Source organism: Homarus americanus, unplaced genomic scaffold (genome assembly GCF_018991925.1).
Source record: "Homarus americanus isolate GMGI-L3 unplaced genomic scaffold, GMGI_Hamer_2.0 scaffold28, whole genome shotgun sequence".
Lineage (NCBI taxonomy): Eukaryota > Metazoa > Arthropoda > Malacostraca > Decapoda > Nephropidae > Homarus > Homarus americanus.
This window is the reverse complement of record NW_024742238.1, coordinates 7,919,258-8,063,436: the sequence shown is the minus strand read 5'-3', so window position 1 is coordinate 8,063,436 and position 144,179 is coordinate 7,919,258. Positions and strand designations below refer to the sequence as shown.

Here is a 144,179-nt window from a genome sequence, read left to right as displayed (position 1 = left end):
ACAGAATTGTCTTTAGCACTGGCAAAGAGCATTTTCTTCATTCGGGTTTGGATTTTTTTGAAGTGTAGCTTAACCATTATGCCCTCAGGCTATACTAAACTGGTAAGAAACACAGGGGTAATAATAATAATAAGATTTTTAATGATATAAATAGTAATAGGAACACTGATAATTATAAATTAGGATAACTTCTCCAATGTCTGGTAACGAGTCCTTATGACGGTCATGAATATACAGTGTTGCCAGTACAAACGTGAGCTATAGCTTCACTGCAGCTGTCATTGTTTATAGGTGGGTGCGGCGCTGAGCATGGGTGTGAGTCTGGTGCAACGCCAGTGTTTTGATTCTGAGGTTAACAAATACTTGATTGACTGGAATTAACTCATCATATCAAAACTTTCCATATTTAGATAACTTCACTCTGAAGCACCCAAACTTACCTGTTTTAAGTTGGTTTTAACTTCAATAATCGTCACCTTGCATACGTGTATCGTTTTCTGAGCAAAAAAAAAAAAAAAAAATATTCAAGCACGATGCCCTCACCGGAACTGCCATCTCCGCGCTTCGCCTCGGACCGAGAACATTCTTGACCAGCATACTTTATGACTGCATACTTTATGACTGAGAATTTCAAATCGTTTATAAATATATCAGATAATTTATAATTTGTCTCGAACTAATACAGCATTCCTTACAAGGAAAACATAATGTGTAGTGCAACAGCCTCTCCCGAAGAACTTGGGTAATGGAGAAAAAAAAACCTGTGCGAGGCTAGGGTGTGCAGGTGGATTGCCTGGGGTGACGCAGGCAGCCGACCGCGGATGTACTGGCTGTGTGACGGAGAGTTTTAATGTCAGTAAAGTAGAGTTAGGAGAAGTAATAACACCGGGAATGAGGAAATTAGAATCAGAAATGGAATATAATTGCACGTCTAATATGTTCTTATAATGTTGAGAAGGACACTGTGACAAAATATGGAGAGTAAAATGTGAAAATAGGTGATTTTAGTTTAATGTCAAGCTTGATCAATGATGGTAATTATGTGTGTGTGTAATAATAATAAGTAGCGGCTTATTGAAAAAGTTCAGCAGCCAAAAGGCTGAAAAAATACACATTGGACAGAAATGACTTATTACATTAAAATACACGAGGTGGGTGGATCGTTTAAAAAAATCCTTCATTACCAAAAGGAGAAGGAACATGAATTGAAAATACAAATTATAGTTTGCAGTTGGTGGCAAGGGCTGGTCTCTTTTCCTAGTCTAAGCCACGTGATGTCCATAGGTGTGTGTGTGAAGCTTTTTGGAAAGTATGTTGAAATGTATGAATGTGGAAGCTGTATAAGAAAGTTTTAGAGGTGGAGGTTGAATGATGAGGTATATTGATGTGGAAGGTCGTAGGAGGAAGTGCAGAAAGTTTGTGGTGTGTTCACTCGGTAAGAAGTCGTAAACCAGACATTAAATCACAGGTCTAAAAAAAATAAGATTATTTGAAGTTCAGGCAGCATCTTAATTTACTCAATTCGTTTATAATTTCTATATTTTTATGTGCAATTTACTATATAGATGCATAAGTTACTAAAGCCATTGTGCATAACATATTGTAATCATGAGCACACATTACCCACCTTGTTCCTCCTGCAGCTATAGTCTGTGGGGGTCTAACGCCTCCACCACCAGCTCGGAGGAGTCCTACCGGCGTCATTTTAGCCGAAGTTTATGCCGGGTGGTGTTCGGGTGTGCTGTGCTCCTGGTGATTCTGGCCGTCCTCGGCATCGTCGGCATAGCTGTATATCTTGGAGGTAACCCTGAGGGCGGCGTCACACTAGCACTCTCTTTCCGTCAACTTTCCCGTTTTGTCGTTTCCGATATGCTGTTATTAAATGTTAAAACTTGTTGTACCTGTGTTAGTGGAATTAAGTATTCTCTATTTTCTTGATTTTATATTTAATATTTCCACCTTTTTTTTACAGTTCTAACAAACGAGGATGAGGGTATCAAGTGTGAGTATGAACAATTATTTCAACTATTCTAATGTTTGATAATTTAATTTCTGAGAACAGCACTACCACCAGAAGGAGTTGTTCTATTTCGTTATTTTTTCCACATGTTCTTTTCATTATAGTAAGTGCAGGTATTTTATAAGAGGGAGTAACTTTTTATTTTAATTATAAGTAGCTTTTTATTGGTAATTATATAGGACTATCCTGCGAGCGAAATTTATTGAAAAAATTATAAAGACACCGGATTTTTACCTTTATATTATAGTGGACACTGTTGTAGTTTGTGGAAATATGTTAAAAATTTGATATTTTAAAAATAAACGCGACTTAACATTTGTGGGTGTGAAAAACAGACCCAACCAAACAAACCTACATGACCTTACCTAACTTCCTTACCGGAACCCCCGGTATACTAAACAGAAAGAACCTTTTTATTTTTCTGCCACGATCATAAATCAACTGTAGTGGGTAAGGCATGACGGATGAGAGAAATAGCTGGGGTAAAACACAGTGAAAACAGATTATATGACACTAAAATGATGTCTACATGCTTTGTACATGAAGAAATTAATTATTTACTGTAAATACTGTACTCCTGTAAAATTTGTGCTGAGTCACTGCGTGATGTCATTCTTTGCAACTGACAAAAAAGTCAATATAAGTACTTTCTGTTTAATGTGATGGTATATCCTTCCCGTTAGGAAGTTGGGAAAGGTTAGGTAACATTCTTTGGTTGGTTATGTCAGGTTCTATTAGATCTGTGATTTGTTGTATCATTTTTATTACTTACTATCATCCAAAGAACATCTGTGGGAAAAATTAATAAGCTCAAACAACTCCTTCTGGTGGTAGTGTTGTTTTCAGACATTACCATAATTTATTCCACTTATAACTTTAACTTTCTATACATTTAAAGATGCGGCCAGTGATTTTTGTAGACTGGTAAGTTGCATTAAGTATTTTTCCTTGCTTTTGTGTGACAGATGAGGTGCGGTATGGTGGGAAGCTGAGGGTAACTCGGGGAGACTCATGGATACAAGACCTGGCTGTGCTCGACTCTCCTGCCTTTAAAGCTAAGGCAACCAAGTACGAGAAAATGGTAAGATAATCACCAGTTTAGCTTTGTCTATAATATGTGTAATAATTTGACAAGTACATCTATACATTTTTATCAATACTGTACAGTGCTAGATTAAATTGCCTCCTCTTATCCTACTACACATTGTATGGTACATGTATCCTAAATGAACTGCTCAGGTATATAATGAGAATTGTTTTGTTTTTAGTCAAGTATTCGATCTAATCCTGTTGGGAAGCACCGGTTACTGGTTCTTGATTTGGCACCATAAGCTCATATATACAGTACTTGTATCATAAAGTTGTGTGACAAAGATGTGGATCATTGACTAGATTGACTACTCTTATTGTTTGGTAATACTGTATAATTAAAGTCTTCTATTTCAGCTGGAGAGGTTATGAGAACAGCTTCCTGAAGGGGTCGCTGAGGAAAGCCAAAGTAGTACGCTTCATGAAGAACCCCGTTGACAACCCTAACGGCCTCACCATGCACTTCAGACTCGCCTTAGACCGACGGAAGATGCCCAGGTGGGATCTATATAAACAATGTTACCTGTATATATCAGTCACATAGTTATGTTGAATTTATTTCATATTATTTATCATTTCTGTAACCTTTAAGTTGATTTAAGAGATAAGTCTTTCATAACATGTTTAAAAATAACAGAAGACAACGTCATGTGATTATTGTTACAACCCTGTGTGTACCTGTACTGTTTGTTTCCTCTTGGGTGCACAGTTAAGGGACTGAAGTATTATATGATGGAAATAAGCAAATGGTGGCTTTCTTGGGTTATCCTTGGTCAGGTCAACTTCCTGTTTACCATTGTTCATACACATGCACTGTCTTTGTAAATTGTATACCTGCACAGTTTATATACATTATATACCTGCACTATGTACACTCGCCACAAAATGTTCTCCAATAGCTGGACACGACAGACTAGGTTATAAGTTCTATGGCTCGTGTCATCTCAGAATGGCTGGTATGCCTGGTTCGATATTTCATAATTATATGTGTTGCTTGTCTTTATAGTACAGTATTTACAGGCGAAAAGAAGTAATATTATTTTCAGTAACGTCTTCAGAGAACAATATTCAGATTTCTTGTTCGTTGATCATATTGTATAACCCTTAGAGTGTTTGAGGACATTTTGTGGCGACTGTACATTTTGCTCTTGCCTACGGTATGTACATCCTGAATCAATGTGAACTTGTATGACGATTGTAATTAATAAATATATATCTTATCCCGGCAGCCATGTGGACAACACAGAGCTGGCGGTGCAGGACGTGCTGCTACAAGAGCTGATGAGTTTGGAGCCTGTAGCCTTCCACAATGTGGCCGTTGATATAGACTCACTTAATCTGGCCAGTAAGTACTCACCTCAACACAGTTGCTTCAATGTTGTGTAGAACCGTTTCTGAGAGGAGAGGTTAAGGTCCAGAGAATAACAGTAAACAGTAAATATTACAGTATCTGAAGATGAATGTTATGCATCCAAGTTGTTTTCACTTCAGTAAAACCGGGATGGAAGCTTTTGAGGTTGGGGCCACATCAGACTCACGAGGGCTCTTCGCAGACCACCTATTATTTTTCTCAAGTTATTAATAATCTTGCAGATTTAATGGACATGATAGTAGACAGTTATCAAACAGGGAGGTACTACAGCCTGGGAAGATATTGGAAGCATAATGTGTTGTCTAATGGTAGACCCTGCTGCCATATGGCATCTAAAAATTGTGACCAAGTCCCAGGTTGCTGAACTGACTTTCTGCCTCATTTACACACAATTGTAGGGTCTCAATTGTTTCTCTTACTATTGACAACACAACATACATATATTGTTTCTCACTCTTGATTTATTTTTATTTGTTTTTATTTTATTACTATAATTGTTATTTATTTTATAAATTATTATTATTATTATTATTATTATTATTATTATTTTGTCCTCCAGGCCCTGATGTGGATCAGTGACCTGTGCCCAGGTGGGCTCATCCCATAAAAAATAAATAAATAAATAAATAAATAAATAAATCCTAGTGCAGTCCCACATGGCTTTTTATAATCAGATTGAGAATTTTTAGACTTAACATACTTTGTAAAGCCCAATCGTTTCTCCTTATTATATGCTCTTTTTTTATTCATTATTTTTATTTTTTATTTTTTCTATATTTCTTTCGCTGGGATCTGGTTGTCTTACTCCTGAAGGGGTGAAAATTCAAGGGCGACTTCTGAAATGAACTGAATTGAAATTAAACTAAACAAAATGAAGCTCATATGATGTATGGTACTGCTTGTGTGCAGCAACCAACTTGTCGAGGTCTTCCTGAAGAGTAGATGCCACAGCCCTCATTAGGTCACAGAGATGATCATCTTCAAGGCGACTGCAGAGATGATTCTTGATATGCTTCATCTTGGAAAGTTCTTGCTGGCAGATGAGTGTTGAGTTAAAAAGACAGAGTGTGCACCTTGCCCTTTCCTGTATCTCTTGAATCTGAGCTTCAGGAAGACCCTTATAGAAACCTATCAGACCAGCACCTTTATCAACAGTGTGTTTCTTGCCCTTTTGAAACTGCAACTCAAGAACCTCCATGAATGTACAATCAGACTAAAGATGCTTATTGAAAAACAAAATAAGAATGATTGAACCAGTATAAAAATAAATCTTAAACATGTCCCCTTAAAATACACTGATTCAAATATGGTTGCAAGCCAACACCCTCGGTTTCCCATCCCTGCATTAAAAGATAACAGAGAAGATTTATTTATTTATTTCTCTCTACTGTAAATTCAGTTGTTTACAGAGGCAGAGGTGAATGCCACGGCACAGTCGCAGTCTATTTATACTGGTTGTAATACTTTCCTAAACCGTGATTTTTAATGGATATAAACAATGAGTCATTGACAACATGAAACTTATTGGAACTTATCTCAAGGATGGATGGCCTAGCTCAGGTTAGGCATTACACCACCTTACTAAAATCTGCCAGTGTTCTATTAAGTGTTTTTCTTGAGTATATTGGATGAAGACAGTCCTGTGTATCCAGATTCCTGCTGTCTATTTGTTAAGAGTGAATTAGTGGGTGAATCAGCCATCCAACTTTCTCCCCACATTTGGTTTAGCATCAATCAGTGACCGAGAGGTTTATAGAATTGCTGATGCTGCTATGAAAAATTAATTCGTAAAGAATGGAGCATAAGCCATGTAGACCTACCCCCAACTCACCAAAACCCCAAAAAACAATCCCCCATTTATTTATAACTTGTAGATGTTTGAGATTAAATACAGTATAACACAAAATTGTCCTCATTGTGCAGGAGAAACAGAGGCTGGAGGGTTGGTGGCCGCAGCACCCTCGTCGTCGTCAACGTCTTCATTGTCAAAGCCAAGAGACGACGACGACGTACAGGTAATCAAAGTGGAAGGGACACAAGAGGCTCCAGGGGGCGCTATCATGATCCGTAAACCTTCAGGATCTGCCACCAGGAGGCAGGAGGAGGAGGGGCTGCCCCAACCGGTGAGCTTTCATGTTGACACTGCTTCTTACAATCCTTTACATCAAGGTAACCCACAACACACCCCCCCTATGTAGAAGTGTGACCCACAACACAACATGTGCTCTGGCTGTGTCTGCCATTGTTCAGATGGGCCAAAATTTTAACTATCTATACCGAACCTGCGGTGAAGCATAATGTAAATACTTTTTTTTATTTCCTCCTGATTTATTCTGATTGAGTAAAAGGTTGATATAGAGTGAGCTTACTCTAGGGGCGGATCCAGGAATATCAAGAAGTTATAAATGGAGGAACATGGCGAGCACAGCGAACCCACCCAGCTGGGGGTTTTGGGGGTGGTGCTGTAAGCCCTCAGAATTTTTTTTAAATCTGACCGATATTATGGCATTTTGGGGCCAATTTGAAGTCATGTGCACTTGATATTAGGAGATATTCTGAGGTTAGTAGTAATTACGTTTTACTATACATAAACGCCTGAGTGCAATACAGTACAGTGGTCCCTCGATTAACAAGCACAATTGGTTCCACAGAGTCAGACGTTAACTGAATCTATTATTTCAATGGGATATTGGGTAATTGGTGCTAACTCACTGGAAAAGTAAATACAAAGTACTGTATACTGGTAATAGAATTAATATAACTTTAAATATAAACAAACTGTACAATAATAAATAAAAAACATTGAATACTGTATTTTAAATTATTTGAGGTGTCGTATTACCCGCAGCTTTGTTTACATAGCAAACAGCCGATTGTAGAGGCAGTCGATGATGACATGCCATGCCATATTCTTTACAGAGTGCATTGGTTCTAATGCCTTCTTCATATTTCTTAATAATTTCTGCACTGTATATTATCAATATATTAACCAAATTTCAGAATGACCAATAATTTTGATATAAAAAATGCAAAAATATTCAAGAGCACAGCTTTCTTGATGTTTACTCCACTGGAAACGAATGTAAACATAGAACCAATTACTGTATTGGTGGACTAGCCGATTAGCTGATGCTCACACCAAGGCGTGTTTCTCGTAAGGCTGTCGTTAATAGAAGTTGTACTCGTTAATAGAACTGAAAATCCTTATGGGGGGTAATTCGTGAACTGAAATCTTGTAAATTAAACCGCTGGTTAATGGAGGGACCACTGTACTGCATTAAAGAATCCGGACCCCCAGGGAACCTGCCCTGGACCAGCCCCTGCACTCTAGGTACATAAAACACTTGATGATGGTGCCTGAATGTTCTCGAGTTTAAATATACAGTATATGATTAATAAAGTAAAAGTAAATTGACTCTGTAAATAACCAGTCCCTTGATTGAAATTTCTAAAACTAAAATGCTGATGATCAGAATAGTGAGGAGATTTTATGATGTGTGGTTAATACAATATATTTATTCTAAGTTATTTTTTCATTCACAGGAAGTAGATGAGCCTGTGAGCAGTACAGTAGCCAACCTCATCTACCAGTTTGGTCCGTGGCGGCCCATTGATCCTTTCAACGCCTTTAGACCCGCCCCACCTGGCCGCCCCTCTTCCTCCCCAGCCCCTCCTAACTCACCGACACGAGACAATACACATTCATTTTACAACCCAACTGTTAGACCTCCCCATGAGTTGCCTTCAGCCTCCAGACCTGTAGCCAGTCCTGACATCATTATTATCCCTCCATCAACAACAACTAAACCCACAACAATGACAACAACAACAACAACAACAACTACTACTAGTCCCACGACTCTTACCACAACTACCACTACCACACCCATAACAACAACAACTACCATAACTACGTCATCCATGCCACGGCCAACAACAGTGTCTGTACAGTTCAATGAGAGAGTTGGTATTGCTGGTGAAGGTTCCTCAGGCCAAGATGACAGGATGATCACCACCAAGAGAAGTCCATCAAGAGAAGAGTTTCATGCCTTCTTGGCAGACTTGCTGTTCTTCACAACACCACGGCCACAATCTACTGTAGGAGTGACTCGTCCTCAGCCTCAACTACCTCACCGTGTGATCCCATTATCTGAGTCAACCTTCAGTAGTGGTCAGGGACGTCCTGAAGCTCAAAACAGTCATCCCCTGAACTCTGAGGATCGACTTGTAACATTTCAGAGCATTGTGCAACATAACAAAAGACGTCCATCATACTCTACATCTCAGTCCTCATCTGTCAGTAACACAGCAACAACCGTCTCCATGCACACTCCCGGGTCTCCTCACGTGACCTCCTACTCTGGTGTCAGGCAACCCTTGCCACCCAGACCACCACCAGGAATTCAGTTTCCACACGACAAGTTCCGGTATCCAAGTTCATCGTCATCGCCCACCGCACCTTCAGCAGGTACAACATCGTTCAGCATCTGGGACCTTCTCACCACTAGGAAGCCTCTCATACTGAACACAGAGCTTGTAACATCAACCAGCACGGATATAGAGTATGGGTCGACAGATCAGTATGGTGTCAACACACAACAAGAAACCACACGTCACTATGGTCCTGTTTACAGACCAGCCAGCAGTAGTTCACTGGCACCTGTTTATAGACCTGATTTACCAGCATATACACACACTGGTGAATATGCTGCCACTGATCAGTATGGCCCAATTTTTCAGTCAAGCAGTGAACCAGCGCCTCTAAAAGACTTCACTGATGATCAGAATTATGTGACAGTTCCAGTAATCTCCGGCAACAATGTAAGGTATATGATGGTAAACAGAACCCGCACCAACTACCCCAATGTTGTGATCGTTAATCTTCAGGCGACGCCCGAGGGGGGATCAACAACTCCCATGACGCCCACACGTGGAGGTTCACGCAGACTTAATACTAAATTCCTAGAAGATGCATTTAAAGCTGTCTTGCAGAGTTCAAACTACCGCGGTGTTGATAGAGCACCAAATGGTGACGAGTCCGGTCAAGGTTTCTCGATCAGAAGAGGTAAACCAATTGACCTTGATGTACCAGACTCGCCAGCTCCACTACTTGATGGTGAAACTCATGAGTCAATATCTCTTTGGTCCTTCTTGAGAAACCTCAGTCAAGTTTACCTCTCAGATCCTGCCATCATACAACAGCTGCAGTATTTTGAGAAAGCTGCATTAGAAGCTGTGAACAACCACAGATCGACAACAGAATCTCCTTTACCTTCAACCACCCAGTCAGAAGCAACAACTTCAACATCATTAATGACGCCATTCTTCCAGCACCTTCACGGATCTACTGCTCACAGGGACACGACTGCAGCCCCATTCCTGAAAAACACTAATGTTGTACCAAGTCGTCCTTCTCCAGAATATACTTACATTCCTCTGCATGGTGACAACACAGAACAGCAGCCCAGTCAGTTCTCTCCAAAATTAGGTACAGCGTTAAGGAATAATCCAGTTACTGTAGTGCTAGAGAAATTGTCTTCTGAACCTTTAACAACTACACCACCACAAATTTCGCCTCACCCTTTCCGACCTGCAATGTCTTCTCCATACACAACTCTCTTCATGACAGGTGTCAGTGGAAAAAGCTCCTCCAACCCCCAGATTATCAGTGTCTCCAGCAGATCACCTGCATCATCTTCTCCAGGTTCTCTCAACATGAACTCACCCATCCATACATTTGTGCTAAAAGAAGGACAGTCAATGGAAGAACTTCTTCAAGAAATTTTCGACACCATATCATTGGAGGAAGAAAATGAGACTCGCCCCACCATGGATGCACCAGATGAAGAAACAGAGACGACAACCTCGGAGTCTGAGACCACTTACCAGACGACCCACACTGCTGACAGTCGCAGCAATGTTCTGGAATCCATCAATGAAATTATCTTTCAGTATCTTAATGATATGACCAAAACCCCTGAGAGTCAGGATAACCATACCTTAACAACAGCCCCCCTGACCACTCCACGCACCACCTTGCCTACCACACAAGACACCACCCAACTCACCACGCTTGACACTACTAAACCATCAACCATTTATGAAACCACTAAAGCTTCCACAACGGTTGAAGTTCCTAAACCTTCCACCACCCGAAATTTCAATCTTGAACTCTTCCCCGTCATGACGCGCCCCATGTCTCCAATAAGACTCGCAACAACACCACGACCTTATGAGATGCTTGACGATGAGGACAATGAGATCAAGACTACAGTCATAGGCGATGGAATGATGTCGTCAGCAGAAGAGAGAACTGAAACTTCTGTGGACGTGTCATACAGTGTTCACACAGGCACCACTGAACATTTATCTGCCAATAATCGCACAGCTCCAGGTATGCAGAGCAGTTTTATATACTACAGTATTATATAAGTTTTATTTTGATAATTTCACCCAGTGTACTGTACTCACTTATATATATATCCCTTCTCACAAGTAAAAAATACAATACGTATACGCATTTCACAGTAATGTAATTCATTACTAAAGTAATGTAAAGAATTAAAGATCCAACAACAGTTAGTATACTGTAGTCTGAAATGGTATAATGATTATCCTAGAATGTGTTAGTTACCTTTATTTAGTGTATTAATAAATATAAATGGCTTTTATCATCAATCACCAATGAGACTGATATAAAGACTTTCTCAGAATGGGATAGTTACAGTACCGTCATATAGTGAAGTAACTATTATTGACCATCATTAGGCTGCATAGATTGATATAACAGATACTGAATAATGACTTATCTTTGGTATATTAATAAACGTATTTTGCCATCACTCAAGCCTGCAGGAACCTTTCACAATTCCGGTGTGGGAGTGGTGAGTGCATTGCCGAGTTCTCCCGCTGTAACCTAATGCAGGACTGCCGGGACAACTCTGACGAGGTGAACTGTACCTGCTCTGACTTCCTCAGGAGTAAGTTCCTCAACCGTAAGATCTGTGATGGTATCGTTGACTGCTGGGACCACTCTGATGAGGCTGATTGTGGTGAGTTATTACTGTTTCTTTCTCTCTACATATTATTATTTACTGATTCTCTCCATTTATTACTATTCACCTTCCTATAGTTACTTATAATTATCTTTCCTACCTATTACTATCTTCGTTCTGAACAGCATTCTAAAATTCCTCACACTTATTGGATATAACTATGTACTGTATACCATAACCACTGTAAATATCATTGTCATGTGGGTGTTTTTATTGAGTGGATGCTAACTTTAGGTCTACAGACATTACAATAAACATCTTTGTGGTTGTAAAGTACACAGATTCTAATAGACCATTATGTGTCGACTCTGACCCCCTAAATGTCACACATTGAACTAGCCAGACAAAAATTACCACGACAGTGAGTGATGGATACAAATGTGTTGAGAGATGAGATAATTCTGGGTTAATTTTTTTTTCCAAGAAATGAACTCTGAAGTAGCCCAGGCATCCTAAGATTCTTTATGTTGTATTATGACTAGGACCCGCTGGGGCTGTGGTCAGAACGGCTGTGGGGTTAGATTAGCTTAGCTTTATTTTAGAACCCTTCAAGATATTTTAATATATTACATTGATAAGTTATGAGATGTTAAAGCAATATTGGTAATAATCAGTTAGTAAATTCAAACATATTTACATGGTAAAATCATATGCAAATACGCTATAGTAAAATGCTGTAGTAATTATTCACATGGTACAATACAGTAATGCATATACAACACACATTAAAGTTACACTGTACTTAATCATCGGTAAAATAGCCAGTGGATATTTGGCTAGATAGTGGTGGTAAGCCCTGCCTTCTTAATTTCCCTGAATAACTTGGCATTATCTGTGAACATATGCTCGGTCACTAATAACAACCTACGACCCATTACCACTACTACCACCATCACCCGTGTTACTAGATATAAACAGATTACACTAAATATAAACAGTTAGCACTAAATATTAACAAATTACACTAAATATATTAACACTGGATTGACCAATTTTCCACCAGCCTCTAACGTACACGGTGTTGCCAATTCATCATCACTGTTACACCCTTCACCTCTCTACCCTTCTCTATACAGTTACAGTGTTGCATCCGCCCTGTAATAACCAGATTTCCTTCATCCCGTCTTTCTTTCTCTCTCTCTCTCTCTCAGAATGGTGTAAGCCGGGTCAGTTCATTTGCTCTGGGTCGAGTCAGTGTATTGAGCAGAGTCAGGTGTGTGATGGCTCGACAGACTGTGAGGGAGGCGACGACGAGAAGACCTGTGTGACCATTGCCCCAGATCTGCCCGCTGCCAACTCGCTCAACTACCACGATGAAGGTCAGATTTTTAACACCTCCCTAGATTTTCCTGAAGTTGTGTTTGTAAAGTATTTTTTATTATTATTATTATTTGGGCTGTATGTGTAATTTTGTTATTATGTTTGGCCTTTGGCTTATAAAAATTAGGAGAAAGGGGAAGAATTATGTTAGTGTGTATGTACCATCTGAATTTAAGACAAAAAATAATTAGTTTATATCAGTGCAACAATGATCTAGTGACCCTCTGAAGAGCTAGGCACCACATGCAATATTGCAAAAGATGATTATTTATAAGAATATTTGATGAAACTTTGGTTATGGTGGAGCACACTGCTAACACAAGAAGTTGTTCAATTTCGTTCATTTTATCCACAGGTGTTCTTTGGGTGAAAGTAAGTCATAAAAATGATTCAACAATGCACAGACCCTACTAGAACCTGACCTAATCAAAGAAACCTTCATAACCTTACCTAAATGGACCCCCCACTACCATATATTAAACAGAAAGTACTTATTATGATACCTGGTACCTATGAAAGCAACTTTCTTTAAGCATCAGGGTGTAATTTTAACCCTTTTTTTATTACGTGGGTGTATGCTTGGACCGAGTGGGTTGGTTGTTGCACTGAAACAAATTAAGCGCAAACGACAACATGCGTTGACACGGCAGATTTTTCGGCTGCATATTTATGGTAAATAATTAATTTATTTGCTTACAAATCACATAGAGATATCATTTTAGTGTCATATGATCAGTTTTTCGCCATGTTTTACCTCGGAATTTCCCTCATTCTTCATACCCTGTCCACTACGGGTGATTTATGATTGTAAATAGAGAAAAACTAAAAAAATAATAATAATAATAATTATAATTAAAATAAAGTTGTCATGGAAAAAATGAACGAAATCGAACAACTCCTTTTGCTATTAGACATCTGATCCACTATTACCGAAACTTTTATCCGTCATCATTATGTGTTAAGTTGGGATATTTGAAAATGTTTGTGTTCAATAGGGTGATTCATAGGGTGATGTTTGTCAAGATATATAACTGTGGGTGTTAACAGGTTACCTGATGGTGAGGAAGAAAGGTGTGTGGGGAAAGCTGTGTCTGGAGAACTTCGAGAGAGTCACCTCCCGAGCAGCCACCTCCTGGACCGTGTCAGACCTCGGCCAGGCAGTGTGTAAAACTCTCACCTTCAGGTATTTTTCTTAAATTTCTCTGTTTTCCTAATATATAAACAACTATTTTTAATATGAACAGAGCATTCATGGAGGTACATATTATGACTTGAGAATATTTTTTTTTTACCTAATATGTAGGCTATGTTTGTCTTCCCAGTTAGTTACATCAGAGATATAGTACAACTTCTCAATCCTATCTCATATTCATTGCCATTATCTTGGTCCTTTATTCTCTATATTCTAATGTTTTAAGTGCCTTTACCTCACCTTCTCCTAGTTCATAGGGGTCATGTTCATTCTTGGTAGTCCAGGCTGAAGGTGACTTCTTAATTTATTTGATAACTAGATTAATGCTTGGAATGGATTTGTTATTTTTCTGATTTCATAAAAATGCTGAAGGATGTATAGTATAGTACAGTATAGTAGTAGAGCTATTTTGAAGATTCATGATGTACCAGTTTAGAATGAAAGAAGTGCAGTTAATTGGAAATACTGTAATTATGTAATACCCTATAGTACTAAGAAAAATACTACTGCTATGATGACTTTTGGCTTTTCTTGGCAGTGACTTCACTCGGGTGGAGCGCCAGGAAGACCCCTCGCCTGTGAACCGTGCAGTACCTCGACTCCCTCCTGGCTACCCAACCATCACGGCCCGGACCAACACCTCCCTCAACAATGCCACATCTCCCACCTACTTTGAAATTCATGTCACAAACTCACTAACGCTGCCGTCTCGTGCCCGCTCACTCTCACATGGTGAGAATACTGCTACGGACCTCAGACTCTCTTTGGAGTTCGAGAAGACGAGCTGTCCGAAGAGGGATGTGGTGAGGGTGGCATGTTCCAACCTCCAGTGTGGTATGAGGCCCCGCGCCGTCAGCCACCGTGCCAGGTAACTTTTCCTCATAATTTACACTGGGTTATGCCACGCACTGCTCAATAGATCCATAATTATGGATTGACACGTTGTAATGTATGTCTGTATTTTGAATGTTATAGTGTCAGTCAGATTATGAACAATTGTATTGTCTGACACATTGTGAAAAGTATAGAGGAGTGATTTTATGACAGATATATATTGTGTGAGATAAGTGTATACAGTAGTAAGTTAGACTTGTGACTAAAAAATAAATGCAAGGGGGGAAAGTTCAACATAATAATATGAAGGATACATCATTGGTGTGCTAGTTAGGAAGGATCTGATGTGAATGACATAGACTAAGCCTTGATATATGTGTCTCAACCCTTTTGTTGTAATTCTCACACTTACCATTTTATTCAGGCTACCACCAGACGATTTTATTCAGCTTAGGGTAACCTCCACAGCTAAAGGGTTAAAAATCAACTGTAGTCTTGAATTTTAAATACAGTACTGTAGATATAAAAGTATGGACAAGGCATGACTACTGTACAGTACTTGACTCCTTCATGACCTTCACCTGCACCAATAGGAACCTTAGGTAAAACAAGTTCAAAAAGTGACCACCTGTACTCTGAATAATCCTGAAGATGTGTGTAGATGCTGTGTCAGTAGTAACACCAGGTGGCTTGGAGATTTGTGTAAGAAAGTAATAGAAAGACTGGGAAAGCATTTCACGAAGATGTTATACAGTACATGGATATTGACGTGGTGTAAGAGTACTTGAATATGACCTCACCAACAAATGCTTTTCTCATAAGCCTCACTGATAGAGAGACTTGATAAGGAAATCATAATCTGGTGATGCTTTGTATGTCTTTTCCTTCCTCAAGACTCGTCCTCACAGCATGATACACGTGACAGTGCCCTTATCTGCACCCTTAGTACTGTTTATTGCACCTTCAGATCTACACTGTATTGTTACTTGTGACTGAAAACTCATTCTATGTTGACCGAAATGACGATACAGCAGTTTTCTATCTGTTAATTTCATAATGCACTAACATTCAGAGACTGTGTGTGCCATTCTTGAGCATTGTGTATTTTTCTCTCTGTTTTGTAATTCTCATTAATAGCCCATACTTACAAGATTTGTCATTTAAATCAACTAAAGAAAAAAAAACATAATTTTATCACCAAATCCTATGAAGGGTTTGAGGGTGTCATGATACTATTTTTTTTCCAATTACGTACAGTAGAGGTTAATAGTGTCTGTGAATGGGAACACAATTCATTAGAGTCAAGTTAACTGTGAATCTGCAAGGAGACCCCACACCATGTACAAAAATTCACCTGGGTTGGAAAGATAAATGTATACCGGTATCTTCTAACCTGGGTAAATTTTTATACCAGGGGTCAATATAGGGATTCACAGTTGATATGACATTAATTAATTTTCTTCTCATAGACACACTATTAATGATTATTGTATAAATGTAGGAATATACACTTTATAATGCCACCTTTGAACTGTGGAAGTGATCACTTAAAACAGTGAGGTAAATATCCAGGCATGATGTGAATGAAGCCTACACTAATATCCTATAGACTTACACTCTCTTGTGAGTGATTGGGTGTTGGCATCAATGATGTTCCTCTCATTGGATGGGCTGTTAAATAAAGAAAATTTCTATGTCTAACACCTGCTGGCATACACTAATTTGGGGGTTTCTGAAGGCTCAGTGGCAACTAACTTAAATACTGTACTTATATTTTGTTGAGTTCACAGGAAGAACCCTAATAGATTTAGAGAATCTCAGTTTAGGTCATCCAGCAGTGTTGGTCTACTGGGTGTGACAACTGAACCTCTATTTAGTGTATTCCAGCTGTGTAATATTCCTTTTGCACTCAAAGAGTTTCACCTGTAAATACTGAAATTCTTCTTAAAAGCATACTGGCAGCTGTGAGAAAATTATACACACCAAGAAGTGAGCAAATTTAGTGATAACATGTTATGATTTATGAGTCATTTTGATGAAAGTTTCAAAACATTGCCAGTGATGTGAGATCTATCAATCTGCACCTGTCTATTCAAAACTAATTTATTGTCTGCTTCTGTAATATCCTCCAGGTGCCTCCTTTCTTGTTCTACATGTATACTCCTTCAACCATTGAACTTTGCAGGTATTACAGAAGTGGGAACCTACGACAAGCTCGGTAGGTACAGTCCTCACTCTTACCCTTACTCTTATTTGCCATCTTTGCTGGAAAGTAGAAACAAACCCTCACTACCAGATCTGGCTATGATGTCACACACTTTACAACCAACATAACTTAATCCCATCTCACAACGGGAATATTGTTTGATCTCTGTTAGGTTAGTTCAGGCTTGGTATGATTAACTTGGTCAAAAGGTAGATAAGTAAAGTACCCGGTAAATATTCTTTAATTCCCTCAAAGTTGTGTCATCACTTGGCCAGACATGATCTCGGTGGTTTCTTTCGGGAACATTCTTTGTGTGGCTGTCCTTTTTCTATCTCACACAGTTTGCTCAGCTTCCTCATTTTCCCATACTTGTTACAGTACATACCTGTACTTATTTTCTCCACATCATTCATCAGGGAGGTTTTAAAATTTTGCATAAAAACTTGTGAATCATAAAAATTTGGAATGATGCTATTTCAAGTTCACTTTTAATTTACATCTACTGTACTTAGTTCCCCTTTGTTGTATATTTAAAGTTTTTCCACATCACTTTCTATAAAAATAAAAATTCATTTAGCAAAAACATTAATGGCTTGAGGGATCTGAATCAGTGTTTATTAATTACTGAGGCTTAGTATGTGTGTATCAATTAACACAGTGTGGGGGAATGTGGAGGCAGAGTTTTTACTGCATACAACAGCTTCTAAGCATGTATGTGTGTTTAACAGTTTTGCTTTACAGCTTACTGACAGTTTGACTCTTTCCCTTGTGCTGTGTGAACCATGCCCCAGAAATCAGGGCTAACTACTGTACTCCTTGCCTTCCTTTTCCTACCCTGTCATTCTGAGAGTCCGACTGTTTTGATGAACTCTCTCCTTGACACTCCTCTTGCTAACTTGTCATAGAGAGAATCAAGCTGTCAAGTCTCTCTGACACTTCTTTTGACAGCCTGTCATATACTAGAAGAGTAAAAGCTGGCTTGACTAACTCTCTCCCTGAAATGCCTCTTGCAAACATATCACACTGGGATAGTCAGGCTGTCTTAATGAATACAGTACAGTGCTCTTATTGGAACCCTAAAACTAACACTAATACCTAAGCAATGCATTTATGAGACCCTCCTTAGTGCTGTTCATCATTTGGGTCTTATGTACACTACAGGGTCTGTCATCTGGAATGAAACTGTGATATTATTTAACACACTCCTTAATAATATTAAGTTTAGCCTATACTCCAGATTAATGCCTCTGGTAGTTCAAATTAGGCATTTCGGTCTGTAGAATGATAATGTCAAAAAGTAGTTGTCTTAACTCTATGGAGATTCTTGGTTTGCTTGATTTTCTTTTTAATTTATCTTTTAATTTCATATTCAAAGCAAAGTCAAATTTTACTTGCATGTTTATGGGAGGTCATATTTCCTTTATTTTTTGTAACTAAAGAAGTAAAAAGTGTTGAACTGTTAAGGATGACAATGTATAAACAACATAGAGGTCACCGGTACTCACCACAGCAGGTGTATGAGTAGTACAGCATTGCCCACGGTCTGTTTCATGAGCTTGTATCTGTATATAACCTGAAATACTGAATTAACTTGAGTATTGAATCACAAGAGTACAACATCCACCTCATGTGTGATAAATCCCCATATATATTTTGTGGTTTACCAAGTTTTCCTACATAGATTTTATTTTTTGCTAAGCCCATACATGGAGTATTATCTGCTAGTCTTCAGTTATAAATTTTATTGTAAAGTAGACCAGAGAAAATTATAAGTGTGATAACCAGAAAACATGAACACAACACCCACATCTGACTGTGCTGTACCAGGAAGCTGCTTGGTCGGTGTTGCAATGAAGAATCAAAAGCAAACCCATGGTTCTTTAGCCCCTTGAGTAGATGAGATAGTCGTTCAGTACCAAGTCATTGTACACATTACTCAAAGGCATAGGTCATCATATTTAAAGGATTAAGATTTAGTCCTCACTGCTTTCAAAGGTTGAAAATGTCCTGCTAAATATGCTAAGTCATTGTAGTCAGGGAATTGGTATCATATTCAAAGGGTTAAGTTGTTGTGTATTCAAAGGGTTAAGGAGGAAAGCAGAGGTTACCCAACTTCCATCACCAATCTAGAGTACATCTCATGGCCATCCAGTTTAAAAGCATTAATTCGTATGTTTTTGGTACTAGAAATTATTGAAATTACTCCCGGAAAAAGGCGAGGTCGATTTATTTTTTATCGTAAGACAGTAGAAACCCTCCACCCCCTCTCTTATCTGGAGACAGTAGATCCACCACTGAAGTACCTGTATTACTGTTGAGTTGTAGCCAGGAGTGTCATAGGATGAGCATGAGAGTAAAATAAAGAAATGCCAAACAGAATTATGCTTTGTGATGTCACAGTAATTTGTTTATGTTTGCTTATTATGTCTGTGACATGGTAATTTGTATTTATTTGCTTATGTCTGTGAGCTTTTTGGTCTACTAATCAAGATTTAGTATATGGTAAAGGTAGAACATTTGCTTTGTTTGTGTTTTCTTACTTGCTTTATAAACTTAGTGACTTTCATGCTATAAAAATTACATTGTCAAAATGATGCCATCAAGAAACTTGAAAGAAAGAGCACAGTTTCACTTTTCCAGTGAAAAAAAAAAGAAGTATAAAGGCATCCTGCTAATGCAGTATGTTATGGGTCACCAGATATGTTGGTTCAGTAATAGGTAAAACGGTATGATACCGTAGATTGTGAGTGCCTTAATAAGAAAGACTGACACTAATACAGGATTGTACTTGGTAACTTAGTGAGGATGTATGGAAGTGCCTGAATAAGAAAGGTTTGTAATACAGTGATATCCCTGTTAGCCGGAATTATTGGTGCAGAGCGCTTCCGGGAATGAGAGATTTCCGGGTAACAAGACGACTCTCTCGAACCCAGAAAAATATCCCTCACCCCCGGAATTTTCTGAGTATCGGGAAAATTTTCTCAGAATTTTCCAGAAAATGTGCCCCTCGGAAAATCTTTCCCAATGCCCGAATTTTCCAGAAAATTACGGCTTTGGAAACGATTTTCCGAGAAAATTTAAATTCCGGGTTTGAGGAATTCTGGCTAACGGAGATATTACTGTATATTAGGAACATACTGCATAATGTAATTTAGTGTTTGAGTTAGACAATATATACAGGCTATTTCAATATACAGGGTGATTCTCAAGTATGTGCAGTAAATTGCAGGGTGTATTCCTGGGATAATTCTAAGGCACCGTGTTGATGTGACCAAATTGTCAGAATTCTCTTAGTTTCCTAACTACCTGTACAGATATTTGTGTAATTTTATGCACATAACTCTACACAATGTTATACTGTTGCATTATTACAGTAAATATTCAAAATTCCCTCCCTTTGCCTCTGTTCATGGTGTCAGGTGTGTACAGAATATGTTCATGTTGAAGTTCCCAAAGAAGAAAGATTTGTACTGATATCATAATATTTATTGTAATTTGTTGAATGTGTTAGAGAGTGTATAATATCTATGTTTACTGGACAGGATTGTGGGTGGTAACAACAGTGGTCCTGGATCCTGGCCATGGCATGCAGCTCTCTACAAGGAGGGCGAGTACCAGTGTGGTGCCACCCTCATCAACCACCGCTGGCTTGTGTCTGCAGGCCACTGCTTCTTCGGGTGAGTCCTCCTTCCCCACCATTGACTTCATTTTTCTGTTGGTTTATATTGAATATTTCCTGTCTTCCCTTACCCCTAGTGCTTCATTACCCTTTACATGTAAACCTAGCAAAGATATAGCCTATAAGAGAATGGCTGATAGTTATAATAGGTCTTGGACAACAAAACAAGTGGTGCTATGGGGTAGAGTGTTAGAGTGAAGAGAATCTTGTCACCACCGAGATACAGTAAGGATGATCTGCTTGAGCCACTTTTGTGTGTTAGAGGATTGTACAGTCTTGTTCAAGATTCTTCGAACACTGCCGGTGACAGCTGGCAACTCAAGGCCGTTTGTTTACTATAGTACGTAGTATAATATAATACGAAACAGCAAAGCCCAACCAGTAAATTATACAATGAGGAACTAAGTAACCAATCACCGATCACTTTTACATTTATTCATAATTATTACGACATAAACAAACGGCCTTGTTTTGCCAGCTGTCTCCAGCAGTGTTCGAAGAATCTTGAATGAGACTGTACAAAGAGACAATGTCACCACTGGATGCATTTGGGTTTCATTATGTTTAATTTTATATGTTTGTTTCTCAATGAGAGTTGTGGGTAGTTAATTTTACATTCAATTATTCCTTATCTCATGCAGGTGTAAACTAAGGTAAATGGTAACTCATTAGTCTACCAATCACCCAACCATTACAAACAGCTGTTCATGCATAAAAAAAAAATGATAGTAATAATAATAATAATAATAATTCTAAAGGTTTATTTACTGTAGACGAGTTGCCACATCTCACCATGGGCCACCACTAAGTGTATCATTACTTTATTACTTTATCCTCTTCACCACTGATCGGCTCATTAGCAGCTTGGGAGCTTATTCACGTCTCTGTTGCGCATAGTTGGCAAGTACTGGTTCCAGAATACTTATGTTCATAACTGTACATAATTAACACCATCTTCTCATGGTGCAGGGCAACCAACCAGTACTGGGTGGCGCGGCTGGGAGCGCTGCGTCGAGGCACCAAGTTCCCCTCACCGTACGAGCAGTTGCGACACATCACCCACATCTTCATACATCCCGAGTAAGTACACCACTTCTCTCTCATTCATCCCGAGTAAGTACACCACTTCTCTCTCATACATCCCGAGTAAGTACACCACTTCTCTCTCATACATCCCGAGTAAGTACACCACTTCTCTCTCATACATCCCGAGTAAGTACTGTATATCACTTCTCACTAATACACCTTCTCTTACACTTGTCATCATGAATAGTGGTACACTCTCGCCATAACCATTCACCTTGCATAACACTTAGATAGTACTGTAATTTTGTTTTCTTCGAGGTTCACATTTTTCCAATGTTTCTCAGAGTTTATATAGTTCTCACACACTAGTTTGTGTGTGGTGTATCTGTTGAATACTTTCAAGATGATATACAGTATTACATTAACTAATTGGTTATGGGGTATATTACAACAGTACTTTGGAAGTGAATTGATTACAGTTTATAGATGAATTTGGTGTAAGTGGGTGTTTTTTATTCTTTAGCAGTGATTTAGTTTACTTTGTAAGTGGATCACAATATTCTAGTGAGTGGTAAGTGTGGTGATAGTGTGAGGTATGTATTTGGTACTTTGGAAGTGTTGTAAATCAACTTATAAGATGGTTGTAGTAACTGGGTGAGTTTAATGTTGGGTGGTGTAAATTCTGTACAGTATGAGGTAAAACTGGTAAGCAGGGCTGTGGAGTCGAAGACAAAACCTTCGACTCCGACTCCTCAAATTTTTATGCTTCCGACTCCGACTCCTTGGCCTATTTGTAACAACTATTTCTACCATCCTACTTGTAATTTGTATGTTGTAACCTGCATAGGTAAAAAGTAAAACACCGTGGCTATACTGCTACAGCTTTATTAATGATCTGGACGATATTTAAGAACTACAAAAAGATGATAGGCTTGACTTTCAAAGTTTCAATCAAAAGAAAAATAAATTTATTAAGAATTCAAGATATTAACTAGAAAACACCATTTACATGTATATCTAAAAGTTCGATCTCAGCATATGAATTTTGTTTAAGCTCATAATCTGATGTGGATCTAAATGATGATCCTACAATTCCTTTTAAAGTAAAGTTATATATTTATGTACATTAAAGAAATGAATACCTTATTAAGGAAAATGGATAAACCTTACATGATTAAGTTATTAAATTAAATTTGCCTTAATCTCACCAAAAACAGGTTGTAGCTAATTGTTTTGTAGCTGAGAGCCTCTGTGCAGTTTTCAACGAAACAAAATTTGATATAATTCAAAATTTCAAATGGTAAAGAAGAGACTATCGTCCAAAATTATAGTGCTATACTGTGCCTGCTACAATAAATTCATAATAATGCTTATAAAATGGAAATAAATTCTTTTAATAATTTAAGAAAATTAGTGGGATCAGTGGAATCACTGCAATGAATATGCCTGAGTTCATATATTTGTTCTTAGGAACAGAATAGCTTCAGTCGGAGTCGGAGTCTGGACAATTTTACCGACTCCGACTCCACAAGCCGAAATTTCCTCCGACTCCTCGACTCCGACTCCGACTCCACAGCCCTGATAGGTACTCCTGAATGTGCTGCTTAAGGATCTGTTAACCAAAATTTGATATCTTGATTATAACTTGTTCAAATGGCTTTTAGAAAATGTTCAAATGATTTTTAGAATATTTTAATTACTTTTGCAATGCTAATTACTCGCCACTTATGGGTTTTCGAGGTCATTTCTTGGTGCTTGTGTATTATTCTGGATGTACTTAAATAGTTAGGCACATTAAATTTTAGTTCAGAGAGAAAACGTATTTTTGGCCAAAAATCCTTTAAGGCTTAGACTTACAATTTTTGTCATTTTCGGCCAAAAAATGGATTTTGTTCAAAATTTCAGTATAGGTACTCCTGAATGTGCTGCTTAAGGATCTGTTAACCAAAATTTGATATCTTGATTATAACTTGTTCAAATGGCTTTTAGAAAATGTTCAAATGATTTTTAGAATATTTTAATTACTTTTGCAATGCTAATTACTCGCCACTTATGGGTTTTCGAGGTCATTTCTTGGTGCTTGTGTATTATTCTGGATGTACTTAAATAGTTAGGCACATTAAATTTTAGTTCAGAGAGAAAAAGTATTTTTGGCCAAAAATCCTTTAAGGCTTAAACTTACAATTTTTGTCATTTCGGCCAAAAAATGGATTTTGTTCAAAATTTCAGTATAGGTACTCCTGAATGTGCTGCTTAAGGATCTGTTAACCAAAATTTGATATCTTGATTATAACTTGTTCAAATGGCTTTTAGAAAATGTTCAAATGATTTTTAGAATATTTTAATTACTTTTGCAATGCTAATTACTCGCCACTTATGGGTTTTCGAGGTAATTTCTTGTTGCTTGTGTATTATTCTGGATGTACTTAAATAGTTAGGCACATTAAATTTTAGTTCAGAGAGAAAACGTATTTTCGGCCAAAAAAGTACTTTAAAGATGATGACATGCATAAAACTAGTAGGCTGAGACATGACTGAGCCTCACAGTGTGTGTGTGTGTGTTACAGGTATGAGGACACGGGCTTCATCAACGATATCTCACTTCTGCGGGTGGATGAACCAGTCAAGTTCACAGACTATGTTCGTCCTGTTTGTCTGCCGCCCCCAGGCTCACCAGTCCGCCACGGTCGCCTGTGTACCCTTGTGGGCTGGGGACAACTGTTTGAAGTTGGCAAAATATTCCGTGAGTGTGGACTGTTTCAACCACTATATTGCATATTTATTTTTTTTTTTTATGGGATTAGTCCACCAGGGCACAGGTCAATGACCCACATCAGGGCCTGGAGGGTGAAATAATAATAGTAATAATAATAATAAAAAAAAATATATATATAATAATACAGTAATAATAATAATAATAAAAAACATTAAAAAAATATAAATAAAATAAAAATTAATAGTGAGAAACGATATACAGTATGTATGTTGTGTTGTCAAAGTAAGAGTAACAATTGAGACCCTTCAATTGTGTGTAAATGAGGCAGAAAATCAGATCAGCAACCTGGGACTTGGTCACAATTTTTGTGATGCCATATGGCAGCAGGGTCTACCATTAGACAACACATTATGCTTCCAATATCTTTCCAGGCAGTAGTACCTCCCTGTTTGGTAGCTGCCTTACTACCTACTACCTTAACAATCTTAAAAATATTTTAAGTACAATGCAAAATGTATTGTTAACAACCACAATAAATGTACAGCATTATAACAAAAAAGACTAGAATCATATATACAGTACAGTAATAGTATTTGCCTGTTATTTTACTATTTCTTATGATGGTTACAGCTGACACACTGCAGGAGGTGCAGGTACCATTAATCTCTACATCAGAGTGCCGCAAGCGGACAGTATTCATCCCACTCTATCGTATCACTGAGGACATGTTTTGTGCCGGCTACGACCGTGGTGGTCGAGATGCCTGTCTTGGTGACTCTGGTGGACCACTCATGTGTCAGGTATGTATTCCACACTCTTGTTACCTTTCCATTTGTGTTATTGATTGTTAGGGAAAAAATGGCAAAGTTTGGTGTATGTTGCATGTTGAGAAAAATTTACTAATGTACACTGTTGTTATCATCACCGTTTGCAAAATATCGCTGAATTTTGTCAAATACTATGCTGGCAGAAATCCATTGTGTGGACATTTCAGCTACTGGTGAAAATTTGGCACGTAATATACTATATAGTTAATGAATACTGTGGTCAGTATATATCAGTTGTTGGATTAAACTGTATTGGGAAACGGAGGTATTACCTCCAATTTTGGGGCTTAGAATCTTGAGAATTATACAAGAGGCATACAATCACTAAATCATTGCCATATGAAAAAACTTTTATTTATTTTTTTTATGGAGGGGAATATGAGGGGATCCCTACGCATGAACCATGCGGCGGTCGACAAGGTCAAGAAGAAAACCCAGAAATTCAAGACGTGTGTTGAGTCAAATGATGAGCAGGACAGGAGGATGTATGCAAGAGCCAGAAACCAAGCAAAGATAAAATATAGAAGGGCTGAAAAGAAGTTCCAGAGGCTGGTTGCAAGCGGGGTCATTTCAAACCCAAAGGCGTTTTACCGCTATGCAAAGTCGAAATTAAATACGCAAGTAGGAGTATCAGACCTGAGGCTTGAAGATGGTAGTTACGCAGATTCTGTCTAGGATAAAGCTTGAGGCATTGAACAGCTTCGTTTCCTCGGTGTTCACAAGAGAGGATGCGATTAACCTTCCTGCGTTTGAGGACAGACGGTTCGACACAGCACAGACCCACATTGTGTTCACAGAAGAGGGTATTAGAAATAAACTGTCAAAGCTAAAGGCCCATAAGAGTCCCGGCCCTGACATGGTGCATCCTAGAGTGCTAAGAGAGTTGTGCAACGAGCTTGCCGAAACCCTGAAGATCCTGTTTTGTAAATGCCTGGATGAACAAAAGGTCCCCAGTGAATGGAAAGTTGCTTATGTGAGTCCTATCTTCAAGAAGGGCAATCATCTCTCCACAAACAACTATAGACCCGTGAGCCTGACCAGCATATGTAAAGTACTTGAGAGTATTATCAGAGATGCCGCGATGGAACATCTACTACGAAACAACCTTGTAAAGGATTGCCAACACGGTTTTATGCCGGGGCGCTCCTGCTTAACACAATTGCTCAAGGTAGTAGATATTTGGACCCATATTCTGGAACTGGGTGGTAATATCGACAATATTTACCTAAATTTTACCAAGGCTTTCAACAGTGTACCCCACGAAAGGCTGAAAATCAAACTGGAAGGGTATGGAATTCGGGGAAATGTCCTAGCGTGGCTAGAAGACTTTCCAAATGACCGCAAGCAGTGTGTGGTGATTAATGGCACAAAATCATCATCCGTACCTGTCACAAGTGGGGTACCACAGGGCAGTGTATTGGACCCGCTGTTGTTTGTTTGTTTCATAAATGACATGCCTGACGTTGTACACTCCTCCATACAAATGTTTGCCGATGACGCCAAGTGGGCTCCAAGAATGATCGAAGAAATGGCTGCTTAGATTCAGTGTCACGAAGTGTAAGAGGTTGCACCTGGGACTTACCAACAGTAAGGAGGCGTATCATATGTCCCAACAGGATGAAGAAACTGCACTATTTGAGACTGAATGTGAGATGGACCTAGGTGTGTATGTTGACAATGAGCTGAAGTTCTCGGGCCATTGCGAGAAGAAGGTAAATCAGGCAAATAAATTATTGGGTCTTATAAGAAGGTCGATCAGATATCTAGACGGTCCGTCCCTCGTAACGATCTTCAAGAGTGAAGTGCTTCCCCATCTGGAGTACTGTCACCCCGTCTGGTCCCCGAGATATGCTAGGGACTGTCAGTTGGTTGAAAGAGTTCAAAGGAGAGCCACCAGACTGGTGCCTGCACTTCAGCACCTCAGCTACCCTGAGAGATTGGAGCGCCTGAACTTGCTTAGCTTATATTGCAGACGGGCAAGGGGTGACATAATTGAGGTGTGTAAGCATCTCAAGATGCACTACTCAGTCGAGTGTTCTTACTTGGAGCTGGTAGACGCTCGCCCCACAAGGGGTCACAGCTCAAGATTGAAGAAGCCACAAGTTCCAGAAAACTGTGAGGGCAAACTTTTTCATTGTGAGAGCTGTGAACTGGAACAATCTACCCGAAAGTGTTGTGACGGCACCGAGTGTGAGCTCTTTCAAGACAAGACTTGACCAACACTGGAGCAAGTTCAGGTACATGCAGGAGCTGGTGCATGCCCAGTACTTGCCAACAGTGCATAACAGAGACTTGACCGATCGCCCAAGTGGCTAACGAGCCGATCAGTGGTGAAGAGGATAAAAGTAAAGTAACTCTGAAGGCTTCTTTGGTGTTAAATGTGTTTGAAGTTGCGTCATCACTTGTCTTTTGTCTTTTCTGGCATTTGGCTGATTTATACTCCTGGTTCACTGTTCTTTCATCCCCCAAGCCTCGTAATCATCAAAATTTACATGCATTTGTTGAAGCACAGTTTATTGCAGAGGAAAAGTCGATTTAGGACTTTGCATACTAAATACTGTATGCATAAAAAGGGGGTTTTTAATCTAGCATATAATAACCGTAGAGCCTTAATAAACATAACAAAAGTCATTTACTTGACCACCTATTAAAGTTTTGACCAAGATTTAAGTTTAACAAACAAAAATTAAGACCTAAACTCACTGGCCTAAATATCATGAGGGTCTAAGGCTACAGCCTTATTAGCTTTTTGGTTAATCTGGCCCTGCAGAAGACCATCAGTCAAGGTCACATCGTGCAAAACAGGGAAAGATGGAACACTTCTCAACACAGTCAAATGCTTGTCTGCTTGATTTATGATATTATTCTAAATCATACATTGAAACTCAAACAGTATCAATATCACTACCTGGAGCCATAGAACACTGTCATCAACAGCACTTACTGTACATGTATAATGATACTGTTGGGAATTCCTGGTGAGGCACTTTATTCCCTCCAACCCCACACCAGGACACCACAAATGTAACCAATTTTTTGTTTATACAGTACTGTATATATAATCAGTGTAAATATTAAGAAACATGCAAAGTAAAGCAGTTGGAAATGTAAAATGTGTGTAGTAATACAAAAGCCTTGAGGGAGCATACTGTACTAAGATGACTGGTAAATGAATTGTGTTGTAATACAGGGACTCGATATTATTAAATCCATATTGTGTTTCAGGAGCCTGACGGAGGATGGCAGCTGGTGGGGGTGACCAGCAATGGATATGGCTGTGCTCGCCCACACCGGCCAGGAGTATATACTAAGGTGGTCAAGTACCTCAGCTGGATGAACCAGGTGAGTGCAGCCTTTGTTCCTCACCCCACAGACACTATTCCTTCACTACCTGCTAAGTACTGTACAGTACAGTACTACAATCTATTGTGGAGTTGCCACTGGCTAATCTTTGACATGGTCATTTGACAACATAGTGACCCACAGGCTCCTCTGTAGTTTAAACTAGTTAATCATGAGCATTCTAGTCTTTCTTGGTAGTATAAACATAAACAATATTATTAAAATATAGGTGTATTGATAGTAGGTACACCCTTGTTATTAAGATGTAGAGAGTAAGGTACACCTACCTTATTAAGATACAGTTTTGTTAATAGTAAAATCCACTTGAATTAGTGGGGAGAGACATTTGTAAAGATGTACAGTACTCTTTAATAAACTGCTGACAATCCTACCTGCAGGTGATGGAGCTGACCAAGAGTAACCTGGTGGTGCCAGTCCCAGCCAGGTGTGAGGGCCACCGCTGTCCCCTCGGTCAGTGCCTCCCGAACTCCAATGTCTGCAATGGTTTTGTGGAGTGTTCTGACGGCTCTGATGAGAGAGACTGTGATTAGATAATGGACTCTATTCATTATTAAACTTTACACATTTATATCCCATCTCGGTTTCACATGAATGTGGTATAGAACAAATATAGTTTTATCTCATCATGTGACCTCATTTTATCGCATAATGCAAACTTGTTGAAGACCGTGGCCTTAATTGATAACATGATCTTACCTCATAACGTGAATTTCATCATATGAAGTGACCTTTGCCAGTGATGTGCCTTGTTTGCTATTTCAAGTTCATCAGGTTCTGGTAAAATAAATGAGTTTCCCTTGGCCAGTACCAGCTGTAGCTGCCCAGATATTTGTTCAAAGCTGTTATTGTTTTTGACACAATTACCAAAACCTTTGTTTTTCAAAGTCATTCATCACATGAATATCAGCCCACCTTCTTTGGATTTTATTATTATTATTTTTTTGTCATGAAAGAGTAAATGAAAATACCAAATAGTCATCTGCATTTTCCATGAAGATGCTATTTAGTGAAATGGATCAGTTCAGAATACAGTACAGTGCCTAAGAAACAAAACACATAATATAAAGGAAAATCAAGTGACTCAGAGTGGCTTGTACATGAAAGAACAATGAAAAAATCAGTGAAGACAACTTGGATGTGAATATACATTAGACAAGAATTTTTAATGACCCCTAATTGATGACTTCACATGTACAAACATCAACCCCCTCGAAGACGGTGAACATCTTGTGGCTGCACAAAAAAAAAGCAAAAATAATAATAATAATTTTTGCGAGTCACTGAGGCAAAGACTGTATTGTGGACTTCAATGATTGAAAGAAACATTAGACCTTAGTGATAATGGGCATTACAGACATTATAGTTTAGGATAACCACCATATTCAAGCTGGCATAGAGAGGATTGATTACTAGTTTTAAAGCAACCATTTGTGATCCCAAAAAAGAGTGAAGATGATTACTGTAGTGTTCATGACATTTGTATCACAAGTGCTATATTTTACTTTGCATGCTGTGTACAGTAAAATTCCCATAATTTGAAATAATTGGGGCTTTAGCCCTTATGAATGATGAAATTTTACAAAATATGAGGAGCACCTCATATCAAAAATTAAACGTTTCTACGTACAGTACCTCTGTACAGTACCAGATTTAGGTGCTTAGTCCATGGTTATCAGATATAATGGCTCAAACACTGGGCAATGATGGAAAAACAAGTGGAAAAAAACTTGTGCGTTAGACCATAGATGTACACTCCACAACTGACCAACATGAACTGACTGTGACCGACATGCGTGATGAGTATAGTATAGTACCTGTACTTTGTTTACACAGATGGGCAGTCGGTGGTTGCATCATATATATTCGTAAATGTCTCGCTATTCGAAATTTGACCAAATATTACGAAAACTTTAATATATATAGTAATATTTCAAAATGTCTCATATTTTGAAATTTTACCAAGGTTTACCAAATTTGTATTATATGTTTTGTAGCAGCAAAACATCATGAATTATGAGTAATTTTGAATTAGAGGAGAACAAATAATATGGGTTTACTGTTCTATAAATTTGCTACCTGTCACCCAAAACTGCTTAATTTACATAAAATGTGCTATTTATTGTTTCAAAACAACAATATATTAGACTAGATGCATTATATACCAGTATAAAAGTATTACACAGTACTACATGAAAGGTGCACCATACAGCCACTGTAGGATTATAGTACACATTATACCAGAAAGTTCTATTTTGTCACCCACTAGTTTCTTATGACATTGTACCAATAGTTCTACACACTATTACACCATTGCTAAGGGCTGCAAGTTATAACCTTCCGTTATGATTGGAGCCCCTTTCGACTGAGCCGTACTACTAAGTAAAAATGGGTTGGGTACACTTAACCTGTGATCTTTTCAACTCCTTGGGTACAAAAGGGTCTCTTTTTGCTGAGTAAAATTGTTTGGTGTTTGCCAAATGAAATATTAAAAGTGTTGTCCCATAGTGAAAGGGTTCATGCTACAAGAACCATGTGTCACCTATGTTTTATGTTACAATAAGTCTGCTATATACTGTACAGTATTTGGAAAAGCTTTTTCCGTAAGCAAAAGTTTAACCTGATCCAACTGATTATGTTTAAAACTCCCTAGGGAAATGATTTAGTGCAGTATGATGTTATGGAAGTTAATACTTTACAACAGTACCTAATTTTGTATCACAGTCAGTGTGCTTTATTAAAGCAGTCCATTTCTTCTCAGTTATCTTACTTTTACTCTCTTCACCACCGATCGGCTCGTTAGCCGCTTGGGCGATCGGTCACGTCTCTGTTACTTTTCTTTTTCTTTTACTCTCTTCGCCAATTGATCGGCTCGTTAGCTGCTTGGGGGCGATCAGTCACGTGTCTGTTACGCACTGTTGGCAAGTACTGGGCATACACCGGCTCCTGAATGTACCTGAACCCGCTCCAGTGTTGGTTAAGTCTGGTCTTGAAAAAGCTCACATTCGGTGCCGTCACAACACTTTCTGGTACTCGATAGATTGTTCCAAGAGTTCACAATTCTCACTCCGAAAATGTTTGCCCTCACAGTTTTCTGGACCTGCTGCTTCTTCAATCTTGAGCTGTGACCCCTTGTGGGGCAAGCGTCTGCCAGCTCTTGATGTAGTACTATATTGGCATTAGATAGGTGTGTAGAAAAGATTTATGCACATATTCTTTAAATTAAGTATGCAAACACATGCATGAAGAGAGGAAAGGAGTGATAAATATACCTTGTGGAATGTTGATCATAAACACTAGAATGCTGTTGCTAGTGCCTGCCAGCCTTTGAAGGTCACCATAAAGTTAGAGGTGTATCAGCTCAGATAGATATAGTTAGTAAACTGTATGTCAAGTGAAGAGAAGCTAGACTGACCTAATTTTCTCCTATAAGATTTGTCTTCTTTGAAAATATTCACTCTCTAAACTTTTGGTGATACAATACTGGACTTTACTTTGTATATTTTCTTACTGTCATGCTCACTATGTACAGTTCCTATTACCTCTTTTACATCCTCTTATGATAACATCTTTACTTTTTATTGGTCTTGCTTTTATGCTTTCAGCTACACAGTTAACTGAATTCATTCACAAAAATTATAAGTTCTCGGGTTGTGAAGATTACAAATTATGATATACTGAACAGTACTGTACATTGTAAACAGAGAAGTACAGACATGGTTATTGTTTAAGAATTGTGATTTATACATTCCAGGTATTAAAAATGGCATTACAGTATTGAACTTTCATAGGTAAATTCCCTAATCTCATGTTGCACTTTTCAAATACAGTATAGTATCTGTATTTAACTTGTGACTCATATCTTAATGAACTCCTTTGTAAACACTACTCAAATAAATTGATTGAATATGTAAGGAATTACACAATATGATAAGTTAGGCTTGTGGTCAAACATAACTTTCGTAATAGCGTTGGTATATTTATCATCTTTTTCTCTTTATCAGTAGGCATGTGTTGTATAATGAAAATATTGACATTGTTATTAATGTGCTCTGCAGTGTAGGATTGTTTTGACATATATTTTCTTAAAAGTGTGGGAACTGTGGCCTCAGAGGCTTCTCAGTCTTGCAATTCAATTCCTGTACATATAGGAATACAATACAGTTAACAGTATTTTGTTATTAGAGAAGAAATTACTCCACCCTTAGTCATAATCATTATCTACTTTCTTTTATTACCAAGCTGTCACACCATCTAATTGACTTGCTTTGTGACAGTCTGACCCCATGTGGCAGTAGTACACAAAAGCCCCTTTGTGGCAACAGTGACGGTAAACAGGAACCCCTTGATGGTAACAGTAAACAAGAGACCCCTTAGTATTAACAGGAAACAAGAGACCCCTTAGTAGTAACAGGAAACAAGAGACCCCTTAGTAGTAACAGGAAACAAGAGACCCCTTAGTAGTAACAGGAAACAAGAGACCCCTTAATAGTAACAGGAAACAGGAACCCCTTGGTAGTAACAGGAACCCCTTGGTAGGAACATTAAACAGGGACCCCTTGGTGGGAACAGTAAATAGGGACTCCTTGGTGGGAACAGTAAATAGGGACTCCTTGGTAGGAACAATGCCTAGGTTCTTGACCGGAGATGAACATAAACAATTGGGTCATGTATCAGGTAGTTGTTATGCTTTGTCTGATCGAATACCGATGAGATGTACTCACTCTAACATACCCAGTGTCTTGTTGCAATAATATTTGCTTGTGGTGTTTTCTTTAAGATTATTTTTGGGTGCACTGTTCTTCATCCAAGTTTTTTTATTGAAAATTACTCTACTGTACAGTAATTGGTTTCTAAGGCTAATTATTATTATTATTATTATTATTATTATTATTAATAATATATTATATTTTATTTTATCAGCATCTAATTTTTTTCTGTTTGGGTAAGTATATAAATTCACAAGCTTCTATGGACTTGGGATTGGTATGGTGTCAAGGTAGACCCAGTGAGTACAACTCCTCATATTGTGGTGTTCACAGATCAAGATGGATTTGATCTCAATCTCAAAACATATAGGTACTGTATTATGAATCTTTAATAACATCCTCATTTAATCCCAACAGACAACAGAATCCTCTTTCGTATTTTCAGTAGAGAATTAAATCTTTACAGTGATCTCTCCATTTAATGGACCATCGATATAACTGACTTCCACCTCCATATACTGTAGTCCGTTAGATGGGCGTTTCGTATCTAAAAGAACCTCGATAAAAAAGACTTCCCTCTCCATATAATTCATTAGGTGGGGGTTTTCACACATGATCCCTGATATAACAGCCTTCATTCTAAAAATAGTCCATTAAATAGAGGTTTCACTGTACGGTACTGTGTTTATAAAGGAGGATTATGCATTTTATACAAGTGCAATAGAGAATTTGATCATCCAACACTATCTGTGTTCACCATAAGTATTTCTTGGATATGGTATTATCGTAGGTCACTTGTGTATGTTTATGGTAATTTTAAGGTAATCCTGGTAGTATTACTGTTCATCATTCACTGATCTCATGTATCATCACTTATCATCTGGTCATATCATAAACTCCATATTTTGTGCAATTATTGCAACACTGCACCTGTACATAGAGCGTTGTGCCCCAGGATATAGATAATGCCAAAGTTTGGTGGGCATAGTTTTTGTGATATTGTTGTTATTTATTATACCTACAATTAAAATATTTAAATATTTAGTATTTTATTTCATGCCCTTACATGTACAGAAATTGCACAAGAGTTGAGAAATTTCAATCAGGGTTTCCCCTGAAGTTCAACCTACCGTATTGCCATCCAATCGATTAATTATAATGGTACTGTATTTGAGAAACCAAACTGAGATCACTACAACACATTGAGTACCATAGCAACAGAGGAAAATGAGAAACAAATTTCAGCAAACCTGTATCATAACCCACTGTAGTCACCGTAATGTATTAAGGCGCCCACACACTATCCTGCATTGCCACACACTTTACAACTAGAATGATCAAACTTCAGTTGCTGTCTGGTATGGGCCACCTCAACACTGGGTGATAGCATGAGTAAGGAGGCAGCCTGTATTGCTATTGTACTTGATCTTGAAACAGAGACTTCAAAGAAAAAACGAAATAGAAAATTATGGATGCAGGAATGGCACAGAAATAGACCCAAGTTCTCTCACGACACCCTATTAAAGGAACTAGTGGTATCATCTCAAGATTATAAGAACTTTTTAAAAATGGATAATGAAACTTTCGTTGAACTGTTGGAGAAAGTGACCCCATACATAAAAAAAAAGCACTCTATCTTGAGAGATGCCATACCAGCAAGTCCAGGTTGTAGATTCCACTGAGCTCCTCGGCGTCACCATAGACAACAAACTAAATTGGAAACCACATGTCAGTGAAGTTGTCAATTTTTCCAGTTTCCTTCTCCACCTCCTCCGCCGACTCAAGTCCCTCGGAGTTCCTGCACTCGAGCTCCTCAGTGTTTACTCAACATTCATACTTCCCAAGCTCACCTATGCCTACCTTATCTGGTCTTCCTCCCTAAATGCCACACGACGTTAACACCTAGAAAAAGTGCAAAAGAGGGTATGCAAGATTATTCTCTCTCCCCTTCCTACTCCACATATCAAGAAGCGCTCAACACACTGACCCTCTCGGCTCTCACTGACCATCACCACGACCTCATCTGCAAATTTAGTGAAAAGCTTCTGCACCATCCTCGACACCGGCTCCTACTACCACCTGAGATCCCTCGCCCGAGAATTGCTGTTTGACACCACAACCACATCCAGCCCATACGAGCACGAACTGATCACTATAAGAACAGCCCAGTTTCAACTATTGTAAAAATTATCAATCACTTGTAATCAACCAGTGTATTCACTTCCAGTCAGTCTTACTTTTTGCGCTGTCACTATGTTGAAATGCCCTGTAGTTTGAGCTCCTCCCCACCTAGTTATTATATATCATATTTGTATCACTTATGTTACTTGTATATTATTTATAAATCAAGAGACCCAATCCCCAATTATGTAACTGTATATGTTCAGCTTTCCGGCTGCCATGCTTTTCAATAAACTGTTAATTATTATTATTATCTATTATTATGACTGAGGCTACATCATCACCACCACCACCAGATGACTGAGGCTACATTACTACCACCACCACCAAATGACAGGAGGCTACATTACCACAACCAACACCAGATGACTGAAGCTACATTACCAACACCAACACCAGATGACTGAGGCTACATTATCACCACCACCACCAAATGAGTGAGACACCACCACCACCACCACCAGATGACTGAGGCACCACCACCACCACCACCAGATCACTGAGGCTACATCACCACCACCACCACCAACAGATGACCGAGGCACCACCACCACCAGATTACTGAGGCACTACCACCACCACCAGATGACTGAGACACCACTACCACCAGATGACTGAGGCACCACCACCACCATCTCCACCAGATGACTGAGGCACCACCACCACCACCAGATGACTGAGACACCACTACCACCAGATTACTGAGGCACCACCACCAGATGACTGAGGCATCACCACCACCAGATTACTGAGGCACCACCACCAGATGACTGAGGCACCACCACCAGATGACTGAGGCACCACCACCAGATGACTGAGGCACCACCACCACTGAGGCACCAGATGACTGAGGCACCACCACCAGATGACTGAGGCACCACCACCACCACCACCAGATGACTGAGGCACCACCACCACCAGATGACTGAGGCACCACCACCACCAGATGACTGAGGCACCACCACCACCAGATGACTGAGACTACATCACTACCACCACCACCAGATGACTGAGACTACATCACTACCACCACCACCAGTTGACTGAGGCCCCACCACCACCAGATGACTGAGGCACCACCACCACCAGATGACTGAGACTACATCACTACCACCACTACCACTACAGATTACTGAGGCACCACTACCACCACCAGATGACTGAGGCTACATTACCACCAACACCACCAGATGACAGGAGACTACATTACCACCAACACCACCAGATGACAGGAGGCTACGTACCACCAACACCACCAGATGACAGGGGTACATTACCACCAACACCACCAGATGACTGAGGCACCACCACCACCAGATGACAGGAGGCTACATCACTACCACCACCAGGTGGCAGGAGGCTACATCATCACCACCACCACCAGATGACTGAGGCTACATTACCACCAACACCACCAGATGACTGTGGCTACATTACTACCACCAACACTAGGTGACTGAGGCTACATTACCACCACCACCACCAGATGACAAGAGGCTGCATCACCACAAGATGACAGGCAGCATCAACACCACCACCAGGTGACAGGAGGCTACATCACCACCACCAGATGGCAGAGGCTACATCATCACCACCACCAGACAACACCAAGAGATGATTGAAAATATTCCAAATAGATGCTACTAAAGTATGCAGTTCTATAGACTGTATACTAAAGTAGCTCCAGCTCTGTAGAATGCATATTATACAAGCTCCAGCTCTGTAGATTGCATGCTATACTGTAGAACCTCCAGGTAGGGAGCCGGGCGAGGCGAGGTGAGGTAGGGAGCCGGGCGAGGTGAGGTGAGGTAGGGAACTGGGCGAGGTGAGGTGAGGAAGGGAGCCGGGCGAGGTGAGGTGAGGTAGGGAGCCGGGCGAGGTGAGGTAGGGAACCGGGGGAGGCGAGGGGAGGTAGGGAGCCGGGTGAGGCGAGGTGAGGTAGGGAGCAGGGCGAGGTGAGGTGAAGTAGAGAGCCGGGCGAGGCGAGATGAGGTAGGGAGCCAGGCAAGGAGAGGCAGGGAGCCGTGTGAGGCGAGGCAGGCAGCCGGACGAGGCGAGGCAGGTAGCTCTGTTCTCCTATTGGCTGTAATTTGACGACGTTACATCTTGCTCCACCAGTCACAGTTAAGTAAGGGATTACTGGATGAATGTAAAATGTACGACAAAACTATGAAGTTCTTGGGGCGATGCTGCATGTGGAAGGGCCCCTGGGGGCGCCGTCGCCCCTGGCAGAGACCCTGCCGCCCCTGGAAAGGCACCCACTGCCACTAGGAGGGCCCATACCAGCGCCTTCGGCCCAAGGAGGGCCGAAAGGGGATGGGCAGGCCCTGGCAGAGTCCTGGGGGGCAGAGGCGCCCCATAGAGGTCCCTGGGGGAGACACCGCCTCTGGAAGGGCCTCTCAATGCGCCACCGCTTTAGTAGGGCCCCTGGGGGCGCCGCCGTCCCTGGAAACACCCCAGAAGGCGCCTTTTTCCCTGTAAGGGACCCTGGGATCGCCACTATCCCTGTGAGGGTCACTTGGCCATGCCAGGCACGGAGGCGCCCCCAGGGCCCTCTGAGGATCGGCGGTGCCCCCAGAGGACCTGTCAGGGGCGCTGGATCCTCCAGGAGCTCTCTTAGGAACAACTGTAATCCTAGGGGCCTTCTCATGGAAGGCGGTGTCCACAGAGGCTCCTCCAGGAACAGCCAAACTTCCATGGGCCTCTCAGGGACGGCAACGCTCCAAGGGAAACTTACAGGGACAGTAACGCGCCTAGGGACCCTCACAGGGACGGCGGCGGCCCTATGGACCCTGCTAGGGGCGCTGGCGAACCTAGGGGCTCTCACAGGGACAGCCATGATCCATGGGGAATTTCCAGGGACAGGGGCGCCTCCAGATACGTCCCTAGGGACAGTGGTGCTCCCAGCGGCCCTGCCAGCGGCGGTGGGGCCTTCAGGGGGCCCTTCCAGAGGCGGTGGCTCCCCCCAGGCCTCTTTATGGGGCGCCACTGCTCCCAGGGACCCTGCCAAAGGCCTGTGGCTCACAATAGGTCCTCCTACGGGAGTCAGTGCCCCAAAACAATGGATAGTGGTGTCGTACATATTGAATTCTTCCAGTAATCTCTTACTTAACTGTGATTGATGGAATAAGAGGTAACGTCATCAAATTACAGCCAATAAGAAAACAGAGGAATCAGTCACCACAACACCCCAACTTATGTTTTGCTGTTGGATATATATTCTCCTTTTCATTGTTCAGGTTGCGATAATACTGAAAATACTATGGGCAGTGTCTATTTATTTAACGTCATATCTCCCAGAGTTTAAATAGTGAAACGAGAATAAATATCCAACAGCAAAGCATAAGTTGGGGTGTTGTGCTGACTGATTGCTCTGTTCTCCTATTGGTTGTAATTTGATGACGTTACATCTTGCTCCACCAATCACAGTTAGGTAAGGGATTACTGGACAAATGCAAAATGTACGACAAAACTATGAAGTTCTTGGGGCGATGCTGCATGTGAAAGGGCCCCTGGGGGCGCCGTCGCCCCTGGCAAAGACCCTGCCGCCCCTGGAAAGTCACCCACTGCCACTAGGTGGGCCCATACCAGCGCCTTCGGCCCAAGGAGGACCCATAGGCGATGGGCAGCCCCTGGCAGAGTCCTGGGAGGCAGAGGCGCCCCATAGAGGTCCTTGGGGGAGACACCGCGTCTGGAAGGGCCTCTGAATGCGCCACCGCCTTGGTAGGGCCCCTGGGGGCGCCACCGTCCCTGTGAACACCCTAGAAGGCGCCTTTTTCCCTGTAAGGGACCCTGGGATCGCCACTATCCCTGTGAGTGGTCACTTGGCCATGCCAGGCACAGAGGCGCCCCCAGGGCCCTCTCAGGATCGGCGGTGCCCCCAGAGGACCTGTAAGGGGCGGTGGATCCTCCAGGGGCTCTCTTCGGAACAACTGTAATCCTAGGGGCCTTCTCAGGGAAGGCGGCGTCCACAGGGGCTCCTCCAGGAAAAGCCGAGCTTCTATGGGCCTCTCAGGGACGGCAACTCTCCAAGGGAACCTCCCAAGGACGGCAACGCCCCTAGGGAACCTCACAGGGACGGCGGCGGCCCCATGGACCCTGCTAGGGGCGCTGGCGAACCTAGTGGCCCTCACAGGGACAGCCATGATCCCTGGGGCCTTTCCAGGGACAGGGGCGCCTCCAGGTACGTTCCTAGGGACCGTGGTGCTCTGCCAGCGGCAGTGGCGCCTTCAGGGGCCCTTTCAAAGGCGGTGGCGCCCCCCAGGCCTCTTTATGGGGCGCCACTGCTCCCAGGGACCCTGCCAAGGCCTGTGGCTCACAATAGATCCTCCTAGGGGAGTCAGTGCCCCAAAACAATGGATAGTGGTGTCGTACATATTGCATTCTTCCAGTAACCTCTTACTTAACTGTGATTGGTGGAATAAGAGGTAACGTCATCAAATTACAACCAATAGGAAAACAGAGGAATCAGTCACCACAACACCCCAACTTATGTTTTGCTGTTGGATATATATTCTCCTTTTCATTGTTCAGGTTGCGATAATACTGAAAATACTATGGGCAGTGTCTATTTATTTAACGTCATATCTCCCAGAGTTTAAATAGTGAAACGAGAATAAATATCCAACAGCAAAGCATAAGTTGGGGTGATGTGCTGACTAATTGCTCTGTTCTCCTATTGGCTGTAATTTGATGACGTTACATCTTGCTCCACCAATCACAGTTAAGTAAGGGATTACTGGACGAATGCAAAATGTACGACAAAACTATGAAGTTCTTGGGACGATGCTGCATGTGAAAGGGCCCCTGGGGGCGCCGTCGCCCCTGGCAAAGACCCTGCCGCCCCTGGAAAGGCACCCACTGCCACTAGCAGGGCCCATACCAGCGCCTTCGGCCCAAGGAGGGCCCATAGGGGATGGGCAGCCCCTGGCAGAGTTCTGGGGGGCAGAGGCGCCCCATAGAGGTCCCTGGGGGAGACACCGCCTCTGGAAGGGCCTCTGAATGTGCCACCGCTTTGGTAGGGCCCCTGGAGGTGCCGCCGTCCCTGAGAACACCCCAGAAGGCGCCTTTTTCCCTGTAAGGGACCCTGGGATTGCCACTATCCCTGTGAGGGTCACTTGGCCATGCCAGGCACGGAGGCGCCCCCAGGGCCCTCTGAGGATCGGCGGTGCCCCCAGAGGACCTGTCAGGGGCGCTGGATCCTCCCGGGGCACTCTTAAGAACAACTGTATTCCTAGGGGCCTTCTCATGGAAGGCGGCTTCCACAGAAGCTCCTCCAGGAACAGTCAAGCTTCCATGGGCCTCTCAGGGACGGCAATGCTCCAAGGGAACCTTGCAGGGACAGTAACGCGCCTAGGGACCCTCACAGGGACGGCGGCGGCCCTATGGACCCTGCTAGGGGCGCTGGCGAACCTAGGGGCTCTCACAGGGACAGCCATGATCCATGAGTCCTTTCCAGGGACAGGGGCACCTCCAGGTACGTTCCTAGGGACCGTGGTGCTCCCAGCGGCCCTGCCAGCGGCGGTGGGGCCTTCAGGGGGCCTTTCCATAGGCGGTGGCTCCCCCCAGGCCACTTTATGGGGCGCCACTGCTCCCATGGACCCTGCCAAGGCCTGTGGCTCACAATAGGTCCTCCTAGTGGAGTCGGCGCCCCAAAACAATGGATAGTGGTGTCGTACATATTGCATTCTTCCAGTAATCTCTTACTTAACTGTGATTGGTGGAATGAGAGGTAACGTCATCAAATTACAGCCAATAGGAAAACAGAGGAATCAGTCAGCACAACACCCCAACTTATGTTTTGCTGTTGGATATATATTCTCCTTTTCATTGTTCAGGTTGCGATAATACTGAAAATACTATGGGCAGTGTCTATTTATTTGACGTCATATCTCCCAGAGTTTAAATAGTGAAACGAGAATATATATCCAACAGCAAAGCATAAGTTGGGGTGTTGTGCTGACTGATTGCTCTGTTCTCCTATTGGCTGTAATTTGATGACGTTACATTTTGCTCCACCAATCACAATTAAGTAAGGGATTACTGGACGAATGCAAAATGTACGACAAAACTACGAAGTTCTTGGGGCGATGCTGCTTGTGGAAGGGCCCCTGGGGGCGCCGTCGCCCCTGGCAGAGACCCTGCCGCCCCTGGAAAGGCACCCACTACGACTAGGAAGGCCCATACTATTGCTGCCGGCCCTAGGAGGGCCCATAGGGGCGCTGTAGCCCCTGGCAGGGTCATTGGGGGTAGAGGCGCCCCATAGAGGGACCCTGGGCGAGACGCCGCCTCTGGAAGGGCCTCTGAATGCGCCACTGCTGTGGTATGGCCCCTGGAGGCGCCGCCGTCCCTGGAAATACCTCTGAAGGCGCTGCCGTCCCTGGGAACCGCCCTGAAGGCGCCCCGTCCCTGTAAGTGACCCTGGGATCGCCACTATCCCCGTGAGGGTCACTTGGCCATGCCAGGCACGGAGGCACCCCCAGGGTCCTCTCAGGCTCGGCTGTGCCCCCGGGGACCTGTCAGGGGCGCTGGATCCACCAGGGGTGGTCTTAGGGACAACTGCAATCCTAGGGGCCTTCTCAGGGAAGGCGGCGTCGACAGGGGCTCCTCCAGGAACAGCCGAGCTTCCATGGCCCTCTCAGGGATGGCAAGGCTGCAAGGGACCCTCGCAGGGACGGCAACGCTCCTAGGGACCCTCACAGGGACGGCGGCGCCCCCATGAGCCCTGATAGGGGCGCTAGCTACCCTAGGGGCGCTAGCGACCCTAGGGGCCCTCACAGGGACAGCCACGATCCCTGGGGCCTTTCCAGAGACGGGGACGCCTCCAGGTACGTTCCTAAGGACAGTGGTGCTCTCAGAGGCCCTGCCAGCGGCGGTGGCGCCCCCCAGGCCTCTTTATGGGGCGCCACTGCTCCCAGGGACCCTGCCAAGGCCTGTGGCTCACAATAGGTCCTCCTAGGGGAGGCAGCCCCCCAAAACAATGGATAGTGTGTCGTACATATTGCCTTCTTCCAGTAATCTCCTACTTAACTGTGATTGGTGGAATATGAGGTAATGTCATCAAATTACAGCCAATAGGAAAACAGAGCAATCAATCAGCACAACACCCTAACTTATGTTTTGCTGTTGGATATTTGTTCTCCTTTTCATTGTTCAGGTTGCGATAATACTGAAAATGCTAAGGGCAGTGTCTATTTATTTAACGTCATATCTGAGTTTAAATAGTGAAACGAGAATAAATATCCAACAGCAAAGCATAAGTTGGGGTGTTGTGCTGACTAATTGCTCTGTTCTCCTATTGGCTGTAATTTGATGACGTTACATCTTGCTCCACCAATCACAGTTAAGTAAGGGATTACTGGACGAATGCAAAATGTACGACAAAACTATGAAGTTCTTGGGACATGCTGCATGTGAAAGGGCCCCTGGGGGCGCCGTCGCCCCTGGCAAAGACCCTGCCGCCCCTGGAAAGGCACCCACTGCCACTAGGAGGGCCCATACCAGCGCCTTCGGCCCAAGGAGGGCCCATAGGGGATGGGCAGCCCCTGGCAGAGTTCTGGGGGGCAGAGGCGCCCCATAGAGGTCCCTGGGGGAGACACCGCCTCTGGAAGGGCCTCTGAATGTGCCACCGCTTTGGTAGGGCCCCTGGGGGCGCCGCCGTCCCTGAGAACACCCCAAAGGCGCCTTTTTCCCTGTAAGGGACCCTGGGATTGCCACTATCCCTGTGAGGGTCACTTGGCCATGCCAGGCACGGAGGCGCCCCCAGGGCCCTCTGAGGATCGGCGGTGCCCCCAGAGGACCTGTCAGGGGCGCTGGATCCTCCCTGGGCACTCTTAATAACAACTGTATTCCTAGGAGCCTTCTCATGGATGGCGGCTTCCACAGAAGCTCCTCCAGGAACAGTCAAGCTTCCATGGGCCTCTCAGGGACGGCAATGCTCCAAGGGAACCTTGCAGGGACAGTAACGCGCCTAGGGACCCTCACAGGGACGGCGGCGGCCCCATGGGCCCTGCTAGGGGCGCTGGCGAACCTAGGGGCCCTCACAGGGACAGCCATGATCCATGAGTCCTTTCCAGGGACAGGGGCACCTCCAGGTACGTTCCTAGGGACCGTGGTGCTCCCAGCGGCCCTGCCAGCGGCGGTGGGGCCTTCGGGGGGCCCTTCCATAGGCGGTGGCTCCCCCCAGGCCTCTTTATGGGGCGCCACTGCTCCCATGGACCCTGCCAAGGCCTGTGGCTCACAATAGGTCCTCCTAGTGGAGTCGGCGCCCCAAAACAATGGATAGTGGTGTCGTACATATTGCATTCTTCCAGTAATCTCTTACTTAACTGTGATTGGTGGAATGAGAGGTAACGTCATCAAATTACAGCCAATAGGAAAACAGAGGAATCAGTCAGCACAACACCCCAACTTATGTTTTGCTGTTGGATATATATTCTCCCTTTCATTGTTCAGGTTGCGATAATACTGAAAATACTATGGGCAGTGTCTATTTATTTGACGTCATATCTCCCAGAGTTTAAATAGTGAAACGAGAATATATATCCAACAGCAAAGCATAAGTTGGGGTGTTGTGCTGACTGATTGCTCTGTTCTCCTATTGGCTGTAATTTGATGACGTTACATTTTGCTCCACCAATCACAATTAAGTAAGGGATTACTGGACGAATGCAAAATGTACGACAAAACTACGAAGTTCTTGGGGCGATGCTGCTTGTGGAAGGGCCCCTGGGGGCGCCGTCGCCCCTGGCAGAGACCCTGCCGCCCCTGGAAAGGCACCCACTACGACTAGGAAGGCCCATACTATTGCTGCCGGCCCTAGGAGGGCCCATAGGGGCGCTGTAGCCCCTGGCAGGGTCATTGGGGGTAGAGGCGCCCCTAGAGGGACCCTGGGCGAGACGCCGCCTCTGGAAGGGCCTCTGAATGCGCCACTGCTGTGGTATGGCCCCTGGAGGCGCCGCCGTCCCTGGAAATACCTCTGAAGGCGCTGCCGTCCCTGGGAACCGCCCTGAAGGCGGCCCCGTCCCTGTAAGTGACCCTGGGATCGCCACTATCCCCGTGAGGGTCACTTGGCCATGCCAGGCACGGAGGCACCCCCAGGGTCCTCTCAGGCTCGGCTGTGCCCCCGGGGGACCTGTCAGGGGCGCTGGATCCACCAGGGGTGGTCTTAGGGACAACTGCAATCCTAGGGGCCTTATCAGGGAAGGCGGCGTCGACAGGGGCTCCTCCAGGAACAGCCGAGCTTCCATGGCCCTCTCAGGGATGGCAAGGCTGCAATGGACCCTCGCAGGGACGGCAACGCTCCTAGGGACCCTCACAGGGACGGCGGCGCCCCCATGAGCCCTGATAGGGGCGCTAGCTACCCTAGGGGCGCTAGCGACCCTAGGGGCCCTCACAGGGACAGCCACGATCCCTGGGGCCTTTCCAGAGACGGGGACGCCTCCAGGTACGTTCCTAAGGACAGTGGTGCTCTCAGAGGCCCGGCCAGCGGCGGTGGCACCTTCAGGGGCTCTTCCAGAGGCGGTGGCGCCCCCCAGGCCTCTTTATGGGGCGCCACTGCTCCCAGGGATCCTGCCAAGGCCTGTGGCTCACAATAGGTCCTCCTAGGGGAGGCAGCCCCCCAAAACAATGGATAGTGTGTCGTACATATTGCCTTCTTCCAGTAATCTCCTACTTAACTGTGATTGGTGGAATATGAGGTAATGTCATCAAATTACAGCCAATAGGAAAACAGAGCAATCAATCAGCACAACACCCTAACTTATGTTTTGCTGTTGGATATTTGTTCTCCTTTTCATTGTTCAGGTTGCGATAATACTGAAAATGCTAAGGGCAGTGTCTATTTATTTAACCCTGAGTTTAAATAGTGAAACGAGAATAAATATCCAACAGCAAAGCATAAGTTGGGGTGTTGTGCTGACTAATTGCTCTGTTCTCCTATTGGCTGTAATTTGATGACGTTACATCTTGCTCCACCAATCACAGTTAAGTAAGGGATTACTGGACGAATGCAAAATGTACGACAAAACTATGAAGTTCTTGGGACAATGGTGCATGTGAAAGGGCCCCTGGGGGCGCCGTCGCCCCTGGCAAAGACCCTGCCGCCCCTGGAAAGGCACCCACTGCCACTAGGAGGGCCCATACCAGCGCCTTCGGCCCAAGGAGGGCCCATAGGGGATGGGCAGCCCCTGGCAGAGTTCTGGGGGGCAGAGGCGCCCCATAGAGGTCCCTGGGGGAGACACCGCCTCTGGAAGGGCCTCTGAATGTGCCACCGCTTTGGTAGGGCCCCTGGGGGCGCCGCCGTCCCTGAGAACACCCCAAAAGGCGCCTTTTTCCCTGTAAGGGACCCTGGGATTGCCACTATCCCTGTGAGGGTCACTTGGCCATGCCAGGCACGGAGGCGCCCCCAGGGCCCTCTGAGGATCGGCGGTGCCCCCAGAGGACCTGTCAGGGGCGCTGGATCCTCCCTGGGCACTCTTAATAACAACTGTATTCCTAGGAGCCTTCTCATGGATGGCGGCTTCCACAGAAGCTCCTCCAGGAACAGTCAAGCTTCCATGGGCCTCTCAGGGACGGCAATGCTCCAAGGGAACCTTGCAGGGACAGTAACGCGCCTAGGGACCCTCACAGGGACGGCGGCGGCCCTATGGACCCTGCTGGGGCGCTGGCGAACCTAGGGGGCCCTCACAGGAAGAACAGCCATGATCCATGGGTCCTTTCAGGGACAGAGGCGCCTCTAGGTACGTTCCTAGGGACCGTGGTGCTCCCAGAGGCCCTGCCAGCGGCGGTGGCGCCTTCAGGGGCCATTCCAGAGGCGGTGGCTCCCCCAGGCCTTTTTATGGGGCGCCACTGCTCCGAGGGATCCTGCCAAGGCCTGTGGCTCACAATAGGTCCTCCTAGGGGAGGCAGTGCCCCAATACATTGGAGAGAGGTGTAGTATATATTGCATTCTTCCAGTAATCTCTTACTTAACTGTAATTTGTGGAATAAGATGTAACGTCATCAAATTACAGCCAATAGGAAAACAGAGGAATCAGTCAGCACAACACCCCAACTTATGTTTTGCTGTTGGATATTTATTCTCCTTTTCAATGTTCAGGTTGCGATAATACTGAAAATGCTATGGGCAGTGTCTATTTATTTAACTCATATCCCCCAGAGTTTAAACAGTGAAACAAGAATATATATCCAACAGCAAAGCTAAGAAGAATTACTGGACGAATGCAAAATGTACGACAAAACTACGAAGTTCTTGGGGCGATGCTGCTTGTGGAAGGGCCCCTTGGAGCGCCGTCGCCCCTGGCAGAGACCCTGCCGCCCCTGGAAAGGCACCCACTACGACTAGGAAGACCCATACTATTGCTGCCGGCCCTAGGAGGGCCCATAGGGGCGCTGTAGCCCCTGGCAGGGTCATTGGGGGTAGAGGCGCCCCATAGAAGGACCCTTGGCGAGACGCCGCCTCTGGAAGGGCCCCTGAATGCGCCAATGCTGTGGTATGGCCCCTGGAGGCGCCGCCGTCCCTGGAAATACCTCTGAAGGCGCTGCCGTCCCTGGGAACCGCCCTGAAGGCGCCCCCGTCCCTGTAAGTGACCCTGGGATCGCCGCTATCCCTGTGAGGGTCACTTGGCCATGCCAGGCACGGAGGCACCCCCAGGGTCCTCTCAGGGTCGGCTGTGCTCCCAGGGGACCTGTCAGGGGCGCTGGATCCACCAGGGGTGGTCTTAGGGACAACTGCAATCCTAGGGGCCTTCTCAGGGAAGGCGGCGTCGACAGGGGCTCCTCCAGGAACAGCCGAGCTTCCATGGCCCTCTCAGGGATGGCAAGGCTGCAAGGGACCCTCGCAGGGACGGCAACGCTCCTAGGGACCCTCACAGGGACGGCGGCGCCCCCATGAGCCCTGATAGGGGCGCTAGCTACCCTAGGGGCGCTAGCGACCCTAGGGGCCCTCACAGGGACAGCCACGATCCCTGGGGCCTTTCCAGAGACGGGGACGCCTCCAGGTACGTTCCTAAGGACAGTGGTGCTCTCAGAGGCCCTGCCAGCGGCGGTGGCGCCCCCCAGGCCTCTTTATGGGGCGCCACTGCTCCCAGGGACCCTGCCAAGGCCTGTGGCTCACAATAGGTCCTCCTAGGGGAGGCAGCCCCCCAAAACAATGGATAGTGTGTCGTACATATTGCCTTCTTCCAGTAATCTCCTACTTAACTGTGATTGGTGGAATATGAGGTAATGTCATCAAATTACAGCCAATAGGAAAACAGAGCAATCAATCAGCACAACACCCTAACTTATGTTTTGCTGTTGGATATTTGTTCTCCTTTTCATTGTTCAGGTTGCGATAATACTGAAAATGCTAAGGGCAGTGTCTATTTATTTAACGTCATATCTCCCTGAGTTTAAATAGTGAAACGAGAATAAATATCCAACAGCAAAGCATAAGTTGGGGTGTTGTGCTGACTAATTGCTCTGTTCTCCTATTGGCTGTAATTTGATGACGTTACATCTTACTCCACCAATTATGTTTAAGTAATGGGTAACTGGACGAGTGCAAAATGTACGACAAAACTATGAAGTTCTTGGGGCTATCCTGCTTGTGGAAGGGCCCCTGGGGTCACTGTCGCCCCTGGCAGAGACCTTGCCGCCCCTGGAAAAGCACCCACTGCCACTAGGAGGGCCCATACCAGCGCCGCCGGCCCTATGAGGGCCCATAGGGGCGCCGCAGCCCCTGGCAGGTTCCTTGGGAGCAGAGGCCCCATAGAGGGACCCTGGGGGAGACACCGCCTCTGGAAGGGCCCCTGAATGCGCCAATGCTGTGGTATGGCCCCTGGGGGCGCCGCCGTCCCTGGGAACATCCCTGAAGGCGCCCCCGTCCCTGTAAGGGACCTTGGGATCGCCGCTATCCATGTGAGGGTCACTTGGCTATGCCAGGCACGGAGGCGCCCCCATGGCCCTCTCAGGGTCGCCGGTGCCCCCAGGGTACCTGTCAGGGGCGCTGGATCCACCAATGGCGGTCTTAGGAACAACTGTAATCCTAGGGCTCTGGAGGACTGTGTGTGGGTTGGAGGACTGTGTGTGTGTGTGTTGGAGGGCTCTGGAGGACTGTGTGTGTGTGTTTTGGAGGGCTTTGGAGGACTGTGTGTGTTGGAGGACTGTGTGAGTGTGTGTTGGAGGGCTTTGGGGAACTGTGTGAGTGTGTGTTGGAGGACTTTGGGGAACTGTGTGAGTGTGTGTGTGTGTTGGAGGGCTCTGGGGACTGTGTGAGTGTGTGTTGGAGGGCTGTGGGGGACTGTTCGACTGACTGTACTGTGGACACTGATATTAGAGTAAAGTTAATATTAGTTGTAGTGACCGTATAAATATACAGGACAACATGCCTTTTGGTTATTTGATAAAATTAGTAGTAGTATAGTAGTAAATATAACAAATAAAGCAAGTTGTTGTGGGTGGGCTTCAACTAACTTTACTAACCTAACCTAGCTTAACCAGCCTAACTTAGATTAAACACAACTAACTTAGACTGAGCCAAATCAGTATTACGCTAACTATTATACAAGAACATGTTTTTAAAGTATTTAAAGAACATTAATTCAAACTATTTTATGAGCCACTTACGTTTACTGATCATGAATACAGAAAGTTAATTTTCAAGTTAGTTCAAGTTTACTTTTATAAATTGTTAAAATTTGATAACTTGTGTACAGTTGGAGTCTGTTTAAGTAAAGGTGCTCCGGTGGTAGAAGGATATTGCATGTTTGACCTTCATTCTACTTAAATAACTCGAATTATATTGCAGGTGACAGATGATGTACTTGAAGGCCAACATAGGGGAAGTGACAAACAACTTTGAGCAAGATGAAACACAAGTTAATTCAGCCTCCCCGCTTAAGTTACCTACGTCTTCGTATGGCAATCCTAAAAACGACTGAATGTAAGAATGAAAATGTGTGACTTGCTTTGTGAGAAGGGTTGGACGCTCGTACGGTGGGCAGTGGAGGGACACTCGTAAGTTCGGCAGTGGAGGGACACTCGTATATTGGGCAGTGGAGGGACGCTCGTACGTTGGGCAGTGGAGGGACGCTCGTACTTTGGGCAGTGGAGGGACGCTCTTACGTTGGGCAGCGGAGGGACACTCGTATATTGGGCAGTGGAGGGAGGCTCGTCTATTGGGCAGTGGAGGGACGCTCGTACGTTGGGCAGCGGAGGGACGCTCGTACATTGGGCAGCGGAGGGACACTTGTACGTTGGGCAGTGGAGGGAGGCTCGTCTATTGGGCAGTGGAGGGCACTTGTGCACGGGCGGTGGTGGTGTGCTCATACGATGGTTAATAGTAAATGTTGTAAATTTATCTGAGTAAAATGGCATGTACTGTGAAGGAATGTTGTGGATGATGCCTGTGAGAAGACTGCTGCAGTCATAGGAGCAGGAAGGCTGGTGCTCACGTGTATGGATATATGTAAGGATGCAAGTACAGAATGCAAGAAATGTTGGGGTAAATGTTGTGTAGTGGTAAATGATACATTAATATTAATTAAGAATGATCTAAATTTAAAATCTTATTACAGGTGGTTGGTGTACAAGATCGATGTACCAGATGTGAAAGCAAGATGGCCAGATGACCTCAACGACTTCTGTACTGTCAACCATCCCACAGCCCACACCTTCATAACTACCACATTATTAAGCACAAATTTATTTATATAATAAAGAATTGAGAAAATATTTAAAAGTACAGTAAAGAAATATTTAAAAATGTATAAGTAAGCCTCGAGTCGAGCCACAGATTAAAAAAAAAGTTAAGATATAGTATTGTGTAATGGTTGGCACTTGTATCAAGAAAGAAAATATAATGTTGGCTCTCGTTATACAATATTTGTTCATAATCAAATAAACACTAAATAAATTTGATATCTTGTACACTCCGATTTGGGAAAAGTAGAATATTGAATCTTGTAAACTGAACTTGAAACCTGAAGGTGAGGTGTATAGTATATGGATCACGAATTGACATCCAAGTGCCAGCCTACTGGGTATGCAAAATCAAAACTAAAGAGATAACCACAGGATTGTGCATACAGATGGCATTGTAATACCCTACTTCAGTTTAGTTATTACAAGGTGTACAAAAGACAAAAGTCGTGTCGCGGTTTTGTCCGAAGATTAAATATAACCCATGAAACATTAAGAGAGCCCCCTACCACATGGCAGTGTGCACCAAAAGTTTAGCCCTTCGGCATATGTTTTCACCAATTTTCACGACACGACTTTTGTCTTTCATTGTACATCATCAAAAATGCACCTTTACGGTGGTGTTGGACAATGACACCTTGGACGAAGGATTTTGACAACTTCCGAGACAACAGGCGTCTGTGTTCATTTTGAGATTCATCGGCCATGTCCGTAAAGATAAGTTTTTGAATCTGTATACATACTATTATTTTGAAAGTAATGTATACATAGTACAAGAAAGTAGAGTACAGTAGGGATTTTACTTATGGAATGTTGACAATCTGGACACTGCACACCAATAGTTGAATGGAAGTCAGTTTGGCCTAAAATTTAGTAAAGAAATCCTTGTAAAATTATAATTCAAATTATAAATTTACCATTATGTACAACACAATGTAAATTAACTTAGTTGTACAAAAAGCTAAAGACTTTGAAATCCAATGGTCATGTTTAAAGTTGTCATGTTTCGAAATGAAATAATATGATATTTGACCTAAAGTACAGTGGGTGTTGGTGGTACAGTGGTAGTGTGTGTATCTCACAAAACTGTCCTGGGGCCCAAACTCCAGCCTGGGACAGATGTGAGAAGGTTTTTTTTTTTTGTAGAGAAAGGAGGGGTGAAAGAAGATTAGAGGTGGGGGAAGGAAGTTATAGTTCGGAAATTGAAGAAGTTTAGGAGGAGGTAAGAGAGGGCGGGCTGACCGCCTAGCTAAGCTAATAGTGTGTTAGGGTTGTGTCATGGGTTATTTATTGTCTGTCGGTACAGGCACTAGACATCCTACCCTGTCCCATACATGAGTGTTTTAAGGGCCTTATTTCATATTCCGCCGACCCTACTGGCGGATGTTGGTCTAGGGAGGTTGTCTATTGCCTGGCCGTGTAGATCGGGGGTGGTAATGGACCTTTTGAGATTTGGTAACTTTTTGAGAACCATGTATGGTTGTTGTCGTTATCTGGTGGGAGTCTTTGAAGGAGTTCTTGCTTTGATCGTTCTATCTTTTGCCAGATTCTGCTGGCCAGGGTGTGCAGCTGCTGGTTGATGGGTTTCATTCTCAGGTCTCTATGTATCTCGGCTGTGGTTCTGGTGAAGGGGTATCTTTCGCCTGTGACGAATCTTAGGGCTTCATTTTGGACCACCTGTAATATTAATATTTGAGTGGTGATCATAGTATGAAGAGGTATTGCTGGGTAACTTAATATCGTGTGATAAATGATGTCACTAGGCGGAGTTTTATTTTCTCAGGAAGCGCTTTAAAGGGTGTAAACCTATACTACCCATCACACCCACCCACCTACCTACCCACCAACCCACCCCCCTACCCACCCACCCCACCTATCTGCCTGCCCACTCCCTCACCATTACCACACCTGCCCAAAAGGCCAGTAAATTGATAAATTGTGGAAGTGATGAATACTAAACAGACTTGGTCACTTGGATAAATTTAGAAATACCCTTTTACTGGTCTGTACTGTACCAGGTCGAAATTATTAACGAAGTACAAGACTTCCATTATTAGATCGAACAATATATAGTTACGATAAAAATTTTGTATCACACAGTGAAGAGTTCCAAGAGAAACAAGATGTTAGCAGAGATTATTAATGTAAACTGTTTTGTGATGCTGACCAAAATAACATGAGCGGAATAATTTGGCCCCAAATATTGTCAACAGAAGAAAGGTGCAGCTTCTGTTTAACTAGCTTGAGAGATCTCCTTTGGTGAGATATTATTATATTAATACTGTACAGTTCAGTTTGGTATTATTGCAGCTTCAATCCCAATTGGGTTAGAGCAACTTTGAGCTTACCAGAAGTTACAAAAACGACTCATTTCCTATGGAAATTAAGGTCAAATTCGAATGACTCACACCAAATACCATGGGAAGCACCTAGATTTGTGGTAAAAATCCAATTGGTAGTGAAACTGCAGTTTTACCATTGTGGTTAGGTTGGGTTAGGTGAGATTAGGAGGAGGGGATAACTAAAAAACGACTCATTTCCTATGGAAATTAAGGTCAAATTCGAATGAATCACACTAAGTAACATGGGAAAAAAGCCTAGATTTCTGGTGAAAACCAATAGGGAGTGAAACTGCAATTTTACCCTAAATTTTCCCTCACAATTTTCTGGATTTGTGGCGGGCCTGCCAGCTCCAGGTATGGACAGTCTGCTGAGTTGTGCCCTCTGAGATGTTTATATATCTCAATTGGGTCACCCCTTGCCTGTCTATACAATAGTACAATCTAGGCAGCTGCATGCATTCTAATCTCTGGGTAACTGAAGTACCATAGTGCAGGCAGCACTCCTTTGGACATATTCAATCAACTGACAGTCTCTTGCAAAAATTTTTCCACAGATGCTCTTTGGATGATACTAAGTAAAAAAGTGTGATCCACAATGCCCAGAACCTAATAGAACCTGATCTAACCATCCAAATAAACCTACCTAACCTTACCTAACTTCCTAGTAGAGGGCTCTGCCTCTTGGATCCCCCACCAAGTTAAACAGAAAGTACTTACTATATTTTGATATCTGATACCGATGAAAGCAACTGTATTGAAACATCATTGTGTAATTTTATGTTTTTTGTAGACATTAAAGTACGCTCGGGCCTAATGTAAGCAAACAGCAAACGATAACACACACTGACAATGGCAGATTTTTCGGAGGAATATTTTCGGTAAATTTTTATTTTGTAAACATACAAAACAAATAGATATATCATTTTAGTGTCATATGATCAGTTTTTTTGCCATGTTTTACCCAATAATTCCCTCATATTTGATGCCTTGCCCACAACAAGTGATTTATGATCAAAGAGAAAAGCAAAAAAAAAAAAAAACACAAAAAAGCAAAAGGTTAAAATTGTATCATTTTTATTACTATCATTTGTGGAAAAAGTGAACAAAATTGAGAAACTCTTCTGGTGTTAGCCGTCTCTTATACTATTATCGAGTTGTACCAAAATTTCCAGAGATGTTATTTGCATGATACTAAATGAGAAAATTGATACGAAACTGCACAGAACTTGACCTACTGTAATTACCTAGCCTAACTTTCTAACTGGCGGGCTCTGCCCCCTGGAACCCCTAATAGCATGAGAAACCTACCTTAATATTGAAGTTGCGTGTTACACTAAAATAAATACTAATGTTGATTGAATGGCACATGCCTGTTGCATTTTGAACACTTGCACATCCTAACAATTCCATGATCATATATTAAGTCCTTAACATGGTCTTGATCCTCAACAAGCACAGATAACTTGTGATAACTATTGAGACTTGTAGTGCACAAAGCCATAATGAAACACATGAGACTAAGTGTCTCCTTGAAGAAGGCAATGCCGTTGGACCTTTAAATTACGGTGATCCAACAGGAATACTGCACCTGAAAATTGTTTATGTGGCTGTTTGTGGTTATTCAAGGGTAAGAGATGAAGTTAATGAGAATGGATGCCCCAAACCTTTTCTCATCAGAAGACTTAATTAAAGGAAGTCGAAAAAGTTGGGAATAAACTGTGAGGTGTAGAGGTGGCTCATACCTCACTCTGGTAAAGAACCTGTGAAGAAGTGAATTTGTCTTTAGTGACTATCCACTTTGAACCTCCTCATTTGAGGTGCTCACTACTGGGGCATTTAATGCTTGTTTATATAGTGGGAGTTTTTTTTTGAGAATTCCTCAGTACAGTGACATTGTAAGCTTATCATACAATCATTTTTTATATGGTCCATTGTTTCTACTCGGGGTAATCCACCCTATCATAGAATAATTTTTTCTTATTATAAATGGGGAGCAAAAGATCAATATGAGTACTGTACTTTACTCTAGTACATATACGGTATACAGTACAGTAAAACAAACTAACTAAACCTAACATCACCTGCAAACAAAATAATCTTGGGTTATTTTTAGTTTTTAGTTAAGTTAGTTTAAGCAAGGCAGGTACTGAAGAGCATCTGAATTGTAGTCCATTCAATACAATATTTTCTTTTTCAATGTTACTAGTATTTTGAACCCTTACAGTTACTGAAAATGCAAAAATTTTATTGTGTATTAAAAAAAATAGTTGTTTTTCATTGTTTAAATGTTGCAGTATGTTAATTCTATTGCATTTTTCTGGCTGTAAATTTTTGTAAGACTGGGTTCAGCATTTCTTTTGCAGATGGAATGTCATTCTTTCGTCTGCCTCGTTTCATTAGACGGTTTATACGCCGCCGCACTTCAGAAATCCCCCAGGACCGAGCAAGTCGTGTGAAGTAAGATTTTGAAGCTGCTTGTAATGTATATTGTGTTGCAATATTATGCACTGCAGTATACAGCACTGTATCAGCAATCTTGAGGAGCAAATTATTAGAATCATTATACAGTACAGTACAGTATAAACGGGGACACACCCAGGATTTTTTAAGGGTTGTTCTATATATTTGGGGAAGATTGAAGATACTCTACAGAAAGGAATACAATAACTGATAGTTTACTTGATTAATTTGTTATTTCATGTTTTTGTTACAGGATCAACCTGTCCCTGGCCTATGCATTTATTGGATGGAACTTGTTTGGTTTTTTAGCCTATATGATTTACTCTGAACGTATTAAGAAAGTTGAGGATGATGGTAGCTTGTCTCAAGGTATGTTTAACACTGTCTTTAAGTAAAAAGTACATTATTCCTGGCACAGATATATGCAGTATTTTGAGTCGTTAAACTGTACTGTACCTGTGCTTATTATGATGTATGATATGGTTCCCTTTCCCATCACATCCTCAGTGCCTCAGTCACAACCCAGTCTGATGTTGTTGATTACTGTTAACTGGAACCCAGGTGAAACATCACCGGGAGTTTGTCTGTTCATCAGTTATGTCATCTTTAGTGTCCTGCCTGATTCTCCAATGTCTGTGGTGTATTTATCACTATCACATTCATCTTCACTCAGCATTTTAATGGTAAAAACAGTTGGGAATACAAGCAAGACTACACTAAACCTTCTCTTGTGAATGAGACCTTACCCAGTGGTGGAGTAAGAGGGTGAGGGAGACTTAAGGATAGAGAGCCTAGTGTAACAATGGTAGTCCAGTGGTGGAGTAAGAGGGTGAGGGAGACTTAAGGATAGAGAGCCTAGTGTAACAGTGGTAGTCCAGTGGTGGAGTAAGAGGGTGAGGCAGATGGAGGGATGAGTAAGACTTAATTTACTTTAAGAGTCAGACATATATTTTGTGAGCTTTTAAACAGAGTAAGAAGCACCATGTGAAAAAATTATACTGTACTCTATATATACCCTGTATATAGTATCTGTAATGACTTGGTATTTGACTTGAGACTTACTTGTAGACTTGTCTGCTTTTCAGCCTCTATTCCACCTCCTGTCCTCTTGGGTTATCTCCTGTATGTTAATGGTTGTAGGTCAGTCTTCTCGTTTTTAAGCATCTGGTTATTAAATTGCTGCCAACTTTTCAAGGTGTGCTGCTCTATTTTTCTGTTTATATGAACAAATATTTTACAGTTTACACTAAAGTATGTTTTTATCATTTAAAAGTATATATACTGTACAGTACTGTTCTATTAATTTCTCAATCATAAAGTACAGTAGATTCGGGATATATCGTGACTTTATATAAAAAAAAAGTTATATTGCGGCTACCAAAATTATCGACATTTTCCTATATATATATAGCGATATATATTTTTTTATTTTGCGAGGAAATCGGGCACGAAATATTTCAAATGTACCGCCATGGTAAACAAATGCCTTATATGCTCACCAGAGGCGCCACCGTGGCTGTTCACTCACGCAATCACGCTCACCCGCTCAGTCTTTCTGAGTGAGTGACGAGAAAGCAGCCGACTGCTTTCAAACAAACTACATCATACAAATCAAACCATGTATCAGTTACACCCCTTTCTACATCGATGTACGGTAGTTCAGCTGTGTTCCCTCCACGGCTTCCAATAGGGATATGAGACCCATCAATGCAGCCAAATACACCAGACATCCCTGCAATGGTGTGAAATTCATCTACAAGATTTTGTATGTTGCCTGATTCTGGAAAGCGGATGTAATCTTTTGCCGTAAGGGTCAAAATAGTTGCAAAGCTTCTGACAAATTTGCAAACTGATGAGGCAGAAATCTTCAAGCAGACTGCCATACTAATTTGGAAGCTGCCACTGCTAAAGTATCTCTGTGCAGTTATGAGGACAGGTGTGCGGAATACTGCATCCTGTAGGGTAGAATTTTCTTCTATTTACTGTTTTCTCTAACATTGCTTATCCTGGTTATGGTAAACAACAGGGTTCCTATGATGATACTGTATTATATTTCAGAGACTTTTTTATTCATACATAACTAGTTTGAACATTCGGGATAAGTCTTTCGGGTGCCTACCCACACCCGAGGACTTATCCCGAACTTTCCAATAATATTGTCGGACTACTAGATGGTAACCCGACAAAATTTGGTTTAAAAAATGGATTACAGCTCTGAGGGCGCTTTCGGGATACTAATAAGTAACCCGAATGTTTAAAAAATGGCCGTGGGTGTGCTGCTCATGCATTACTTTCCCCAGGAAAAGAAAAATTAAGTAATTTAATTAGCAGGTACTCGGCAGGTATTTAACAGATTTTTTATTTTTTGCTTGGAGTTGTAATTTTTTATTAACCATTTAGTCCCACTTAGAGGACAATTGGTGAGTCTGTCTGTCTGTGTGTCTGCTGGTCCATCCATCAGTCTTCTGCCCATCTGTATCTAAAGGCTGTATGATCAGCTTATTTTTCAGTTACCATCAGAATACAGTACAGTATTATTGGGTGATGCTCATATAACCAGTTGGCTATGCCTATACTGTCCAGTACTTCAATTAAATTTCTCCATCTGTAATTAAAAGTTTACCCTCTAAAATACTTGCAAATGGATGTAAGTAATTGCTGAAGTGTTCTAATATACTAATTTTTTTATAGGTCGCAAGTTTGTCAAGATGCTCAAGTTGGAAAATGTTCATTTGTACCATATTGATGGCTTAAAGTCAGTAGAACATTTTGACCTGAATCAGGAGTTTACAAAGAAATCTGAAGCAACTACAAGTCAGGATGATCAAAAGCTGGAGCATCTCCAGAAGGAATCCTAAACTCTTAAAGTTGTAATATTGTTTTATGGATTTTTATCCATACACGACCCACCCATGACAAACTAGTAATATCCTTGAGGAGAGAGTGAGTGTCCTGTGAAACAGATCTTGATATACTGTACAGAGTAGTGAAACAGAATGGTTTGTTACATTAAGCTTGAAAACTCGTAAATGACAAAGAAGGATCCTAAAATTATTTTCTAACATGTTAAAATATCTCAATTTTGTAGGAAGACTTAAAATGGTCAACTTATTACACAGAACATTTATTTCATATACTGTAAGAAGAGGACTTTACTTTTCTCATGGTATGAAAGTGCCAGTAAAGGAGGCACCAACATCTGCCTTATATATGCCAGGAAATAAGGCAACCACTATGGATTGTGCTGTTTCTCCCTATCTAGATTTTTCCAAGCGCTTTGAAAATTTAAGTGACCTAAAGAGTAATGTTAATCAGCGTGGATTAAACATAAATATCCATGACATTATGAACAAGTGGACTACATGGAGACAATTGGAGTGCCATAGATTGGAACTTGAGGAAGAAAGGGTTGTTATAGCAAAGAAAATAAAAGGTTTAAAGAATAATTCTGATCAGGATAAATTAAGGGAACTGAAACAACATGGAAAGAAAATTCGAGAGCAGTTAAAAGCTTTGACCCAAGAGCTATGGGATTTGGAAGAGGTTGCAGTAATTGGAGCTTTGCAACTTCCAAATCATCTACATCACTCTACTGGCCATTGTAATAAGTTGTTATTTAGCTTATTTGAGAAACCAGCCTTCAGTTATCAGCCCAAGGACCATCTTGAACTAGGAGAAATCAATGGGGAACTAGAATTTATGAATAATTCTCCCTCTGCATACTATCTAAAGAAAAGGCTGGCCATACTTGAACTTGCATGTAGTGACTATTTTACGTCAAATTTTAAAGCTATTGGGTACCTCCAGCAATCGAATCCAGATTTTGTAAAGGAAGTTGTTGTAGAGGGTTGTGGTGTGCAATATGCTGACAGGGACAGCTTCAATAAACTAAGTACTTCTGAGGCAGATCAGGATAAGAATTCACAGCATCTAGTAGGTGGTGGATCTTTAGCAGCATTTTCAGCTTATTTTACAAAACATCTTATAGAAAAGTCAGAATTCCTGCCTCAAAAAGTAATTACTGCAGGCCGGAATTATATTCCAACAAACTCTGAATTCCCAGGCCTATTTGGCTGCAGGCAGTCTACAGTTGTTGATGGTTTTGTTGTACATGAATGTAAACCTGTGCATGAGTTGGAGGTATTAGATGAAGCACTGCTGGCATTGATCCAGAGCTACAATAAACTTGGACTGCATTACAGGGTAATTCAGTATTCTCCCCAACACCTATATACACATGAATCAGCTGCTATAGGATTGCAGATGTTTTCCCCAAGCACGGGGGAGTATCATGAGGTTGGACGAGTTTCTCTATGTGGCGATTACATTAGTAAGAGGCTTTGGACTATTTGTAAGACCCATTCCAAGTCAGTCAGTTTTTTATCTATGATGCACATAAGAGTTTGTAATGTTACTCGATTATTGGGACTCTTACTTGAAAATAAACAAAAGGAAAATGGTACTTATGATATTCCAGAGTCTTTACAATTCTTCGTTAATGCTCTTTAGGGACTCATGATTTGAAATTACTAAATGGTTTGTAGTCACTGTAATGTAGCAATGGAAGTTGATAATTAAAACTTTTTAACAAGAGAAAAAAGTCTACAGTACTTGTGACAAACCCAGAATGTTGCAGTTATGACCTTAGCTTCACTTGAGTACAGTACAGTACAGTCTTGTTGTGCTGTAGATTGAGGCAAAGTTGTGAAATTTCATTGAAAAAAGTTGGATTTGACTCGAGTGCTTCATTGGTACTGTAATATAATTTAAAACAATAGAAGAGCAATAGTTATCTGATTTTTAGCTCACCAGCATAACATACAGAGGAGCTATACAGTATTGTAACCCTGGCATTGTAGTTGTCATTACAGTTAACAGTTATTAAGTTTTGTTTTCTAATGAACAGCACTTATTTCAGTTACTCTTTACCCAGCTCCTTTATTCTTGGAAAGCAACATCATTGTGTATTGTAGGTGAACTTATCTCTCTCTTGTCACATGTACTACAATATGATATTGTATAATTATGTGCAGTAGGATGTATTGATTAATGGTATCAGTGCTATCAACAATCCTTGAATACTGTATAATGATTATTCTTTTTGAATAATTTAAAGACTTGTATATATCTGTGCAATTAATGTGCAATTAATAAAGTGGTGTAGTCTTAGTACATCTTTTCTTTTTATATCCATAGTGACTTTCTGGCAGCCTAAGATTGTTTTCAAGATACTGTCTGTCAATACCACTTTTTTTCATGAATATAGAAATGTGACACGGTACAGTATAATTCTTGGGCTATTTTGAAGCCCTGCTTCATGTTTTCCATTGCAATCAAGATTTTGAGCATCTTTTTGAGACCCACCCTAATGTGCCTGTCTGAAAGGTTGTTTGTACTAAAGCCCTTAGTCTACTTGGATAATCGAGATGACTAAGTTCCAAAATCATCTTAGTCGCTCTGTGTTGCACCTTCTCCAGGGATGTTAAGTCCTTCGTGAGGTAGGGTATCCATGCCTGTATACAGTAATTCAGACTGGGACATGTATAAAACTTCACCAATACTCTCAATACCCAGTTGCCCACTTAGCTTTGAACAGGGTTTCTTATCTTTCAGTGTCTCATTGCGCAGCCCCACCTCATCAGCTCACTTTAATTGCCAATGTTTTACTGCTATACAGCATCACAATTCAATCCAGTTGCATACATCTTTCCTTTCACACAAAGAGAAGCTCTGTCAAGGCAACAGCTCCCTAAACTTCCTCCAGTCACTTTTGACTCTCTAGCGAATGAAATAGCTTCAGCACTAGTCATGTCACCCAGGTGGCAGAGTTCATCAACATACATACTTAATGTCGAGTTTCTCCAGCCTTGCTAAGGGCATATGATTACCTGTGCATAAAGATCATTTAAAGTCAGCAATATCTGTAGTCTACCATTTACACCACTCCACCTCTTATGTACCCACCTTCCACATTCATTGCATATTACTGAGTGTCTGCCAATACCTTTCTTACAAACAGCACAATGGCCATATTTTCAACAATCACTTTTGTTTCCCCATATCTCATTCTCATACCCTTTGATTCCACTCATCCATTTCTTAAATTTCTCCACTACAGTACATCTTCGATACTATTTACTAACAGCTTGAGTTGTCAGCATGCGATATTTGCCAGGGCAGACCAGTCCTATAATCCTATGATATTGCCTTCTTATACCATGACAAACAGAAGGAGGCTTAAGACAGACCCTTGATTGACCACTACTTTCACCTCAAGTTTCTCACCATTAACTCTCACAGCAGTTCCTGAGTCCTCATACAATGCCTTAACCACTTGACCAAGACACATTTGGACCCCTAACTTTCTTATCGCCCACTTTACAGTAATACCTTAAAAACTACTTAGTCAAATGCCTTCTCCAGTTCTACAAATACAATACAATGTTCAATGTTTTCTCTTTCCCTAGATACAGTATTTCTCTTGTAGTTGCTTGGTCATAAATATTGCCTCATTAGTCCCTCTACCTGGCAAGAATGCAAAATACATTTTATTATTGTCTACTCAATTTCCCAATCACTCTTTCCACAACTTTCATAATCTGATCTAACAGCTTCAGGTCCCAGTCATGAGTTTTATTTCCCTGAGGTATATTCTGACACTTTGGTTGTAGGCTGCGAGTCGTTTTTCCAAACCTTTGATCTTAGATCCCGTGGACTTTTAAGGTTATCAAAAATGTGTACTGTACAGTGGAATATGGGGAGAAATGTTATCAGGTGCACCAGAGAGTGCTCAGGCTCTCACTTGGCTCAGCTTTGTCAATAGTGTTGTTATTGATTCACAGATCGACAAATATGCATGTACCCCGGGTCAGTGATGTATCCCAGGTAGGGCGCGAAACTACCTGCTATGCACACGGAGGTGTAAAGGTGAGCAGGCCACCAGCATTACTGGTGTTTCATAAGGAATCTGTTCACCCCACCTCATCTCAGTGTGGCAGACACACACGGTTGAGGGGGTGTGACAAGTAGATCCAAAGATCAACAAATGTGTGTGTACCCTAGGTGGGGTCATGAAACACCAGTACTGCTGGTGGCTTGCTCACTTTTACACAACTGTGTGTAGAGCAGGTAGTTTTGCATCCCCACCATTTAGGTGTTTTTCTGACTAAATGAAACTGTTTCAAAATAAAAAACAAAGATCAGGACTAAGTCTCTTTTTGTTAAAGCTATTTCATATACTAAAAACAACAGGAGGTTGAAAGGTCATTCTTCATATTATTCGGCTTCACTGATTCACCCCAGGTGTCAAGTTCAATTCATTTAAAAAAATAGCTTGACATGCTCCTATTCACCAATGTTTCAGATGCCTACATATAAAGTACTGTTTGGTGGCCCTGTTTTTGCCCTTTGAGCTACCAGGTACTATTAAAACTTATTTGAAGATTTAACACAAAATGCTTCTCTTTACCATTTCCTTTTATTTCAGACATTGCATTAATTAAAAGAAAATATATCTTTACATGAGAATTTCTGGTTCATAAAAACTGGGTTCAGGTAAATACTCTGTACCTTTTATACGTACTATCCCAACTGGATGAGCAAAAGAAAAAGTTTATAGAAAGTCCCTTATTATGAACTTTTTTCATGACATTGGAATATAAACTTATCTACTTCTTATTCAGTTTGCTACGAACAATGTCTCTGAATTGGGTGAGAATCTTGTTTTCTCTCTTCTGTCTTTCCTCCTTGCTGAACATAGCCAAAGCTCGCTTTTCATCTGCAGAATAAATCTGGTTCTCCTTACGCAGACGTACAGCCTCCATGCGCCGGTGACGGCTTCCACTCATAACATATCCGACATCCTCAAACCTTTCTATTTCATCAGATGTTAGTCCAATCTCACCACGCCGGGGAATTCGTTTACCTTCAGCTACATAAGCTGCCATAGCTGCACCCTCACCGGGTAGCAGAGCCTGTATGAAACACAAATATTAAATAATGACAAAGAAAAATATAACAGTACTGTACAGTATAAAAAATAAAATAAAATAAAAATAATGTCTACATCTCTGAAAACATTTTCACTTCAATTTGAATTAAAAAAAATCTCTAAATACTGTAATTCCCAAATGTTTTTAAAGAAAACATTATGGTAAATATCAGGGATTCTGTACATTTAATGATGAAATTAGGGTAAGGGAAAGGAGCTTAAGCAAACATACTGTACTATAAACTGTTTTTTACTTTTTCCATTGTAATGCAGGACAGTTGTTAACAACTCACACACATTCCATTCATGTGTTCTATGTTATTCAACAATAAAGCCTGAATATCCATCTAGTTCACTCTTGCCACTTCATATAACCTAACATTCCCTATCAGCAGAACTTCTTTTCTCAAAAATCATTTTAAGCCATGTTGTTGTCATTCATCTCCACTTGTAGTGCATTTTTTACCACATTCTTTGTCCCCCCTCCTACCTCCTACCATACCTTAAGCCATAAAGCTTTGTTCTGCACATAACCAGGACATCCAGGTTCCTTTCCTTAATTATAGTTTCAACCATCTGATAATGTACAGGAATGGAGTACAGTACTGTATTCGTATTCAAATGCAACTGAATACAGAATTTCAGGGTATTCGTATATACAGTATTAACTATTAGAAATCCACGTACAATATTTGCATTCCTATTTGAATCCTCGGGCAAAGTATTCATATTCATAGAATAATCTGACGAATAATAGTTTTATTGATAGAAATAACCATACACTGGCTGCTGAATTAATTTTGGACGATTGGCTTACTAAATCCATGACCCAAGTCACTTGAGAAGCTATATATATATATATATATATCATACAGTACAATGAAATTCAATATTTAAACAGACTGTTAGTAAATAACATGCAACTCTTCAACGGTCATTGCTGTGGTGAGTAGGCTACTGGTGATGCATTCTTATTGTGTGAGATGTAAAGTATCTCAAAAATGTATCTGCCAGGATGGGTCCGATGACTTCTGAAATGCCACATGCAATTCATGACGTCCTGGGAGGGTTGGTATGTGTGGATCTGTGGCACACTGGTCCTACTACATTTGGTAACTGAACATCATAGTAACATACTCAGGATCATACCCTCATAGGTGGGATTTTGATTTAATGGAAATGAAACTTTTGCCCTGCGATCAGATGCCAGTATTGTGTTTTTTGTTTTTTTATCTAAAAGTTTCTGGTCGAATTACTTCAAATTTTAAAGCCTCTTTTGTCTCGCCACTCTCTTGCACAGAACCAAGTTTTGAGGCAAGGTGGCAGCCTGTCTATGTGCGGTGGCTCACATGATAACAGATAACAAATGCCAGTAATGCTTCTGCCTCAGTAAGCAGTGAGGGTGTCGGTCCCAGGCATGATTTAAAAATGGCCAATGTTACATTTGCTCCACTATCTGAAGATATTTATCTCTTACAACCTCGATATTCACTTATAAAGTAATAAGGTGATGTGTATTGAAATATTTATAATGAAAAAGTGAAAGATTTTTTTAAATTATGAGACATTGGTGAAATTGCTACTCGCAATACAGTCGCATATACCACACAAAAGCATGTCTTAATATATGGGCCTAGCTTGGAAAAGTAATAATTAACAATGACAGTGACATGAAGTGCAGTAGAGGGATACATATGGGTATGGTGAATTATAATGAATATAACTGTGCTCATTTGATACGTATTTGTAACAGCATCGTCATTGTCGTGCATATGCCAAGGCCTACAAGTAATGAATGCAAAACACAAAGGAAAAGGATCTCACCTTGCCATAGTCCTTCTTTGAAAGAGTGACTTGGGGCTTGGGGAGGGGACCTACAACTTCTTCCACCATCTCTCCATCACTGTCCTCTGAAGAGAAAATAACATTCATTAGGTTAGAATTACCTCATCATTTTTACGTGAAATCATATTATAAATTTGTAACAAGATATTCTAATAATTGAAAAACTTACATAATTACACCCAAAGCTGAGTAACATATTCCAAAAATACTGAAATTAAAAAGGCTGTCTCACTTAATTTCTATTTCATTTAAAAACTAAAAAGATTGTCTCAAGCAATCTGTGCACCTCCAAAGAATGAGGAACTTTTTTTTTAAGAAAAAGAAAATCCAAGACAGCTTAACAATACCCTTTGAAAAATAGTCTCAACCAAAAACTGCTGTCAATGCACATTTGTAAGATGTGTTTAGAAATTACAAATATACAGTCCATTGTAAATAAAATAATGGTTGCCTCGTGTAACTAGGATGGCCGGCCCAAGGGCCACCTAGGCGTGAATTTGTTTAAGATGTAGAAGCTGTCACCGACACAACAACCACACCCTGAGTTAATGAGCTGCATGACCCAGTGTCAAGGAATAGTTCGAGAAGACTGGACAACTCGCCAACTGCACTGGCTGACCATTACCCCGGAACACGATCCAGAAATTGATTAACATCCAGGTTCCCAATTACTACTGGGTAGACAAGAGGCAAATGGCATAAAGAAACTTGCCCATAGTTTCACCCTGCCCGGGGATCAAACCCGGGTTCGCTTGCTTGTGAGGCGAGCATGCTGACCATTACACCACAGTCCATTGTGTACAATAATGAAATCACATTTGGACTCATCATAAACATAGCAATACTGGTATTATATATTCAGAGCTAAAGATGCCTCAAAAACTGTATCTTAGAACTCTTGCAACATTGCCGAGGCTGGCAGAAACAGAGACAGAACCTTTGTCCCCACCAGAATCCTAGTTGAATTACTCCTTCAGGAGCTCAACTCTTTCACCATTTCTATTTCTTTTAGGTATCTTGGTACCCCTGAAGCGTTTATCCTTTCCATAAAGTTTTAAAAAATTACTGAGAAGTCAAAGAAGGTCCCTTGGTAGTGGGCTTTGCCCAAGACTAAAAAAGGTAAACTGAAGAAACCATCCCCTGACCCAAACAGGAACTTGATGTATCAGAGTGCTTCCTATACATAAAAAAAATGCTTTTCACTTTGCAGAACTGATCTACCCTCTCACTCTTCCCTTGGTTACACAAAGGAACCAAAAAATTATGCTTATAATCCAAGAAATTTGCAAAAATTCAGGGTGGCAGAATGATACTACTTAAGGCTTTAATCCTGACTGCAGCCCTGGAGTAAAAGAAAGCCAATGTCAGGAATCCCACAGCATCTTTCATCTGTGTCCACAAGACTCCCAAGAAACCAAAACATACTCTTAACTTGGCCAACCTTTTATCCTAATCGCCTGCACAGTCTAACAGTAAATAGAAGAAAACCACGGAAGCCACATTATTTAGATATTCTTCCTACAGCCAAACTAATAAAGGAACAAGCTGACCTTTCACAGAATGCATCACAAATGCTTGTCTAAAGGTTTATTTCTTAATCTCAGAAACTGATGATTCCAACATTCTATCAGAAACAAGTTGACATTCAAATGTCACTAAGGTGTTAGGGAAGTTCCAGTCACCACTTATATTTGATTCATCAGGGTTAGTTCCCACAGAAAAAAATCACATTGAATTTGCAGACCTCTTCAGAACTATAGTAATCAGTTTCTGGGTGAGAAGCCAAAGCAACGTTTTTTTTCCATAGAAAAAAAAAATAAAAAATCAGCACCCTGACCTGAGACCAAAACATCATTAGCTCCTGCCAGCTCAGCCTCAAGACACATACTGTAAAAGGAACAGACAGGTCCCTTTCCTTGTCTATAGAAAGCAAATCCACTGCAGATTTTATCTTCTTAATATTTACAACAGCAGCCAGAGGAAAAAAAAAATATATATATATACACTGTATACCCTGTAATCAAACACCTTAATATAAGGTTTATGAATTATGAAAAAATCACACACACACACACACACATGGATACAAACTTAATGTAGAAACCTATTCACACATAGCGTACTTATTTATACGTACATGCACACAATGTTAAATTAAAATATGGTGGCAGTGTGTATAAAAAAAAATGTATACCGCACATAAAAGTAACATCAATAGCCGAGTTATCAATCCAGTTCCCTTACTGTGTCTCAAGTGAAAAATAAATCCTATATACCGGGTAATGCTTAACTAAAACAGAGTTCAATAAAAAAGGTGTTCCTGTTACATCAGCAATTGTTTAACATATTGTATGATTTTTTCATTCTTACAAACCCTTTCCAACTATAAAACAGGGAAGCCAAATACAAATGGAAAAGTACACTCATTCTGCTCTTGTGTTCCCCTTCTCAACAAGGCCCCATATCTTACTTCTTCTTTCAATCCACTGAAGATCGTCCTCATCTATGTCAGAGTCTGAGTCACTTTCAGAGGATGAGTCTGACACATTCTTTTTAGAGGTTTTCTTTTTCTCCTTCCTTTTTTTTTCCCTCTTACGCCTCTTTTTCTTTTCTTTCTTCTTTCTTTTCTTCCTTTTCTTTTCATCTTCTGAGCTATGAGAGTCACCCTCTTTGTCCTTGCTGGCCATCTTCTGCTTCCTCTCTTCATCTGTGTTTAGTGCATCTGAACTGCATAAAAAATTATTCATTTAACTTTATACAAGGAAGCATTGTGCTTTTCTGAATGAATGTTTATGGTCTTTTCATATACAGTATCCCTATTATACAACAAATGTTTGCAAACAACTGCAGTACATACTCTTGCTGTGGATGAAGTGGCGAGGGGATCCACAGCTCAGGCACACCCTCTTCAGTTATCTGTTGTCGCTGAACACGACGGTAACCAAAGTAATCTTCACTCTGGTCTCCCTTATCATCATCATCATAGCGACCAAATCCACCACCACCTAGGAAAAAATTTTAAACAGTTGAATGTTTCATCATTAACTGTTTCAGTTGTGAACACTTTATTTTCTAATAATTTTCTAATTGTGTAAGTTGTAGCTGATATAGTATATCTGTGATAACAAAAATAATTTAATTTTATCAAGAATTTAAGAGATTATATTCAAACTTAATAAGAATTTTTTGCAAAAGCACAAATGGAACTTAAATACAGTATGCATTTAACTTCGAGAAGAATGTGTTCTTACAAAATATAAGTTTAATTTTACCACATCAACTATCATAGTGACTGGGAGAGTATGGACATGTGAGAAGTATACATGATGAGGGGATAATAAAAAGGGTATACAGGGGTAGAACAATAAACATAGGTAGGAATACAGAGGTCAAAAGAGGTATGAATTGATGGGATGGCCTAGAGGCTCTTCTATTGAGGCCAACCCCACAGAGTAGTGAGGTGTCATAAAGAAAACATATGATAATTTTACCGTGTTTAGGCTAACTGTAGCATATAAAATGAAAGGGACTATGGTGGGTGAGGTTATAAGTTCATTCTCAGTTATTTCTCATATCAATATCATTGTTTTGCTTATTAAAGTAGGCCATATTTTTACTCTAGCATTTGGCTACCCTGAAAAAACCTGCCACTAACCTCGTTCTCTGTAACCTCCTCCATTTCTGTAGCTACTGCCGCCTCTTTGTCCACCTGCAAATCTATAACTTCCTCTGTCTCTATTTCTTGAAAATGTTTCCTCTCTCTGTTGTTCAAGGAACTTACTGTGTCCCCATCTACCATCTGGTGTGGGTGGGGAATGTTCTCGATTTCTCTGGAATCCACTACCACCTTGACGCCCATCTGGGGATTCTGACCATCTCCTTCCTGGACCATTTCTAGAATGAAATTGATCTTTGTGTGATCTCTGGTCTCTTCTTACTTGTTCTTTCTCACGCGATCTTGAGCGGTCTCTGTTGTGACGGTTTTTACCATGGATCTTATCACTTTGTTCTGGCTTGCTGGGAGTCCTCGCACGTTTTTTATCACGTCTCTCTCTGTCAGCCGCACTTTCCTTTTGATTATATATGTCTCTTATTCTTTGCCTGGTCTTTGAATGTGATCTAGACCGAGAGCGTGACCTAGATCTTGACCTAGAACTACTCTCTTTATTCCTCAATTTTGTGTTTGCATTATGCACTTTCCCACGTGACTCGGATCTAAAATGTCTATCACGTGATTCTGACCTGTGATTCCCGTCGCCAGATTTCGACCTGCGATATCTGTCATGAGATTTTGATCTATGATTTCTGTCATTTGATTTTGACCTGTGGTTTTTGCTGCGAGATTTTGACCTATGGTTTCTGCTGCGAGATTTTGACCTATGTTTTCTGCTGCGAGATTTTGACCGACGATTCCTGTCTCTAGACCTTGATCTTTTTCTTCTAATATCCAATTTTCTTGAGGTATTTCTATCTGGAGATCTTGAGCGACTGCTACTGTCTTCAGATTGTGACATGGATCTATGCCTTGCTCGGTTTACTGGACTTCTTTTCTTTCTGGATCCACTATTGTGACTCTTAGCAGTAGAGTTTTTCCTGCTATGCTGTGGTGGTGAATGTCCTTCAGAACTTGAACTCTCACTGTCACTACTGCTGTAACGACCCATATTGCCTGCAATAAAAGTTTTGGGTGAAATTTTCAATGGGAATCACTGGGATTAGTAAAATTTAGTTTTAGTTTTGTCTCTTTTGGCAGAATCTCTCTTGATATAATTTGTATGACCTTGTGCTTGTTTTTGAGGTTTCTGGCCTCTTTGCCTTTTGGCCGGATGTGTAACGCTTTCACTGATACCAATTAGCACCTATTGTTAAATCATATAATTTATCAAAGGTAAAATGAACCAACCTAACATACCATAGATAGGTAGGATAGGTTAGTTCACCTTATCTCCAATAAATCGTGTAAGGTAGCAGTACCTGGTCAAATTTTTAAAGTATTCCCGTTAATGAAAAGAAACACTTGGCATGTAAACAGTGAATATGGTGTATTAGTGCAATGAAGATTAGTGTTAAGGAAGAAAATATTGAAAAAAAAATTTATGCCAATTTTTTTTTTTTTTTTTAATTTTCATGAAGCAAAAAGCATTTACTTTCTTGGGGAAAATTTCTTTAGGCTCCAGGTTAACATGCAACACTGCCAAGCATTACTAATTGCTCCCATTATACAGGGTAGCAAGAGTCTAGCACGGGTTATGAGAAATTATGGTTAATATATAGGGCTAACCCGCCAGGGCTGCATAGCGCCGATGCGGTCATATCATCTCGCGTCCAGAAAATGCCTCAAATTTCACTATATCATATTAAGTTCTTTCTCTTTAATATATCGGGGAAGTTAGGTAAGGTTAGGTAGGTTTGTTTGGTTAGGTCTCTTCTTCATAACGACAAATGTTAAGTCGCATTTATTTAAAAAATATCGCTTTTTTTTAATATTTCCACAAACTACAACAGAATTCACTATAATATAACAATGAAAATCCGGCGTTTTTATAATTGTTTGGAATCAATTTCGCTAGCGGGTTAGTCCTCTATAATTACCGAAATTATTTTATGGTCCAGCCTTTCTCCAACAATTTTACCAAACAAATCCTTACTGAATTACATTAGACCTCAGCAAGAAGGAACCACTGAGCATCACTACAAGACAAAATAACCAGCCATTGTATTTATTAAAGCTCAGTGACTGATCCTTGCTCAAATCAGTTCTGAGTTTATTTTCATTATGCTGTGGCCAATATATAACCATTTTACAGTGGTGAAGAGGATAAAAGAATTATCACAACCATACAGTAGTCTCGGGATAAACAAGTTAACAAGACAGTTCACTATCATAAGCCATTTATGTAGTCCCTCGCTCATCTCTAATAGACATATCCGAATATATATGACTGGAGTACAATAAGTTAGTCACGTACCAATAAATAAGACCCACCGTCTCAGATAACAGGAAGGATATACATATAACCTCACTATAATAATACAGTAAACAACCACTTATGTCAACTAGTGAGGACCGCGGGGTTAAACTTACTAATGTTAAAGGACACCACGGCCGGTAGCAGGTCGATACTTGCAAACCAGCAAAGCTATAGAAACAGTTTGTCTTATTTTGATATGCGGCATCCACTTTGTTATCGTTGACATATTAGTGATGACTTGTTAGTTAATTGGTTTTCAGCGCGGGTTACAGGCGCGGGGTCAAACACTAATGACCGGACACGTTTTGACAATAAACCTTACATTTGAGATTAATTTTTCATGTCAGTTTATTATAATTATGTTTGACGTGCCTTGATTGTATTCTTATTTCAATACAAATGCTGTCTTTACCGTAGTTTCTTTACACGAATTACTCTTTTACTTTTATCCTCTTCGTCACTGATCGGCTCGTTAGCCGCTTGGGCAGTGTAAGTTACGTACCCACGTGACTCACGTCTCTGTTACACACTGTGGCAAGTGCTGGGCATGCACAATATATAGTAACCCGATGTCCGGGATTGATATTCGAGTTTGACGAATCCATTTGACGGGTTACTAAACAGTAACTCGATATTCGGGATTGCTCTTCGGACTTGCTGCCCCGAGTGTTTAAAAAAATGGCCGAGAACCACTCAGTTTCACCCTTAGGAACACATTTAAGAAACTTCTCAGTGAAATCTATAGGCCTGTGGGGTACGAGATATTGGTTCACACTCAGGATGGGATGGAGAAAGGAAACTCACAATGTGCTCTCTGTATACATGTTGTATTGGATGTACAATGCAGCTTGGTGCTGGGAAGGCAGCGTGGTTACAAGCGTGATGTAGAGAGAGCTGGTTGGTGAGGGTGCTCAGGGGAGGACAGCTTGTGGGTCGCCATGCTCGCCGGCGGGAGCGAGGACCGCCAGGCAGGAGGAGGAGGAGGTGTTGCTGCTGGTTGGTGTAGGTAGAAAGAGAGAGGTCACCACGAGGTCAGGTCTTATATAGCGGGGGTAGGCGTGGCTTAATAGTTGACCTCCGTCATGTAAGGCGGCAATGATATTGGCCGGTGTAGGAGTGAGGAGCTTCTTGATAAGTTCAAGGCAGCTATAGATCGTATTAGGACTAAGGGAGGGATCCCTATCATATGCGGTGTCCTGCCTAGAAGAAGAGTTGGCAGTGAATGGTTGTCAAGGGCGGTTGGTGTCAACGACCGTCTTGACAGATATTGCAAGTCAATATCAGTCCCATTCATTGACAACTGGGACAACTTCTATGGCAGAAGGGACCTTTATGCTAGGGATGGGGTGCACCTGTCTAGGGATGGAGTAGCAACCCTGGCTGGGGCTCTAGAGGGGGCAGTTCAAAAGATATCGAAGTCTTTAAACTGCTAGGAGAACATATGAGCACGGGGGTGGAGGAGACTGCAGTGGGAGCGGGTAAACAAAGTGAAAGATTACAGGGAAATAGTGTTAGGAATGATGACAAAACTGAATTAGACAGGGAGTTTAAAACTAAACGCGGTAAGGGGAGGACTCAGAACACGACTAACTTAAATGTATACTACGCAAACAGTAGAAGTATGAGAAACAAAATGGATGATATTAGGGCCTTGGTATGTACCGAAAAAATCGATATAATTGCATTCACTGAAACATGGATCAACCTAGACACACGTGAGTTACCAGTCGAATACCAAATTGCGGGTTACAAACTGTTCCATACCGATAGGCAGACCAGGAAAGGAGGCGGAGTAGCAATCTATGTTAGGGATAATCTGAAGTGTGAAATAAATAAGGAAATAAAAACTGAGCGGAATACAGAAACAATTTGGATAGAATTAATCGACGGTAGAGAAAAATTAATCACAGGAGTAATATATAGACCTCCCAATCTTGATAGAGTCAAAGAGCGACTTATCTGGGATGAAATGCGCAGGGCTTCCATACACAACAAAGTCTGTATAGTAGGCGACTTTAACCTTGGCCAAATAGATTGGACTGACCTTACAGGTAACTCAGAATCAGAGGATTTTCTCGAGACTATCCAGGACTGTTTTCTAAGTCAACATATAACTGAACCCACACGGGGTAATAATATACTCGATTTAGTTCTGTCAAACAGAGAAAACCTCATTAGCAGGGTCGAGGTAGGGAACGAATTTGCAAACAGCGATCACAAAGAAATTAGATTCCAGTTAGACTTTCAGGGCAGACGTAAGGAAAATTCCACTAAAGTACCAGATTTCAGAAGGGCGAACTTTGACAGTTTAAAGAGGCAGCTGAGAGAGGGGGTGTCGCGCTTGGCCGTGAACCTGTCAGATGACACCGACCTGATAACGAGATCTGAGATTGCCGAGTTCCACGACAATTTAAATAGTGGGTTACTTAATGCACAAAGGCAGAACATACCATACAAAAAACTCAGATCAGACAACAATGACCCTAAATGGATTAATAATTATTTAAGGAACATCATTGGCCAAAGGAAGGCTATAGGTAGAACGATAAATCGTGGCGAAATTCACCTCCGGGACTATTATAGGGTATTGGCGAGTAGGGTTAAAACCGAGATAAGGAAAGCAAAGAGGAATAATGAGGTAAGGATAGCAAGGGAGGCTAAGACAAACCCCAAAGTATTCTACCAAATGTATCAAACTAAAACACGAGAAAAGATTGGACCAATACGGTCAGACACCGGCGAGCTCACTGATAATGACAGAGAAATGAGCAATAATTTGAATAAATATTTTTCAACAGTTTTCACCACCGAAAAGTTAAACATGATACCCGAGGCACCGATTCTATTCAGAGATAGTGAAGAAAACAAATTAAGTGAGATAGTAGTGACCAGTAACGATGTTAGTAAGCAAATAGACAAACTAAAGCCTAATAAGTCACCTGGTCCTGATGAGATATTTGCCAGAGTATTAAAGGAATGTAAGGAAGAGCTTAGTATGCCCTTAGCAAAGTTGTTTAACATGTCCTTAAAAACAGGTGTAGTACCAGAATCCTGGAGGATAGCGAATGTAATACCGATTTTCAAGAAGGGGGATAGATCACTATCCTCTAACTACCGCCCAATCAGTCTAACATCAATAGTAGGCAAATTACTGGAAGCAATCATCTCAAACTCTATTCGAAATCACCTGGAGAAGCACAGATTGATCAATGATTCCCAACATGGCTTCACAAGCGGACGCTCTTGCCTAACTAATCTATTAACATTCTTTTCATCAGTTTTCGAATCGGTGGACGAGGGGCACAATTATGATGTGGTATATCTCGACTTTAGCAAAGCCTTCGACAGAGTCCCCACGAAAGACTAATTAGAAAGGTAGAAGCACATGGCATCAAAGGTGACATCCTTAAATGGATTAGGGCGTGGTTACAGGACAGGAAACAGCGAGTGAGCATTAACGGCACTAAGTCCCATTGGAGCAACGTCACAAGTGGTGTTCCCCAAGGCTCAGTACTTGGACCATTATTATTTATTATATACATAAACGATATAGATATCGGTATAGATAGCAAATACAAGTAAATTTGCTGGATGACACTAAAATAGACGCTATATTAAATCTGACGAGGACTCGCAAACTACAGGAAGATCTAAACAATATCGGTCTGAAAAATGGCAGATGAAATTCAACGCTTAATAAATGTAAAGTACTCAGTGATAGGAGATGCAAACATGAAACCAGACACCAGATGAACAACGATGCCACAGGAGAACCGGACCAGAGAGATTGGTATAATGATAAGTAGGAACCCGGAAGCTTTTATGCAAAACAATGTGTTTTGCTCATAACAAGGCTGGCAAAGGTCAGTTCATACAAAGGAGTGCCAGTTACAAGTCTAATGAGGTCATCCTAAAACTGTATCCCGTTTCAGGACCACACCCTGGATTACGAAGTTCGCCAGTTCTAATACCGACATAGAATGGATATGAATCCTTGGAAGAATTCAGAGGAGAATGACAAGACTAATCCTGGACATTAGAAACCTTGAGTACAGAGACAGGTTAAAACATCTTAATTTGCACTCCCTCGAGAGACGTAGAGTGAGGGACGACATGATCGAGGTGTATAAATGGAAGTCAGGGCTAAACAAAGGGGACATTATAAAGGTACTCAAACTTTCCATTCAGGCGCGAACTCGTAATAATGGTTTTAAATTAGGCCGATTTAGATTTAGGCGTAGTCAGGTAAAATACTCGGTTTGGAAACAGAGTAGTGGATGAATGGAACAAGTTACCAAATATCATCATTAACTCGAATATGCTGAATAGCTTCAAACATAGGTTGGATGCTTATATGAGCAATAGGGGTTGGGTGTAAACGGGACTGCCCAGTATGGGCCAATAGGCCCGCTGCAGTTTCCTCCATTCTTATGTTCTTATGTTAATTGTCTAAACATTACGAAAAGCATATTAATAACAGCGAGAGAAAGACCGGTGCATGACTGAAATTTCACCCCCAATTTTCACTGTACAGAATTATGTTGGACAAAAATATTAAAATGGGTGAAATCATGTGCTAGCCTAAACAAACCTAAGAAAACCTGACCTGACCTAACCTATATCTTAACTCGCCTATATCTAGAAAACTAAACATTTGCACAAGAAAATGAATAGAAGGAAAAGCATAATCAGTGTACAAAATTGTGGCATAACTGCGATTTCGGATAATATGGATCTCGAGTTGAGCAATGTGTTTTTCCGATTGCTTAGACAATTTTAAGACACTTCTTTTATAACGTATCTCTCGCAAATTACTTAAATATACAGGAATCATCATAGAAGAAAAGTTTTTTAAAATTGTCTAAACAATCGTAAAACACATTGCTCAACTACTAGGGGCATTGTCCAAAACTGCAGTTTTACCAAAACTCTATAAAAACCTCATAATTACTTAACCACTGACGGTCACCAGCCGTATATTTGCCTTTGCTGCTGTAGCGTACTGTAAGTGGCCAGTTGTCAATTCTCTTTGTATGGGCCGTATTTATACAATTTACGAGGATCAGGATTTGGGGTGAGCGTAACGAGAGGACCAATCACAGCGGCTCAAACGTAAGGTGTGAAACGCTCTGATCCTGAACCAGAGGTTGAAGGTAGAGACTAGGTCGGCCATCGTACCCCTGCGTCCTCTGCATAGACCTAGTCTCTCGGCGTAGCTGGCTGTACGCTGATTGGCTGGTAGGCGCGCGGCCGGAGCTCAGTTGGGAGTTGTAGGGGAGAGGAGCCACTACAATACTCCCCCTCCCCTCCCGGCGCGGCGGGAGGCTGGATGTTGTCCGGGTTGCATCCCACACATAACACTTACCGGGCAGGTGTACGTACGACTCGACCGCTACGTGTAATAACTCCGTCTAGTGACACAAAACCTGTGGGAGAATCAGGGGGAGAAAGAGGGTTTGAGATTAGAGGAGGTTGTACACCAGCCGTATATTTGCCTTTGCTGCTTTATTAACTTTAGAAGATTAGTTACTAGAATTAAAATAAGCACATACCTGCATCTGCTGTTTCCCATACACAGGTAACGTGGTACTGTAGTTGTGTATAATTTCTAACTGGCAAAGGTGACAGGTTGACAACTTCGCTACCAGGTAAATTGTTTGTTTACTAATATTCTGGTCTCTGGGCGTGCGCAGTTCCTTTAACTTTATCGCATTTTACTCTCTATTAATAAGACTAAAAACGTGATTTAATGGCCTATATATTATGCTAGACTATTTATAATAACATAGAATTTATTTAACTTAATTATACTGTCACTTAAATATATATACAGCTGTGTTAAAAACGTTTATGCATTAGGGAACTTCTTTCTTTATCTATCCTTGACTTCGGGCTCGAACCCAGGAGGTAATGGAGAGTGGCACGCACACTATCGGCTTCAGTATACCAGTTAAAAATTTATTTTAGGAATAATATGATGCTGAATTGTCTAACAACCTCAAAAATTATTAAATTGGCCTTGACAATCGTTTCAGAATCATGAATAGAACAGTCAGCCGTTACTGCACAAATCCTTGATATAATTCCAACAAATATTTTTTCATCTAAAACCCTCAGCCATGACATTCTTATCTTATCCTCTTCGAGCTTTACAGTAAGGGATGTGGAAGGCAGTAGAGAGAAGTGCTGTTTATATTGTCTACAATGGTCAGATTCTAGACAAGTACAGTATGAATAACTGTAAAACTGCACTCTAGCGAAGTGACAAGTTTGCCAACTCAAATTGTGAAAATGAATTTGCCAATCTTATAACTTTAAACATTAGACTTCCACAGCTAACCATAAATTCTGTACTGGTTACTGCTGACCTGCTCCAACCCCCGACACAGGGCGAGGCTGGGGTAGGTCACCGTGTGTGAATGTGACGTCATCAACCGCGTTTCGGAGCAGCACTACGAGCGTAAAACTCTAAACCTAATAGCACATGTATAACACGTTTACATTTCTTACCTTAATAGTCTTAATCGTAGTATAAACACAGGTAATGTGATTAGAATAGCTTCATTTTTAAATCTTGTATTAATTTTGCCTCCGTGACGAATGACGATGATTATATCAATCTGATTGATATCTTTCCTCATCGATATATATATAAATATGTTGTTTATATTATTTTTGCGAATGTGCATACATATGTAATTATAGCCAGCCTTTTCAATTCATTCATGTTTTTGTAAGTAAATATTGTTAGGCTAGTACTCGTGACCCACCACTCGTGTTAGGACGGTGTCACAAGTCACTGCCGTTCTGATACACTTTTGCATAGTAATTACATTAATAACTTCAGTAATGGAAGTGTGGAACAAACGAGAGATTTCGAGGCCTCCTGACTACAGCATTAAATATACACAGGAGGAGCGGCGCTTAGATAATTTTGGTACTGATATTTGGTATTTCTTTACTGTTGCTTATGATACAAACTGAGGTAATGCATTAAACAAACCCTAAATCACGCAAGCCAATACAGCTGTATTTAAATCTGGTGTATCTGAAGCTACCAGACACAGTATTGCTTCATTATGTTAAAATCTTTGTCTATGAATGGAACTGATAGATCCATCCTCAAAAGAACACGGTGGATAGATGATTTTTTGTCAGTTAAATACAAGATCACCAAAAACAAGAAACAATAAATATAATAAATTAACATCTCTGATTTAACAGTTGTGAGTTTTTAATGACATCTTTAAGATATTTTTTTTTTTACACAAGGAGCTAATGTGTTTGCTGCAGACATCTATAGTTGTGGTAGATCGTAAATAACATCCTTTTGATCAACAGATGTTTGCGCACAATCTCTGCTCGAGGGTGTCCTGTGTGGCCATGCTGTTTTATGTGATACAGAAGTGTCGGGATGTTTTCAACGTGAGGCTGCAATTCTCACAGCAACACTTTTTCAAAATGGTCGACATCGCACTGAGAAGTTTTACAGAGTTTTGAAGAGGGTTAGTTCACTCACCAATCACTTTATAGTAGCTAATGGTGTGTCTTTCTGAGTGTGTTAAATAAAAAATAAATTATTAGGGAGGATCATGTATGTACAGTATATCAACAATCTTACGCATATACAAACCATGCCATCTGAGTGTTGATATAGAGACCGATTATTGAAGTAGTTAGTGAAGTAGCAGTAGTAGTTACAAAGTTTGTAAAATTTGATTCATTGCTTTAATAATGCTACTCAACCACTCAGTCATGTTTAAGGACTGGCATCCATTACCCTCCAGATGTTTTTCAGGCTGTCTTTGCCAATCCTCCTAGAGTTTTGCTTCTCTTCTCGGACCCAGCTATTAATTTCATTCAACCATCCCAATCTCTGCCTTCACTGGCCCACTTATCCTCAGTTTTACCCATTAATATTTCACCCATCATTACCTCCTCCCTAATTACATATCAAAGTTCTGTATCTCAATTTTCTTATATTCTCTAAAATTCAATGATTATACCATCAGGTGGAGAAGTGTTCAGAGCGCTGGAAGGAGCTTAATTTGAGGGAAAATTTGGATAATCTTCGTCAGATGATGCCTACCATTCCTCCTGCACAAAGGTGAGTAAATATTAGGCAGAAGACTGAGGTGCCACATAAATTTACTTCTGCTAAAAAATAGATAGAATAACATGAAACACCTTACTGACCATGATGTCACACCCGTATTTTAGAAATTTGATGGATCAGAAATTTCAGTGTCACAAATTGCATGATTGCTGCTTTGAGCCTAAGTACAAGTTAATACTGGGCAGTTTGTTATTGAACAGACACTGTTAATCATCTTTAAAACATTTTTTAAGGTCAAAGGGTGCAGCTGATCTCTTCAAACAAATTGTTGTCATTTACTGTACTTTGATAATAAAGATTGTATGTTGTTGTCAGGTGAATTCAGACTTGCATACAGTGTTATATTTTGTATTCTTTTCTTAGTGGTGAGTTACTAGAATGGTTTTATTTCAACAGACCCATCCGGATGCCATCAAAACAAATGTTTGAGTATTTGTTGATCAGAGTGTTAGGAGGCTTTCACCTTCTGCTCAGTCTAGATGGGTATTGTAGGGAGGCAAGTGGCTATCTCATGTCAAAAATTTCATCTGGCCATTTCTTCAGTACAGCAATGGTATTTTTAGCCAATGTGGCTCGAATAAGGTAAGAAAAAGGTAGTTACAATATTGTTTAAGTTTCATCATTATCGATTTACAGTCATTTTTTACACTTGCTTGGGTTAGCCATGGTTACATGATGGCAGCTTTCATGCTGCACGGTCTCTTGTCAGGCTCCTAACTCAAATGTCATTTCTTACAACCTCTCACTCCTGTTATCCTTGGCCTACCCCCTGCCATGCCTCTCATCCACATTTAGACTTGCACATCTTGACTCTACATGCCCAAACCATCTCAGCCTGCCTCTACTCAGAATTTCACCAATGCCTGTACTGTACTCTCACTACCCAGTTGCCTTCTTAGCTCTGAAAAGGGCCTCCTGTTTTTCTGTCTACATTACACATCTACCTCACCATTTCCATTTCAACTCCAGCCTCTTTAATTGATCATGTTTTACTGCCATAACAATATCACACTACTGACCTTACACCAGCCATGTACATTCTTCCTTTCACGTCGAGGAAATTCCTCTTACCGTTAATGAAGTACTGTACAGGTATATATTTTTATTCAAATTATCTGTCAACTCATGCAGGGGATTGGTGACTTATTCAACAGGTCTTTAGGCTCAACAACCTAGGGTTCCCTCCCTGGCCACTGACATGTGTGACGGACTACATTTCTGAAAATAATATCTCTCCTGACACAATCTTAGCCTTCAAAAGGAATTGTAGTACTGTACTTAGAAGTGTAAGTTTCCAGTTAGGTGAGAGCAGAGTCCTTGCCCATGTACTCAACAACCTATCACTGATGACAGGACCAACTCTACTCTGTGCTACTCCTGCTTTGCTCATTATTTTTGACAGCTGATGCTTCCGTTACTGTGTTGTGGACTTTTATATGAAGGGAGACATATAGACCCTGTAGTCCTGGCTATTAGTTTTATGTTATAGGTGTATTCCTGTGTTTAATGTTTACATTTGCATAACAACCAAAGGTTATCCCACTGGAAGGGGTCTTTGAAATACACCTGTATTTGTTTTCAAGGAATTATGTTATGCTCAATTACAGTACAGGGTGTACTGGACATAATGGAAATGTTCAGGGGATTTATTAACAGACTCAATGGGAATTACATTGTTCATTTGGGCAATGAAATTATTTTAATCTGTTTCCCGATGTCTTGAGTTACCCTTCTCTCAAACCCAGTTTTAAGGTCAAAGTCATTAAACTCACACAGCTGGTTCATTGTTAATTGGATTTTTTTGTCTTGTGAGAATAATTAACGATACACAATCTTGAAAATTATCCACTTTTCTATTTTCTCAAAGTTTGCATACTAATTTGCTGATTAACCTTTAAATGGTAGCTATAGATTCCCTACTCTGCCCATTACATTTTCAGGGCACTTGCACTTGATTTATCTGGGCAGTTGGCCAAGTTGTATGATGATATCTTCCCTTGGGTACAACAACTGAAAGGTGGTAGTGTGCCTGGGGTGGTCACTCAAGGATCCCTACCTCAAGCACTTACAGATGATCTCCACAAGTATTGTAGTTCATTGGAAGTTAAAAGTAATTCTGTGATAGTCAAGTAAGTAACATTTGGAACTAATTTATTTTTCTGAGCAACACCTCAATGCCTTGTTATTTATTGCCTATTTATGACTTTAAAATACCCTATTTTTCCTATTGTATAAAATGTACTTCAACAATACTATTCTATAAAACCTTGATTCAATTCACTTTTCCAGTTAAGATTCACGTATACAATTGTAATGGTTAAACAGTTTTTAGTGTCTCCTGAATGATTGACTGGGAGAAGATTTTCCATGTTTACAACCTACTCACACCTTACTGCCCTCCAGGTTCATGCAAACTAAACACAGCAGATGACCTGTTTTTGGTCAGCCTTCTTTTCCCGTATTTACTGATCAATGAGCTGGTCACTGCTTGTAAAAACAATATTACAGAACACATATTTTCTAACAGTAATAGTGATTGAATAAATGGATAACATTGAATGAAATGGGCTTGCTCTTATTTCCAGCCATTTGCCATAAAGTGGTAAAGTGCTCAAGAGTAAAAAAAACCTACAGGATACTTATCTTGATTGTTTTTAAATAATCCTAAATGTTCAGTACACTTCCGCTGTACATGTACTTTATATTCATATTTCATCAATCCAGTCTGTAAATTGAGAAAACAAGGAAAGCATTTATACGAGTAATGTTCATTATGTCAAGAAAAGCATTTTTATACAATACTTTTATTTACAGTTCCAAAAAGAAATGTCTAAAATATTTTTTACGTTTCTGGCAATTATTTTGTGTTCATATAGGTATGAGGACGGATTTAACATTCATAGACGGTGCACAGATTTTTCTTCTTTGTATACAAAAGTGTTTTTTCATGTCTACACCAGCAATAAACCAACCACATTTATGACCTACAAGTATGTACCAGAAATTGCCTAGAAGTGAAAATTTTTTAATAGATACCAATTTTTTCCAGTAGGAATACATTGTTGCTATGATATTTGTACACTGAGTGCAAGTACTGGGGCACGTGTTTCATAACGCAGCTCAATTTTACGACACATACTGTACAGCATGCCCTTAAAATTTGTGGGAGTTTAGGTCTTAAAATGGCTGTGAATAGCCAAATCCACAAATATCATTTGCTGGTACAAATAATCAGAAGCAGGACAACAAAATGTAGAAAAGATGTGAGAATCAACTCCGTGCTTTGTTATTAAAGTTGAGTTGCCAAACGGCAATTTTTTTCCTTGAGAAAATTGCTATATCTAGAATGAATGGCTTCTTGTCCCGGCCACAAAAATGCCCGCAATTTTAAAACTACCCGCAGACATTCTTGGGTACGTCCAGGGTGTCATCCACGAATAATCGAGGATCACGAATTGTCAGGGCATGTTGTCCTTTACTTCATTTATTATCATTCCGCATTTAAGTCATATACACTGTACCCTTGTTAATTCGGATTTTTCAAAAATTAATTAAATGATTTATATTCAGAATTAATCCGAAATAACCAAGCAGTTCCGAAAAGTCGCCTTGACTGCCACTTAAAATTTGTTATTTATAATTATTGTGCAGATATAATTAATTTTAAATGTATTGTACATAAAGAAATAATGAAGTAAACCCACATTGGAGAAATAAAAGACAAAATCAGCTACCAGCTAACTAACAGAACAAAGCAAGGAAGAAAGACAAAAGGAACCAGGTCACATGACCTGTCTCCCGAGTTGAGTTAGGGTGGGGAATAGAGATGATTTTGTTAATTTTCATTAATTCCATTGCTCTGTAGTCTGAGAAATCCTGAGATTTTTGGCATTTGTCCCTCTCCCTCTCAAATTCCAGTTGAGAAACCCTAGTGGTGATGGGGATGAATATGCTGGGGTTTGTACCGAGTCAATAATTTACTGTCAAGTCTCCAGGCAAAGCTAACCCTGTTTGTTAGGGGGCGGAGGTGCTACCCAACAAATTTTGAGAAAACAGCAGATAAGAAGTTACCTTTCATTTTAGTGTAGACCAAGTTTAATGTTCCTTAATTATATTACAAATCGTATTATTACAGAGAAACTGGGAAATACGTTCAGTCGTCGAGCTTATTGAGCATCTTCAAGGAAGAGGAAGATAAAACTATAACAGACTCCCAGTTAAATGAACCAGCAGGACATAAAAGAGGCTTGGTAGACATTGAAGATGAAGCAGTGTCCTGTATACAAGCTAAGAGACCCTCATGTGAAAAAACTGAGCTTGATGTTGACTACAGACCTCGTGCATTATTAATGACTCCTGAAGAAGATATTGGAGTTAGTGTAGATAGTAAAAAGAAGCTCCCCAGAAAGTCTAGTAGTCTAATTAATGGTGTTAAGAAACAAAAGCATCTTTCTGGCAGCCTAAAGACTGGAATTCAAATCATGAATAAAAGTGTTGGAACAGCTAAAAATTCATCTGTTAGCAGAGGAAAAAAGAGGAAGGGTGACACTGACATGTTAGAAAGCAACAAGAAGAGTAAGAATGGATTGGACCACTACTGTCCATCACTTTTAAAGGACGAATCAAAAGTTACTCAGAAGTTTGTAAAGCATTATCAGAGAGTTAATAACAATCTAAAGAAAATATGTGCAGTAAAAGACTTTAATAAATTCTTGAAAATGGAGAAGATGAGGAGACTTGAAAAAGATAAAAAAAGAATTTCCATACTATTAAAGAAGGAGGAATGGAAAATTTTCACTAAGCTAATAAGAAAGAGAGTGAAGAAGGCAGAAAAATTAAACAGTATGAAATTGTCTGTAAGTGAAAGGGTTGAGGTGGAACGGTTAGTAGCAAAGACAAAAATTAGAATCAAGTTCTGGCTATTGTACCCAGACCTGAAAGGTAAGAAACCCGAGGATTGGAAAAATATTTTATGTGAAATAAAGAATAACCGAACTAAACCCAGGAGAAATAGATAATATACAAGATATAATACGAGTGAAACCTCTGGTCCTCTTCAGTGGACTGCTTAACCCTTAAGCCCTGGGTTAGGGTGCTGCTGGCAGGAACCACATCCCCCCCCACAAAAAGTCGAGAAAAAGGCGGACGTTCTGGAAAGTCACCCCGGGCCTAAGGGTTAAGCGGACTGTAGGATATGGCAGTGTTGCTTCTCTGTCCCTCGGTACGTGATATGTAGCTTTGCACGACGCACATCAGGGACTGGTTTCTTTTAAGGCGAGTTATCGGTCCAATACATGGATAAAGTTTAATAATCTATATATTTCACCTCCACTTCAGAATAATTTTCACCATTCAATTTGTAAGCTTGGCAGTTACATCGGTGATTAAATAATATTTTGGCTAATATTTCCAAACTCAAGACTTCTCGCTAGCTATGTATTTCCTGTTTATGTATATACAGTAGTACTTTATGTTTATTATGTTCCACATGAATCCCTTTCAATAGTTTGCATTACCTTAATATTAAAGAATTTTTAAAATCATGACTGGCAAGTTTTAATGCTATAAAATTTTCTGGACTACTAAATTGATTAGTTTTATCCATTAAAATACATAGTAATATGTGAAGGTATTTATATGCAGCTCGTTGCTTTACTTTGCAAAAATACTCCAGAAATTACAACTGTGTAGGCTGCAATACCTAAGATACTGTATTTTTCTCCTATCTTAAGAGTTCTTCTCAGTTCATGTTTGAACCACCTCCAGTCTACCCAGTTGTGAATATTAACTTCACTTTATAGTTACAGAAATGCAATTGAGTTACAGTGCCTGGCCACAATATAGCACAGTACTTCAATTTGTACAGACGGTTTAATATTTAGTGTGCTGTATCCATTCTTTTGATAACAGCCCATCAGGCCTATGGGTCCACTTTCACATTCTAAATATTTAACAGATTGCAGCCATATTTGTTAATAAAAATTTTTAAATGCTTAAGTATACTAAAAAGAAACAAACAAAAAATATTGTTGTCCCCGGTGAACGGTTTTATACAATGAAGTGCCTTTTTCATATTACAGTATCTGCTGGGTTGATTAAGAGTCTGCATGTATGTCTTCTGTTTATACTACTGTATATATTTTAGTAAATTTAGCAAATTTTACAATTAACTCTTACTTTATGGTTTAAGAACATATTTTAATGAAAATGTGAAGAAAAAAAAATTCCTATCAATTTCCAACACTTTTTTTATACCCTGTAATGCATAAATAAAATATAAAACCAATAATTTACTCCTCATTACAGCTATAATCCCTTACATAGCTGCTCTACAGTTACAATATTATCGCAAAAATTTTATCTCTGCCTCCTTAATCTTTTGAATTCAGGAAGTTATTTTCATCATGGTACATGTAAAATGCTAATTTATATCATGCTTCTATTTGTCCCACTACATAATTAGTTTCTACACTTCTACTCTAACATGTAGTTGATGTCTTGTAAACCTTCATTTTCTTTCTCTGTTCTAAACTACTAATACAGTACTTTACACTCACATTTTGGAGATGATGCTTCTTGCCACTATTCTTCTTACCAGTTGTTTGGATCTTTCAACAACTTCTAAAGGCCAGTCCACACGATCGAGCAGTGCCCGGTGGGCACGCGCTAAATGCCCGTTATCGGGCAAACCAGCAGTGCCCGTGCCCGTCGTTGAGCGAAATCATGGTCTGCCTGCCTGGTGGGTTTGCTGCCGGATATGGAGCGACGACTCTGAACCTGAGTTAAGTACTGCAAATGTGATACGTATATGTTCACCGCTCGGTCTGTATGTCCAGTGCATAACCAAATAAGCTTATGCAATGTACATTATTGGCGTGACAATAAACGGGAGATTGTTTATGTATTATGTAATGAGGACATTCATGTGTGTTCTTCGTTCCTGCCGCTCTCGTCACTCTAGTCCCATAGCTTCCTGTCTATGCATATCATAATTCTAACATTATTCAATGAATTTTTATGTACTACAGATCTCACCTGCAAGTAATCTTCCTCGAGTACTTCATACATGGCTTGACAAGTTGCAGGTATTATGCGAGACAAACTTTGTTTTGATATCCTCGTTCTATACTGAAGTGACGTGTAGGCGCACCCAGTTGAAAGATATACGAGCGTTGCCTCTAGTCGTACGAGCCTCTGCAGATATACTCTTCCTCATATTGGTATCCTGTTTTTTTTTACATGGTTCCACTTTCGCTAGAAGTTTGTAAAAGGTGTTGGGGTCCATTCTCATGTAATTGAAGTCTTGCTCACGTCCATCTTGCAGTTCACGTAAAATCTTGGCAGGACTTCCCAATACAGTGACCCCTCGTTTAACGAACACCTCGGTTAACGAACTGCCTTCCATAAGGATCTTCAATTCGGTTAACGAAGTTCTTACGAACCGACCTCAACATGTTTTCGCTTGCACTGACCGGGCGACCAGCTTTAGTATCAGTCCGCCAATACATTAATCGGTTCTAGGGCTTAAATTCCTTACTATTTTAGTAAATATCAAGAAGTTTATACTATTCAATAATTTTAAAAGTTTAATATTCAATTTTTTAGTCATTTTAACAATTATTGAACATAATTGAAGGTAAAGTGACTAGTTTAATGCGTGGCATCCAGCCTCTTAACACAGCAAACAGGAGTTAGTCTCTCCCTGTTTTCACTGGAGGTAACATCTTGCTTGAGACTCTCTTCAACTGAACGCTTTTTTTTCTGTTTCCAAGCAAATTATTGGTCATTTTGAAATATATTTTACATATTGACAATATATAATGCAGTGCAGTGTTGATTTAAAGAAAATAATCTTGAATTACACCAGAGCTAAAATTTTATGGGTGAAATGGCGCCATGGGGTGACTTCTCTTCCATCCCAATGCCTTCTCTTCTTCCTTCTCCTCCACCCCCATTCTAATTCCCATCATCATCATCCAGGAGCCTTCTACATACACACCTCAAAGTAAGTGAACTTTTCTACCATTTTTGTTGAATTTAGGAAATTTTCAGTGAGCTGGAACCAATTGCCCAAAAACCCATTGAAACAATGGTTTCGGTTAACGAACGACCTTCTGGAACGGATCGAGTTCGTTAACGGAGGGGTCACTGTACTTTTCTTCGACCTAATCACTCTTTGCACCATTCCCTTTTCTGCATTTGGTTCTTCTTTTTGCACATAGCAGCAATTATTATAGTACACAACCCTATGCTCTTCGCTTTAAATGTCCGGCGATTATTCCTGCTACACACCATGGTGATCGTACCGCACCCGCCACTGCCGACCACCTACTAGCTACCGGCGCCCGACTATGACTGCCGCCAACCACCTCCGTGTGTACAACACACAGGCTTTGCCTGGTAAATGGGCAAAGCTCGCCGGGCACTGCTCGATCGTGTGGACAGGGCTTAACACCTCTGTTGACTACAAAAGGTCGATGCTTTTTTTTTTTTTTACATAATAGTACAGTAGGTATAAACGAGTACAAAAGGCAGACATCCCCTGCACACTGAACTTTGAAAGATGTGCAAGGATTGATGATTTACTTTTCTCAAGTCCAAGTGGCAGTCCAAAATTTTTAAGTGTGTTCAACGTCAGAGTTGCATTTCTTGAAAATATGACAAGTGAAATTCCAATAAGTAGACGAGTAATTCCAATAAGATTTAATGGAAATAGGGGGGTGATGTTTTGGGAAAATTTTTGGCGAGTTATTCTATACTTGTCAAGAGTTTTAACAAAAGACATTCTACATATTTTAAAGTTGTGAATAAGAGTTAACCCTTTCAATGTAGATGGTCTCAATTTCAAGTGTGCCTTCGGTGAATAACCTTTGAAACATGGTATGACTACAGTCAACTGCCAGAGGTATGTCCACATTGAATGGGATAACAGATTCTGTACATTTGACGTTTTTAAGATTATAAAGTTTGATACTAATGAATGATGAAATAAACTTCTTGGTTACAACCAACACTCATGGAAACGGGTACAAGGCAGTGCTGTATCCTCATTTAGTATAGTTTTCTTATTGTCTTCCTTGATTAGTTTGTGAAGAATAGAGAAAATAATTCATATTTTTTCACAAAGTTTAAATACAACTTTAAAACTAATTTGAAAAAAACCACTGAACTAACACCAAGCAATGAAAAATCCAGGACCAGAAATCCCAGTAAATAATAAATTCTTTACCCACTGGGGTATCAGTCTTTTTAACATTGTTGCTATGGCAGACAATGACGTAATAACAGAACATAGCACGACTTTATATAGATGCAGGACCCAATTCACCAGCAGTGCTAATAAAAGCAACATTGTACATGGACACCCCGGACTGTTGGGTATAAAATGGGAGGAAACTAAAAGAACATTATTATACCAAAAAACCATTATTTTATTATGAACAAGTTCACACTGCTATCGTTAGCCAAAAATACAGACACTTACAAAGGCTGTGTGTGGCCTGGCAAGCTCCACAGTAATTATGCCACAGAGGTGCCACCAGGAGCCCCACGCAACAATGACACATGGGCCACCTAGCGCAACTATGGCGCATGGGCCGCCAACATAATAATGACGAGCTGGCCACTACACGCTCTTGTGGCCAAACTTGGGGGCTTGGCCAGGAAACTGTCTTGGGAGGGGAGGAGAGAGGTGGGGTGATGCGGGAAAGCGCAACATGCAACAAGATCCATAGCAGTGACAATTGGTTTAGAATTCAGCAAGTAAGTTTTTCAATTGTAATATTTGGAAAACTCATTGCAGACAAGACCAACAGTCATTAATCCCTGGTCTCATCACAACAAAATTTAAAGATAATCAGCATGGGATGAATATCAATTCAAATATATTGCAATATAAAATTTGTTTTAAACAAAACTGCTCTATGTAAAATTTAATATATGATAAAATGCAAGGCAGGCCTTTAACAAATAAAAATAGGCACCATAGCTGTTAAGAGTACAAAGATTTGAAGAAAAATAAGGTTCTCTTGCTCTAGATTGATCACATAATGAGAATGATAGGGAGCTCTCATATGACAATCCTCTGAACAAAGAAGTAATTGTCACTTCTTTCCTGTGGCCAAGCTCATAATGATGAACAGTTAAAGATATTGAATACGTACTCTACCTGCTTGTCATGCACTGTCTAGATACCTTTGCAGGAAAGTATACATTCCATAAGTCTCCTTCAGTCAAGACATGAAATGGTAACATGACTGACTTTTCTTATCTTTCTCTGGACAAAACTTTATAGCCAAGACTGCTGCTCCTCAAAAATGTCAGGAAAGGTAAAGATGAAATGTCCTGGAAGAAATGAGGGTACCTTTTTCTTCAGTCTAGTACCCAAGTTAGAAAAGTGAAGAGCAGCAAATCCAAAATACACAAGACATTAGATCTTAAAATACACATCGAGAAGAAAATGTGGGGCCATGTTAAAATCTTATACAAATTGGCAAACTCAACACATGTATCTATTATGTCTTCTGCTTGGGTGAATTTCGAATAAACTTAACACAAAAAACTATAATAATAATTATGTACATAACCAAATACACTTCAAGGTGAGATACAATAGGCTGTCCGAATGACTAAAATGGTTCTGGTTACATTCTACTGTAGGGTGCATGTAGCACCTCATCTCTTCTACAAGGAAGGGTTTACACAAAGAATGGGATGTCATACTTGCACTGAAAAGATTGCTAAGTACTGTAATGCAAACTTCATTCTTCAAAGATCAATCAAATCCAAAGCTTCCCATCAGCCTAAAAAGCAATGTGGGAAGTTGCTATGCCACTAAGCCATTTTCTGTGTAAGAAAAACTAATTATAAAATCCTTCTTTCCCAGATCAAAACATCCCATTTTTGGTATAAATCCTACTCTAGGTGCCCCACATCAGTGGGCTGTAGCTTTCTCAGCCATCTGCACAATAATTATGAACATTCAAAAGTTTATCTTAAAAATTTGTTCCCATCTTCATCGCATGTGATCACCATGGATGACTTACTGAAGGAACAGACAAAGAAATAATTCTTCATAGATGCACATGAATTTTGACTCTAGGATGAAGAGCCAAATATTTGTTACACCACTTAGGAATTTGCTTCTTTCATCATGGCCTTCAAATGCCAGAGCCAGGAGGCCAGTATTAAAATAACAATGCTCTTGGCAAACACAGAATGCCATATGCCACTATCTCCAGCTTTGTGCATCAGCCTGGTGTGAAGATGCTCACCTCTGGCCCTGGCATACTAAGAAAAACACTCAGACCTTGTTAATTCAACCCAGAATAATTGTCAGCTCAATCAGCTTTATATCCCCCGACAAAAGTTCACCAAAGCAGTGAAAACATGCCCTATAATTTTTTCTATTTTATTCCCTGAGGCTGGAAGAAACAAGGTTTGACTGTAGATGCTTCAAAGCAATACAACATTCAGACTTACATTGGCAGATCTTCCATGCACTCCTTAGAAGAAGGGTAGGGTGTTTGTGGCTAGCAAAGTATGGCATAGGTTCACAGCCATGTAAGTCTACATAACTACAGAGCTGAGGCAGGTCAAATCAGTCCGGGAAAATTGTGATGCAATATAGCATGCCTTTCTCCTCTATATTGTTATTATATTTTTATCAACTAAACAACATGAAAGTGCAGAGTGCAAAATAAATTTAAAAACTAAATTATTTTTTAATAATCCCCATTAACGTGTTTGTCAAAAGGAGTGAAACCTTGAAAAGGAATCTGGTCTTTTTTCTTTTTTTTTAAGATTAAGAAAGCATTTAAGGAAAAATGTTATTAAGAATCAGCAAAGCATTATGTTATTAAAAATCTATATACAACTGAAAAAAGTACGTTTAAAATAATTATAATAACCTAAAACCGTCTGATACAATCTACCCGGCTGACTTGAATGACAACACACAAGATATAGAAGACCTCATTGTATATTTCATTGGTTTATGACATTAACACCATGAACAAACTTATGCTAAATGTTTATATATGTTCAAAGTGGAATGAAAAATAACTGAGGATAACTCAATAAATCAACTAACACGATTAAAGTGGAAATCTTCCCACTTTCAAAGTCCATTCTAATAAATCAGATAAACTGGTTTCAAGCAAAACAGACTTTCCCTTTATGAATGAGAGCAAATAAAGCGTGTTGCTCGAATCCAAAAATCCTGCTATATAGTGGAAGAGGACTTGCAAGAGTTAAGAAAAACCTTGAGAGGTCAAAATTAAAGAAAAAAATGAAATAAAGGAAAAGGTCAATTATGTTGTTGTTGATGTTCACCTCATTAACCATAGTCTACTAGACAAAACAGCACCGGAGTTCGGAAGATGCCAAGACTTCCGTAAACACATCGATCCACTATCAACACCCATTCACTCCTCAATCATACGTATAATAAGTCCAGAACAAAACTTACATTCATAATCATCAACACAGTCTCAGCTGCATAGGATGCTTAAAATGAAGGGTCGAGGCAGGATAGTGGTAACTGCTCACAAGGGCTGAATTCAAAGGATTTTATACACATATCAACCTTATTCCACCTGACAGTTAGCGCTATGGTGCCCAGTCTTCGTCTGTTCTAGGGACTGACTCTTTGAAAATTGAGAGGTTTCTAGATATTGTACACCCACATTCTGCTATATCACATACTTTTGCAATTCTAAGGGTCAATAAATGATAAAAAAAATTCATTTACATGATACAAAAACCCCCCTTGAATATGCAACATAGGTTTAATTAACAAGAAAAGAAAAAGAGATAAAAATTAGAATACAAACTACAGCAAAAGCTCTCTAATCTGAAATTCCTTATTTGAGAATGTCAATACCCCAACAATTTGGAGCTTTCAAATACAAACATCTTAACAAATTGGTTAGGTAATTAAAATGATTCACTTTAACTTACCAAGAATTTACAAAAAATCCATCTCTTTATAAAAATATGAAAAGTTTAATGCAAACTGTTATATCAGTTAGGGAGTGAATAGTGTTGAAAGGGGGTGATAAGAGAATGGATGAGTCAGTCAGTTCAACACCACCCCCACCCTTGGAACACATCTTTTTAAAGAAGAGAGACTTTTAAGAATTAAAACATTAAAAATATTCATACAAATGATAACTGTTACTTTTGTTGAACTAAGGACATGCTCAAAAGTCAGTCCAAGAATGTTTACAAATAGAAAATTTGAGTGTTACTAAGCCAGGAAGTTACAGAGGCTGGCCTGCCATGCAAGTAAATTCACATTTCATTGTAAATTCATAATTAATAAAATCCTGCACAGACTATTTTGTTCCTAAAGAGTGCATGATATATAAAATTGCATTCTTAAATTAATTATGCAAAGTCTGAAGACACCTTCTGCAGCTGGAGTAGAGGAACAAAGGGGGTCGGGGCATGATATGTGCTAACTGCCATACTCGTCAAGGCACATGTGTCTGACCAGAAACAACCTGGGCGGGTTAGCAATGCCATGTCTCGATAACGCATTATCTTTTTGTTTTTAAAAGATCCATTACATCGTGCCATTGGACTAAACATTACTAAAGCATCACTTAAAATTTCACATTTTTCATACTTTAAAATAAAATAAAAAATTTAATGAGAGACTTCTAATACTCTTGCTGGTTTACTCGTGCCATCAAACATATTTCAAGTTCTAGGTATCTTAGGGGGCAATGTATTTAAGATTTCACTATTTGGTATTAAAGGCAGCTTTATTATCCAATATACCACCCCCCTCCCCCCTGTGACTACTACAAGCAGGAAAGTTTTCCAAGTATAGTCATGGTAACAAGGCCAAAAGGCATATTTCATTTAACTAGGACAATTTACCACTCCATAAATTTAAAGTACTGTACTGTATTAGTAGACAGGAGCTTTATATCAGAACAGAGGGGGTTAAGCATAATGTCTTTGCCATTACTTTCATCTGGAATATTAGGAGGCTCTCTCAATACAAGTTAGCATTCACCGACAGCTCCAAACCAATCTTGCTTCCTAAGCTCACTTCCCTTGCATATTTTGAGAAATAATGAGCCTCATTAAAGTACTATCTACGAACTCCAACTTTCTGGTATTTTTAATTTTTTTCTTCATATTTGTGAAGAAGCGTCCCGTCAAATTTTAAATCTAGATAACTTAAGATATCATATACCAAACACTCCTTTACAGAAATTGAATGGTATAAAGAAAGTACAATGAATCCATTGCTAACTATGCCACAGAAATTAATGACAAAATTTATCACTAATTCATCAATATGGCAATCAACCAATTGGACGCTAAACAAAATTTAATTTTCAGGTGCTACTGATGCTCCACTAAGAATTTTTACTGCACACAGCACGCACCAGTCTTATGGCCATTTTTTAGCCGAAGTCGAGACTTGGGACGGTACTTCTCCAAATAGGCCAGTTGTTTGGCATTGATGGCTCCTCGTCTTTTCCTGAAAAAGAAGAAAGTAAAGGTCTAAAGAAGTTAAAATACACAGTAAAATTCTGCATCAAGGATGACTTTTGTCAACTGAGCCTACCTCAACAAACTGCCACAACACACAAATACTAACATCAGACACGATGTCCAAAACAAAAAATATTTTTATTTTGCAGGGGAGGGATTCAGCATCTAGTTGACTCAAATCCCACAACCAATTTACTATACAAACAACACATTTAATCACTATTGAATCTTTCAGTGCAAAAGTACTGATGTCCCTATAACATTTTGTCTCTGGCTTATTTTTTCCTTTTATTTTATATAAAAGGCAGAAACCTTCAATTTCCATTTCTATTGTCGATCTTTAATATGTTTTCCTATTATATTTTAACATTCTATGAAAGCATCAAAAGCTTCCAGTCTCTTCCCAGTGCTTATTGTATTTATCCACACCTGACATACACAACAGTAATGGCCATACATACTGCCTAATAAGTTCTACAGCATCCTCATAGCGCTGTCCAAGCTCAATGAGGGCTATGGCAACTAGCACAGGAGCACGACCAAGGCCAGCAACACAGTGAACAGCCACGGTACATCCAGGGTCTTCACGGTGACGGCGCCGCAACAATCCCAGCCACTCATCAACAATCTGTAATATGGCAAGAATCAGCATTTTTATACAAAGAATATACACACACTATTAGTAATCACCATCTATTTTAATTCATCATTATACTTTTACAATACACTGCCCCCTTATGTAAAGTAGGGGTGGCATTCCCAGAAATGCCATGTAGAGTGAACTCATAATAACCTGGGAAAATAAGGGATATATCAGGTGGAATCCAAAAACACTACAATACCAAAGATGAAATGCATCATACAACTCTAAAGTGGCTAACTAATACACATACATCTACCAAATTCACTTAAACATGATGTTGTGGAGACACTGGTGTGTCCATGAAATCAGTTCCCGAAAGTTTAACACCACCACCATTGGAGAGGATGGCTGAGTCACAGGCCTCCCTCAAGCCTCACCATAGCAACCTAGCCCGGCTGGGACGCTCCCCCCTCCCACTGGCGCTTGAAGAAATGTTTACAGTATTCATATAAATCTTTTGACCCAATGATAATATATTTGTTTTTGTACATTCTGTTTGTAGTATTGTGTGTGTGCATGTAACTGAATAAAAAAAATATGAAGAAAGTTAAGTTAATCTATTTGAAATTACGAGTTGAAAAATAACCACAACATAACTCGTGCTAAATCTTGCTGGCGCACGAAGAAATGTTTATTCATCTTATGTTTTTGACCTAATGATTATTATTTTATATATATATATATATATATATATATATATATATATATATATATATATATATATATATATGGGGGGGGGGGCACATTCTGTTTGTAACTGATAAAAAAAATTAGTTTATCCAAAATTATGGCTCTAATCTTCTCAGCATTACTGAATCGTTCACTGAGCCCACTTCGACAGAAGTGGCGGATTGGCCTCACTCTAGTCATTGAAGAATGTCCAAATTACTCTCTAGGGTAAATGTGATCTTACTCTCTTTTTGCTGGAGTGTCCCAAGGCAGATGGGCACTTTAGAGAATGTTTAGAAGGAGCCATGGTGACAAAAGCAAGCGAAAAACTGGATCTAATCCAAGCGAAGTTTTTGGTTGTGGTCAGACCGAGCAATAGCTAAGCTTTGAGCCCATGTGACATAGGGACGCAACCCGTGGACTGTAATGAACTTGATCGATGGCCCGCACAAAACGTTTTCTACCTGAATTTTCCTGTGTTAACCCAGATCAACCCATGGTTTTAGTGAATCTTAGCCCAGTGTTAAACAATACCAGGCGATAATAATAACAATAATAATAATATTAATGAAGTGTTAGAGCAAATCCACGTTGAATAAACTCGCATTAAGCAAGGGGGCAATGTATGTCCATTCACTCAATTCAGGTGTAGTGAAAGTGAAAACTGATCTTAATTTGAGAGAGACAGGAACTTCAGGCTATGTAGCAATGAACAGGCATTTGAGCATGCACACACAAAAGCCTGGAGAGATCTGCAAAACAAATTTATACCCAGTTACTCTCCCCACCCTGGTATAAACATATTTAAGTTAGAGGTATGCCATACCTCTGCAGGAGGGAATGTTCCATCATCAAACACCAGGTCCATCACAGAAATTCCTGCTTTCTTGAGTTCATCTGTTTTATATGTTGGTTCACAAACACGAACCACGTCATGTACACCATGCTTCACCAACTCCTGTGGAAATATGAAAATAATAATATTTAACTGTACATCACCTAATTTCTGCACTTTTCATTACTGAAACATAATTAAAATGTGTACACAAGGTAACTGAATATAATCCCTAAAGAATAATCTCTTAATTCTATTAATCTTGGGCAGCAACAATATCATCAATCAAAACCTTCTCTGTTGCTGGGTCATATACTGTACTGTAGGGTAAAGGTTCCTTACAATATTCTACCTGTAGTTGCTGACATACCGTACATCTTTACTAGCAAAGTTGGTAATGGATCATGATAGGTTTATCCCTCTGTTAGTGGTAACCGAGGTGTACCACATCTGCCCAAGGTAACTTTATACGCACATTAACAGAATTGTTTCTTTTCTTCAAGTATCATCTTCAGTAAAGGCGCCACAAATAGTGACAGTGTTGCCTGTGCAGTTTCATCCTTTTACTTTCTATACACTGTATCTGGTGGTGATGGAAAACCTCTTTGTTTCTAGCATAATTCTTTTAGGAAACTTGTAAAAAAATAAGATGGACTACTATCCATGATGTAAGAAAGTAGCAAAGTCAGCACAAACCAAAGAACTTTACTATGTAGTGTGTGGTCCCACATCTCTTAAGTCAAGCTAGAGGAAGACTATAGTTTCAAAACCCAAACAAAATACACTTTAAGCTTGGTCTGCTATATAAGTAAAGAAAAGTGTAGACCAATCTCAAAGAAACATAAATCTCAAATGACATGGAGAAAATGTCAAAGGTAACATGGCAACCCTTAGGAAGGATGCTGTGGATCGCCTTCAGCTTTGGTGTCTGTGAAGCAAACAGTACAGTACACCAAAGCTCCACATCTGCTATATTGGAAGAAGGACTTAAAGAGTCAGGGAGGGACTAGTTAGCAAAGCATGAGACTGGGTATCAAAGCCATTAAAAAAATACAAGACTATCAAAGAACAGTGGGTTCCTGCAATAAAACCAGAGGTTATCATGGCTTATGGAAGTAAGACTACTGCTACTAGATGTTAAATTGTCTTCACAAGAGGCAAAGGAGGAGGCCAGTGAAGCACTGCATTCTTTCTTCAATGGTTCAGAATTTATACTCAGAAAAAAAACCTATTCTGAAATAACAACTCATTCTCTGACCACAGTTATGAAAGACATAGAAAATAGAACCAGTGGTAGCTTCATTAACTCTGCTTCACAAGGGTACTATGTGGAGGCAAGTTTGCAGTACAGTACTGGAGATGTCTCCTGTTACCTGGTACGTACCTCCAAAGAGAAGATGGGTGGATATGTTCGTCATGAACCAAGTTCATATATGGTACAGTACAGACTATGGGCGACCACATAACTGAAGTCATTTTTGTATATGATATACATAATCTACAGTATATATTCATGGGGACTAGTCCGAATATCTTATTTTTACTTATACGAGGAATGTTTTGTCATACAAATGACAAAACAGCACTCGAGCAACTTTGGACTGTACCACTCCACCAAACAGTTTTTTGTGTAGACACTAACTGTTTTCTTTTGCAACCCAAGGCATCAGGTATTTTGTACAGAGTGATTTATTTTGTTATTCATTGTAGCTGCTCTTCAAATGTAAACCCTAGGTACCTTTTTGCTAGTAATCTAGGTTGTGCAAAGAAGCTAACTCCATCTTTAATTTTCCCTCCTCCCATAGAGAAAGTACAAGCTGGCAGTGAACCAAACAAATGCTGTAAAGAAGCTGACTGAGCCTGCAAAACTTAGTACAGTAAAACGCCAAGAGCAGATCTCTCTGATTTACTTACTTGACAATCAGCACCAACTGCTCTCTGTTTACCCCAAACACCACCCACACACCTTCCAGCACCACCCCACACCTCAACACCACCCACAGTCCCTCCAATACCACCCACACATCACCAACAAGGGAATTAACACAGCAATACATCCAGAGTGAGGGTGATGACTGATACAGAAGAGCGAGACACACCACTCCTGTTGTAATGTGTTGCAAAATAAATTGTGAATCTCAATATTTCATGGTTGCAAATTCCACTCTTTCTGACAATTGGGTTGTTGTCTAACAAGTATAGTACAATGAACCCTCAAAGATTTGAACCCAGTAAATATCAATTTCGGATGATTCGGACAAAATTTGGGGGTTCTGAGGACTAAGAAGCATTCCCAAAACAGAGCAAACATCATCTTAGGCCCGTGTAAATGAGATGTCTGCATGTGGGACACAGGTACCCGAGGCGGGAAACATAAACAGGGTTGTCAATTGTTGCTTGTGAAAATATTATTTCAATCACTCTAGTAATGATACAATGGTTCTTATGTTATCATACAGTTGGTAAATGTATGGTTTATATAATTTGCCTGTCACCATTTTCAAATTAGACTACAAGATATGTACCAGTACTTCTCCCATATGTACACCTGGAGCAGTAAGGTGTGAGCGACTGCATTTGCTAGTTAGCACGTCTTCTGCTCTTGTAACTCTCCTCACTCCCTGCAATATTTCACTGGATTTACTATTATTATTAGTGTTTACTGATAGAATAGTGCTTAAGTGATTAACCATGGCATTGTAGCCAGGTTAAACTCAACCAAGTTAGACTCATCCCTGTAACCACCAGGATACTGGGCCAATCTGTGGTGTTATGGTTGTTTTTCAACTCGTATCTTTGGGTAGATATACGTAACTTTCTTCAATTATTTTTACCCAGTTACATGCACACACCATCCTACATACATATTGTGAAAAAAGTCAAAGAAATAATTGTCCTAATGGCAAACACATAAAGGGAATACAGGGGCATACACCTTAGTTAGCTGGCTCAGTGAGGAAGTGGGGAACGTTCTAGGAAATCGGCATCCCAGTTGGTCTCCGTTAGTAATAGGGAAACAATGTACAGTATGCAGAAGGTGACTGTGTAAACTTTCATTTGGCTTTTATTTACTGATTTGGCAATACATGTCCAGTAATTTTTTTTGAAATTTATTTATTGGTAGGGGTATAATATTTATTTATTCCTTACATTTGCTGGTACTGTACTGGATACAGAAAAGCCTCGCACTTTAGTGGTCATTTTGTTTTCACGTACTTGAACAGGAAAAAACTTTCTCGGGTATCTTAAGGCATTTTTGTGCCCCTCTTCAACAGGAACAAGAGAGCAGGTGATGACAGTGAGGTTTAAAAGCTAAAAGAAAGTGTATAAGCTTAGCCGAGAAACTAGACGTGTTAAAATGATACGAACAAGTTGAGAGGTCTGTGGATATTTCATGCACTTTGGAAATGGTGGAATCAACAGTGAAAACTCTTGTAAGAATGATGAAAAAATTTAAGGATGTGCTCAGTTGATGAAGAGAATATTCAGGAACTATTAAACAGTCAAGGAGAAAACCTAACAAATGAAGAACTAATGCAACTTGAACAAGAACATGATTGTAAAACTAATGCACCAACAGATTACCCCTACGTCACCTTCTCGCAAATTTACAACATTGGCTGTGTCCATAAATTTTCGACTTTGCCACCATTGGCGAGTAGAATTTTTGGTTTACATTCATAAGCATAAACTGTAATAAGTGTTGCTTTCATATTCCTATGTAAAGAAATGTAGCTAAGTTTTCACATGTGCATACGTACATACAATTGCCTTGCGCAATCCTGACTTTTCTTTACCATCAGCGGTTACTTCTAGTGTACAATAAATAACAAATTAAAACATACAGAAGCCCCCACCCCCCCCCACCCAAATTCGCGGGGGTTGGGTTCTCAAAATGGCAACGAATCACCAAATCCGCGAAAAAATTTGCTGACCAGGGGGAGGGGGGGGGGGGTTGTACAGTTTTACTTGTGTACAAAGAAATGTATATTCCCTTTGTGTGTTTGCCCTGAAGACAATTACAGTAATTTCTTTTATCTGTATTGTATATGTGTGAATAGCACTCACATTTCCAGGAAGGCCTCCACAGCAGTGTGAGGTATGAGTGTATCAATACATATGGTCTTATACAATATAAGGTTTTAGGTCCCTTAGTACAGTAATTCAGAGTTATGACAACTATAACTGACACACCATAGATAATAACTGTGATCGTCCTAACCTTTTTTTTACAATGGCCAACACTTAACACCAAATACTTCAATTTATTACATATGAAATGGATGTTAAAGTTCAAAATTATAGTTAGTAATGTACAAGGAAACCAAAGTACAGTAAATGACAGACTACAGTAGGCGGTTCTCGTTATCCGCGGTTAATTGGAACCAGAGAAATGCCTCTGGTAACGAATCCACTTAAAGCGATGTGTTAAGGCAACGTAGGTTGTGCCAGCGACCAGGTGGTCCGCAGCAACTGTTGCACAATCCTCCAGTGGTTCATTGGGACAAAATACTTGTTTAAAAAATAAATAATTTTAACACAATAAAATATTTTAATTTATTTAGCTTCAAAGGTATAGATGTTCGGGTCAATTGGATTGACAGAGGTGGGTGTCGGGGGATGGAGGATTAGTCGGAGGATGAAATAAAAACAGAACTCGGTGAATTGTCCACTCCCACTTTTCTTTAGCCTTATCACTTCTAATTTTACATCTATACTAGAGCTAGTGTGCTTCCTTTTGAGCGCTGCACCACCCTGTTTGGGTTGAGAACTCATGGCTACAAAAAAGATAAAATAATTCACCACAACATGCATGAAAAGACACATCAAAGGCAGAAGTTAACACAGCACAGCACAAGTCTGGACGAAACAAAGCAGGAGACTGGTGCAGGGACACGTGTGCATACTTGACACCAAGAAGAGGATGAAATTTCAAACGCTTCAGCTAAAAATCCATAGATTTTATCGGGGTTTTTAAATCCATAGATTTTATCCAGAGTTTTTTAGTGGAATCCACTTAAGTGTGGGGACTTTTTATGTGGATAGCCACAAAAAGTTGACCACTTACAGTAACCCCGATTAGTAAATACTCTTATAATTAGGACCTAATGTATAATGGTACAGTATATGCTCAAACCATAATACAGTACAAATGAATTAATATAGGCATACAATACAGTACAGTGAACCCTTGCCCAACGCTGGTTTACCTAACGCGCTTTTGACTATACACGTTAAAATACACGTGACCAAATAATTTTCCCAACACGGAAACTTTGAATACTGTATAAGCGAGTTAACAACACACCACCTCCGCCCTCCTCCCTCCAGTTGAAGATGCCCGGCATGGAGCAGCCGCTCATCTCTGTCTCGCTTACGTGCTCGTACCGCCAACATTGTACTAAAGCGGTTTTGAAACTTTTTGTGTCGCTTTGTGTATTTGCCCTTGCAGTATGGCCACTAAATGCAGAGGTGATGCTAGCGATGGTAGCACATCCAAGGAAAGTAGAAAAGTGATGACATTTCCTGATAAAATAAAGATTTTAGATCGGCTACGTGATGGAGTGAGTGTAGCAACGCTTGCCCGTGAGAACTCTGTAAATGAGTCCACCATATGCACAATTCGTAGTTGTGAGGATAAAATATGTGCAAGTGTGAAACCACCTGCATCTCTTAGTGCCACGGTAGCTCAAGTACCAAGGAGAGATCGGTACTTAGAAAAAACGGAACACTATTAAATGTTTAGATCTGCGGACAAGTGAATGAGAAAATTTGTCGTCGACAGCGTAACAATACGTGAGAAAGCACGTTACTTGTATGCCCATGTTGTGAAAACTGAGGGAGCAGGGAATGATGCTGCGACTGTGACTGATTTCCAAGCAAGCAAAGGGTGGTTTGAAAATATTAAATACCGCTTTGCTTTACATAATGTGAAGATTCGTGGAGAGGCTGAGCCGATCAGCAGACCTAGAGGCTGCAGACCACTTCAGGCCCATGCTGGTTGAATTGATAAAGGACAAAGATTATGCCCCGGAGCAGGTGTTTAACACTGATGAGACTGGCCTCTTTTATAAACGTACGGAGGGAAGCTTTAAGTTCAAAAGGGCTCTTAATATTTGTGTGCCATAGAGAAATTTTGAAAAGCTTGCTTAGAAAAAGCAAACAACAGACTTCTTCTCGAGGCTGCGGTTCCCCCCCAAACATCAACATCGTCTGCAGAACCAGAACTCTATGAACCCAAACTGTCAACACCATCTGCCGAACTGGAGACTGAAGCCGATGATCCTAATGATCCATCAGCTTAAGAAATAAAAATCATCACTGCTTCATCATCATCGGAGTCTTCTTCACCCATCATCGGAAGGTTTCACAACATCTACGATATCAGCATCATAGTTATGGTAAATCATCTAACCATGGATCGGTGAGTACATTAATATTTTGTAATGCTTATCATTAATATTTTTTTTATGGTATGTTAGTTCTACTACTATCACATTTGTGCATTATGTAAATATTTGAAAGGTTGCACGTCACGTGATAAAGAGCCCATACATGGCTACGATCCCACCACCCCATTTTCGAGGAACCTAACCCCCACGTTGGCCGAGGGTTTACTGCATAGTATATAAAAAAATTAACAGCACCATAGGTCAAACAAATTCACTTGTATATTAAAAGAAAAACAAAAACATTATTATAGTAAGACCAATTGACTCCACATTAATTCTTCTCACAGTCTTGCCAAACAATAAGAATAGGCAATTCTATGACCACCAACAAAAAACTTCATACCTTAAAAAACTTCTTACTGTAGCAGCAAATACCAGACTGCCACTGCCATGTGTGTGTTTAGTGTCCGGTCTATAAAAACATTCAGCGAGGGGGGGTGGGGTGTTACCTTATATACATGTTGTGTTGTATATTATTTTATTCCCCTATGGCAGGAGGATATGATGGTACACCCTGCCTCCAGTCCAAAAGGGTTAAAAACTGAAGGTGGATATCACCATCCTATTCACTGTAAACTGCAAGTGTGCCTTTGTTGGACTTAGCACACTCAAGGCTGAAGGGAACCTTCCAGCATTGTTCAAGGTCTGTGGATGCATCGATCTGTCTGTTACCTGACCTTAATCTTCTCTAACAAATCACATTTTATAAAATAAATAAATAAAAAATCATAGGAAAGTCTTTCAAAATCCCTAAATGGTACTTTTTAAAACAAGTGCATTAAAGCTTGTGTGTAAACACTGCACTGCTCTTAACAATAAAGGCAAAGGCAAAATACTTTAGTAATCCCAAAATCATCCCTAGACACATCTACTGGACTGTTTCTGAAGATGTCCCTAATTTTGAGGCCCGATAAACAGAATAAAAGGAGTTCCTGTAATCTTGCTTATGGTACGACAATTAATAGCTACAAGCACTAGCAATAAAAAATAGCCATTCCTCAATGATGTAAACAAAAATATATATCAGTAATACCCCGATTTATGCGTTTCCCGTTTACCCGGTACCCCGCCAGAATCGGAATTCCCACTTTAAAAGGTGCATCTACTCATATACGCGGAGAGCGGCTGGCGGTCTTGCCGCGCCGCCATTTTTGGATTCAAACCTCCCGCCATCCCGCCATGCTCGGGCAAGCGGCGCGAGTAGGTTGAGCAGTAGATACCCCTGTTGTGTTATCGCTGACGTCATATGACGTATCGGACTGTGATTGGGCCACGCATCCTTACCTCCCTCCGCCGCTAGCTGTGATTGGTTTAATGTAATATGACGTGCTTTCCCGCTGGCGGGTAGAAGGCGCTTGACCTAGCCGCGTCAGTTACATCCCTCCCAGCCACACCGTGTATACAGGTATCTATTGTTCAGTAAGAATGGCTGCCGCCAGACCACCACCACCACAGAAAAACCTTCATTACCTGGACCCAGCCGCCCTAAGCCAAAGAAGATACGACGTGCCCTAAGTTACAAGGTGAAGGACAGTATAATACAAAAGTTAGAAAAAGGAACAAGACAGGTTGATCTCGCGCGCCAGCATGGTGTTAAAGAATCTACGATCCGGACGATCAAGAAGGATGCAGCCAAGACAAAAGAACACATGAACATCACAAAGTCTGCAGGTGCTTCAATGATCAAGTATTGCCAGAACAAGGTACTTCTCAAGACAGAAAATTTACTTGTGTGTTACTTGATTCGTCAGGCAAGACGGAACATGGCGGTCGACACGCGGTCAGTTCAGGAGTACGCACGTGAACTGTACGCAGCAGTGTGGCTGCACAGGTTTAAGAAGAGGAACAAGATCACCAACATTAACATTGGTGGTGAAGAAGCCAGTGCTGACCGTGTTGCGGCTAGGGATTTTCCTCCATTCTTACGTGAGATTATGGAGGAAGGACAGTACACCGACGACCAGGTGTTCAACATGAACGAAACCGGTCTGTTTTGGAAAAAGCTACCTTCCAAGACCTTCGTTGTCCAGTATGCCAGCAAGTGTCGGGGCCGGAAGTTGCGCATCACCGTCCTGTTTACCACCAATGCCTCCGGTTCCTGTAAACTCAAGTTATCGGTGATCCACACAGTCCGCAAGCCACACGCCTACAAGAACATGACCAAGCTAAACGTCCACTGGCTGACCACACGTACGTTGTGGATGTTCTCTGCTCTGTCCCTCTCCTGGTTTGATGACTTTCGTTCCCGACGTGAAGAAATTCTGTGAGCAACAGAATGTTCCATTCAAGATTTTGTTGCTCCTTGACAACGCACCAGGACACTCGCCCCTACTGTTGGATCGTCACCCCAACGTAAAAGTGGTCTTCCTTCCTCCCAACACTACATCATTAATCCAGCCCATGGACCAAGAATTAATCTGCAATGTGAAAGCTGCATACGCTGCAAAGAAGTTTAAGCTCCTGAACAACTGTACCAACACCAAGGATGAGTTGCGTAACCTGGGTGACACCGATAGCAAGAGCGATGAGGACGAGGAACAACAGTTGGCGGAGCAAGAAGTTCTCGTCAAACACTTTTGGAGGAAATTTAAAGTCTAGAAAGCTGTGGACTTCTTTGTGGAGGCATGGGATCAGCTGTCTGTAGCAACGGTTTGTCACACATGGAGACATGTGTTGCAAGGTATCCTAGGTGGGAGGCAGAGTCAACCTGTGATTGGTGAGGTTCAGTCTGTTGCAGTAGCAGTGGACCTTGCCTGAGAAGCTGCGCAGTGTTACAGCTGCAGGCTTCTCCGATACCACCAACGAAGACATCCTGGAGGTGAACAGGGATCCTGAGGTGACTGCCGATGAGATGTTAGAAGGCGATCACGTGAGTGAAGAGGCAGGTGGTGAGTCATCCCGAGGAGAACACAAGTTAACACATGGTAATGTTAGGGGTGCCATCGAGTGTGTAGAGAAACTGAAGCTCCTCCTTTCCAACGACCCTAACGATAACCGGTATGAAGTCTTCACTACCCAGCTGGTGCAGGCTATGGAGCCGTACATCAAGGTGTATCACATCATCAACACTAGCCGTCAACAAAACATTACCGAGTTCTTCGCCCGCAACCCACCACAGCCAGCCCAAGCCAGTGTAGTGACAGAGACAGTGATGGTGACTTTGAGGGATTTGTCTGGGAGGCCCTGACAAATGTGGAGGACAGTGATGGTGACTCACCTGAGGGCCAGTAGTCTGCCCTCTGCCTCGGAACCAGCCGCCATTCCCATACGCCGACCCATCTCTTCTACTAACATAAGTGTTAAACCTAACCTTGATTTTTCCGAACATAACCTAACCTTACGTAAGTATTAAACCTTGATTTTTTCTAACATAAACTAACCTTAGGTAAGTGTTAAACCTTGATTTTTTCTAGCCTAACCTGACCTAAGAGTTAAACCTTGATTTTTCTTTTACCTGGTACAGTATATTATTCTCTTATTGATTGTTCTCTTCTATATTATGTGTGTGTGCATACCATCATAAAGTTAACGTGTTATTTTTATTACAACGTACGTATTGTGACGGGAAAAAGTGGAGTTTGGGGGTCGGCCCAGTCTCTATTTCAATTAATCCCTATGTTCTGTTGTTCCACTTACGCGTTTCCCGTTTTACACGGGCCTCAGCGGGTTCAATTGACCGCGTAAATTGGGGTATTACTGTATTATTTTCATTAGGCTTGTCAATACATATACGCAATGTACTGTAGACAATACACTTGAGTAAAGTTAACACAGATGTACAGTATGTCAGAGTGTTTCCATGGTCTCCATTACCAGTACCGGTACAGTATTAATAATTTATAATAAAAAATCAGAGACTTCTATCAAGGTGGCAACTATATACACCAAACATGGATGTTATCCACAATTCTATGCAATAAAACACTTAGAGTATATGCAATGCGTAAGAACAGTAAAGTAAGCAATATCCTTCACTGGGGCTTAGACTATTGAACTGCAAGATTTGAGTCCATGTGACGAACAAATAATAATGCAACTGACAACCTCTATTGAATCAATTGGGACTTGCACCTACAACTGCAAGATGGAAGTCTCTTGTGTTAACCACTAGAACACCAGAAAGTCATATCTAATGCACAACAATCAGTGCAATAGTGGATGTGCAGGAATTCTATTGTAAGTTTCAAGTATTTGACATGAAGTAGTTGGTACCGATTAAGGATTAAACTCCAACACGGATATTGCTTGCATCAATAAAAAGACAATACAAATACCGTATATTTGTACTGTACATATGTTATCACATATCTGTTTATGGTTGAAAGTATTACAGTATTCTGCATACATCTCTTCTTTAAATGCCAAATTGATTCTTAGATTTGTGAGCTGTAAATCCACTTTAATTTTCTAAAAATTATCAGCAAAGTTTGTCTCATGGCTAAAATGTATGAAGACTACTAAACTAAATTTACCAAGGTTTGAAAAATCTCCATATGCTCAATTCTTTCTTTTACATAGCTACATCAAAGGTTTACCATATTATAAGTACTGTACAGTATTGAAACCTTGTCAATTTTAATACCACATAAGTCAAAGAATTATCAATTCCAAGCTACTGTACTTGCTGACAATGTGACATTTAAATTATTGCACAATCTGAAAGTGTCATTCAAGTCCCTGGCACCCCGCTGTCGTGCCCGGTACCTCTCATTGCCAACCTCCTGTTGTCCCTGCCACCACCATTCACTGCCAACCCTCTGTTGTCCCCACCACCACCATTCACTGCTAACCCCCTGTTGTCCCCACCACCACCATTCACTGCCAACCCCCTGTTGTCCCCACCACCACCATTCACTGCCAACCCCCTGTTGTCCCCACCACCACCATTCACTGCGATCATCCTGTTATCCCCACCATTCCCCCCCTGTTGTCCCCACCACCACCATTCACTCACGATCATCCTGTTGTCCCTGCCACCACCATTCACTGCCAACCCCTGTTGTCCCCACCACCACCATTCACTGCAATCATCCTGTTGTCCCCACCACCACCATTCACTGCAACCCCAGTTGTCACCACCACCATTCACTGCAATCATCCTGTTGTCCCCACCACCACCATTCACTGCCAACCCCTGTTGTCCCCACCACCACCATTCACCGCCAACCCCTGTTGTCCCCACCACCACCATTCACTGCCAACCCCTGTTGTCCCCACCACCACCATTCACTGCCAACCCCCTGTTGTCCCCACCACCACCATTCACTGCCAACCCCCTGTTGTCCCCACCACCACCATTCACTGCAATCATCCTGTTGTCCCTGCCACCACCATTCACTGCCAACCCCGTTGTCCCTGCCACCACCATTCACTGCAAACCTCCTGTTGTCCCTGCCACGACCATTCACTGCAAACCTCCTGCTGTCCCTGCCACGACCATTCACTGCAAACCTCCTGTTGTCCCCACTGCCATCATTCATTGCCACCCCCTGCTGTTCCCACCACCAGAGCCCTGCTTTACCCAATATGCTACCCATTGTCAACCTCACCTGCCCACTATCCATACCTGCTCCAATCAGCAAAATGTTTTCTATTTAATTTTAGTAATCAGCCAAACTTTAGTCCCATATAATTTGAATTAAGATGAGTTTCACTAGACTGTACTAATATATGGTTATACAGTGATAAGGTGCAAGTTCTTTTTAAGGAAAGTGGTAAATTGTACAGCATATTCATCAAGAGTTTTTTAAACTTAGCTAGCCCCTTCGTGTTATCTGTAAGCTGCTGTAAAGATCACAAAAGATAACAGCAGCTATCAGATAATACACAAATTATATAATATAGTTCTATGAAACAATGGAATATAACTACACAAAACTAGCTCCTTACCTCAATATAGCTCTGCATGGTTGAATCAGTGGGTCGATCTGTGATGAGGAAGCGCATGTTCTTGTATTCAATTTCTGAGGGGGCGGGTCTGATGCTCTTGGATCTCATGTTTGCACTATTTGCACTCATAACGCTCGTAAAAAACAATCTGGGCAGTAATATATATATACTCTTTTGCAATGGTGGTTTCCTTTTTCATGCAGGGCTTGGAAGTACGGTTGTTTAAGATGATAATAGGGAAATATGGCGATGAATGATAATCTCAAGTGGTTGGCTGGGCACCTTCCACCTTGGGAGACCTCTAAACTTGGGATGAAGTTGTGTGAGATCTCTTCTTGATAATTACAAATATATATATATTCTATATATATATGTGTATATACTTATTTATAAAAAAAGGCTGTAATCTGATATTATACACCGTTCCACAATCACGCTCTATATATACACACACTTAGAACAGACTCACTTTGGCTCTTTACTGATAAAAACTGAATGGTAAAAAGCTTGAAGAGGATGGAGCTAGTGAAGGAAAGGACTGGTAGGGGGGCAACGATGAGGAGCTCGAGCTTCCTCCACCAGACGTGGTGATGATCCCCAATTTTGATTTTGCCGAAATGCTGCTGAAGATTGGGACCTCTCCTGCGCAACTTTGGCCAGAGAGACCACAAAGCAGAAGGGCGGCAGCAGCAGCAGCAGACGATAACGCAGCCACAGAGGACCCGCTTATTTCACGCCTTCACTTTACCCCATCACCAAGTTCAGTCTCCCACTATTCACACTGACACTCAAGACAATGCACACTCAGATTGGCATATGAATCAGGCTTCTTTCTTGCTTATTTGATGTGATATTGTGCCTTGCAGAATTCGCCAGAGCCCTTAAGTAGCTCCATAAGTGTGTAGCCTCGCCCACTGGACAGCTGAAACAAAAGACAACAAATTAAAAACTCAGTTCAATGATACAGTATAAAAGTAATCGCTTGAAAATTTTCTCACCAAATTTATCAAATTTTACTTTTAAGAGAGAAGGTTTATCACGCTAACATGAATTTCTGTGGGTCTGTCTACAGACAGATACACATATCTAGATGTACAGTTGCCTCCACATGAACATACCACAGTCTGGGAGTGAGGGCTCGGGTATGAAGTGTAGCAACGCAGCACCACAGACAGGGTAGAATGAGTGGGCGTGAACAGTGACATTACCTTGTCTGCAATTCGACACAAACCATGAAGAGGGTACGCAAATAAAAAAAATAAAAAACGTAATACGTGTTATGCAGCATTGTTGTGTAGCCACAACTGAATGACTAGGACTGAACTACAGGGAAACGGCAAACAGGGTAATCCATGGTTCGACGCCCATGATTAAGACGTGCATTACCACATCTCTTAAATGTGCCCCCACACACACCTAGGCCATGGTATGTTCATGTGGAGGCAACTGTACATAATTTTAGTTTACATCTCATTGTTTTTTGTCGAAAAAAAAAACCCTCTTATTACTAACATGCACAGTTTTCCCAAATACAATACTGTACTGTAATCTTTTCAAAATAATGTACCGTATATACTCGCGTGTAGTTCGAGTTTTTAAAACCAAATTTTTAGGCAAAAAATTGTGGGTCGACCTCTACATGGGTAATAGTTTTGTTAGGTAGAATCCGTGCATGATGGGAAGGGCGAGGAGTAACTTTTAGCTTCAGACATGAAAAATATTTACCATTTATTGCCAGTAAACAATGGAAACGTAAAATATGTACCAATTAGTAATGAAAAGTTGTGCAGTTCCTTCAGCGGATGAAGCTCACCAACTTACAATAGGCAAAATTACTTTACAACGTACTTTCAGTAGTCTATGTTGAAGTTCTTAGCACAGGCTAACTTATCATATCATATACGGTATCACAGTACTCATTGATCTACAAAAAATACCAGTAATAAAAACCTTTTCGATATTTCACACTTAATATAATACCCGGTAATCCATCTCAACCTCATATTGTTTACAACGATGCACGACGCACCACCAGCTGTTGAGTATCAGCTAGACGGTACACGTGTTTTTTTTAATCGTTTTCAGTTAAAAAACTGTTACATCACACGTATATTTTACCTTAACTGTGCCTGAATGAATATATTCTCGGAAATAAATAGTAGTTTTGCAGAAACGTGATGTATTTCAATGTAAAATAGGATAAAATACTGTACATGACGAAAACAAAAGACTTTACCTAACCTTCCGATGTTCAAGAGATGTTACTCGTTTTTTTAATAGTTTTCGGTTAAAATACTGTTATATTACAATGATATTCTATTCATACTGTGCTTGATATAATACAACCACGGAAATATAATATTTTTTCTGAAATGACGTACATATTACAGTGGAAAATGGGATAAAACCATGACGAAAACAATGACTTTCGCTTTCTTTCGTTGTTCAAAAGATGTTACCGTAATCGCTTTTCGAATGGTTTTCAGTTAAAAAACCTCTTGTACAGGTATTACAATAATATTCCCTCATAATTGACTTGAATAAATACTTGAATGGAAATATACAATATTTTTGCTGAAACTACCCGCGTTTCAGTGTAATGTGTCGTAATAATGGTAAACAATTTGCCTTCGGTGCTTGGTGTTTCAGGCACGGCGACCCTCAGTTTATAGGACGTAGAGTGTTTTTAGTGAAGGTTTTGCTGTTCCATTACCCTCAAAAACTTGGGTCGACCTATAAACGAGGCATATCATAAATTAATGATTTGTTGGTCAAAAAATCAAGGTCGACATATAAACGAGGTAGAATTATAGACGAGTATATACGGTACTAATAATTGTAAGAAAAAAAAGAAAAGAAAAAAAAAAGGGAATCTTTGCAATGAACATAGTTGCATGGTAAGTGAAAATGTTGTAGCATTTAAAACAAATTTAATATTTGACCCTGAATATAGTGGCAATCGTTTTCAGATTTCTGTAAATGCACAAGACAACGTAACATTCCTTATTGCTCTGACCACAGATACTGCCTACAGCTAAATTTAGCACTAAGACGCACACCAACCAGTATTGGCGACAGTAAGAAATTGGTGTCATACCTTAGATTTTTACAAGTACTACACAGCTCTGAAACTACATGTGAACCACAACTGCACAATTACACAAAATTAATTTATCTAAGGAAACTAATAATTCTAAACTAGGTCAGTACAGTACTGTACAGCAAAGTGATGATCCAAACTGATAGCTGTGTATACCTAGGCAAGGAGCACAGTCCATCAGCAATATTATGGATATTACCATATAAACTGTACAGTAATTACTGTACCTGTACGACAAATTCATCAGAATATTTCAACACAACAAATTCAATATAATGTACTGTACAGTATACAGAAATTTCACTAAATACCGTATACAATACAGGGTATATGCTATACCGTACTCTACTAAAAAATTCAAGAATTAATAAATTTACAGCAAATTTTAATAAAAACAAAAAAGTCCCCATTCATAGACTTGGAATCTGAACTATGGCATTATCATTCATTTCATCATGTGGCCCCCTATCAGCAAATGAATGCTCAGATAGAAGAGATATCGAGAAAAGCTTAAGGTCCTTTACAGATTCTCACATTTAGAAGCTGAGAAAATGTACCTCTTAACATATCTTATAGGCAACAGTGTGAAAATTATTTCAGTACATATATCAAGCATTACCAAAGGTTTAAACCAGAAGTGGAGAACATATGGTGACAAAGACAGCTCTGATACCAATAGCAACTTCTGTTTTTTTACCTAATCAGGCTGGAGACTATTTTGGGCATAGCTACCATAAAACTTTACCTGCCAATGAACTTTGATTCCATCTGATTACTGTATCTGATGAAAAAACTAGCTATGTGTTCATGCAAGTAAATACATGCACACAGAACTTACATAACACAAAAGGGCATAACATTTCAAAGAAAGTAAAAGGGTCATTATGAACATGACAAGTTAAGCATCACCAAATTATAACTTCAGTAAAATCATGCATCATACTGCACTGTACCACATGTGATTATGAAGAATAGCACCAGCAGCATGCTTACATATGGTGACTGTGAGACTATGGCATTATATCATTTACAAAAGATAATGTGAACCAAGCTAAGGTACCCTAACACTAACTACCATACTTCTTAGGTAAGGTTAGGTAGGTTACATTAGGTTGGGTTAGTTTGTTTTACCTGTTTCAAAAGAAGTGCTGGGTTGGTGCAGGAGAAAATCCAGAAACAAAAAATTACAAAAACTAAAATCTCTGGTGTCGATACGGGCTATCCCAAAAGCAATGAAAAATTTTCTTCAGTCAAAAATAACTACAGTACTTTAAGTGTGAAACACAATGCTATACTGTACTGTATCAGTTTTGCACAGGTCATTTTTATGAAACTACTTGACAAAAAATCCTCACTTATCATGGCTGCACTTGATAAAATACAGTACCAGCAATATCTCCGTAAGCCGGAATCCCTCAAACCCGGAACTCTCGATAGCCAAATTGAAATTATCTCAGAAAAAAACGTTCCCAATGGCAGAATTTCCCCCAAAATTTCCGGTTTAGGGAACGAAATATTCCAGAAAATCTCGGGGATGGGGGATGTTTTTTCCTGGATTTGAGAGATGAAAATCAGGAGCATTTTCCGGAAATTCCAAGAAAAATTTTCTGGCACCTAGAAAATTCCGGGGATGTGGGATATATTTCTAGATTCGAAGATTATGTAATGCCCAATTTCAGGAACTTCAGATAAAATGTTTCCGCTACCAGGAAAATTCCAGGGATGAGGGATTTTTTCCGGCTTTGAGAGTCATCTCTGTTCACGGAAATCTCTCATTCCCCGAAGTGCTCTACACCAATTGTTCCGGCTAACGGAGATATCACTGTACAGTATTCTTCTAGGGTTAACACTATCACACTATTGGGTAATTTGTTTAGAACCAGCAATTTTTCACTAAACATGTATTTAATTTATGCTTATAATGAAAGAAATACCAAATAGGCTGATACTTCATTGCCACTAATAAACTGATTTAAAGTAACTTATTTTTTATTTAGGCAGAAATTAACTGAAGCATGAAAGGCATACCAGTAGAGGCCATGGCCTACTTGTTGTTCTATAATTAAATTGTAAATGGTTGGTAAAGCTCAAGTTTAGCTAACTGATAAACAATGACCAAGAAGTTCTGTACATGGTCAAATAACCCTAATGCTTAGTAAGCATTATTTCAAGAAATAAAACCAGTAATTATCCATTCCTTTGGGTTTTCTTACATGACGAAGGAAGTACACCGTGGTCTGCACCCTTTGGTGCATTGTCAAAAATTCATCTTACTAAATATGATTTTAGCAAGAATAAACATCCGAGTGACTACTATATTATGTGAACTAAGTACTGCAATTCATTCCAGTTAAAATCTGATATGGTTCAGTGATAATTCCATCAATTAACAAAAGCAATGAGGTCATCGTCTACCTGCACTTTCCAAACCATTAAAAAAGGCTAAGTACTGTACAGTACAGTGCTGGAAATAGGAAATTGGTCCTTCAATCGGATTCTTCGAAATGTCAGGAGTACAATACTGTACTGTACTGTATATTGGTATATGCTACTGTACAGTACAGTAGCTAATTTATTGTCATAAGGCAAGCAATAAGCACACATTAATTTTTAACCAGATACAGTAGTTGCCTTTTTTTTACTGTTTCCCCCACTGGATTTGAATTCTACAGTATATTGTATAGCTACATACAGGTATCCCCCGCTATACAATCAACCACTCTACAAATATTCGCTTATGGCTATGAATGTTCGATTCTTCCACCTCTTTCTTACTAAAAATACTACTGGTACATGTATATGAAAGGTAATGTACCAAATTTATATTTCATTAATTTTTTAATGTGTAAGGTACTAAATTACAGCAGAGTAGTTAGATACCGTAAGTTTTTTTGTGGTTTGTGAATCAATGTAGTTTTCTTAAGTATAATATTGGGATTTTCTTGTGATTGGGGAACCGAATCCCATTTTTCCCATGTGTTATGTTATTCACTATACAAATGGATTTCAAAGAACCCATTTGTATAGTGAGGAATACCTGTACCACAGTTTTGAAACAAAATTTTTAGCAAAAATCCCAAACAAATTAAACCACAGTTGACAGACATCTTTCACATCCACCCTTTTCTTTACCTCAAAACTCAACCGTGTCTCAAGCTTTCAATTAGTATAAGCTTTTCTATAAATCTCACCCAAAATATTCTCCCACATACCTCATCTCTTCCCCTACCACCAGCTCGGAACAAATTAAGTGCATTCAAATCAGGTGCTATAATACTTTACATAACAAAAATAACTTTTGTTACAATAAAACAAGAAAAATTCTTAAGACAAGCAGAAAAATAACTTCCTTGCTGTCATTTTTACTTTCTTCAGGATTTTTACTAAAATGTTTGCTTCAACGCACCAATAGCAGAGCGAAGAAAAAGAGCTTTGATCTCAGAAGTGGTAGGTAAGCCATGACCTCCACAGCCGTGTCCTTGATGCACTTGGCGATTGAAAATACATTCCTAACCTATGTCTTCATTTCAGCAGGAATGAACCACCAAGGACTGGATCAATTACTCAATGACTCATTTATGCTAAAATCAAACATCTTGTATAGTAGTTCATGGAAGGCTTTGTTTTTATGAAGAGCTTATATACCTGGGGGTACTGTACTCCAACTACAGAGCTTATATAATCAGGTACTCTGTTGTCACAAGATTTATAATGATTATGAAATTTGTCTTAAATTTTGGAATGATCCTGTGGTTTTGGGGTTACAGTACAAGTACTCCTCGACTTACGACCACCCGGACATACGACCGCCGCAGTCGTACAATTTTTATTTTCAAATTACGTATTTTCGAGTCCCGACATTAGTGATTGCACTGTGTACTGACAAAATTTTCTTTTGTAATTCCCTTTAAAATGGCTGGCAAGCGTAAAAGTGAGTTTCGTAATGCTGAGAAGAAAAAGAGACACCCATTTTTAATTTTCTATGTATTATTTTCGCATTTTCGACTTACAACCTGGTCGCCAGTCCCCAACCCCGTCGTAAGTCAGGTACAAGATAAAAATAACAGTATTGTACTGAAATCCATTTTTATTAAACCAACAATAACATCACAGCAAATAACCCTGCAAGTATAATACCTGAGGTCTTCAGCAATCTTTGATGAAATATAACTTTCCAGAAACCTAGCCTTCACTTCTAGTTATCTAAAAAAAATAAAATAAAATAAATAAAATAAATAATAATGATAATAGTAAATAAATAAATGCCCGAGGTGGAATCAGACTGGGAACTAAAAAAGTACCGCTACTACTGGGTAAAAATATACTAAGAACAAAAAAATTATATCAGAGGTTTAGAATTAGTCGAGGATATTAGCTGTAGCCCCAGCTATGCAGGCACTCTGTTATTTTTAATTATAAAAGTATGCAGAAGCATGTAAGCCCATGGTCTCCTTGCCATTTTCACCTGCAGGTGATATATACTGACTGTACTGTATATAATATTTTACAATGGATATATCAAAGCTAGTGGTTTGGGGGAGTTTGTTTACAGAACATTTAGTTACCACTTTAGATGCCAGACTCCTGTAGTAAATTGCTTCTTACCTCATTAATACAGGTAGAAAGAAATAGTTAGAGGAATTGGAAGTTCCCTAATTTGGGGCTTTCATAGGTTTCCATGCTTTATATGTTTTTCTGTCATTACATACTGTACTTGTTTACTATGCAAGTGCCAAGTGTTTCATAAATAAACATGATGAAAAACAAGCAGTAAGAGCTTAGATTATTTATACAGTATAATAATAATATTAACAATACTGTATACCAAAAAATAACAAGGATTTAGCTACAGCATTTCTTCTACTGTACTGTTATTTTTATTAGTTCAGCAATTGTGCCTTAGTGACATTTCATACCTGAACAGCATAAACTTTTCTCCCACAGCAATGTAAACGATTTAGTTATTGTAAACAAGATAGTCCCACCAGAACTCCCTTACCTGATCTAATTTCCTATGAGACTTAAGTTTTATTTTATCTTACCTTATTGGGGTGGTTGGTATACAGAGCGAAGCAAGGGAAAAATGATGGAATTGCTGGAAAATGGTAGTCGGCAAAAGTGAATGCTGTACGACATTGGTACATGCAGGAACAGTACAGTACAGCACAGTATTCTTATTGTAAATAAGATAAACTAACAAAACCTTCTTATTCTAGGATGGAAGTGAATAGTTTAGATTACGTTAGGTAGGTTGGTTAATTTTTTTTGAACAGAAAGTGGCTTATTGGCCATAATATTGCAGCTACCTAGGCCACTGGGCTAGGTTAAATTCGGTTAATGTTTCACCCATTGAAAAATTCTCTCTTGTAATGCAAAATACCGAATGAAGTGGATTCTAATCTCTATGAATGAAACATCACAGCCATGCAGCCCGGGGGCTAGGTAGTCACAATATTACCACTGGGCAATTTCATTTCTTATATACAGTATTGTCAACAGAAGAAGGAAGGCAAACATAATGGTCCAAGATGGAGGTCAAGAAGTGGCATGCACCATTTTCACTCTCTTTATAGCTTAAGAAACAAGCTTTCTTTAAAAGAGAGATTTTTTGTTAGGTAACTCAATCCCATGTGATTTAAAAGTATTACCCTACAGTGCATTAGATACCTTTAGGTAATGAATTAGGTGTTAGAACGGCAAAAACAAATGAAACAATTTCCTTAGGAGCTGCTTCAATGAACTGACAAAAACTACCACTGAACTTTGTTTGATTTTAGCAAAGCCAAACCACAGAGCCATATACAGTACATTAACCTCTCAGTGATTCTTTCTTGCTAACAGCCGACACAGTTCATCAGTAAATATCTAAAGAACAGTACAATAATTGTAAATCTACCAAAGCTATGAAGGCTGGGGTCAGTTTGCCATTTCATCGTAAACTGGAAGTTGTTTATCAGTTCCAACATTGAGATATTAACTAAATGTTACACAAAAATCCCCTAGAATGCTGGTGACCTGGAGACCAAGTTTTAAATTTCTTATAACATCATAAATGTACTGAAGTACAGTGTAGTTACGGCAGATTAATTTAATAATAAAAAACTACCCATATTTTTTCTCTACCCCACTCTCCTATCCCCATTGTCAATGCACTTTAAACTATTTAAATACTATCATTGAAATATGTCCAACATTAACAGGCTTGAATCAATGAGTAATTACCAAACCTGTGGAAATAACAAAGGAGTAAAATTTAGATGAATGCAAACAATCAATAAAGATACTTCTAGAGAGAAGACCCGGATTCTAAACCAATTATCAAATTGGAGACACTAACACTACATTACCAAGCAGTCCAGAAGGTATCCCATATAATCATCATAATTATCCACATATTTGCGAGAATAAGTTGGGATAATTTTTTACTTTTGGACATTAGGGGAATCTTAGGAATTTTACCTTTGCCAATCAATAGCTTAGACAATTCCGACACTTTTCTTCTATTACGTTTCTCTCGCAAATGACCTGGCCTAACCTAACCTCTAAGTTCTAACCAGGGACTCCGCCCCCTGAACCGCCGGCATATATAAGTCGTTTGAGAGGGAAACGTCACAGAAGAAAAGTCTTAGAATTGTCGAAATTACCTATGTTAAAAATAAAATCCCAAAGATTGCCATGTTGTCCAAAAGTAAAATAATACCTAAGTTAGTCACACATCTGCTAGCAGAAGGTTGATGACCCCTAATGACAGACTATTCGTAAGTTTTTCCATTATAATCAATTTTCAAAATATTATCTGTGCCATCCATTGTTAAAACATTAGAAATTAGCATATACATATCACAGAATTCTTCATATACACAGTACAGTACCTGGACTTTGGTTTCAGACATAACACAAGAGAATATTCTAGAATGATTCCTTCAAACAAAGCAAATAATATAAGTAAATTTGTATTAATAGTATTACAAAAACCTACCAGTTACTGTAAACTTTAAGAAAACCATCACTAGTAGAGATCCTGGATATACCCAAGCTTAATACACTTTTGGAGTTAGTGTGAGGACCCTCACATATGCCACCAGAATGCCAAACTAAGACTGTTTATCGCAAAGAATTCTTCTACTAAGAATACAAAATAATGCATAAACCATTAGCAGCAGAAGCTATAAACCCCAAGATTCACGTTGAAGAACCTAACAAAGGCACAACTCGCTGGGACATTCCAAGGCCATTCTCTCCTACACAGCCACAAGGTTATAATTTTCCCACTTTTCTACAACACTGATATAGTTTAAAATTACAAAATAAATTTTCTTTTACAATGCGACAAAGACATCATGAAGAAGGGAGTATGTGGTTAGCAATTAGACAAATTTTGATGGTGCACTTGGGATGGCGAGCGAGACGGGGGATGTCTGGCTCATTTTGGTGTCCACTGTTAATCATACTTACTCCAAATATTAGATACACTATTCCACGATAAAAAGCCCTTTTCGTCCATCAATTATCTTTCATGGATACCATGGGAGAGAGAACCATCAGAAATTATGGCAGATATAAATCGGACACCGAGTAGCGAGATTCAGCCATTGCCAAACCAGGGCACCACGACATCACAGTTACTCACCTGTGCGTTGTTATTACCGCAATATTTAAATTTCATGTTTCAATTAACTGCCTTGACACAGAAAAAGGTGCGTCGAACAAGTATATCAAAGATGATGCATTTGCTATGCATCAGTCGTCCACAGAGTATATATGGTTACGAGGCCAATCGGCAAGGGAGAGGCTCTACTAACTGAGCTACAGTGCGCATGCGTCAACCTCCACCAACATATTCGTCGACTTTTATTTTAGCGAGCAATATATCCTCACTTTCGACAAAGAATCTCGATTGCTTTTACTTCAGAAATAAGTTTCTTATATAAGAACAAAAATTTATTAATATTAAATTACGTCTCATTAACGTTTTAATATATCACTGACACTTTCTAATAACAGACGCATGCGCAAAGATAGGTCATGACGAAATGTGGTTAAGTCTAAACGTAAATAAGCAACTAATCACTAAGTGGAACTATACACTGATATTTGAACCATGCTTGCTCTAGTATGATGCAATCCGCAGAAAATTTGAAACTTAATAGACCACAAGACTTATTAAGATATGAGTCACCTGTAGCAGCACAGTAAAATCTTTGTCAGGTTGATTTGTGATTCATAAACTACATAAACACAATAGTACAAGAACAGCAGTATATGAAGAAAAAATACAGTAATTTACCTTATACATTAAACAAAAAACTACGTGAACATTTATGTTTGTTCTCGCCCAATGAACTTAGGAATCTCGTTCGCGATTCCGACGTCCCGGGTTTTCCCAGAAACATTGTGAGAGCAGTGTTCTGAGAGACATCGTTCTGGGGTTGACAGCACGTGGGCTACCAGCCTCCTGGCTACCTGGAAAACTACATTACACCACCTTTTGCAATAACATGTCACTAACTTGTTTCTGAAACGTACATTGTTGCGGACGGGAATAAGAGAAGTTTTAATATGTACCGTATAAAGAGTATTTCCATGTATAATTTAATCATATACAGTGATTTACTTGCATATATATATATATATATATATATATATATATATATATATATATATATATATATATATATATATATATATATATATATATATATATACTGCATCATATTCGCAAATAAATTACCTATGGTCTCCAGGGTTTAACAACAAGCAACCATTAATAAAATGGAGCTTTGAACAAAATACGTTATACAATAGGAGGAAAAACTGACGTACAGTTGGTCAAAGACGCACCGACCTCACCCTGGTCTCGTGCTCCCAATTTTACCTGGCAATACTCAGTAACGGAAGGCTGTATGCAAAGGTGATTGTGATTGGTGGATCTGTTTTCGACTGTATCACTGTAAGGATAATTATTTAACAAACAAAAGGAAAAAGGTTTATAATAATAAACTATTCATTATTATTTAAGGTCATGAGAAATTTCAAAATTTTCGTAAATTTACTTTAGTAAAGAAAATTATATTAATGAATTGGCAACTCAACTACAACCACAGCTGCCACAAGATTATGACATCAAATTTTCTTCATTATTTAAACAAATATATGAACATTTGGAAACTTCTCATGACCTTAAATAACAATGGATAGTTTATTATTATAAAAAATGTTACCTTTAATTTGTTTAATATTTATCCTGACAGTAATACAGCCGAAAACAGATCCACCAATCACAATCACCTTTACATACAGCCTTCCTTTACCAAGCATTGCCAGGTAAAATTGTGAGCACGAGACCCAGGGCTGACTGTACGTATCTCTTCCTGGAGTCTGATCTGGGGGAAAAAATGTGAAAAATTTAATTGTAGTATAATTTATCGCTAAAACATCTACAACCCCATACAAATACGCTAGGCAAAGAAGGCGAGGTCCTACTCTATCGCAATTCTAAATAATTTCACCACTGACACTTAATTTTTGAAGATTAAAATACACTTTCTACATAAATATTAAGCGGAAGTATTCTATGCACCAATTCAATGGAATACATTGGTATAAGTAAATAACAAAGGGTCTAGAGTTTACGTCTCATAGTTTTATACTACAGGTATTATTATTAATCCGAGTTACTAACCTTTTGATCGTATCTCAGTTGATGTTATTTTTTACACTGCCCGATTGTCATGGCCACAACACTATCCAACTCAATTATTACTGCAGTGTTGCACAGGAAACAATATCACGCCAGAATTAGATAGCGTAAAATCCACCAACACAATATAACAAAGGATACTTTAACTTAGAAATGGAGGGCGTGCATTAGGTCGTGGGTGTGGTAATGCTTCACTTCATCATGGCTTCGGAGGACTTGTTTTATTATTAAGCCCATACACAATTTAAAAGAATACTGTCTCCCTCCTAAGGTGGCATGGGGAGAAGTGTACCTTTTCAGTAACGTGGCCCGTTTACCCAAGAAAATACTTAATCGTCATATGCAAAGACCATAGAATGAAGATAGGAAAACTCAAAATATGGCTAATACAGTACTAACAGGGACCTTAGGTAACTAACGCACAAACGAACACACGCGAAACCGCACAAAGTAAAGATGTCAATTTGTTTACACCACGGCAACAGTGACAAAAAAATCGCATTAATGCGTTATTTGTAAGAAAGTTAAGGAGACAGATCGCACGCACACACCCCCAACATACATGAGTATAAACACAAGTAGAACTTGTCAAACACGAAAGGACATTCATAAAAATACTCAAAATTTTTTTTAACCAAGCATACGATTGACAAGTGTTAACGTAAGTAAAGCTCACGGATGGGTTCAAAATTGGCTCGATAATTGTTCTAGGAGACTGTGTGTGAGTGTGTACCCAGCTGAGGTGAATTTTTTATACAAGTTTAGGGATAAATTTAAGTATTGAAAGTTGGTATGGCTGATTTCTAGGCACTTAAAACACTCTAGAAGAGTCTTGTTTACACACACTCACCCTCCCACTACACCTAAAACAATATACAGTAGCGCGTCAACTATATGGACCCAAGAATTGTGCCTTTAAACAAAATGCCTCTCAAAATTTTTAACAGTATATTTCACACTAACAAAAATAATTAGATTACATATAATAAATTAATCAAGTTACATATTATAACTAGATTGTATCTAATAATTAGTTTGAACATAAGAGGAAGGTTAGGTCTCGGCACATGAAATGAAGCTCTGTATTAACAAGTTTCTTTTTGTTGATTTTTATTATTGAAATATTCCGAGACGGTATGGTAAATCGTGACAATCGTCTATATCCAGTGTTATGAGCAGAAAAGAATACAGATAACAAAAGTAATCCTATCCTCTCATATCAATGACTGTGTTGGGTGACGTACTGTATGTACTGTATATGTAGTGAGAGGCAGAGACTTGAACGTATGCTGGCTATCTTGTTTTCCTCTTTGGCAGCGAAACCATCTGACTCGTATTATTGTTGTATAACTAGACCTCTACGCTTCTACAGTATATGAACTAGTTTCTAAGTGTGTAATGACAATGTAAACAGTTAATAATATAAGTTATCTGGTTACAGGGAAAATATGACACCTATGGATGGAGGAGACTGCAGTGGGAGCAGGTAAACAAAGTGAAAGATTACAGGAAAATAGTGTTAGGAATGACGACAAAACTAAAGCAGACAGGGAGTTTAAACCTAAACGCGGTAAAGGGAGGACTCAGAACACGACTAACTTAAATGTCTACTACGCGAACAGTAGAAGTATGAGAAACAAAATGAATGATATTAGAGCCTTAGTATGTACCGAAAAAATCGACATAATAGCATTCACTGAAACATGGATCAACCTAGACTCACATGAGTTACCGGTCGAATACCAAATTGTGGGTTACAAATTGTTCCATACCGATAGGCAGACCAGGAAAGGAGGCGGAGTAGCAATCTATGTCAGGGATAATCTGAAGTGTGAAATAAATAAGGAAAAAAAAACTGAGCGGAATACAGAAACAATTTGGATAGAATTAATCGACGGTAGGGAAAAATTAATCACAGGAGTAATATATAGACCTCCCAATCTTGATAGAGTCAATGAGCGACTTATCTGGGATGAAATGCGCAGGGCTTCCATACACAACAAAGTCTGTATAGTATGCGACTTTAACCTTGGCCAAATAGATTGGATTGACCTTAAGGGTAACTCAGAATCAGAGGATTTTCTCGAAACGATCCAGGACTGTTTCCTAAGTCAACATATAACCGAACCCACCCGGGGTAATAATATACTCGATTTAGTTCTGTCGAACAGAGAAAACCTCATTAGCAATGTCGAGGTAGGGAACGAACTTGCAAACAGCGATCACAACGAAATTAGATTCCAGTTAGATTTTCAGGGCAAACGTAAGGAAAATTCCACTAAAGTACCAGATTTCAGAAGGACAAACTTTGACAGTTTAAAGAAGCAGCTGAGAGAAGGGGTGTCACACTTGGGCGTGAACCTGACAGATAACACAGACCTGATAACGAGATCTGAGATAGCCGAGTTCCACGACAATTTAAATAATGAGTTACTTAATGCACAAAGGCAGAACATACCATACAAAAAACTCAGATCAGACAACAATGACCCTAAATGGATAAATAATTATTTACAGAACATCATTGGCCAAAGGAAGGCTATAGGTAGAAGGGTAAAGCGTGGCGAAATTTACCTCCAGGATTATTATAAGATATTGGCGAGTAGGGTTAAAACCGTGATAAGGAAAGCCAAGAGGAATAATGAGGTAAGGATTGCAAGGGAGGCAAAGACAAACCCCAAAGGATTCTACCAAATGTATCAAACTAAAACACGAGAAAAGATTGGACCAATACGGTCAGATACCGGCGAGCTCACTGACAATGACGGAGAAATGAGCAATAATTTGAATAAATACTTTTCAACAGTTTTCACCACAGAAAATGTAAACATGATACCGGAGGCACCGACTCTATTCAGAGATAGTGAAGAAAACAAATTAAGCGAGATAGTAGTGACTAGTAGCGATGTTAGTAACCAAATAGATAAACTAAAGCCTAATAAGTCACCTGGTCCCAATGAGATATTTGCCAGAGTATTAAAGAAATGTAAGGAAGAGCTTAGTATGCCCTTAGCAAAGTTGTTTAACATGTCCTTAAATACAGGTGTAGTACCAGAATCCTGGAGGATAGCAAATGTAATACCGATTTTCAAGAAGGGGGATAGATCACTATCCTCTAACTACCGCCCAATCAGCCTAACATCAATAGTAGGCAAATTACTTGAATCAATCATTTCAAACTCTATTCGAAACCACCTGGAGAAGCACAAGTTGATCAATGATTCCCAACATGGCTTCACAAGCCGGCGTTCATGTCTAACTAATCTATTAACATTCTTTTCATCAGTTTTCGAATCGGTGGACGAAGGGCACAATTATGATGTGGTATATCTCGACTTTAGCAAAGCCTTGGACAGAGTCCCCCACGAAAGACTAATTAGAAAGGTATAAGCACATGGCATCAAAGGTAATATCCTTAAATGGATTAGGGCGTGGTTACAGGACAGGAAACAGCGAGTGAGCATTAACGGCACTAAGTCCCATTGGAGCAACGTCACTAGTGGAGTTCCCCAGGGTTCAGTACTTGGACCATTATTATTTATTATATACATAAACGACATAGATATCGGCATAGACAGCAACATAGGTAAATTTGCTGATGACACTAAAATAGGAAGTGTTATTAAATCTGACGAGGACTCGGCAAAACTACAGGAAGATCCAAACAAATTCTTCGAATGGTCTGAAAAATGGCAAATGAAATTCAACGTGGACAAATGTAAAGTGCTCAGTATAGGAGATGTAAACAGGGAAACCAGATACCAGATGAACAACGATGCCATAGAGAAATCCGACTGCGAGAGAGATTTAGGAGTAATGATAAGTAGGAACCTTAAGCCAAGTAAACAATGTGTTTTTGCTCATAACAAGGCTAATAAAGTACTTGGGTTCATACAAAGGAGTGTGAGTTACAAGACTAGCAAGGTCATCCTAAAACTGTATCTTGCGCTTGTGAGACCACACCTGGATTACGCAGTTCAGTTCTGGTCACCGTATTCCAGAATGGATATAGAATTCTTGGAAAGAATTCAGAGGAGAATGACAAGACTAATCCAGGGCATTAGGAACCTTGAGTATAGAGACAGGTAAAAGCATCTTAATTTGCACTCCCTCGAGAGACGTAGAGCGAGGGGCGACCTGATAGAGGTGTATAAATGGAAGTCAGGGCTAAACAAAGGGGACATTACAAAGTTACTCAAACTATCCAACCAGGAGCAAACTCGTAACAATGGTTTTAAATTAGACAAATTTAGATTTAGGCGCGAAATAGGTAAACACTGGTTTGGAAACAGAGTAGTGGATGAATGGAACAAGTTACCAAATATCATCATTAACTCGAATACGCTGAATAGCTTCAAACATAGATTGGATGCTTATAGGAGCAATAGGGGTTGGGTGTAAACGGGACTGCCCAGTATGGGCCAATAGGCCCGCTGCAGTTTCCTCCATTCTTATGTTCTTATGTTCTTATGAAGGAGTCACGTGTTTGTACCCATTCCCCAGTCCCCTCACGTTGGTGGACATCCCGCCTGGAATAACTAGAGTCGACCTTCACATTCCATATGGCGCCCGGGTTTAAGAATCATTCACTTTGAATGTCTTCACAAACAACACTAAGATACAAACAGCTATTTTCCGAAAATTGTCGTGTTTCTAGGTGGTAAAAAGAAAATGGGTCCCAAATCCCAACAAAAGATGCATCAGCACACCCGGTAAAGAATTCGTAAGTCAAATATTTGCGGTCATCCTTGTAAAGAGGTGGGGAATACTTGGAGTCGTAATCGACCTTTGGGCTGGCTGCTCCACGTCACTCATGACGCACACTACAGCAGCTGTGACTAATGACGGCTGGCGGGGCGCTGGTCACGTGGCTACTATGACAACAATCACACACCACACAAATTCCCTGCAGCACCCACTCTGATCATGATCAACGCCCGACCTAATGTATATTTCACTGGATGTTTCTTGATATTTTAAGGCTTTCCAATACTGATCTTTTTCCCAAGCCTAATGCCAGTTATTACTATTATTATTATTATTATTATTATTATTATTATTATTATTATTATTATTAACTCGGGTAGAAATCAGCTTTAAATCAGTTTTCACTTTCCGCCGCCTTTGACACCCACATTATGCAAACCAGCTTGCCCTCTATTCTGTCAAAGGTAATATTGGTCATGTCAAAATTATATATGGCTATGTTCAAAATGTTTACTGGGTGGGGGGGGGGATCTTGTCTTGAGAATAATTATACGACCATAGGCTGGTCAGGTAACTACTGACATAATGTTAACAAAGCCCTCTCTTTCTCTCTCGTGCCTCATACTTATGTTGTCAAGAATCAGATTACACCATTGTGTGTACAAGGTGTGAAATTTAGACTGTTTCAGCCATATTATACTTAAGGTAGGTTAGGTTAGGATTCCTATGAAGTTATACATTTATATGATCTGTCTCATCGTTTATAAACTTAATAGCCAGCGAGCAGTTGACAAAAGGGAGAAAAAACACATCCTTGTAACTTTTCTTGTACACAAAACAAATATCTTCTAAAATCTAAGAGCCAAAACAAACACAGGGGCAGACAAAAACACATGTCCTGTATAAACACACGTACACACGAACATATACTGCACATACACATAGTCGTACTTTCTCTTCACACAACCAACTCTGTCTGCCCCCCCCCCCACACCACACACACGCCACATATTATTCATACACACAAACCATATATTTCCTCAAGAAGTACACACATACAAAGGAAAAACACATAAAACACTCCGTCACACACACACACACGCACATTTTTCCTTTATATGCTAGACACGTTCATAATGAGTCGCCAGCACCTTATATGCGCTTAACCCCATTACCACTACTGTCAGGACTACAACCACCACCACAACTATTGTAATAATCACTACTATTGTAATAACCACTACTATTGTAATAACTACAACCATCGCCACTACTATTACAATAACTACAACCATCGCCAATACTATTGCAATAACTACAACCATCGCCACTACTATTGCAATAACTACAACCATCGCCACTACTATTGTATTAACTACAGCCATCGCCACTACTATCGCAAAACCACAACCACCACCACTGCTAATGCAATAACTGCAACCACCACCACTACTATTGCATTAACTACAACCACCACCACTACTAATGCAATAACTACAACCACCACCACTACTATTGCAATAACTACAACCATCACTTCTGTATCTAGCAGACAAGTAATAACAGGCAAACTTGATCAAAATAAACTAACCTAATCAAACCTAACCTAACCTACATCAATATGAATAAATGACAAACAGCAGCCAGTTACCAATACAAGAACAATATTCAGAATTAAAAAAAGATAACACACACAAAAAAATCACTAAGTTAGGCACAAATAAGTAAGTCCGTCTGTTTATATTTAAATTTGGGTGACATAGTCAGTGGCCAATTAATCCATGGGAGGAGGAGGAGGGGCTAATTGCTTTACCCCAGCCAACACACCAACACACTGTGAGAATTATAAACACAACACAAATACGAGAGAAACTCAAGCGCTCACATCACTACGTTCTAGACTTGCCTTTCACCTTAACTGGTATTAGTAGTTTAACAGTATTGCCTTCCTCGCTGCGGGTATCCTTCTCCCGACAAGGCCAAGGGGTGGGGCGGGAACATGGTAGGAGAGGTTATACCCACATACTAACGGGAGACAAGCATGCATACATATCTTTATAGTACTGCCTCTCTGTGTCTGTGTTAAGTGACGTCAGACCCATATGGATATCGTGGGGTGACTTACAAATGGGCACTGGGAAATCATTATATACACTAGGCTTTCGCTGCAGGTATAGCTCAGTTAGGCAAGATCTCTTGGGTTAGTTAATTATACATTCTTAGTAGCTAATTATAGACATTCTCTCATGGTTTAGACACAGTCTCAGTAGTTAGTTATAATAGTTAGACACACTCTCTGGCTAGTTAGTTAACACACACACACTCTCAGTAGCTAGTTCCAAGGATAAAATAATGTTTTTAGTCCTTGGCTGGTTCGACACACTCGGTAGCCAGTTAGACACACTACACTCGGTGCTACAATAGCGTGCGGTCTACCACAATATCCGAAGTCTACGGACCTGACCTGATCTGACTACCTGAACACCAGGACCCTAACCAACCTTATAAAAGGGGATTAGGTTAGGTTTATCATTTACAAAGAATATGATACAAAATTTGTCATTAATATTATGCTATTATTCAACATTTATGTTTTGTTCAAAAAATATTTATCACCATTTTGTTTTTTTTATCATAAAACTCTACTATATAATAAATAATACTATATAACAATACTAAATTGCAGCCTGCAGTCTAGATATCCCAGGTATAGTGCAAATGTCCCAGTAGACCGCACGCTATAGTGGCACCCTATGACGCACTATTAGTAGCCAGTTTGACAAGCCTGAAGGACATTTACCAACATATACTCACGGCTGTACGATACTTGTCTATATTAGTCTAGTCTACCGTAGCAATTGTAAAAAAAATCCTAAAATCAGACTTAACTTAAATAATGAGAAAGGGCGGTGTGTACAACCTCACCACCGTTTTTAAGCTGAACAACGGCCATAACAGTCAAATAAGGATGGAGAAGTGTGATTACCGAACGCTACTTAGATATTCATGGTATGAAGTTGCGTATCAAATTGTACCTTGACATACGAAGCCATTTTCAAATTACTAAACTGGTTACATTTTCATATTCATAGACAATAAGTATACCTTGCCATAGAGCGGCTCTTATTAATTGTTTAAAACAAAATAGTAATGAAAACAAATGGAATTTAATTGTGATTCCCTCCATAAAGATGTACTGTATATTGTATGTTATATTTTGTACAATAACAAACCTGACGCAACACTTTGTCTCGCTGCTGGCTGACGTATACAAGCACTATCATCACCCTGACTGTCGTATTTGTCAATAACCATTCAATGAATATTTGGACTTAAAAATTATATTTCTATATCATTGTTTTACAAATCAGAACTCAATCTTCATTTCATTTTCTATACACTAATATGAAAAAAGTAAATGCCTGAGTGATATTTCCCTGTACCATACAATAGGAATACAACAGTTAATTTAAATTGTTCCCTAACTTTAAAACATATGCTTTGGCGAAAAGACTTGGCAATCTGTAATGTTGACATTAGAGGAGAGGAGTTAATGTTTCCAAAAGCTTGTGGAGAGGTTACTGGGGAGAGTGGTAGGGTTGTTCTTGTCACCACTGTAAACATGGCTGATTGCCTTCACTGTTTGCGTATTTGTTTTCAGTAGGTCAGTCACCGAGCACGAATGTGTAGGCTGAATCATGCGTCTGCTGGATATGAAGACCAAGATCTAAGCTTCGTTGACAATGTCAGCAGTAACAAGGTTAATAATTACATAACTATATCAACAATAAAAATATATGAGAGAGAATTTTGGATCACCTCTGGGGTATGTAAGTCATCTACCCTCGAGACCTGGTAGTGATTTCTCTAACCTCTTAGACATGATCTTTACTCTTCTGATATTCAAAAGCATAAAATTACTATAATATATATAAGGCTCAGTGCTGTAGAACGCTAAACATCTTGTTGACAGGGCACAGTAGAGTGGATGCTCTACCCACTTGAGTGACTGGGGTCAAGAAGAAAAAGCTACCACACAAAAGGTGACACAAATGTTGCTTCTGAACGTCTTTGTCTCACACCAACAGCTCATTTACTTCTGTGTCACTCTCAGACATAGTTCTTGGTGGCTTTTATCTTATACTCATAGTTATTCGCGGACTTTGACTCACCCACACAAATTTAGTCTTGTATCACCCTCACATTTCTTATGGGCCTACAGTATATACTGTATATAACTCATGCGCCTGGCTATTTGGAGCCCTTGGCCAGAGCCATAGAAAAAGGAAAGGGGACATCACACCCCCCTTTATATCCATGAGTTGCCTCCTCATATGACCAATTGTCGAAATTAGCAAATCAGAAACGTAACAGTGATGCCTCAGTGCTCCAGTTCACTGACAAGACCCAAGGCGAGGCGCAATGAATCGACATAATGGTTATGGTTGGTGGCAGGACTAGGCTAGTAGTAGTAATAATAGAAACTGGATGCCTCAGTAGAACTAGGATGGCATACTAGTTGCAGTGTAATCGATATCGTACTATGCAAAGCCACGAGACACGCAGGTCTGGTAACCATGAAATTTAGTATGTCATTTCAGAAATATATGAATCAAAAAGACAAAAAGCATTGCGGTCTGGCGTGTGGCATTATCATCTCGCACAATATTCGTCATGTAACATGTTTTATAATTTGGCAGATGCTAGATCAGGGCTTCCCAACCTCAGGGTCACGAAGTTAATCCCTGGGGTTATCAGGTGTCCTCCCGACAAGTGCAGTATAAAGCCGTTTATTTGGAATAATAATAATGCAGGTCGTAGCAAATATACAACCAGCACTCGTAAGCAAAGGTGTTTTTTCCAGAAGTTTTATCTCATATTTTTTAATTGCTGGTGGACTATAGAGTAATGACTAACGTTATTATGCCCATAAAGACCTTAACCGTTCAAGCGTATAATATTTTAACGTCAATGCCTTTCTTGGCATACAGAACAGACTGTTAGTGTCCAAGATTAATATTATTCGTGTGTGTTCTTGGTCGCCCGAACAATTCACTCAGGAATACATCAGTTTCCTATGAGAAAACTTGACATAGTTCTTACGTTAGCTCTGCAATTACGATACTCTTGGGATTAGTAACAAAGGCGATGTACAATATGAAACGTCAAGAGAGGCTGTTTATATAACAGGTGAAAATTCTCAAAATTATTGGCTTGTAATAAGTAACCAACAAGTAAAACTCCGGCAAACTTATATAACTCAATTGATATATACAGTACAGTACAGACCTAATACAGGGCATGTAAATACCGCCAATGAACACATTAGTATTTGCAATTGATTAAAAATGGTCAATGTTTGAAAAATACAACAAAAAGGACACTTGATATATTTTTATAGGCACTCGGAAAAAATGGTACAATTTTCATACTAGAAAAAAATGGCACAACAAATTTCACTTCGAGCTCAAGAACCACAAACGAAATTACGAGCTAATGAGCCTGTGTTTGAAGCTATCCAGCGTATTCGAGTTAATGGTGATGTTTGATAACTTGCTGTATCACCTTTGTTTAGCCCTGACTTCCATTTATACACCTCGATCATATCTTGTGTTTTAGTTTGATACATTTGAAAGAATTCCTTGCTACCTTCAGTTCATTATTCCTCTTTGCTTTTCTTATCTCGGTCTCCCTACAATCTCGGAGGCAAACTTCACCACGATTTCTCCTACCTTGCCTTCCTTTGTTCAATAATATTCTTTAAATAATAGTTTATCCATTTAGGGTTATTGTTGTTTGATCTGAGTTTTCTATATGTTATGTTCTGCCTTTGTGCATTAAGTAACTTATTATTTAAATTGTTGTGGAACTCGCCAACCTCAGATCTCGTGATCAGGTCATCCTCAACAGTCTTATTTTGTGAGGTTATCGTTGTCATGTTCACTTGGTAAAGTGGGTACTCTAAGGAAGTTTCAGTAACAAACGTTATAATATTTTAGCGAAAACATGTCAATAAAAATTAATGTGCCATTTTTTCCTAGTCTGATGATTATGCCTTTTTTCGGTGCCACATTTTCCTATTGCCATTTTTTCCCACATTAATTTTTATAAGCCAGCTGATCCGAACTGATTCTAGGGTAGTTTTAATTACCTGAAGATACTTGTGTAGTTCCAGTCGTAGCAAGCCTTGGTGGCGCCCCCACCCCACCCCTCATAAATATTCATTGATAGATTTAATTTTAATTTTTTAAAATTTCACGCCGGAACATAAAAGTGATTGGAAATCAAAAGTATCCACCAGGATAGCACCTGTTACCGTTATAAAACAATGCTGTCCCTACGATATGTTTGTATTTTCATAGGATTCGCTGCGAAAGTAGATAAATAAAAAAAAAAAAATAAATTAAAATGCAATTTTGGTGCCCATGGCGGCTGCCCCTAGCTACGCCCCTGGGTAGTTCACGCCGCCTTTTTTTGCATTAAATTCCAGTGTATCAATAACCAATCAACTGATTCATCTGTGGGGCAGGTGTGTGGCGTGGTGAAATAGTTTGAAAATATAACGGCATAAGGAAATACCAGAAAAGTCTAAAAGAGTGTTAGTGAGAAAAAGTAAACGCGAACAAAACTATTAAGTCACTATAAAGGTTTAACTACTGTAGTAACAAAAGCAGCCATATATATTATACACTATCTGAAGGTTTTTCATCAACTACGAACTCCTGAACATTGTAGGTTGTTCTATGTATGTACAACAAGTTTTAGCCAGACATACGTGCATTAAATGGTAATCGACGTAAACTGAGGCTGTAGTTGACATTCGGTGAAGCTGGGAACTTTACCAACCTAACCTAACCAAACCTAACCTAACCTAAACTACCTGTCCTACTTTAAGCATATAGGTAAATTACACTGTATTCTATTTACATGGTGTAGGTAGTGGTGCGTGGTGGTGGTAACTGAATAATTATTACCAGAGCATTTTTGTCGGGGTAAAGTTTGCTTGTGTCTGATAAATAACTTGCAATTTAATGGACAAAATAATAATCTAATGTATATTCCATAGTCATTTACCTTACATGTTTTTTTTGTATTACTGTAAGAATACTATAAGTGCTGAAGAAAAAAAATCATCTCAATATTATAGACAGAAATGGATAGATATAGACGTGTGTGAGTGGACGCGCGTGGGGGTGTGTATGTTTATGTGAGGACGCGCGTGTATGTGTGTGTGTGAGTGAACGCGCGGGGTTGGGTGTGTCTATGTGTTTATAAATGAAACTCGGGACTGTCAACTGGTCGACCACAAGAGGCCAAGTTTAGTGATAAACATCTGGGATACCGGATCAAACCAGACTGAGACACTTTCCCCCGTTGGCGCTGTGCGTAGTCACTATCGATCCTGGACACTGCCTGCCCTTGTCTGGTGATGCAAGTTACCGCTCCTTAAAAGGCCATCCATAAATATTTCTCATATGGACAGTTATATTAACCGCTTTTATTGTTACGATTATTTATTATTTTTTTTAATGTGATTATTTTATTTATTATTAACATTATTATCTATTATTATTGTTTACTATCATTGTTATTACTGCCGTGTTTTGTTATTATGATTACCGAGGTATTATTATCGTCAATACTTTTTAATATACATCAATACATAAAATAAACATTACTTCCCTCACAAGCAACACACTGCGGGAATGATTTGACATTATTATGATTATTATTATTCTTTGACAAGCAACACGGACTGATCTTAACATACCCTACAAGTGTCAGGTGTAGGAACTTAAAAAAATGAAAGGTCAAGGTCACTGGGTCAACACAAGGTGCGCTCCACCCTAGCCATTATGTATGTAGGTTACTATACACAATATGTAGCACTTAGCATAAACAGCATGGGGAACGGTGTTCATGGGGGCTTCACTGGATCCCTTATCAAAACTTTATTTGAACTTAATTTTTAAATAATAGGATGTACAGTCTGGTGAATTACAGAGGAGCTTTTGTTAGGTTAGGTTCTGATGACAAGTAAACTTAGTGCGTGCCTGTGTGTGTGTGTGCGTGTGTGTGTGTGTGTGTGTGTGTGCGTGCCAGTGTGTGTGTGTGCGTGCCAGTGTGTGTGTGTGTGTGTGTGTGTACTGTATAAACTACATGTGTGTGTAGCGACCTGTGGTGTAATGGTCAGCATGCTTGCCTCTCGAGCGAGCAGACCCGGGTTTGATCCCAGAGCAGTTTCTTTACGCCACTTTCCTCTGTCTACCCAGCAGTAATTGGGAACGTGGATGTTAATCGATTTACGGATTGTGTTCCGGGGTAATGATTAGCCAGTGCAGATGGCGAGTTGTCCGGTCTTCTCGGACTATTCCTTGACACTGGGTCATGCAACTCGTTAACTAAGGGTGTGGTTGTTGTGTTGGCGACAGTGTCTACACCTTAGACAAATCCACGCCTAGGTGGCCCTTGGGCCCGCCATCCTCGTTACACGAGGGGCAACCATGTTACGGGGTGATAATAATACCGCCCTCTATATGTTTCTTCAGTGTTCTGTTTCTATGACTCCTGGCTTGATTTTTCCGGGAAGGAATTGTCAGCGTGATGGTCGCGGACAAATTGAAGCCGCAGGAGGTGGTGATCGACTAGGGAATACACGTATATATCGAGAGGCTACACACACACACACACACACAGGACGAAACATACAACGTCTTCGGTCAAATACCTCGTTGTTAAGTCTCTCTCCTGCGCAGTTCACATAATCTAGAGATGATCACTGGGGGAAAAAATGTTGGCGCAGTATGCCAAACTGTCCCCTCCCCCATCCTCACGTCTTGTTCAAGGTGACACTCTTATATCACAACAGAGGTTTAGCAGACACGTTTGTGGTTCACCGAGTATCACCGTTTGTGGAAATAATAACCATTTATCACACTGGAATTGTTTACACCGGGTAGTACTTCCTTATAGTTCAATTTTTCCCCAGCTGGTACCAACTGCCTCGTTTGCTTGACTTAACTCCACTGCCTGTCACTCAATTGACTCAAACGCTCCGAGCTATTTTATCCATCATACTTACCGTGAAAAAAAGTGTAGGGGGCTGAATCCCAATAGCCACTTGAGATACGGGTCCTGGTTTAGTGCAAAGGTTCGCGTAACTGGCGACAAAGTCAATGTTTTCCTATTAACTGTGGTAGAAAGAATGTTGAAACCTCATGATCTCCCGGCCGGAGTTGGCAAGGCGCTCTCTCACCCTTTGTTTACTCACTACTGAACTGCCTCAGGCGTTTTAACAGCGCGGGTTGCTTAGGCTGCATCTAACCGCTTGTATATAAAAAAACAAATCCCCGTTAACAACAACAACAAAAATATTAGTATGAAAATAATGTGGTTTCGAAAGTCTTCATTTGTGAGGCGAAGAGAGAGGGTTGAGAGAGCATAGAGAGGCACTCACAGGCATCCCTCTCACATCTCCCATAATGCAGGAGGCAGAGGGGGGGTGTACGAGCTTATGAAGGGGGCACACTCAATTTTTTTCCACAGCTATTTCACATATTCATCAATTTACAAGAAAATGAAAACAGAAGTAAAAGGATAAATGATCAACGTGAACCAAACAAATTGCCGAATCTCAGGAAAATTGCCAACCCTCGCTTATTTCATCTCATGTTAACTTAACCTAATCCAATCTAACCAAACCAAACCTAACGAAACGAAACCTCACGTCACCTCACCAAACCTAATCAAAGTTATTGTACGTCACTTGCTTGGGCAATATGCCAATAGAAGAACGTCAGTCAGCTTTTCAGTTATCTTAAGAATCGATTTACATAATAATATATTCATCAACAGGAAATCTTAGGTAGCGGTGAGTCATTACTAAGGGTTCGTGTGGCCGTGCAGGAAGACTCTCCATACTTCACTGACTTTATTTATTGCTGACACTGACAACCATCCATCTGTAAGCGGTTAGCACGGGTGCGAAAGTGTGTCTGTATGTGGGGGTGGTTTGGGTGGGTGGGTGTGTGTGTGTTAACTTCTCACGTCAACAAAAACAAGAGCACCGTGGTGGTCTGCTGAAGGCTGCGCTATAAGCAAAAACTCAACCAGACGATGACGTCGATGATAAACACCAAAAACTTAGACGGTCAACGACAAAAATGACGCCGACATCTGGGTAGTGACAACACCACCACCACCTACTGACACATATATATATATATGCTGATAACCACAAGGAAAGAAAAAACACAGAGTTCCCAAGCGCTTTCGTGTAATTCACAGACTAGTCTGTACTCACCCCTGAAGATGTGAATTACACAGCTTGGGAACTTCAAACTTTCTTTCAATGATTATCACCTTCACCTACAGTGATTTACTTGCATATATATATATATATATATATATATATATATATATATATATATATATATATATATATATATATATATATATATATATATAACAAAAACTGTACCATATAGACGTTGGATAGAGAGTCCGCCATTAAGTTAAACTACAATATTAACTGTATATTATGAGTAGGTGTTATTGTTATGTATCTTGTTAACTGTCATCTCCAATATGCAAATCATACTACTACTACTACTACTAATAATAATAATAATATTAAAAATTCGGCAGTAAGTCGTTTGTAGAGGCGCGGTGTTTGTTTATTTACTTCACTATATGTACCAACACGTCCAGGGGAGACCTCAGGGTGGCGGCCCAACACTAATTAGACGAGTGAGAGAACCTGGGGGAGCTGTCCTTAGGGGATTCGGATTAGACATGACCTGACGGGTATGTGACCTCCGGGGGGATAATCGGGATAATCTTTAATAATTACAGACACGGGTTTAACCTAATTTATTTGGCGTTCGACCAAGTAAACTTGTCTCCTGCCCAAAGGATAAACAATATCAAATATTTCAACTGGACATTTTTAGTAAGTACAGGAACAGTATATATTACCATAGCGTAAAAACATCACTTGAAGATCCACCTCCCTCTCGACCCTGCTTACCATACATGAAGATTAACCACGCTATCTGAGGGGGGTAAGGTCAGGTTAGAGTCAATCAAGTGAGGTAAGCTGGGCGGTGCAGGGCCGTACAAGGTGAAACGTGTGGAGGAAGCGTTGAAGAGAGGGAGTGTCGCTGTTGCCTGCTGGGAATATTCAGTACTATCATTGTGTGTTATGAAGTAATACTAAAATGTATATATTAATTTATTCTAATCGATGACTGTTTTGTCTACCTGAGCACCTGTATAGTGATCCTCATAACTTGACTGAGTGTTGTAGTCTACCTCTTTCTCTACATCATGATCTTTTAATAATGTAATTTTTATGGTTGTGTAAATATTTGTTCTTGTATAATTGTTATAAATTTATAATTTATAATGCTGTATAATACTTGTTTTAGTCTTATGATAAAATAAAATTAATGTAATATTTATATACTCCTCCCTGGGGAAGTCACACCGACCAAGATTAATACTCAGAGGATGTCCTATGTCAGTTAGATCAGGTCAAACCCTTATATTTCCTTTCTTACTGAAGACCATAATTACTGATGGGCTTTCTTACAGTCATAAACAATTAGACTATACATGTAGAGTGATAAATCGAGGGGTTTTCGATTATTATTGAGAACGTTGGTGTGGGCGGCGGAGCATGTTGACTGAGCAGCAGTATCAAATAAACAGGAAGAGGATATAGTCATCATGGACAATTTATCATTCATTTATATAAAACTGGCAGCTGTTATTTGAGGATGTGGGTGGTTAGTGGCGTCGTGTATATAGTCATACAGAACACTTGGTCCTGATATTGTCTCTGAGGTCAGTAGTTGGAGTTTGTCTATCTTGCTATACTGTGAAGAATGTATTTAAGGAAGGTTTTGTGTGGTTCTGTACCTGTTTCTTGCCCACCCATATCACTTAACCTAACCTAACAATAAAGACTAAAGATAAATTAGTTTCGTCACAGTTCAAAATCAGGGTCGAGTTGGTCAAGGAGAGCAGAGCATGAGGTACAGGCGTAGGTTAACAGTGGTAGCAGAAAGGAGGTGTACTGCTGCTACCCCTAAACATGCCGGTGCTTGTGGTGAATACAGTAGTAACTTTCACCACAGGCTCTACAGGATCCCAGCGACGCTACAAGAGGTCGATTTCCCTGGTTCCTCATTGAATAAGAATGATCAAGAATTAACCATCGCCCGTGTTAAGTCACGCGTTAAAAACCTTTCCACCGTGAAAGAAGAATATTATCAGTAAAGTCAGAGAAGGCGGAAAATGGTGACTAAATGCAGTTAAAAACGTATTGAGTTTGCTTTTCCCTGCTGTCTGTCTGGTTTATCTCAAGAAGGAAATAAAATGAACGCAATATGCTGTCATCAGGACTATTGAGAGCCTTAAGTGGCGTTTCACCACAGTGTTTACTAACAGTATGGGCAACACGCAGTTGATTTTGCTGGCCTCTGCACCACCTCCTCAGCAACCAAAGTTAATGCTTGACTCAGCTGTTGCCAGGTTTCCTCTCGACCCCACCCACGAGATATACATGATATTATACTTAAATTTAAAGGCGGTAAATAAAATGAACACACACTCGCCCACACACACACACGAACACACACACACACACACATACACACACACACACACACACATAATATTTAAAGAAACAAGGAACAGGAGGATTCGAACTCACACTCTGGGTGGCCAGTGTACCACGAAAGACCAAAAATAATTTGAACCTGATCTAGAGTCGACCGACCTTTAATAACTGGAAGCAGTGAGGATCTTGTCCTCACACCTGCACACAAGAGAAACTCAGGGTAAGACATACACCACAGAGTGCTTGGAATTCCTAACCAATATTACTGTCCCTTGCAGGTTAAATTCTTGGGGTCAGTTGACTTAGGTCACGTTCACACGACTCACAGTGGCACCGCCCTCGCCCGCCACACGGTATGGCGTCACATTCTCGAAGGGACGCACTTCTGTATACATAACCGTTATGTGGTTAGATTAGGTTCAGTTAAATATACTGACAGTTATAGAGAACTCGTTAAAATAATAACTTCCAGAAATAAAAACCAGGGACTACTAACACAATGATAAAGAGTTAAGTGACCGCCTCACTTAGGTTATTGGTGTCAGGTACAGTTGTCAACAAGTGGTGACAAACACGATGATTCTGTCATGTACCAGCTGCATGGCACGGTGCCCTGTCCTGCCTCCCCCCCCTTCCCCATCCTGTTCCCCCCTCTTCCTCTCTCTCTGCCGCCAACCCTCCCTCCCTCCCTGTCCCACCATCCCACCAGCCAGTGAACTCTGAACAATATGATAAACACAAAGCAGTGAGTGTCATCGCTTTTTACACACACACACACACACACACACACATACACACACACACACACACACACACCTAAATTAGCATGGTGTCACCTTTGAACCACAGCATTAATCCCCCAACGTCTCAACAGGTGACCCCAACACCTTCTTCCAGGCATTAAGAAGGAACCCACAGCACTGAGGCATAATATAAACCTCTTAATTATATACAGAGAGAGAGAGAGAGAGAGAGAGAGAGAGAGAGATAAGATTATATAGTTAAGACGACGTTACTGGATAAGGAGACATCCGGGTGGGTTTTATTTTGGCGTGTATGTATGCACGTATGTATGTATGTTGTGTATGTATGTTGTGTATGTGTGTTTTAATTAACGGTTTATTGAAAGAGCATGGCAGCTGGAAGGCTGAAAATATACAGTTACATAATTGGGGAATGGGTCTCTTGATTTACAAACAATATACAAGTAACATAAGTGATACAAATATGATATATAACAACTAGGTGGGGGTTAGCTCAAACTACAGGGCATTTCAACATAGTGACAGTGCAAAAAATAAGATTGACTGGGAGTGAATACACTGGTTGATTACAAGTTATTGATAATATTTACAATGGTTGAGACTGCGCTGTTCTTATAGTGATCAGTTCGTGCTCGTATGGGCTGGATGCGGTTATGGTGTCGAACAGCAATTCTCAGACGAGGGATCTCGGGTGGTAGTAGGAGCCGGTGTCGAGGATGGTGCAGAAGCTTCTCACCAAATTTGCAGATGAGGTCGTGGTGATGGTCAGTGAGAGTCGAGAGGGTCAGTGTGTTGAGCGCTTCTTGATATGTGGAGTAGGAAGGGGAAAGAATAATCTTGCATGCCCTCTTTTGCACTTTTTCTAGGTGTTTACGTTGTTTGGCATTTAGGGAGGAAGACCAGGTAGGGGAGGTATAGGTGAGCTTGGGAAGTATGAATGTTGAGTAAACACGGAGGAGCTCGGGGGTAGGAACTCTGAGGGACTTGAGTCGGCGGAGGAGGTGGAGACGAAAACTGGAGGATTTGACAACTTCGCTGACGTGTGGTTTCCAATTTAGTTTGTTGTCTATGGTGACGCCGAGGAGCTTCGTGGAATCTACAACCTGGAGTGTATTGGGACCTAAAGTAATGGAAGGGGTGGGACAACGTCGGAGGAGAGGTTGATGTGCATAACCATGGTCTTGGTATGGTTGATGGTGACGTGGTTGTTGGTGGCCCAGTTTTGGAGGCTTCAATAAATCCTGAAGGACGGTATAGTCGGGAGCAGAATTGTTGACGCTGATCCCAATGGTGAAGTCGTCGACATATTTCCAGCGAGCAGGGGTTTCTCTTAGGGCATCATCGATAAGCATAAGGAAGCATAGTGGTCCCATCTTGGTGCCTTGGGGGACGCCACAGGTGAGTGACTGAAAGGTGGAGACAGCCCCTCGAAAGCGTACAGCTTGGCGTCGGTTACTGAGGAAGTCTGTAAGCCATGGTATAAGACTTCTTCGAAACCCGAGGTCGATAGCTTTGTTGATGATTAAATTGTGGTCGACTAGGTCGAATGCCTTGGTGAAGTCAACGAAGGCGACAGCTGCAGACGTTTTTAGTTTCTCCAGATGGCGGTATATGTAGTCGAGAAAGCTGACAAGACAGTGAGTGGTGGAGGAAGTTTTCATATTACCAAATTGCTGAGGATCTACGGCGCCAGCAATCAGCATAGGCCCAGTCAAACACAAAACTTTCACAGATTAAGCTGGGTATTGGGGTGATTGCAATGGGTCGTAGCTGATTTAAGGATTGTGGGCTGGTTAACTTCGGCACTGGTGACACATATGAAGTCTTCCAGTCAGCTGAACATCTGGCTTGACTGAGGGAAACATTGATGATGGAGCAGAGGGGTTTAGCAAGCTCCGGGGAGAACTCCTTGAAGAGTTTCATTGGTAAGTCAATGGGGGTGGTGGAGCGTTTTAACTTTAGTTTGTCCAGACGTTTTGCTAATTCAAAATTTTCTTCTAAATCACTGGGAAAGGGGGCTGGTAGGTAAGCAGGGAGATTGGTTGTGTCAAGCCGGGGGAGCGTCTGGCATATAGTAGCGATATAGTTATTTGATTGCTTAGCTGCGTCAACATTAGTGAGGTGGCTAAGGAAGGGGAGGGGGTGTGTCTTATTGTTTGGTCCACAGAGTGTGTACGTGTGTTTTGTGAGTATATGTGTGTTTCGTGTATGTGTATGTTTTGTTTGTTCGTGTATATGTGTATGTTTTGTTTGTTTGTTTGTTTGTTTGTGTGTGTGTGTATGTGTGTAAAGGAGCAGCCGACAGAACATAACAGTGAACTCTCGCGGTGTCCCTGGCATGTTCTTCGCAACACTGCCGCTACTACCCCCCTTACACCCGACTACCCCACCTTACACCCCCACTACCCCCCTTGCACCCCACTACCCCACCTTACAACCCCACTACCCCCTTTACACCCCACCACCTTATACTCCTATCTTACGTGATAACTGTATTAGTGTAAAGTGAATTAATTAATCCCCGGCCAGCAGTACAGTATGTAAGAAATGGTCGCTAATCAGCTGTGGGGGCACGTGTCTTGGCTGGGTGATTGGTGTGGGTGTGTGAGGCTGGGTGATTGGTGTGGGTGTGTGAGGCTGGGTGATTGGTGTGGGTGTGTGAGGCTGGGTGATTGGTGTGGGTGTGTGAGGCTGGGTGATTGGTGTGGGTGTGTGGGGGCTGGGTGATTGGTGTGGGTGTGTGAGGCTGGCTGGGCAGTAGCATCCAGGGGGGAGGGGAGGCAAGTACCGTGGTGCGCTCTGGTAGGTTGTGCTGGTATGGTGTTGGCAGGGGTGGTTGTCACGGGCATCCGGAGCTGTGCGACCCTCTGGCCCATACCACCAATACCACCTGCCTGTCTCACACACCACCACCATCACCACCTGTTCTCATCACACCACCACCATCAACCCTCACCTCCTACTACCACCACCTGTCCTCATCACACCACCACCCTGTCCTCATCACCACTACCATACCCCCACCACACACCACCACCACTCACCCCTCCACACACACAAACACCTCTACCTCCCCCACACACCATGGACTAGCCTGGCTCCTATGTGACATTTGGGCCACCTGCCGGCCCTTCTCCAGGGTCATCAGGACAGTACTATACCGGGTAACGTTCACAAAAGGGAAAAATTTTTAACAATAATAATTTAACGAGAGAGAGAGAGAGAGAGAGTCATAAAATTAGACACCCAAGCTTAATTTGATTTACTAAATGTTGTGATGTAAGGAATTTAGACCTAGTACACGGTGGTCAATAACCCTGGCAAGTTAAACCAACAAAACAAAACAAAAGCATCAAACGAATGAGCTGGACGGAGAGGTCAAGCGAGAGTCTGTGTTGGAGTCTGTTGTACAATGTGTTTACAGAGTCCCTTGATGTTTGTGTTTACAGTCCCTTGATGTTTGTGTTTACAGTCCCTTGATGTTTGTGTTTACAGTGTCCCATGATGTTTGTGTTTACAGTTCCTTGATGTTTGTGTTTACAGTCCCTTGATGTTTGTGTTTGTGTTTACAGTCTCTTGATGTTTGTGTTTACAGTCCCTTGATGTTTGTGTTTACAGTTCCCTTGATGTTTGTGTTTACAGTCCCTTGATGTTTGTGTTTACAGTCCCTTGATGTTTGTGTTTACAGAGCCCCTTGATGTTTGTGTTTACAGTTCCTTGATGTTTGTGTTTACAGTCCCTTGATGTTTGTGTTTACAGTCCCTTGATGTTTGTGTTTACAGAGTCCCTTGTTGTTTGTGTTTACAGAGTCCCTTGTTGTTTGTGTTTACAGTCGCTTGATGTAAATAAATTGAAGAATAAAGATGATAAGAATAAATATGCCATCTGGCTAATTAACTCGTGATTAAATTACCATTCTAATTAATTATGAGGTGATTAAATTTCCAGTATGGTCGAATACCTGCTTATTAAAATTTATATTCTGATTAATTACTTATTTAATCTGGTTACCTAAAATAATATAATTTCCATTCTAGCTAACTGATAATTCTGAAAATCTATTATTCTCTCTGAATCAATAATTAAATTCTTATTCTAGTTAATTGATTACCGGGTTAATTTTCATTCTGGGTAATTAAATAGTAATTATATTTTTATTATGGTTAATTAAAAGGGGGGACCAATTTTCATTCTGGTTAATTATATGATAAATTAAATCGTGTTTCGTATGCTGTAATAATAAAAGTATTTTACATAGATTATATTCACCTATAAATGTAATCTGGGTGCATATTTTAAATCAAATTACCCTAGAAAGGTAATCAGTATGCTCTTATAAATTCAAATACACGAGAAATATAATCAGTATGCCTCTTGTAAATTATCCTAGCAACAGAAACGCTATCATTTTGCACTCGTTCAAACCAGTAATCTTGCCCAACCTCCAACAACAGTACCGCTAACCAGAGGCGCCACATCCCAGTCCCTGTGCAGAGAAATGCGCAATAATTTACAAACGTTCGCGTGCAGTCAACGATGATAGCTATTGCATCACGCCTGTATATTTAAACTGGATTTGTGTAGGTTCTTAAAATGTTTTCTGTATACATATACAATTATACTGTTTGGTGTACATGTGTGTGTGTTTTGGAAGGTGCATACCGTCTGTGCATGTGGGTACGATTAGCGGGATGTGTGTGTACATGTATAGCTGTCCCTGTGAGCTATTACGCATTCAACATTCCTGTGTCTAATTATACCATATACCCCATGCACTTCCTGCTTTATCCAGGTGGCCTGAGACAACTAGTGACTGACGGAGAGGGGAATATATATATATATATATATATATATATATATATATATATATATATATATATATATATATATATATATATATATATATATGACAGCAAGACAAAAAAATCAAGCATAAAACACCTCTAAAAAATGTAACTTGGTGTTTACATAGAATTTCCTTACACACTTCCTAAAATACCCGGGTACAACCCACAAGTGCCAAACACAACAAGAGGCGCCAAAATCGCTTTATGACTCAAGGGAACACAGTTAGGCTACATAGAGTATACTATAGGCTAGGCTGGGTAGATCACTTCACCTAACAAACACCAACTATGTACTGTGCATTACTCGATTCAGTGGGTGTATTTTTAACCGAGCTTTGACTCTGGCTTGAGGAGGGTGAATGTTAAAGCCCCTCAGAGGCGATGATTAGTGAGAATTTCGTTCAAGATTCCAGACATTGAAGTAAAATTGATGTTTACAGG

General features: G+C 40.3%; 5 protein-coding genes across 19 annotated transcripts; 3 read left to right on the top strand and 2 right to left on the bottom strand.

Moving 5' to 3' along the window:
• Positions 1–2,997: 2,997 nt before the first annotated feature.
• LOC121876608 (mucin-5AC-like) lies at positions 2,998–29,808 on the top strand. 2 transcript variants are annotated; one of them, XM_042381824.1, is made up of 16 exons: positions 2,998–3,101; positions 3,467–3,607; positions 4,339–4,454; positions 6,405–6,604; positions 8,025–10,875; positions 11,330–11,533; positions 12,688–12,855; positions 13,904–14,039; positions 14,587–14,916; positions 17,068–17,100; positions 20,631–20,765; positions 21,737–21,847; positions 24,361–24,536; positions 25,140–25,309; positions 28,562–28,678; positions 29,077–29,808. In XM_042381824.1, the coding sequence occupies exons 2-16, from the start codon at positions 3,531–3,533 to the stop codon at positions 29,227–29,229; spliced, it is 4,977 nt and encodes a 1,658-aa protein (XP_042237758.1). In that variant the 5' UTR covers positions 2,998–3,101; positions 3,467–3,530; the 3' UTR covers positions 29,230–29,808. The 2 variants fall into 2 exon arrangements, with proteins under 2 accessions (XP_042237758.1, XP_042237759.1); XM_042381825.1 differs by lacking the exon at positions 17,068–17,100.
• A 22,368-nt stretch (positions 29,809–52,176) lies between these two features.
• Positions 52,177–60,242, top strand: LOC121876525 (serine--tRNA synthetase-like protein Slimp). 10 transcript variants are annotated; one of them, XM_042381702.1, is made up of 5 exons: positions 52,178–52,527; positions 54,974–55,067; positions 55,324–55,439; positions 57,762–57,965; positions 58,050–58,103. In XM_042381702.1, exons 2-4 carry the CDS (start codon positions 54,979–54,981, stop codon positions 57,926–57,928), a joined length of 372 nt encoding a protein of 123 aa, XP_042237636.1. In that variant the 5' UTR covers positions 52,178–52,527; positions 54,974–54,978; the 3' UTR covers positions 57,929–57,965; positions 58,050–58,103. The 10 variants fall into 10 exon arrangements, with proteins under 10 accessions (XP_042237637.1, XP_042237636.1, XP_042237630.1 ...); XM_042381696.1 differs by having other exon boundaries at positions 52,191–52,527; positions 58,050–60,242; XM_042381703.1 differs by having other exon boundaries at positions 52,177–52,488; positions 57,762–58,103.
• Positions 60,243–62,531: 2,289 nt separating this feature from the next.
• LOC121876524 (NKAP family protein CG6066-like) lies at positions 62,532–76,149 on the bottom strand. Of its 3 annotated transcripts, none has more exons than XM_042381691.1 (6): positions 75,829–76,149; positions 68,561–69,574; positions 67,763–67,910; positions 67,376–67,632; positions 64,885–64,970; positions 62,532–63,043 (listed from the first exon to the last, which is right to left on the bottom strand). In XM_042381691.1, the coding sequence occupies exons 2-6, from the start codon at positions 69,567–69,569 to the stop codon at positions 62,738–62,740; spliced, it is 1,806 nt and encodes a 601-aa protein (XP_042237625.1). In that variant the 5' UTR covers positions 69,570–69,574; positions 75,829–76,149; the 3' UTR covers positions 62,532–62,737. The 3 variants fall into 3 exon arrangements, with proteins under 3 accessions (XP_042237625.1, XP_042237626.1, XP_042237627.1); XM_042381692.1 differs by lacking the exon at positions 75,829–76,149 and adding an exon at positions 70,875–70,980; XM_042381693.1 differs by lacking the exon at positions 75,829–76,149 and adding an exon at positions 70,892–70,980.
• Positions 76,150–77,648: 1,499 nt separating this feature from the next.
• Positions 77,649–85,282, top strand: LOC121876607. Of its 2 annotated transcripts, XM_042381822.1 has the most exons (6): positions 77,649–77,814; positions 78,219–78,382; positions 78,890–78,984; positions 79,390–79,575; positions 80,934–81,122; positions 83,129–85,282. In XM_042381822.1, exons 1-6 carry the CDS (start codon positions 77,727–77,729, stop codon positions 84,009–84,011), a joined length of 1,605 nt encoding a protein of 534 aa, XP_042237756.1. In that variant the 5' UTR covers positions 77,649–77,726; the 3' UTR covers positions 84,012–85,282. The 2 variants fall into 2 exon arrangements, with proteins under 2 accessions (XP_042237756.1, XP_042237757.1); XM_042381823.1 differs by lacking the exon at positions 80,934–81,122.
• Positions 85,283–88,403: 3,121 nt separating this feature from the next.
• On the bottom strand, positions 88,404–134,753 carry LOC121876581 (protein tyrosine phosphatase type IVA 2-like). 2 transcript variants are annotated; one of them, XM_042381786.1, is made up of 5 exons: positions 134,585–134,753; positions 107,996–108,917; positions 95,646–95,777; positions 93,969–94,135; positions 88,404–93,493 (listed from the first exon to the last, which is right to left on the bottom strand). In XM_042381786.1, the coding sequence occupies exons 2-5, from the start codon at positions 108,122–108,124 to the stop codon at positions 93,379–93,381; spliced, it is 543 nt and encodes a 180-aa protein (XP_042237720.1). In that variant the 5' UTR covers positions 108,125–108,917; positions 134,585–134,753; the 3' UTR covers positions 88,404–93,378. The 2 variants fall into 2 exon arrangements, with proteins under 2 accessions (XP_042237720.1, XP_042237719.1); XM_042381785.1 differs by lacking the exon at positions 134,585–134,753 and adding an exon at positions 118,726–118,913.
• Positions 134,754–144,179: the final 9,426 nt, after the last annotated feature.

What these genes read in the sequence shown, in the direction of transcription:
- LOC121876608 (XM_042381824.1), top strand. Translation starts at nt 3,531, where the DNA reads ATGAAGAACCCCGTTGACAACCCTAACGGCCTCACCATGCACTTCAGA. An exon ending in AGGAGGGGCTGCCCCAACCG is followed by an intron (nt 6,605 to 8,024) that starts GTGAGCTTTCAT and finishes TTTCATTCACAG; the next exon opens with GAAGTAGATGAGCCTGTGAG. An exon ending in GTGGACCACTCATGTGTCAG is followed by an intron (nt 25,310 to 28,561) that starts GTATGTATTCCA and finishes ATTGTGTTTCAG; the next exon opens with GAGCCTGACGGAGGATGGCA.
- LOC121876607 (XM_042381822.1), top strand. Translation starts at nt 77,727, where the DNA reads ATGGAAGTGTGGAACAAACGAGAGATTTCGAGGCCTCCTGACTACAGC. An exon ending in ACCATTCCTCCTGCACAAAG is followed by an intron (nt 78,985 to 79,389) that starts GTGAGTAAATAT and finishes TTATTTCAACAG; the next exon opens with ACCCATCCGGATGCCATCAA. An exon ending in GCCAATGTGGCTCGAATAAG is followed by an intron (nt 79,576 to 80,933) that starts GTAAGAAAAAGG and finishes TTACATTTTCAG; the next exon opens with GGCACTTGCACTTGATTTAT.
- LOC121876525 (XM_042381697.1), top strand. Translation starts at nt 58,134, where the DNA reads ATGTTAAAATATCTCAATTTTGTAGGAAGACTTAAAATGGTCAACTTA.
- LOC121876581 (XM_042381786.1), bottom strand. Translation starts at nt 108,124, where the DNA reads ATGAGTGCAAATAGTGCAAACATGAGATCCAAGAGCATCAGACCCGCC. An exon ending in CCATGCAGAGCTATATTGAG is followed by an intron (nt 95,778 to 107,995) that starts GTAAGGAGCTAG and finishes ATATTTCCACAG; the next exon opens with GAGTTGGTGAAGCATGGTGT. An exon ending in GCTGTAGAACTTATTAGGCA is followed by an intron (nt 93,494 to 93,968) that starts GTATGTATGGCC and finishes CTTCTTTTTCAG; the next exon opens with GAAAAGACGAGGAGCCATCA.
- LOC121876524 (XM_042381691.1), bottom strand. Translation starts at nt 69,569, where the DNA reads ATGGGTCGTTACAGCAGTAGTGACAGTGAGAGTTCAAGTTCTGAAGGA. An exon ending in CCACTTCATCCACAGCAAGA is followed by an intron (nt 67,633 to 67,762) that starts GTATGTACTGCA and finishes TTTTTTATGCAG; the next exon opens with TTCAGATGCACTAAACACAG. An exon ending in CAAAGAAGGACTATGGCAAG is followed by an intron (nt 63,044 to 64,884) that starts GTGAGATCCTTT and finishes TGTTTCATACAG; the next exon opens with GCTCTGCTACCCGGTGAGGG.